General features: G+C 39.0%; 4 protein-coding genes and 2 pseudogenes across 4 annotated transcripts in view; 2 read left to right on the top strand and 4 right to left on the bottom strand.

Moving 5' to 3' along the window:
- LOC139708342 (uncharacterized) overlaps nucleotides 1–2,436 on the top strand; it is a 10,990-nt gene extending 8,554 nt beyond the window's left edge. Inside the window, exons 7-8 of the mRNA XM_071620301.1 lie at nucleotides 1,426–1,529; nucleotides 2,215–2,436. Coding sequence (XP_071476402.1) covers nucleotides 1,426–1,529; nucleotides 2,215–2,436 — 326 coding nt within the window. The remainder of the gene's footprint in view (nucleotides 1–1,425; nucleotides 1,530–2,214) is intronic.
- An 8,573-nt stretch (nucleotides 2,437–11,009) lies between these two features.
- On the bottom strand, nucleotides 11,010–28,323 carry LOC139708320 (3-ketoacyl-CoA thiolase A, peroxisomal-like). The gene is given in 12 exon segments (XM_071620275.1): nucleotides 11,010–11,248; nucleotides 12,410–12,555; nucleotides 13,559–13,614; nucleotides 15,307–15,486; nucleotides 16,633–16,726; nucleotides 17,816–17,912; nucleotides 18,993–19,073; nucleotides 20,898–20,996; nucleotides 22,325–22,447; nucleotides 22,986–23,137; nucleotides 27,826–27,849; nucleotides 27,851–28,323. Coding segments are annotated over 12 exon segments (1,350 nt in total). The 5' UTR covers nucleotides 28,073–28,323; the 3' UTR covers nucleotides 11,010–11,172.
- Nucleotides 28,324–37,066: 8,743 nt separating this feature from the next.
- LOC139708330 (polypeptide N-acetylgalactosaminyltransferase 13-like) lies at nucleotides 37,067–94,199 on the bottom strand. Its single transcript, XM_071620291.1, has 10 exons — nucleotides 93,858–94,199; nucleotides 89,302–89,473; nucleotides 85,320–85,486; nucleotides 66,636–66,843; nucleotides 52,933–53,103; nucleotides 52,090–52,207; nucleotides 49,684–50,001; nucleotides 47,737–47,835; nucleotides 46,482–46,613; nucleotides 37,067–38,092 (listed from the first exon to the last, which is right to left on the bottom strand). Exons 1-10 carry the CDS (start codon nucleotides 94,069–94,071, stop codon nucleotides 37,958–37,960), a joined length of 1,734 nt encoding a protein of 577 aa, XP_071476392.1. The 5' UTR covers nucleotides 94,072–94,199; the 3' UTR covers nucleotides 37,067–37,957.
- A 16,129-nt stretch (nucleotides 94,200–110,328) lies between these two features.
- LOC139708319 (tRNA-queuosine alpha-mannosyltransferase-like) lies at nucleotides 110,329–124,405 on the top strand. Its single transcript, XM_071620274.1, has 9 exons — nucleotides 110,329–110,411; nucleotides 111,070–111,318; nucleotides 112,568–112,735; nucleotides 114,485–115,261; nucleotides 117,349–117,458; nucleotides 118,012–118,156; nucleotides 119,927–119,997; nucleotides 121,718–121,809; nucleotides 124,151–124,405. The coding sequence occupies exons 2-9, from the start codon at nucleotides 111,092–111,094 to the stop codon at nucleotides 124,253–124,255; spliced, it is 1,695 nt and encodes a 564-aa protein (XP_071476375.1). The 5' UTR covers nucleotides 110,329–110,411; nucleotides 111,070–111,091; the 3' UTR covers nucleotides 124,256–124,405.
- A 6,085-nt stretch (nucleotides 124,406–130,490) lies between these two features.
- On the bottom strand, nucleotides 130,491–131,806 carry LOC139708341 (uncharacterized; annotated as a pseudogene).
- A 487-nt stretch (nucleotides 131,807–132,293) lies between these two features.
- LOC139708340 (uncharacterized) lies at nucleotides 132,294–134,969 on the bottom strand (annotated as a pseudogene).
- Nucleotides 134,970–144,179: the final 9,210 nt, after the last annotated feature.

Here is a 144,179-nt window from a genome sequence, read left to right as displayed (position 1 = left end):
ACGGAGGGAAAAACAAACAAACAAACAAACAAACAAACAAACAAACAAACAAACAAACAAACAATAAACTATAACAGATTTCTAAACACGTCATGATTATTCATTTCTTATTTTTGCTTGCAAGATGGTTTCATTTATTACAAGGGAGTCCTAAACGATAACTAACTTAATACCTTGTATATTGACTGAAAATATTACTCCTTGAACACTGAAAAGCAACTCAGAAAGTGACTATTTTAAGAAGTAAAAGCACTTGATTCGTAATACAGATCGACTAGGTAAATTATATTTGGACGAAACTTGGTTTATTACAGAAACACAGACACACACACACGCACAGGCAAACACAACAAAAATAATTATATATAATATAAATTTTGTATTACTATATAAAATCTTATTGAGGATAAAGGCAAAACATATTATGATAGGCCTATCTAGCAGGTCGCTTTTGATGTTTTCTCAGACTATGTATCTACTTATCAAGATGATTAGATTTTGCTATCATATATCTCGGATTTCCTATCTTCTGTTTATAGTTAAGTCGAGTGTTCACTTCCGCTTCCTGTCATCTGCGAACCACAGTTCCTTAAAAGTTTGTTCGAACTGATATGGTAGATTTGTGTCTTCCAAAATGATTAGCATTGTAAAGCACTGATCTTAGAGATCAGTGCATGTTGTCAATTAAGTTACCGAACATGTCGTAGATGGTAACGCGAGTATGCAGCGAGCGTCACTTACGTCGAAGTTTCGTCACCACTATGTATTGTGACGAGTACAGATACAAAGCACACAGATGCCATATTCACTGGCAATCTTACAGGGTCATATCGAGAAGCATTCACATTGTGCTTTGTGATTCAATCACTCATCGCTATTGTATCTCTCAGTTGTATTATCATTACAAATGATTCTAATCATTTTAATGCCGTTAATTTCCATTTTCATTTCGTTTATCGCAATGCAACTACTGCTAACAATATAATGGTAACAGTGCACATTTCTATAGCGCAACCCTCCTTCATCAAAGATATGCTCTACGGCAATGCAAGGTTTTATATAGCGGAAGAAGAAGAGAAAGTATTTTGATTTATTTTCGTTTTCTTATGTCAAACAGACACATATTTAAGAGAGACATTCTAAAATCATGATTCCACTGAGGATGACTGGCGAAGAGTATAATAACAGGAAAATCATTCGAAACTTTTGGTTCAATGTTGGAAAGATCGAGTACCCCATAAAGACTATAGGTCCCTGCATAAAAATGTAAGAGAACTGGATGATCGAAGCTTGTTGGGAGGGTTATAGCAATACAGAGAATTCTCAATATATTCAGTTGCAGTTGCTGGACGGCATTATGAGTGGACTATCCTCATTATTGCTACTCTGATAATTTATCACTGTTTGCTACTTATTTTATCACAGCGTTCGAGCCTGATGAGGTCATGCCGTTCTACCTTATCTTCCTCGAGGTGAAACAAGAAAACGGGCACGGAAAATTCACACTCACCGAGGAGCAAAAGTCTATGGCAAGTTGATCATTTTACAGTTGTACATTTTTTTAGGACTATTCATGGCATACGCAGGGAACAGACCCCAATTTGTGTGACACTGTAACTATATCAAATTGGTAATATCAAACTAGACATCACTAAAGTTTTAAGAAAAATGCAAATAAATCAGCAAAATGTTATTCCCATCTGCGCCATTTTTAGAGGACCAAAGCATGAAACGGGTCGTATTCATCAACCTTTTAAAAGTCACACTTGTATGCAATATCATTTAAGAATTCATATTTAATATTTTCAGAAAAAAAAAGGCTAGATTAATTCGCTTGATTATGTTTTGAAGGATCAAAGAAAGTAAGGCATAGTGAGATTATGTCTCTCCCTATCATAGGAAACACACCATGGGAAATGAATTTCCTGCTATCTCAAAATACAAGATTTACATAATGATGAACTATTATTTAATATTTCATTATGTTAATCTTGTATTTTGAGATCGAAATTCATGTATCAATTACTTTCTTGAAGTAGAAGTGGTGATGATGGTAAGGATGATGGTAAGGATGATGATAATGATAGTTATGAAAGATTATAGTAATGAACTTTATTCAATCATATAGCAAAGGTTTGATAGGAAAAATTATATTACAGAAACACAGAGTTTATTTCACGGCATTGACATCTGGTGTTTCCTTGATCTTTACAGATCGACACTGAATTGCGTCGCCGAAACAGCGTTTACGAAGGAATGCGCAGAGACAACGGGATTTCCCATCCTAGAATTCATCTCGTGAAAACCGACACTTTCGACAAACTCAAGACCTATGTTCTAGCGAACACAGGCGCGACTGCCAACCAGTACAAAACGCCGCGAAAACTCAGGCTCTATGGAATGATAGAAGTCCTGCTGAATCACATTCGAGATTAGGGCGGTCCCACAGTGGCGTGGGGGGGGGGGCATGGGGGCGGGGGGCACGTGCCCCCCCCCCCCCCCCCCATCCGCTGGTTTAATTAAAAAGAAAAAAAGAAGAAAAAAGAAACTTCACTGAATTGGTGATTCAAGGGAGAGTAAACAGCTTTTGAAATCTACATGAAAGGGTGATCAAGAAATAAGATATTTTTTGAAGATTTCTTTAAGCCATAATTAAATAGGAATATAGTGTGAAATATTGTTCAAAAAGCCCGGAGCCGACAAAGGAATGTGATTCAGCGTGATTCCTGGTTGGTATTCTGAATATAAACAGGATGTGCGCAGTGTACTCAGAACATCCGAACGGCAAAAAGAGTCGCTGCAATTGTTGCGCAATGTGATTTAGAATGTACACCTTTGTACCTTATGCTTCGTTATATCAAAGCTAGATATCATTAATTTTGCAGTGTTGCTTTGTACATACTAGTCTATATCAAAATGCCAGTGCATTGCCAATAATAAGACTCGACATGGGCTATTTTCATGTATATAAAACACACACACACACACACACACACACACACACACACACACACACAAACACAAATACATAAACAATTAGGGGATGCTCTAAAGTGCAGATTTTGGACATCCTTCCCCCGCTAGGTCACTTCGACGCACCCCTCGCTGGTCATACCTCTCCCAGTCATGAAAATAAACCGACACCCTTGACTACCAGTGGCGGATGAATCGGGGGGGGGGGGGTACACCGGGCGCACCCCCCTTAATTTCCCAAACAAAATAATATAGCTACAAATGGCAGATTTTTGACTGCAAAATGTCACTAAAAAATTTCAAGCTCGCTCGCTCCGCTCGCTCGCATTTAATCATTATGCCATTCGCCTGATGTTACTGCCAGAAATTACAATCAGTTGTGCCCACCCCACCCCCCTCTTGAATTGCTTAAGAGGAAAAAAAATATATAGCTACAAACCTAAAGGCCATGTCACACCAGCCTTGCGTGCGACTTGCAAAGAACAATTTTGTCTACCCGGAGGTCCCCGTAGATGATCCGCACATGACAGTACCTAGCATGTATCTCAAAAGTAGTCGCCCGGAGGTGCACACGCATATCTTTTTTTACCCGCAACCGTGTTTAGGCCCTGTCACACCTTTCCGGGCAAGCTACTCGGGCTTGTTACGTGTAGGGATTTTCTAGCATACCGGACATTCCTGAGGGCGGAAAATGATTTGTGCGAGTCAGCGCATGTGTCTTACTTGCTGGACGCGTTATACTTGCGAGTATACTGTGTGACCTTTGCACCAGTCGCGTGGGGGCTGACAACTCAGTGAAGGAATTCCTCTAATGGACTGGCTGAAATCTCACAGAATTTCATCATCTTGGCTGCATACGGGACTGCGAAGTACCTGCATGGGAATTGCCTGGGAAGTACTGCCGCTAAGGGTCTCCTACTGGCGTTCTGCGTGGACCTCTACGGGCATTCCCACGACTCACCCGGAAAAAGTTTTGGTCATGCTCAAAACTTGGCTGCGGTTAAATCGGACTTGCGTGAGCACCTCCGGGCAACTACGCGCTAGATACTGTCAGGTGCGGACCAACTGCGGAGAGCTCCGGGGAGTAAATCTGTTTCCCCGCAAGTCAAGCCGCAGAAGTTCCCCCGTACGGTATGACAAGGCATGAATGAAATTTGCAAATATTCTTGTTCGCCCGCTGAAAATCTTCTACGTGCTGGAAACAACCACCTCGCCACAAGCCCGCGTAGCTTGCCCGGAATGGTGTGACACGGCCTTTAGTTCTGGACTGTAATATTTTCAAAATTTTCAAGCTCGCTCGCTTCGCTCGCTCTCATTTAATCGTTATGCCATTCTCCTGATGTTACTGCCAGTAAGATTTGTAAGATTAAAGACTTTATTGACTCTATCGACCCCCTCTCGGGGTATGAGAGTACAAACAGATTTACAATATATGAATACAAAAATATAAGTGATAATGTACATGTACATGTGAAAAAACAGATATAAATAAATATGTTTACAAAACAAGGCGTAAAGGACGTTTAACTACTCTACCACTACGTGTACAAACATTCACATCTACTTTACTTTCTACAAAACTACTGTCTTTCTTCTTTGATATTGAAGAGAACTGAAACATAATAATTCTGACAAATTAGGCTAGTCTTTTTCAAATGGCAAGCATTAGTTGAATTGAATATTTTGGCCATATGTAATGCACTTGGTCTACTGGCCGTCAAGCTACTCGGTAAATACAATAGTCTCTCTTTGTTGAAAAAGGGACAAACAAAAATATAATGAAATTCATCCCCTATATCGTCGGATGAACATATAGTACAATGCAATTCATCTGTCAGGCTTACATCAAACCTGCCCTTATTAACGGGTAATCCATTAGATCTACATCTAAATTTACGTAATGTAATATAATCTTTCTTACACAAGACCTGTAAATACTTCTCTAACATCAAATTATCCTTAAACATTCTATAATTTGTACAGATTCTATTTGACCATGTTGCTGCTCTCCACTCTTGAATAAACATATCAAAAAGTCTAACTTTTGAGGTGTGTGAAATCCATACAGCACTAAATCCACCCCCTTGTGCTAACCACACATTCCCTAACCCTGCATAATAAAAAACATTTGCAATGAATAATAACCACTGTGATTTTGACGGGGAGTGTATGTCTCCTTGTAAATGCAGAAAAAAATTGAAAATTGTACATGAGTGTTTGGTTTCTTTTCCCTTGACTAATCTCAACCAGAATCCAATCATTCGACATTTAATATAGTTCAAAATTATACTCTACGTCCAGTTTCCACGTCCAGTAGTTGCCAGCAGTTGTGCGCGGGGCGCCTCCCCCTTAAATTAATCTTGCCAAAAACTCGTACACAGATGGGAAGACGCAGATTCTCCCATGAAGCAACAATAATCTGGAACCAACTCCCAAATCATATTAAACAGGCATCCTCAAAACAAGTTTTTACAAATCTGTACTGGAGGAGATGGTGAGACATACTTGAGAATGAGCGAAATAGCTGGGTTACTAAGTTATCATTTTTTTCTCTTTTATTATTTGACTTTCTCCTTTTCATTTCATTTTTTCATATGATATTAGTTTGTGTGCCAAATGTTTTGTAGTGAAACATTTTTTCTGAAAGACAAGAGTAACAGGAATACTGTGTTATTCAAGTGTAAGAGACAAATAGTATGTTTTGTATAGTATTTTTTTTGTGTGTTAAAACGGTGTTATTGAGAGTGATATATGGAATGATAGTAATTCCGATTGCAGATGTAATATTGAGAGTATTTTTTTATTCTTTTCTTCATATGAATTCTGTGATCTCTAGTGTTGTATTTCATATTATGATGTACGTTTCATTATGCATAGATTGTGTACAAAATCATATCCAGTAATGTATTTTTTTTTTGTTCAGAATAATGTGTGTAGAAAATGATTTTTTTGGATTTTTTTTCATTTGTTTGACAGCGTTTCAATATACTTTTTTATTTCCTCAAACAATGTTACATATGGTTGGATATTACAAATTCTACACCATCAGATATGATACTGATTGAAAAAGGATTTTTTTTTTCTCTCTCTCTCATATGCTATAGTATTTCAGTAATTATATATAATGAATGAAAGAAAGGTTCTGTGAGCAGGAAATTTGTGTCTATTTAGCTAGCCTGTTTTTAAAGGCCCTGTTATCATATAATAATAAAAATGAATAAATTTTTGTGTTGATTGTTTCCGAAAAAGATTACAATTATGTAATCTGAAGTGATATGAAGAATTATGGATTATGCAATATATACATGTGCTGTAACCTAGACATTTTGATTTTTCTTAGATATGTCTCGGCATATCACTTTTCAGTGAACTGTAATGATAAAAATGATGTTATTTATTTATTTTCTACCATCCTCCGCAATGCTCAATTATTTGGCCATGTTGTAAGTGTACCGTAATTGTACATTATGTTATTTTTCTTGGTAAATGTGTCTACAATGTATTTCGTGATGTACGTTATTATATGTGTAGGGCCTCTGAGAATAACAGTGTTAAGCCACTGACAGAGCTACCCTACTGAAACAAAACAAATAAATAAATAAATTTCTTAAGGGCAAAAAGATTACTACAAACGGCAGATTTTGGACTGTAAAATGTCAAAATTTTCAAGCTCGCTCGCTTCGCTCACCCGCATTTAACCGTTATGCCATTCTCCTGATGTTACTGCCAGTAATTGCCAGTTGTGTCCCGTGCGCCCCCCCCCCCCCATTTATTTCCAAAGCTAAAAAGTATAGCTACAACGGTAGTTTTTGGACTGTCAAATGTCAAAATTTCAAGCTCGCTCGCTTTTAATCGTTATGCCATTCTCCTGATGTTGCTGCCAGTAATTGCGAGCAGTTGCGCCCGGTGCGCCCCCCCCCCCCCATATTTCCAAAGCGAACAAAATATATAGCTACAAACGGCAGTTTCGGGACTGTAAAATGTCAAAATTTTCAAGCTCGCTCGCTCGCATTTAATCGTTATGCCATTCTCCTGATGTTGCAGCAAGTAATTGCCAGCAGTTGCACCCCGGTGCGCCCCCCCCCCCCTTATTGCCAAAGCGACAAAATAGAGCTACAAACGGCAGTTTTGGGACTGTAAAATGTCGAAAGTTTCAAGCTCGCTCGCATTTAATCGTTACGCCATTCTCCTGATGTTGCTGCCAGTAATTGCCAGCAGTTGCTCCCGGTGCGCCCCCCTCCTCTTTATTTCCAAAGCGAAAAAAAAAAAAATAGCTAAAAATATAGCTAAAAACGGCAGTTTCGGGACTGTAAGATATTAAAATTTTCAATCTCGCTCGCTTCACTCGCTCGCATTTAATCGTTATGACATTCTCCTGATGTTACTGCCAGTAATTGCCAGCAGTTGCGCACGTTGCGCCCCCTTAATTTCCAAAGCGCAAAAATATAGCTACAAACGGCAGTTTTGGGACTGCAAAATGTTCGAATTTTCAAGCTAACTCGCTTCGCTCGCTCGCATTTAATCGTTTTGCCATTCTCCTGGTGTTGCTCCCAGTAATTGCCAGCAGTTGCGCCCGATGAGACCCCTTAATTTCCAAAGCAAAAAAAAAAAAAAAAAAAAAAAAAAATATATATATATATATATATATACATATAGCTACAAACCCCTTAATTTCCAAAGCCAAAGCCAAAGCCAAAGCCAAAGCCAAAGCCAAAGCCAAAGCCAAAGCCAAAGCCAAAGCCAAAGCCAAAAAATAAAAAATAAAATAAAAATACATATATATATATATATATATATATAGCTACAAACGGTCATTCTTGGATTGTAACTAATTGTCAAAATTTTCGACCTCGCTCGCTTAGCTCGCTCGCATTTAACTGACAGCTCACGCACACACACACACACACACACACACACAATGACACACAAGTACACACACACGCGCGCACAAGCATGCACACCCTAAAAATAAATTTTCCACGAGGTGCCCCCCCCCCCCCCCATGACTTGACCCACGGTACGCCGCGGATGACATGTGTCGGGGGAGACGGTGAATTCTGTTGTCAGTGACAATGCACGATTAACTCAGGCGTCATTGTCCAAACATCTGAATGTTTTCATTTAGATGCACATAATCAGGGGGCGGTAGTGATCAGATGATGGGATCAAAGAAAGACATCTGTTAATAGTCCATGCGTAGTAGATCCATAATTACAGCAATGATTTTATAGATTTTGTTTCTATAACGTCTCAATGTTTCTCATTGTCATTCCGTTGAATCTCTGTCAGTTGCACCTTTTATTTCCCCATCGGACGTGCTTCGATCTGCCAAGATTTTTTAACATTTATATAATGTGAATTATGAATGATATTGATTTGCACACAGCCTAGTTTAATTCCTTGTTGTAAAAATCATGAAAACTATCTTACAGGCCTAGATCCCGTAATAATCATGTTGTTTTGTCCCATGTCATCGATCTATTCATTTCGATGTTTTTCATATCTGTGTGTTCTTATCGCATAATGAATGCAAAGTAAGTACATGTACATGTATATCTAATAAGTTGAGGATTTTGTACTCTAAAACAGAACAGCTTCCATAAACAAAAAAATACTTCAAAATATATGTGGTATTCCTTGACACTATTCTAGTGAGGGGCTTGTTCCCTGTCGGGGGCCCTAAAAGCCATTCATGTTTGAGTCCTGTAATTTTTTTTTATTTATTTTTTTTTGTAACAGTGATACATGTAATCTTGTATGATCTCGATTGGCCTATATGTTTAGTTTTGTATGAAAATGAACTTGACATTAAATTTGATATAATAATGTAAAACGCCTTCTAGCAAATTCACTAATTCTACCGTTTTTTGACAACTGCTCTTCTGCATGATCGAATTGAAGAATTTTATTGCAAATTGAGCTAAGCACCATTTTTAAACTCCAACATCAGATACAGTGTAGGGCAAAATCAATCCTTTCCAGTAATGCCTCACTTGTGGCATAACAAAGATTATTCTAGAAGTTATGATTAAAAATATCCTGTATTTTTTTCTTTGTTTTAAGCAGTTTTAATCAAAATATCTCAACTTTTAACAAGAATGGAGTTAGCTCGTTTTGCGCTAAAACTCTTCAACTGTTAACACAGCCTTACGGATGAGCTCATTAAACACAAGAAAATGGCTAGAGTGGTCTGAGAGTGGACCACACAGTGCCAACCAGCAAGGTGGTTGGAAGACTATATACAGTGGACGATGCTTGAAGAGAGGTGGCATTAGAATACTTGTAAAGCAATTTTTAAGACACTTCATGGCAGCATGCCAGGCATATATGTGCAAGAACTAAAAACTTTTCTTGGTAATATACTTGTACACTCATTTGGTACACATAATGCAGGTAAGAATGGGCTCAATTGGGTGGTGGTGAATCTGTGAAATTCTGTCAACTACACATGCAATTCCACTGCTTTGTAACAGATCTTTTTTTTTTTTTTTTTTTTTTTTGAGCTCATGGGAATATCAGTCACAGGGTACTTCATCTCATACATACAGATCACATTTTCTCTTCATTTAATTCGTTGCAAATTACAAGCTAAAGGTGTTTTGCCATCAACTGGGCAGTTTTATGAACACAAACACTGCACAATCAAGGACAGTGACAACTACACAATTATGGTATTTATTCATTCTCCAAACTCTCATGCTATGCAAAAATTTTGATGACAGTTATTTCCGTATTGCACAGATTACATGACACACATTCACATTTGTGCTCTAATCAACAATTTGTAATTTCAGTCAACCCATCAGGTTCTTGGAGGTGTTTGCTGCAGAAATCATCATCTTGTAAAATCATCAAATTGGCTACTCTGAATTTCACTGCATATGATGATAACCCTACAATTAAGAGAGATTTGATGGAACTCATTATACAGGTGACTCCTGTTATAACAAAATCCTCTGGACTGGGAGTTTTCTTTCGTTATATCAAAATTCTGATATGACCAAAGATAATTTTGCACCACAGATAATTTTGCACCACAGACTTTAATAATTACAATTTTGGGCCGTGGCTTCCATTAGATTTAAGCTAGCCACAAGACTGATGTGTTATAATACAGGTATATTACCTCACTGCAAGGTGCAATATTAATAGGATGAAAACAGACATACATTTTGATGCACTATTATAAAAAAAAAAAAAAAAAAACTGTTCACTGTTTTACAATATTCAGTATATCCTGAGTTGTTTACGAAATTATGATTTTTTTTATTGTCATGATTTTTTTTTGTCTTATACAAAAATATATTTCATAGACAAAACTTTCATACTTTCTCGTCAATGGAAATATCAATCATAGTATTTTTCAAAGATAGAATGTGTATTTCATGTCAAAAAAAAGAGCAAAGCTGAATATTCTGCAAAAATTGAACAACACAAATACATTACACCACTTACAGTCGTAAGTAAAGTGAATTTGTGCTCTTTTTGAATAACAAGTTGTTCAAATTTTTACAATCCTGCACAATAAGCATTTGCTACCGTTATGCATGTGTGCTGAAGAAGACATAACTTTTATTTCATATTTCAAAGACACTGCCATCTTATTGTCCTTTCTAAAAAGACTTCTTTATTGTTTTCTATCACATTGATGGCAATACAGATTGTTCAGGCTCTCAAATATTTGTAGGCACTGTCACGGCAGGATTCCATATAAAAACTTTAAATGAGGACTGGTATGGGGGAATGCATATCATCTCCTCAAAATACACTCAAACATAACAGAGAAATCATTCCAATTTTTTCCCTACTTCTTTTTCTGTTTTTGGTACACGCCTTTCACAACATATGGTTTGGTGACAGGAAATATGTAGTACTACATCAAAAGATTTCCATATGCCTAGATTTCCATAATCATGATGTCTGGTTATCAGTAAGGCAACTTCATTGATAAACGTAGACAAAAAAAAAAAAAAAAAAAAAAAAAAAAAATCAGCATACCAACATCATATCAAATAGCTTGTAGCAGTAACTGGACGAGTAAACCATTGTGGCTTGGCGAGTTAACACAAACACCAAAATGCAAGCAACTGCGTGATGGATTTCATTTTTACACTGAATGCTGCCATTAGTGACTGTATCTGAGTGTCTTGCCGATCCAAATCCTTTGATTAAATGTGGCACAGTGCCCTCTGTAGGCATCTACTTGCCAGGGTAGTAAAAGACTGCTGCAGCACCCATCCCTGTTCCAATGCACATTGAAATCACTCCGTATGCCCTGTAGCGTGTGGAAAAAAAAAAAAATTAAGAGAAGGGAGAAAAATGTCTTGGATTGTGTACATATAGCATAACAAAGCAAGCACCAGTTAGACTTCACCGACCACAATTTGTATGTGTGTGCAAGCTACATGTACATACTCAACTGTATAACCCATATATACATGTACAATGTATATTTTGCGAGCAAAAGAAAGGAAAATATTGTGTAATGTGTACATGTATCATAAGTACCTGGTATGAGTAAGACTTAAACTACATGTATGCAAGCTATATATACTGTATACCTCCATTGCACTTTGCAAGCACATTTTGTGATTCAGGACTTGCAGGTCCCCAAGTGGTTGTATTCATGATCAAAACCATAGCAATATAAAGTATTGTCCATGTCCAAGTAACAAATTTACAACAACATACCCCCTTGGAGGTGATACAGACTGCATTTCTGTCACAGGAGACAATACTTTTTAAAGTTGATAATCATGGAAATATAAATTGATATGCGATATTCATGAAAATAAAAGCACACACAGAAAAGGCTGTATTGTATGCAGCAGTAAAATGGGGGTGTTTCGATATATTAGTAGTGGCTATGTAAGTCTCCTAGACCATGGGTGCCAACATTCGGACATTAAAATTAGGAAGGAGCTAAAGAACAATCTCAGCAGACAAAAATATTTCCTAAATCATTGAGGCTTTCGTATTCTCTTATCTAGTCATGAAAAAATGTGTAACACACATTTTCAGGAAACTTCCTGGAGAATCAGCAAGACTGGCCAGCTCTGCTTGAGGTCCTACAGGTTCAAATCTTATTCAGTGCATGCATTGTTGGATGGGACATTTCATCTACTTTGTACATTTTACAAGCCTCTCTTGACCAACAGGCAAGTGGATACCTTGCAATGCCGACATGATAGTACAGTGCACTCCCATTATAACGAACATGGTTATAACAAATTTCTGGTTATAACAAATTTCCGGTTACAATGAAACAAAAATCCAGGTCGCAAAATGATCGCCTCTATGTCTTTTTTATTGTTTATTATATTTGTTCGGTTATAACAAAATTTTGATACAACGAAAGAAAACTGCCGGTCCCGAGGACTTCGTTATAATGGGAGTCCACTGTACATGAATCTCACAAGGAAATGATATTGCTCACCTATTTCCCCTGCGCTCCATCTCATGAAGGAGGGTGGCTACCTGGCGAGATCCTGTGCAACCCAGGGGATGTCCAAGGGCTATGGCACCCCCATTGGGGTTCACCTTCTCCATGGGGATGCCCAGTTTCTGCACACAGTAGAAGGCCTGATACAAGCAGTGACAGAAAAGAAGTAGAAATGTCACACAGAGCGTACCAGAACTTTCAGACATTACCATCATGACATACACGTACAGTCAGCAAACCTGAATATTCAGAGACAGATTGTTCCGTTCTCATTTCAAGAGCTATTCTGCCCTCCCAACTGGGACTTTATGTTTAAAACAAATTAATGTCTGTTTCACAAATCCCATAAAAGTACATTTAACTGTGGAAGTATGTTGGATCAGTGTGCAGTATGCAAACCTTTCATAGCTGCACATGCCACTGTATTTTGTCAAATTTTAAACCTTAGCATGCTATTTCTTTTTCATGGTTTAGTTGACTATAAAAAAAGCATACAATCATAGACACAAAATGAGAGAAGTTTTATTAGAGCCAGAAGAAGAAAAAGGAAATTTATGGAATATTAAAGTATCAAATCACATGTTTTGAAGAAATACTCACATTTGTTGTAGCCTCATACATTTTTGCAAATTAAACTGTGGTAATGTAATATATTCAAAACTGGTTTGTTCACAAAAATTATCATACAACTCTCGAGTGGATTGACATATTAGCAACTACAATTATATTTCAGCCAAGAAAGGTATCGTTGCTAGTCTCTGCATGTGACATCAGTTTTTGTTCTTTATGCAAATATATCACAGGAATTTTGTAAAGAGTGATGTATGGGTCAAGAGGATTATTTTGAGTTGATGACTTCATCACACCTCATCAAAGTTGTATATGTTGTTGCAAGCAATATCCCTATTTCATCAAAATGTGCAAAAACTGTTAAGTATGGCAATGTTGAAAAAAATGTTATTCTTTTTTTTTTTTGCGGGGGGGGGGGGGTCCAATTGTACTTTATCTATAAAACAAAACTCGAACACAATGTGGAACTGAACTATAACCCATTGAGGATTGGCTGATTTTGCTACAACACGCATTTCGCATAGACACCTGAACGAGTATACTCGGGACTTGTCTTTAACAGATTAAACTCACCTGACTTGCAAATGCCTCGTTGATTTCAAAGATCTCAATGTCATCCGTCGTCAGACCTGGAAATGATGGAGGTAATCAGTGATATGTTGCGAGTCGAAACCCGGCAATTGCATGGTATACCAACACAGCAGGGTAGTCAGTGAGTTGGGGCAAGGCAGATAAAACAAATTGCTATGGTACATGCATATAGTACATTGGAATTAGGTGCATTTTGTATCGATAAAAAGTTTACATAAATGCAGCAGAGGCACAAAACAGGCTTTTTCAGAGGCTCCAACCAGTGGCAAACTTTTTAACCAGGAGATTGTACCATCTGGATGCCCTAGAAAATTCCACAAAATTGTTTCGTAGAAAAGAAAGTATGCATTCCATTTTACTTGTTACTGATATATGTTGAAGGTGATGTTATTTCCCCTGCTTTCTGAAGGAGGTATAAAGATAATTGTTCTTGCAAAGTGCTAGAAAATGAATAATTGTTTGAAAAATTCTCTTTACATTTTCTTTACATCATTATTCTGCTGTGATGCCACAAACTGCTGTTGACATCTCATTCAATGATGGCACCACCAAAACTTTAAACATTTATAACTTTAAAATTGATTGTCCGATTTTACTCAAACTTCACTGATGTGTTCTCGTATTGCTGTATTCACTCAATACACATTATATTTGGGGACACTTCCCCTTCCCCTTTAACCCTAATCAGGCTGGGGGGGGGGGGGGGGGGGCGGAATCCGCCCCCCCCCCCCTCGACGTTTCGCGCAATATCTTCGCAACGCGATAAGATCCCGCCGCGATGTTTCATGACTTTTTTCTTTCAAGTATCGCGCAACTTTTGAGACCCAAATTGTTGCGCCCATGCGTACCGTTTTGACGTCGAAAAAAATTTGTCAACCCCAAAATTGCTCCAAAACGTGATTTTGTGTACAAATCCAATGCAAATTGTGTTTTTTCAATTAATTCACATAAAAATTCATATCTTCACTTAGAATGGCCGAAATTAATCTATTTTAGCATAAAAATGCTTCGAAAAATGTCTGTGACAAATTTTGGCCAAAAAACAAACAAAAACAAAAGGTCAAAAAACAAAGAAATACATAAGAAATTCAAAAAACAATAAAATACATAAGAAATCAATTTCGATACAGATTTTTTTTATCCTATGTCTCAGAAGAAAGATACAAGAAACATTTTAAAAAAGAAATTAGCTTAATTGGAGCATTAATAAGTGATTTAGAGCCCAAAACTGATTTTATGCATAAATTACAATAATTAATTAATATAAAATATAAGAAAAAATTTTCGGAGAAAGCAACCATACATTTTGATAGAATACGTCGCGGGCGTCGCGTGTGCCGATTTTCGGCGCGATCGCGCGTTCCATAGGCGAGATCTGAAGGGGGGGCGGAATCCGCCCCCCCCCAGATATAGCATAGCCAAAAAAGCCCAGCCTGATTAGGGTTAAGCGTGCTCAATATTTATCATAGACAGCGTTGCTTGAATAAACCATTCTTTGATTGAGTAAACGTTTTATTGGCAGGGTGATATTTCTTCTCAGATCTCTTGAAAATGACGGAAATATTCTCAAAACTTTTGCATGCTAGTGTGTTTTGTCTTGCATTTGAACATCATCAAACCACTCGGTCAGCAGAGTTTTGAAATTGAGTCACCACAACACTAAACAGTGCCTGCATTCATAACAATGACAGCATCCGCATGAAAGTAAGAAGACTTTTAAGGATGCTCACCAGCCTTCTTGAGTGCTTCTGGGATGGCGTAGGCGGGGCCGATACCCATGATGGCAGGGGGCACGCCCACCACGGCATAGGAGACCAGCACCAGTCGGGCGGGTAGGTTGAGGGATTCAGCCGCCGCTCTGCTGGCCATGAGAACGGCAGCTGCTCCATCGCTCACCTGGCTGGAGTTACCTGGAGAAGGTTGGTGAGATTTGTAGGAGGGAAAGAGGAGAGGGAGTTGAAAGGGAGCGGCATGGGAGGGGAAGGGGGTAAAGGAGGGGCAGGGGAGGAGGAGAGTACATGACGAAATTACTGCGCAATAAGAAGAGGATATGATATGTTACGAGTATTTCATTGTCTGCTCAATCATGAAAAAAAAAAAGTTTGTTCATCACTGTTAGACAACAATAAATATATTGAGGTGTGAATTTTCTTCAATTTGTCTCCCTCTACAAATGAAATTTGTAAGATCGCAACTGCTGATCTGCAATTCAACAATTATGTTGGAAAAAAGGCACCACTGGACTCGAACCTGCCATCTATTGCTTTCTGGACAGCAACAATACCACCAGACTATTCCTGGTTGCCGGCAGTGAAAATGCTTTCAATGAATATATTAGTCAAACACGTTCATACAAACTGATATACAATAAACTCACAGTTGTACACACATCTGTTACTGCTCAATCTATAGTGTGCGTGTTTGATGGCTGTCTCTATGAATCTGGGATAAACTTATTCTCATCACAGCTACAGTTTGCTCAACTTATGTTGTTACTACAGCTGCAATTCCAAATCAATGCTTTTTTAAGGTTATGCCACACAAAAACAAAACACAAACCAGCTGTTGCTGGACTCATTGTATGCCATCTACCTAGAGAACTTTTAAAACCTCTGTTATTCATCTAAAATTCTATTGTTGCATAAGATCAAGAAAATCCTTAATGGCATGAAACCATATACCAAAATTAATAATTTTGACAAAGTCTGGACACAATCCCCTGCCTTGCACCACCAATAATGAGGTCACAAAGTAAGAGCTGCTATTTCAATCACTGTCAGGCAAATGCTAATCTGTGAGTTCTGAATTTGAAAAAAGGCGGTTGAAGTCTAGATATCAAAACTATGACAGGTAAGGTGCTGGTTGCCCTTCATTGACATTTATTGACATTAACACACACTGATTTTATTGGAGTGTTTTGGAGTTGTCAACCAGTTGCACTGAGAACAACTCGATGCAAGAATCATTGTGGTAATTTGAATTAGGGTTCTGTTTGTTAACGTGATTTAGAGAGAAACTCTAAGCAAGATAACGGCGTGCTGTACGTGGCTCCGAACCTGCTGTCGTTGTGCCATCCGCGGAGAAGGAGGGTTTCAGTTTGGCCAGACCTTCAAAGGTCGTGTTCGCACGGATACCATCATCTTTGGTCACCTATGGTCAAGTCAAGAGGAAAGTCCATAAAGCAATACATTTTGCCATATCAAATCAAACATGATTTCAATTTTTGATTACAGTAAAAATCCATATATTCTTTTTCTTGTTACTGATGTACAATGTATGGTAAGGCCAAAAGGGAAATATTATTTTCCCTGCTCTAAAGGAAGCAGGTCAAGAGCTCTTCCACCAATATGAAAATGAAAATATATGAGATTCTCTTTATACAGTGCACTCCAGGTATAACGAAATGCTTGGGACAGGCAGTTTTCTTTTGTTATAATGAAATTTTGTTATAACCGAACAAATACAATATAAAACCAAAAAAAAGGAAGCCAAGCATATATGATATTCTGTTTGTTGAATACTTGTCATACACTGGAAAGCTATGTGAACAATAAAACAAATAGTTATTAAGTTTCAGATTATTGTATTACAATAACGTAGTTGCCCTCGGAAACTGCGTGACACACGCAACGAACACACAATGGTGCGATGCGTTCACCCATGCAGAGACGCTATAAATGCTTGTGCTGCCACGTATTTTCGAAAGGGTTCCGCATTTCGTTGTAATGGAGCACATTTCTTTTGTTTTTCTTTGTCAGTGGCGCTCGGAAAAGACTTCGTTATAACGAAAATTTCGCTATATCCATGTTCGTTATAAGCGAATTTTGTTCCATAGACTTCAATGGCGATAATTTTGGGACCAGAAGTTTTACTTCATTATAACGAAATTTCATTATAACCGTGTTCAATTTAACGGGAGTGCACTGTAGTGTCCTTTTCCTATTGTTGTGACAACACAAAATACCACTGATAGCCATTGCATTAAAAAATAATGGCATGCAGGCATATAGGTAAATGCTGCTTATTTAACCAAAACTTTAAGAATCCATAACTTTTGAACAGACAGTCTGGTTGTGCTAAAACATCATTAATTTATTCAAATAATATTTGTGCATTCACTGAATCAACATGTTGTCTGTCAAAAGGCAATTCCTGTTTAACCCTCTGAAAACCACCATCAACATCACAACGCTGACAATGTGCACATTAGTGATGACAAGAGTTAATGATGCTGCTCACCGTGATCTCTGTTTCATTGCCAGACTCGTCTTGGATGACTGTCGTAACGGGGATGATCTCGCGGTCAAAGTAACCCTTTTGCTGTGCGGCTGCAGCTCTGTAAGTCATAGAAAGAGTTAATACACAACACATAGAGATTGAAACCGGAGTTCTTATATCACAAGTCAATTTAGTATTTACATGTATGTCACAGATAGATTGTACTTCTTTTTATTGACATATAAATCAGAAGATTCTCTATTCTTGCTAGTTTCTGATGATGTTTAGATTCAACACTGTATGGCATGTCATTCCATCTGTAGCTCTCCTTTCTCTTTACCAAGTTGCACAAATAGCTACAGGGTGTACCATGAAGGAAATGAAACATTCTTGTGGTTAAATTTAGCATATACACTGCATGTGGTTGTGATGTGGATACCATAAAATTGTTGCCTGGCTGAAATGCTTGCCAGGGAGAGGAGAATGTACACTGCACTGAACATGCAGGCTTGACCAGAGTGACCGGAGTAAATTGTGTAACAATAATGATCGCAATAGGAAAGCGACCCACAAAAACCAAATTTCACATCATGATGATGGTGATGGTAATCACTATCAGTATTATTATCATTACCACCACTCCTTATAGTCCTACTGCTACTGCTACTCCTACACCACAACCTACATGTACTACTACTACTACTACTACAACTACTACTGCTACCACTACTACTACAACCACTACTACTACCACTACTACTACTTCTACCACCACCACCACTACTACTACTGCTACTACTACTACTACTACTACTATTACCACAACAACAACTACTACTACTATTACCACAACTACTACTACTACTACTACTACTACTACTACTATTACCACAACAACAACTACTACTACTACTACTACTACTACTACTACTACTACTACTATTACCACAACAACAACAACAACAACTACTACTACTACTACTACTACTACTACTACTACTACTACTACTACTACTACTACTACTACTACTACTACTACTACTACTACAGCTACTACTACTACTGCTACTGTTACTATAGCTACTACTACAGCTACTACTACCAGTGCTTTTATCCCCATACATTTCCAACAGTACAAAATCTCATATTCCAAGAAATGACATCAAAACAGAGATTATTTTGGCATACACACACTCACTTCTTCTGTGATTCGTATGCCATCTGGTCTTGCTGTTCCCTGGTAACTCCAAACTTTGCTGCCACATTCTCTGAGGTGATCCTGTGAGAATCGAAGTGCAACAGAGTTTATCAAAAGCCACATCAAGCAGAATGGCATTCATGAGAAGTTAGGAAGCTATTTTACTGCAATAGCTCCATACGTGCATTCTTGGTGTCCACACAAACAGATTATACTACACATTGAAACAAAGTGGTCGAGTCGGTATACCACTGATTTAACAAGAAAAGGACATCAATTGGGAAAATAAACAATTTGGAGCAATACTAGACTCACCTCTTCCAGAGAGATGAGTCAAGGAAAATATAAACAAAATAAACAAAAACATTTGATTGACATGTATTTCTACAGACATATGTCATCAAACGTGAACAGAAGAACTCTTGCATTAGTTCTATTCTTGTTTTGGTTTTATGCTTTTGCTTTAAACCTTGGAGATAAGATTTCAGTCATTCCTGTTTAAATTTTGTTGATGCAACTGTGCATTTGCTGCTGTTGAATCATTTTGACAGGGTACATGTCAGTCTTAATGGCACCAGATTTTCCATTTCTTCCCATCAATCCATTTTGTTTTTAAATATTGATGCCCCCCATAGTAACATGCAGAGTTGGAAAACTCTGTTGATAATTGTGCAAGACCATTATCAAAATGATTCACACTTTACGTTTCAAGAGGCAAATGGACAAAGACCATTAGTAAATATATTGTTTGTATACAGTAGCATCTATATGTATATGTCATATACTTGATTGAATGCAATCCAGAATCATTCAAATAGTACTATAAAATAAATGAGCATTACATGCACTGAAAGACTGATGTATTAATAAGATAAGTACTGAAGCAATGGAAATTTCTATGACAAGTTTATCTAAGTATCTAGCAAGAGTAGATGAAAGATTGTATGTAAGTCATAAAACCAAAGGAAAGGGCATGAAATACATCATCATGAAGCGGTGGCACATTTGCTTGTGCAACAATTACTTCGATTATATTTTCTCCATGGACTTGGGGTAAGGGATATGATAGCGTTTTAGGTTTAGTTTGATGTGAGGATTAGAATTTGGGTTATATTTGTGGGTAGCATTTATGATTGGCTTAGCATGCCAGATATTTCATGGGAGCAATTGTTGCAGGATCAAATGTCATGAAACCACATTTTCTTGAAGATTACATTGTACCCTGAGCTACATGTATTTCCGGGATAAGGAGAAAACAACTAAATTCAAGCATTATCACTTGACCTTTGAACCTATGGCAGAAAACATTCACTACAGAAACTTTTCTGATAATGCATATACAGTAAGTTTCAAGAAAATACCTTCAGCCATTGTATTGGTATGGGGAAACAGTGACATTGAAAGAATTTGACCTTCACTTTTGACCTTAAGCAAGTGCATCAAAAAGTTGATAAGCAAAACTTTGTTCACTGATACAAGTTTCATTATGATAACTCAAACGGTTTTAAGTTATCCTGTCCACAAAATTGATTACGGACAGAAAGATGGACGGACAGAAGACTGGACAACCTGAAAACATAATGCCTCTGGCGACACTTCCTGGAGGTGGCATAAAAAAAGCAAAAAAAAAGAAAGACAAGACAAAAAACAACAACACTATAACAGCAATGAGTAGAAAGACGATGAGAGGGAGAGGAACATAATTATTCTTCTCTATAGTATAACTTCTGACAAGCGATTAAAAAAAAAAATCAATGACATTCCATATTACCACAGAAGTGCTACATTCTGAAGAATGCTATTGAACATTCTAAATCACCACTTCAAACTCTACCACCACCCCACCTACCAACCCCTCTTGGGTTAAAATGTCCAGAAAGAGGGTCATGTTTTTAGGTGACCTACCCCATCGGCGTGAGACAGTCCTGCGTGACCTGGCTCTGCAAGACCCTGGGGTTAAGATCCTCACCCTGGTACATTGGGGAGCGTGTCATGGACTCCACACTGGAAGGGGGCAAGACGTAATGCAGCTCAGAATGAAGTGAGGTGGTTTGGAAAAGGACGGGGTGGAGAAAGGAAGGGATTGGTTTGGATGGGGAGTTGACATCAGATATGTGTAAAAATAGTTATTACAGTAGACTATACACTGCATGAATGTTTGAAGTGAAGAGAAAGATACAGAATCAAAGATTAAATACAAAATGCACAGCGCATGGCTCCCAGTTTTTCATGAGAATGCTTGCAGAGGAAGGCGGTTGTCATGGTGGTCTGTATACACTTGACATAAATCCTCACCCCATGGGTATAAGGCTGTCTTCTGCGTTTTGCATTGCGTGAATGCGTGGGTTGAGATCTCGAAAGCCAGTGCCCCTTTCGCTCCGGCTCATGGACTCGACGCTGGCTCACACATTTAAACAGTAACGGCGGGATTGTACACGTTAAAAACTCTTCTGCCTAATCAAGTTATCAAGTTAGCAGTAAATCAAGTAAAACCATTCAACAATTGTGTGTGATGGAGCATGAAACAATCGTATCCCACTGAGAGTATCCCAGCCTGGGGGAAAAAAAAATCTACTTAAACTTGTAAATATGCTTGTTTCATCATGGCCAACTTAAATGTAGAAAAGTCAAGGTATGTACATACAATGTGTCATCACAACAGATAAAAGATGAACCAATTCAAAACTAGATATATCTTCTTTTGAATAAATGGTACTAGTAGCCCTAATCCCCCTTTTTTATTGTTAAATAAACCTTCAAATTCTGTACATTTTCACTCAAGCTGTGTCTACATTCTATACTACCAGCTAAGCCAACTGATAAAAACATCTTTTACATTTTGTTGCCTGGGACTACACATGGACAACAATTTATTCCTGTAGCACTTCTATTTTAATCAAAACTATCTCAACCACACAAATTGCAAATAATTGAGCTACCTGTTTATTCACAAAAATGTCCAAACGATGCATTAGTTTTGGCATCACTACTGCAGACTGGTGCTACGTGGAAATTGATGCCCGCAAACTGGACTGAAAGAAGGGTACAAGTAGATATGTACAACAAAATCTGCATTTTTCTTTAAAAAGACCAGTAGCTGCATTCTGCAACCAATCTGGTAGAAATAATACACCATGCTGGTGTTAAATTGTTTGCCAATGCCCACAAAAAAAAAATAAAAAATTAAATGATTCTTGAGAAATATAAGACTCATCCACAGCACCTTTTTTCAAAAAAAAAAAAAAATCATTACTTGGTGGTCAACAATGGACATTTGGTCTCTTTATACAGTGACCTCCCTCTGACCTTCCTTTGACCTCCCCTTGACCTACCCGCCAGCCATGGCGACATCGTACACTCCTGTCTTGATGCCTCCTGCAGCATTGATGACAGCTTGTAGGCCGGATGAACATTGCCTGTTGACTGTGTTAATTGGCACTGTTTCTGGAATGTTACTGAAAGGAAATCATAAGAAAAGTATACATGTGTTTATCTGCCCACGAGAACTACTGAACTCTGACATTAGCGATGCATTTGTAATATTTTCATGACAAGGACAAGATCACGTACAAAATTTGCATTTTGCATAAAAAGCATGACTGTTTAATGACACCTACAATGTACTGGTATATTGTGAAAGCCATCAAACTAAATCATTACATTTTATTGTGTTTTTTTCCAAAGATCATAATTTTTTCCCCTAAAATGCAATATCATAAATTAACAACTACCCTGAGTCGACAGAGTGTATTAAACCAAACGGTATGCACTAACGTGTCATCTGACAAATGTTTTCTATTTTGTGTGAATCATTACTTACTATTAAAAGCACAATGTCTTAAATGCTATGTGAAAGAGCTTTGAGATACTTATCAGTAATGAGCATATTCAACTTACATCCAAGTGTAGCAATCTGTTTGGCCCTATCATCTTCCGACACTATTAAGAGTGATAGTATATTTCACGGGACATCAGTTAGTATGTGACACTTACCTGAAGAACTGAGCGAATCTTGCCTGTATAGCGCCACCGCCTGGCAGGAGCACGTTGCCGACGACGATGTCTCCAAGACGCTCTGGGGGTAACTTCGTCTCATCCAGCACGCCCTTAAATGCAGCAGCCAGCAGATCGTCTGCTCGTGTGTCCTGTGCATAGTACAAACACAAATAATCACATTCGTACTGGCAGGGTATCGGGTTTATACAAACCCATCAGCTCTCCAGGGGCAAGTTATACCCACTGTAGGTCAAGTAAGGTAAAGTGTGAGGTCCCAGCCTGAATGCTCATGTATTTGGACAAATGGGAAAACTTGTTACCCGCGGTAGTTGTGTTGCGTGTTGGAATGTTTGTTTTTAAGTGCTTTGTGCAGGACGCGGATAGCAAACAGACTGATAGATTAATTTGAGCACTACAAGTTTGGATGTTTGTGACCAGTGTCTGTTTCATGAAGAAATCAAAATAGTTGCAATGTGAAATAACTGTGATATTCTTGATTTTTTTTTATAATTACCATGACTAAAACTGTTCATAGCTGACTGATGTGTAGTCTTGCTTATTTTTTTTTTTTTTTGTTCTGAACAGCTTAACCCGTTGAGGACGAGTCCCGAGTATACTTGGGCAGGTGTCTGTGGGAAATGCGTGTTGTAGCAAAATCAGTCCGTCCTCAACGGGTTAAGATACATTGTTCTATGTGACTGTGCATCACAAAACGAACAAAAGGTCGCACACACTGATTTTGTGTGAGGACTGAAAATAGGTGAAAAGGGTCAATTTGGTCAATCTTGACTTTTTTATATAAAATTTCTGAAAGAGCAAGTCTTCTTCTACACTATGCTAAAATTTGGTCTCATAAAATGAACAGCAAAGTGTGTGTTTTAGCAGTTTATCTTGAACATTTTTTTTTAGAATAGTGTGATTAGGTGTGTCTTTAGAGTCCCCCTTTCACTTCTTTAAAAAAAAAAACCTGTACACACTTTCGACTCCAATAACTTTAGAAAGGATGATGCTACTGCTTTGAAAGTTGGCATTTATCATGGACAGAATGTGTTAATACAACATGCTTAATTTCATCTTAATCTGATAATCCCTTCATTGTGGTTAAACCGGTGGTTTTCATCCTTTGTTTCGTCCCATTCATTGCACAGGTAGCACGGCTTGGTGAAGATTAAATGCTTGAATATACAGTAGACCCTGTGCCCTTTTCTCAGTTCACACTTTTCTGGAGTGTGTGCTTTCTTTCCAATATTTAGATAGGTTAGGAGAGTCCATTTGATGATTTGGTTATACATCACTTTAAAGCTTGAAGTCTGCTCTTTCAGAATATACTCTTAACTAAAAGTCAATGTCTGGCGACTTTTTGTTGGTTTTGTGATGCAGGGTCACTTATAGTTTGAATGTTTGCACAATTTATAAGTATGTACAATGTTCAGTGAGCGCACACTGGAGACCTGGATAGCCATTTAAATTACAGTTCACATTTTGGTGCATCCACTACAGTGTTATCATGTGAGGGCACATACTATTACACTACCTGTACCATCATAACAAAGGTTACGCTAACACCTGAGTGATCTTTATCTTAAACGTAGCTCTACTTGTCAAATCTTTATAGATATTTTTGAGAATACAATGAACATGCAATTTGAGCAAGCATTGTGGATCTCTGTAAACCTGATTTGTTTGATTTCCTATAATTGCATTAAGCAAATGTAGTATCCTACATATGACCTACTGGTGATTTCAAACCATATAAAATGAATGCTGTAAGATGCTTTTCTCTTTCATTCAAAGTTTTATACATACATGTAGTCTACAGTTTTCATTCTAAAGGAAAGTACCAGCACATACAAAACTGTATGCTGTGTAGAGTTTGTGGGCATGTTTGTGTGCAAGAATATAAAGGGGGGGGGGGGGGGGATATGGAAGCTGGGTGTGAAATATATTGGAACAGGTAATGGATGGATTTAACTGATTCTTGCTGGTACATTTGGGCCCTGGTAGCATTTAATACACATTAATATGCTACAATTAATCATATGAAAGAATGCCTGGTTTTCAGCACAAAAATTTATCATGTCATTATCATCACAGCTGTACTTGTAGGGCCTACTTCATATTACTGTAACTTCTTATGAACACAGCTGTGTAGTACTGTAAATTACCATGAACAATTTCAGAATTTCTGTGTACCAAGGTAAAAAAATGTAAGCAGCTCTATAAGCATTTTAAGCTGTATCAAAATTGTGCAATTTGAGGCATAGTAATCTAATATTTTGGCTTATTTCAATAAAAAGAATATTGTCTCAAAATGGGCCTTTTCTTTCTTTTTTATTTGGTGGTTTCAAACCCTATCTCTTTGTGTATTTCCTCTTGTGAGTTGTTAAAAAGCTTGTCTGTCAGGCATGTGAGTGTGAGAAAGGCACCTGAAGTGTGAGTTTTTAATTCCACCTTATGCACGAGACTTGATAGGTTGCTTTAATAGCCACTCTTTATCTCCCCGGTAAAAACTGCACAACTCACAATAAGTAGGTTGAAGTGCAATCCACAGTCAATATTTTGTCTGTTGGTCAAAGTACAAATCTGTCCTGTTTGATTTGTTTTACTCTGTACAGCAAATGGCATGACCACAAGACAAGATATTCACTACGGTATACTGTACCCTTTCCCAGTATATAGAGAGAGTTTTGCATTATGGACAAATATGAGCAGGGTTGCTGTGCAATAGATTGCATTATGACAGAGTTTTATGTCAAGCTTTTTGGTTTTATAAGTTACAGCAAGCTACAATTTAGCTTCCTTGTGTCGTGAGCTTTTTTTTTTTTTGGGGGGGGGAGGGGTGTTGGGGTATGGGCTTGCATTCTGCCCACAGCATGGCTTCAGTGTGCATATATATCTAAATTGTATGAAGGAACATCTCAGTAATCTTCGCCTACCAGTAGCATATCTTGTGCCCAAATCATCCATTGATGTTTAAATACCTACAGTTTTGTAACTTACTAACTTATAACTAGTAGTATGTAAGTGTCCTACTTGTACGGAGTACATACCATTAATACAATTTAACCATTTCATGTGTGTAAACTATATTAAAAGAAAGGTTCTCTCACAAAGCGTACGCCGATAGGCTTATCTTCTACTTGCAACTTATTATTAGTATTTTTTTTTGAATGCATGTACTAAAAGGATGTGTTATCATAATAAGTGAACCTGTACAGTGTGTCTTTGACTGACTACGATTTGTAAATGGCATATAAGTCATATGTGTTGTGAAATTATGAAACTAAAACGATCAAACAAAATAACAGTCACAATAGAAAGATAAAAATCAGCAAACTCAAACTGAACAACTGAATATGTTGTACATAATGGAGATATGACTAATACTGTATACAGGTACCGGTACCTGATTTGGTATTACCAGACAGCATGGTAATTCCTGACATGAAAGTTTTTGCGTAGGCCTAATGACATTCAGTACGTGCAGGACTTCGTAGACTAGCCTCACAGAGTGTTGTATGGACCGAAATCGCAAAAAACGTGACACAAAAATGTGAAAACGCTAAGAAATTCACATTTTACCTCAGATTTAGAAGAACAATTTAGCACAAGATTTTATCGCGTGAACAGTTCAAAATTTTCATGTTAGACATTTCACCTTCCAAAATACGAAATTTGAGTCTCATTACTCTCATTTGATGATTTTTTTTGTTTTTGTTCTGTGCCGTCTGCTCGGTAAGAATGTGTACCTTAATCATGGGTATAAATTGTGGTTCTGGTGCAAGGACAAGGTCGATGCGAATGATGTCGATTATCAAATCGTGTCTGAAATTATAATGCAATTTTTCACCACACTAACTAACTTAAAAGACAACTTTTTGGAGAGCCCTGGGTATATTTGAAGTCTAATTTTTGTAATTTTGCTGAATTCGAAATTTCCAGGACTTTGTGAATAACTGGTGCTATTTTTAGCCAAAATTTCATCCTCTGAGTACAGAATTCAGAGCCAAAAAAAAAAAAAAAAAAAAAAAAAAAATGTCCGGTGATACGATCCACTTAATATCCAGTCATAGAATGCAGGGAATAATTTTCGAACTCAAATTTGATTAGCAATTTCAGCTGCCTGAACAATATTTCAAATGTTATCCTGTACACTTCTATGGAAGAAAACTGTTACACAAAAGTTAGTTTGTGTAGCAGTGTTGTAAAAATGCATAGCAAACTGCAATGCGATACCATGAAAATTGACCCTGGAATGTCTTATGGAGGCCACCGTGAAGGAGTGCAGATACAGCCATAGCTGCGCACAATGATGGACCTATTACAATTCAACCAATTATATGAGTTCTAGCCCTAGCCCTTAAAGTAGAAACTATGGACTAATTCTCCCATTTTGAATTACCTAAAAATGTTCACTTTTGTCACAAACATTGAGCATCTCAATGAAAATGTTTAGTGTGTATACATCAGACACAGCCGGTCTAATAAATGTTTTATTTTCATGTTTACATGCGTGTGCAAGAGACACTGATCTGCTCCCCCCCCCCCCCTTTCCTCACAGACACAGAGTCACAGCTATCAGTGGGTCCCAAGAAAAAAACAATGATTTCACACTTGAAGCAATTGAATGGGAAGTGATGAACTTCGATCAACTGAGCAAAATCACAGACATTTCATCACCACTTGGCTTGGATGTATCAGCCCCCTCCGATCCCCCTCCCTTCTTTCAAGTTGTTTTTCCTACCATTATTTGAAGACTTGAAAGAACACTGTAAACGTTTAAACACTCATCAGATCAGCGTTAAGTCTTCTACTTCAAACACATTTGCATTTCTACCTTGAAGGAACCTCTCTTCGCTTTTTCCGATGGGCGTTCTTAGGGCTGACACAACTACCACGTCGTCGGGTTTCGATCGTCTTTCTGGCACGGCCCGACGCTGACCCGGTCGTCTGGCGGTGGCTGCCGTGAGGGTCGGGACGCAGCTGTGTAGGCGGCGTACTGCCGCACTGTGCTGGAGTCCATGGGAGAGATGTCCCGATAGAACAGACATTCGATGCATGGTGGAATCACTTGGGAGTGACATTGATCCCCAAACGGTAAGCGCGGGCCAACAAAAGTGAGTAAAAAGGACTTGACTGACAGGCTCTTCAGCGTGTTTGTTGTTCCAGCTGAGATTAGATATTTAGACAGTCTTTGCAGAATACTTCGTTATAATATGACCTCGATAAATACAGTAGGTGTATGTAGTCTGGCCTTTGGACTTGTACGCACGAGGGGTCGCCGATGCTTGAGCGCTCAGCTAGCTAGCTGCGTACACTGTGTCAGCGCAGCGAGGAGAATTGAAGGCGGTGGAAGACAGCGACTGTGTTGCTGGTGATCATGGATGGAGCTGGAGCTGGAGGCCGGTGGGGGTGGCTAGAGCTCCTTAGTTGTAATTGTGCCCCCCTTTTTTCCTACCGGACCGTATAAAGCTATTTGCAGGGGCGGATCCAAGAATTCCGTAAAAGGGGGAGGTGCCTTTACAAAATTAAGGGGGGGGGGGGGGGGGGGCACGCCCGGTGCGCTCCCCTCTGGATCTGCCACTGGATTCGATATTTTCCAAAATCGAAGCGCGATATTGATTTGTGTGGCTTGGATCATTGCAATAACTTTTACACTCAGATGTGATGAAGAAAAATTATGGCGAAGATGATTATGAATAATACCTGGTTTACATTTGGCCTAACCCTAAGTCCAAGGGGGGTTTGGCACATTTGTGCCTATTATCCTATTTTCATTTACCACTCTGTATGCCCTTTATCCAATTTCAACTAAATTCGATGACTTTTCCTAAAATTTTATTTCGAACATTTTGATTAATTCAGCTATGTCCGATATTGCTGGTTGCCATGACACTGTACACTGACAACAATGCATGTCCTTCAGATTTTGCATGATTTTCTGTTCCAATTCCAGTTAACAACATAATAATGGATGAATTGAATGGGGGTTTTCTTGGCTGTAATTTGGTGAAGGAAAATAATGTGAAGTAATTATGGTCATGAATTACAATGTACCCTGAAATGGTGTGTAGGTGGTCAGATTTTTATTTTCCTTTATTTTTCATTTTCTATATATATATATTTCTGTATATTTTGTTGAATAGCGCCCTCAATGGGTGATCTTGAAATTTTAAATGTTGGGTCATGTAGTGTATGAGTTGCTCTACTAATATGCCAAATATGATGGTGATACAAACTGTACCGGTACATATACCGGTAATAACGAAGTTACATAGCGGACACAATGTGTCCCCCTAGCTCCCCCCTTGGGCCTGGAAGGGGTCAAAACAGCTTGGGCTATATGGGAAACAAGACAATATGGTAAAAATTCCCATTTCAAACAATTAAAACCAAACAAACACACAAAAGACCTGTGGGTCAAGTACTACTGCAGCAAGTGCACTTCACCTTTATGGCACTTGACCTGAGCAAATTATTTCAAAAATCTTGAGACCTGGGCTAATTCTTTCATTCTCCTGGGCCAAAATATCTTCCCTACTGCGGATGTTTGGGCCCCATCACTACCCTAGCACCACCACCCCTTGAACCACATACCAACATTTGTACCAACTAGTTCATCTCATCCCCATGTTAATGATTCCTGCCAAGTTTTAGTCAAACCCAGTCTCCATTTTCATGAAGATGAAACTGTTAAAAAATTTCAAAAATTTAAAACACATACACACACACACACACACACACACACACACACACACACACACTCCTACACACACACACACACATGTGAATTTCCAACTACAAAAAAGTCACATTTTTCGGCAATTATCTTTTATCAGTATAAACCAGGAGATTATTTAGCATGCACCTGATCGCACAATTTATGCTGAAGGACTTTTCTGTGGCAGGGGAACCACTACTGGCACTACTGACAGGGATGCCGAGTTCAAAAAAAATTTTATGAGTGAGATTTTCATGACTCAGCATCTCGGCATGCTAATGTGCGCGCGAGCGAGGGTGTGGGAGGGTTTTTTCCCCCTGTGGCCCCCCATGGTAGGGAGCTTTTTTCAATTTTTAGCTCTTAATGGTGCGATCAGGTGCATACTTAAGTGACTATTTTTTTTACTTATTTTGAAAGACAAAAGGGAAGTATACCTTCATTTGCTACTATCACTTTAATCTTTTGAGCTATGCTCATTATTATAGGCCCAAGTTGCAGACTTCACCCGATGTGTGAGAAAAATGGGTGCCATGCGTGAGATCGTGAGATGGCCCCTAAATGCTTGAGTCTCACGCAGAATGCGTGAGACTTGGTAGCTCTGTACTATCAGTACTACATACGTACTACTAATCAGAGGGCAGTACTAGCTGCAGCCTATATCTCGGGTTCCATAAACAAAGTTGCACCTCCAAACCCGTCTATCTAGCATGGCTATCATCAGTTCATTACTGCTATCAAGGCCTTTGTCTTTCTTCATTACACGGATGAAAGTGGCCCTACTTTTTCCTCTTTTTGCGATTATTCCCTGTTTGGGCTCCCAGAGTATGGGGGAATTGGCAGATAGCTCAGGGTGCCGCGCACAATGTCGCAGCTAATCTAATCCTTCTCTCACGCCTTTGTCAGACACTTGATAATCTACCATGTAAGTTGGCATTTCTAATGTACCGTACGTGTAGTCATTCCACGACACATTAACAACTACCGTACCCTGAGCATGTGCATGTACACTCCTTCCAATGCTTTCTCATGCTGGGTTGTCAGTGTCCTAGTGTCAGGTTGTCGGGCTGTAAGTGTTGTATTAAAGTGGCAGGGGAACACTTCCCCTTATCATTCTCTTTAATGTGCCTTTTACATCATGTACACAAACATCACCACAACCACTTGTGTGAAGAAAAACAAAACAAAACCACAAATAAACAACAAAAAGCATCTCAAAATACCAGCCTTAAAACATGAACCATGACTTCTCACGGAGACAAACGCAATGAAATGAATATCACGGAGAGGACGGCTCTTCTCTTGTCTCCACATTTGGAAATATGGACTTGATATATATAATCATAGATCACTTTTATTAGTAGTACAGACAAGATATTTACAAGACACAATTTTGAGGCCACTATCATCGTGACCTCCATCTACAGAAAGGCACAGAACTGTCTTGTATGCTACAAAGTGACAATGTGATTTTTTCCTTCTTTTCTTTTCCCACATGATGAAAAATCACAATTTGCATCAAATCACATTAAGAAAGTACACAATAAATACCTGGTCTCAATTTCCCATTATTTTTTGAGAACACGACCACAAGAGGGAAACTTTCTTCTGCAATGCTATGTGATCTTCATTTATCAAAGAAATTATGTAAACAGCAGAAAAGAAAAAAAATGAATATACATGACAAAACTTTTTTTCTTATTGTTTGCTGTGAAAAGAAGAAGAAGAAAGCCTAGCTTATCGCAAAGTACACACTTGCCAAATAAATGCTTATAAAGCAAGACACAGCCATAGTCTTACGAAACTCCAGGTCTGTTAATTGCGATGTTTTTTTAATACCAGACGAACTTTATGACATGGAAAGTGCACTGTAAGCTTACTAGAAGAATATAACAATATGGGAGGGGGAAACAACCATCAACATTAAAAATAAAGAACAGATCAGGAGGAAATATAACACAGGTACATGTTTTATATATAATTTTCTTCTTCTATATGGACACACAGCTACTTAAAATTGCAGAGAATGTACAATTCATCTTCCCATTACTCTACTGTACAGCTACATCGACTTAAAAGCATACTTGCACTGCTTCCAAACCTTTTTTGATAACTTTAATTCATTTGAAAAGCGCACTAAAAAAAGTGATAACTGTTTGACAGGAAACTAAAGTCCCTTCAAACATCTCATATTATGAGAGTACTTGGCACGACATTCATTATTGACCTTACTTACATATCCATTTCTGGCAATTTATCATTTCAATGACTGTGATGACAAAATGCACTCTTTATTGCTTGACAAGATAGATAATGAGATACACAGACACATAGATAAGTAGATAGATCGACAGAAAAATAGGTAGAGCAAAAGATGGAGAGATAAGCAGAGGTAAAGGAAGATAAGCAGACAGATACAGATAGACACACAAAGACAAAAGAGAGAAAAAATGCCCCCCCCCCCAAAAAAAAATAAATAAATAAATGATGAAAAAAACTGTGCATTTTGTCACACTCCACTCAACTCTTTTTTTCCCTACTTCTGTAAGTCAACCCATACCAGCAACAGAGTTGCTAGATTTGAAGCCATGACAATGAGCACCGCCGCATTTAAAACTTGCTCAAGTCGTCACTTTCATTATACACATGCCAGCTGCTGTAATACAATACAAATACTTCACATGGTATTGTACATCAGCATGCTTCCATTCTTAAATGGACCAACTTTGGGTAAAAGAAAAAGAGTTTGGACAAAGTTGAATTCGGCATTTACAATCCCCGCAAACACAACTGAGACAAGTGAGAATACCCTGGTATTTCAGAAACATAGTGTTGCCTGAACATACACACAGAGTCTCAATAATATTCTGTTTCATACTTAATTGAATGACTAGATTCTAAAAAGATGATTAAAAACAACATTGATGTCAAAAGCACATTGAAAAATAAACGCTTACTTAGAATAGTCAGCTCAAATGCAAGCTACATGTATACCCAAATTTACAAATAATGAATTTTGTTCAAGCATTTGGGAGTAACCTCATTCAGAATACAAACTACAATCAAACAATATACTAACTTTGAAAATGACTGAGGCCATCTCGTACTCTGTGGTAACATGGTTGGATGGGGTGGGGGGGGGGGGGCTGGGCTTGAGGATGCTTATATTCAATAAATATGACAAATCAATATATTTCATGTTGCATGGCTATAAAAGACTAAGTACAAGACTACAAGAAAGTTAAAGTAGACTACTCTTTCATTTATATAATAGTCAAAACTGCAAAAAGCATTTACCGGTATACAAAGTGTATCGTCTTGTGTTTGCATGGTGCTATGATTGGACAATTTGGCTTTCAACCTTTCGGTGTTTAAGTTAAAGCATCTCAGTTATAGCAGCTGGTAAATACTGACATCTACACCTGCATGTCATACATACACACACTCAGATATGAGAATAAAAGTCAAATCAAATACGGCTAACACAGATGGAATGGTGCAGAATTCAGAATTATATCAACAACAACAAAAATCTGATAACCTACACACCAGAACAAATACCATGGTGTTCTGGCACAAATATTTAAAAACAATTATCATCAGGTGTAAAAACTTGGTCCCATTTTACTACCTTTCAATATTAGCACAGCAGATTTAACATTACAGTTTGCCGCAATGAAGTTTACACCATACCAAGATGCAAAACATATTCTTTCAGACTATTTCAAACATATAACATGTACATTATGTACAAAAACATGGGGGGGGGGGGGGGGGGAAGTAAACAAACTTTGAAAAAAAAATGAACAAACAGTATTCAAAAAACGCCATTTTCATAGTTATAATTTGGGGCTCAAATATGTTATTAAACTCACTATATATTTGCTATTTGAGTGTAAAATGTCAAAAAAAAAAATCATTTCTTTGAAGCAAGCTTTTGTGAATGATCTGAGACTAAAAGCCATTACTGCATAATCACTTACTGGAGTAAAAAAAATAAAAAAATAAAAAAATACCAGCGATTATGAATCCCTTTCATGACCCCTCTCCCCCAACTCCCGTCCCCCTTTACTGTTGGCAATTCGGAACACACAGTCCTTTGAAGCTTAACTCATTTTCTACCAGATTCTGAAATCTCCATATACTCCGTCCATGGCCCATCTAGTGCAAAAAGTCGACGGGTTAAAATAAGGAAAAAAAATGTCTAATCTTGATAACTGCTAACCATCTCTTTATTTGTCTATTGCCACTTCATTGTTACTCATTCACTAATATTGATTCTTACAACTAATATACAATCTAAAACAAAAAAGTGAGCACGTGAATATTAAGTGACCTATGCTGGCTGTGTTCAGATTACTATACTACATACATACACATGAAATTTGCCTCCCAACACATGGGAAGCCATTAATATTCTGAAAACATACAGCCACTTTTTTTTTTCCAGAATTGTCAATTCTGAAAGCTACAGAGTGCTGGCTAAGGCACTTTTAATATCGCATCAAACAATTGAGTTGGCTTGATTGAAACTTGAATAGAAACAAAGACTATGTACACACGATTTGAGTGGCCAATGATGAACTGCCCACACACATTCCATACAATTTCAACTCTCTCAAACTTGGGCCTGTCATTTCTACATCTGTGATTCTCCAGACACTCAATAAAAAAAAGAGAGCATAATTTCAGACACAAACTAAACAACCTTCCACAAATCAACTTTTTCTTTCGCATAAGGTGAAAAGTTTGTACAAAAAAAAACCAACCACAACAACCCCATAGCTTTGAGCATCAAAGCAAGCTTGCGAGACAAAGACCTATGACCGGTCCACATAATTCATCCCAAACCTCGCAGCTGCTCATAAAACTGTATGTTTGCATGGTGACTAAATCATATCATCAATATTAGCAGCACCATCATCATCATCATCACCATCATCATCATCACCATCATCATCACTATCATCACCATCGTCATCACCATTATCAATCATCACTATTCTCTACACTAACTCAATTGTCACCATCACTAAAATTGCTGTCAGCGATATCATCATATCACATCATGTCACGGTAAGGATGGAATCACGATCTGTTTTCTGCATTCAGTATCTAAAATATAACAAAACAGCAGCTCTTTCAATGTAATGTTACCAATTAGACAACACTTTCCGATACAGCATTTTTACCTCTATGAGTAGGCAGACTAACAACACATATCTTTGAGCAAGAAGTATTGAGGGTAAAAACAAACAAATAAAAAATAAACTACACATACAAAAAAGGAAAGAACTATTTTCTCCGCAATTAAGTACACAAGAAATAAGACTTCTCCACATACAAATATACATGTATGTATGCAGCCAAATATACTTGTACACCTCGATGTAAGAACATGTCTCAAAATAACCCACACAGACACAGCCAGCTCTGCAGTGCTACAGTGAGCATACTAACTGAAGACTTCAGCTTGCTGCACCATCGTGCGAAAGTCTCACATACACATATCAGATCATTAGCGTGGTGGTGTCGTGACTCACTGTGCACCGAGCTAACTGATGTCGGAGAATACTTCACAAATCCCTCATCCATAATCAGTCACTTATTACCTCGTGAAAAGCTGGTAAAGAGCTGATCATTATAAATACCCTCTAAGATCAACATATAAAGTGTGACCTGATAGATAAAAGCCTCACTTTCACACCACATGTAGGAGAAGAAAATACGGACAAGGTTGTCACCACGTATGTACTGAAAGGAGCCAATTCATACAAACATCAGAGTTGACACAAAAACACACATTTCTTGTGATTTTTAGGTCCATGGGGTTCCAGTGCATCACCCCCCTCAAAAAATAGGATAAAACAAATACATACCTGAATGAAAAAAAGACAATATACAAGCTGTACTGCCAATTTTTCCTCCATGTACTACATTATCTAATATCCATATGAAGGTATACAAAGTGGTATATGTTAGTATCAGTTCCAATACACTATTTGTAACCTTGGCTATCCACTGTAAAGAAAATAGAGTAAAAAAAGAAATAAAGAAATTTTCTAAAAATGGCATTTACTGCCACAGAACAATTAATTTCTTTGCTTGGGTGCTTGTTTGTTTGTCTTCTTGACAGACACCACTATCATGGAAGAAGCTGACACAATGCTTTGTAGTAACACACATAAAATGTTGATACCCTGCACACTAATTCCTTCGCTGGCTTGTGTCTCAGCAGGTAAAAACAAACTCATAATCAACCATGCACGGCTCAGAACATCATGCATCAGCGTGATAATAAACCTTTGGCGCTTCGCTGCTAAATCAGCAACGTCAGATTGCATTGCCTGTTGTTCAGTTGTTAGCAGTGATGCCTAAACAACAGGTATGCTGTTATCTTTGCAAGAAATGTACAACAAAACTTCAGAGCAATCTGAATCTACATGAATTTGAAAGCAACAGGATATTTTTTCCCAATGAAATCACAGCACCTAGCTTCAAGTTAGCAGGGCATATACATCTTGGTAAAATCTTGCAATCTCCGGGGGGAAAAAATGCAATAACTTGCACCAGTGGATCAAGTGGGGCCCTTAGAAAGTAAATCATTAGCTAGAAGCAAGGCGTAAGTGTGGTTGTAATGAGTACTCCTTCCAGAGCGAATGTGGCATTGATTGAGTTCTGTGTTAAATATCAATCCCTTCCGTCCATGTGGGTCAACTTTGCAACAGGGTAGCACTGCTAACACATGCAACCTCAAAGTCAAGGTACTTGCCAAAGCCTGTGAAAAAAACAACAACAAACAAACCAAACAAACAAATAATATCTAAACCTCTTAACCAAAAACCTACTCTACTCACCTCCCTTTCCAAAACAAAACACACAAGAGAGAGAGAGAAAAACAAAAAATACCTGGCAATTGTATGTTTTCTAAGAGAGGTTCATAAAGTGTACAGTAAACAGGTGGCCACATAATTGTTTCATAATGAAAGAACAAGTCAAACTCACAAGTGCATGGAAGACAGAAACAGGAACTTGTAAAGAATCATGATTACACAAATACTATTCATGCCGGATTAGTTAGAGGTGTAGCCTGGCTGCAAGGCTGAGGACTATTTTTTTTTTTTCATCATGCAGTCATGTACAGTGTACATTTTTAAAAGTGGTCTGGGGTAAGAGTGTACAACTGCCCTGAATATGATCGCTCTCTACTACATCCCAGCCTTGTGATAAAAGCATGAATTCCTGTAGGCTCACTACACCATCAAATGGCCTTTGATCAAGACTGAGCTGCTAATTGATCACGATGTGTGTAACTGAGGTGAAATATATTTATAAATAAATATATGGCATGTAATCCTCCTTGACAGCCAGATTTATGGGGCAGCAAGATAAATTTGCCTTGGTTGAGTCTGTGGGCAGCAGACACTCAAGAGACACGAAAAAGTCGAATATTCATGAAACTGGAAAAAACTGTTCAGAATTTCTGAAGAGAGTGGCATCACAAATATCTATGCAAGGCATTGTATTTCAATGTTTTCATCCTACACTGTATATGAACTATATTTGAGCTTCAGGCTTGCAGCCCATGCGTTAGTGCTGCAGAGATAATATTGAAAATAGAGTCTTTGTTGATGTAGGCTGTATGTGTAAATACAATTCCACCATCTGCAATCAGCACTCACTATCAATGTAAGCATAAATGTAGATCAGTATGTAGGTATGCCTTGAAAAATAAAAACAAGCACATCAACAAACAGAACAGTCCTCTTCAGTAAAATTCTGCATTAATAAGAATCATTACTTTGTGTATGCCCTTTGCCCCAACCCAGCTCATCAAAGTACAATTGTAAATCACGGCTGTATGTCTCAAACTCTGATCTCTCACAGGGAAAAAGAAAAATCATCTTCATTGACGTCATATAGAAATATAGGCCTTCATGTTTGTACTTCATGCATGCCTGTGGTCAAGGTGAACCATAAAGATGAATTTGACAATTGAGAGAGAGAGAGTGCAAAGATGGTCATATACAACATGTATGGTGTACTTGCAGATTTCATCTTTGACCAACTGCAGAGTTATTACTTCGGACTATGCAAACTACAATATCTGCCACATTTCTTCCCTGCACCGTTAAACATGAAAGATGAAGTAGTTTGACGAGCTGCACAACCTAAAAAACCAAAACAAACAAACACGCAAAAACATTAAATAGTTGGCGGATTCCTTCGGACATCTGACGGAGGGTTGCTGTTAATCGTCCAGTGCCAACGTCTTTAGTTCCCATTTTTGCGTCTTCTTTCCGTTGCAGGGCTGCACGGTGGGCTCCTCCCGCGATTTGTCACTCAGATCCAAACAGAGTCCACTGCTGTGCTTAAGCTCCTTCGTCTGCAGGAAAAAACAAATAAACAAACAAAAACAAAACCCAAATGACACATATTTTTGCACCATTCCTATAGTTACATTCAGTTAAACCTTATGATAACTTCTGTATAATATACATGTTCTGTAAAAGAACATATGTTCATTTTTTTAAATGCTCTATCTAACAATAAAGGTACATTGAGATTACTCAGTCACACTTGAGTGGTCAATTATTGCGAAATCCTTAATCCAACTCTATCTGAAGTACAGTTGAACCTCTCGTATCCGCACAAGGCGGGACTGGGGCTCATCCGGATAAGGGATTTGGCCGGATACGGGAGACTCAATGCTTTATACATGTACATATACACAAGTACGGATGTAGCCCATTGTAGTACCACATGTAGTAATGTGTATACTGCAACCTTGTCACTGTTACATTTGGGGATGTTTGGGGATGTTAAAATGTCTGAAGAGTGAGGGTAAGCAATTTGGAAGGAAATTTGATGTAATGTATGTTAATCATGTTGGAAGTAAATATGTAATTCATGTGTGTTTGTGTAGGAGTTCTCAAGGAGTTAGGAACCCCCCTTTCCTCCCGTAATTATTTTTAAAAAAATTAAAAAAATTCACGGCGAGATTGCGTCCGTATAATAGAGAGATCCGGATAAAGGGAGGCCGGATAAGAGAGGTTCAACTGTACATGTATGGTAGTCTCATATCAGGAGTGTGAGCTGAATTGTGCAAGCAAATTTTCCAAGACATTTGACTTCACTATCAACCGATGATACTGACAATGTTGAATGTGATTTCAGTGCTTTAGTCAAGTAATCTCATTAAATTTAATCAATCATAATCCAATGACAATATCCAACCATTCTATGTGTAATGGATGAAAGGAAAGAAGTTAAAGAAACAACCTTCTGTACCAACCCTGATAAGCAAGTAGCATACATAGATTAAGGTATAGTTTATGAAATATCATTTTTTTATTAGATATTTCTATATGACCAAGGAAATCATCAAGGATAGCCCTCGGAAAAAATAGAATTATCTCGCAGATGTGCACTAGCTATCAAATCACCATTAAAATGCAAACATGGATTAGCAACAACCATTTTCAGCATGTCAGAAAAATTACTTGATTTGCTCAATCATATTCTTCATTTCAAAATGACCACCATGCCCATGGCCTCATTTTCCACTGGCTTTTGCCACAGCAAACAACACAGGAGTCAGCATCCTTGAATGGATGAGGACAACCCCTCCCCCCATGAATATACAAGTTGTATACCACTGACTGATTTCACCTCTTCATGATCCTCCACTAAGCTACTGTGTCCTTCTCAAAAGTCTTATACTTCATATGCAATTTCTATGCGTAATGCATGATCTCTGAGCCTAATGGAAAGGGCACGCTTCAATAATACTCGCTGATTTTAATGAATATGATGACGGTGGGTTGGAGAAGTTGTACTGATTCCTAATCTTGATAGGGTCACATCTAGTGCACATTGCTAGGCACTCTTAATACTCGAGTACTGTATATATGCAGTGATTATCATGAAGAAGTAAATTGCACTGATTAGAATATTTTTGTCCTTTCAGCATCTCTCGTGATCAAACCTCTCACAAAACAAAGAAAAAGAAAGACCATGATTCCCCCATCACAGAAAATAAGGGATAAAATTAAACAAAGAAAATAAGGGGGGGGGGGTCATCCTGAAGTGTGGGCGGTATAGCAATCAATTATTCACCGTAGCTAAAAACCCTCAACCAATACTAGATGAAAAAGGTATGATCATATTCATCCAACTTTAATAAGAGAATCCAATAGACACAACAGGTTCCGTACAAATAAGATCTACTGCATGCAAAGAGTCATTTGTAGTATAGACTTTATAGGTTGGCAACTACTGCTTAATTCCTGACCTGTCTTGCAAATGAAATTACTTTTTAAAGAACACAGAAAATCTACATTGCATACGATCCGCCAAATGATGTCCATTATGCTTTTTTTGCATAATTCTGACTTAGAAAGAGCAAATTAACATCCAAGCTTTATGTGACAAGTAGATATGATTAACCCATTTATTCCCAGAAACACATTTTTATGATATGGTGCTGTATCTTTTTATGACATTTTTTTTTTTTACTTTCCGCTCTTTATGTTACATAAGGAAGAGTACAAAAAACATTCCATTAAGAGTCCTTTGTTGTTCATATTATAAATTATTTGTTTCAGTCGCAAAAATTTTTTTAAAAGCCTCTTCTTCACTGCTAAATTTGTCACAGATTCTTAAAATTGGCAACACAATTCATAAGATTAAAGTTCTTGTGTCTCTTGGAAAATTCTTTCCTGTTCTGGGCAAATTCAATGACTTTACTTTGAAAGTTCCATCTAGTTTTTCTCACTGATCTCTATAAGAGGTATCTGGATAACTCATCAGCCGGTTCAGAGACATGTCACCAAGATCATGTGATGTCCTGAGCTCCGTACACAAGTGAATGGGTAATGTGCATGGTAAGATGGCGGCACGGTGGCTTCAAAGTGACTGGCCTTATGAGATATCCAGAACCCCATTTCATAAAAGATGTTAAGATGGCAACTCTTGCTGGAATGGCAACTTCCAATGGCACAGCCAATCAGGAAGCTGGATTCTTGTCATTACTATGACAATTGCCATTCCAGCAAGAGTTGTTATCATATCAACTTTTTATGAAATGGGGCCCTAGATACTTCCTTTTAATATAGATCAGTGTTTTTCCTTTAATTCACAGTTGCGAATCTAATGTAATATGATGATATCTGCAACATTCCCCTGGGACTCACTAGATTAAAGGATGAAGATTTGCTCCATGAAGAATTATTTTAAGCAAATTGAAAGAAACTAAAACACAACCGCTTGTCCAGAGTTTGTGCATGCACCATTGCAATCTCAATTTGCTATAAATCATTTCAATGTCAGTCAACCAAATCAGCCCTTGCGCTTTTTTTATGACGATGAAATCGCTAGCCTTTTTGCTCCTTTCAATAGACAATACATTTAATATATAACCATCATTACTTCCATACTTTTATATACATGTATATAATGTATATTAAAAACGTTTTATATTTTCGCACAGAAAAGGGCATTGTATTGTAAGGAAGCAGCAATTTAGAGCAAAGTTTGGAAGATTATTTGGGTCACTACATGTATGAAAAGCAAAAATGAAGATGATCATGAACTAGACATGACAGATGCTATGATGAAGATGGCGACTATGAAAGCATCTAGATCTATTCCACGTGAAATGATTCGACTGATTTTTCAGTGCTGCTCAGATTTTGACAGTCATGTTCTGCTGTCTTTGCAGGCTTTCGTGGGGAAACTTCTCTGTATTGGGCGAGGTCAAAACTCCATGTTCTAGCTAGACTTTGAAAAATAGTACAATCGAACAGATGGAGTAGTACAATGTACAAGTGTCATAATAAAGATGACAAGAATAATAAGATGTTCACTGAGACAAAAATGTGGAATTTCAGAGTTTCCTATGCTTAAAGAATGAGTGATATTCCTGACAATCACAAAATATAAATCAAGTGAGATAATGATGCCACTGCCATCAATAAGTTCCCCACTGACCTGCATATAAAATCTTTCCTACATTTCTCAAAGAAATTGAATAAAACAGAATAGCGTGACGCAGTGTGTATCTGTATCTCGCATCCTCTGCATCAGGCAATTGTTGAGTTTTAACAGCTGCTAATAGTAAAGACAAGTCCTATAGAGGAGAGGGCTATAGGACCTAAATCATCACTCAAAACATGCATCTTTTTATTTTCATAATGCATGCTTGCACTCCTGGGAGCATTCTGAGGTAATGCCAGGAATACCTCATCTACGTTATACATTGCATGGGTAAGTGACACCACGATCACTACGTTGTGAAAAACATGTACATGCAACTGGAAATTCCCAAGTGTTGTAATGTTTTGTGTGATTTTAGTGACTCTTTTTAATACTATTCTGCATTTGTTTAATCTTCAACTACTGATTGCAGTCAACTGGAACGTAGAGCGGCATTTACACTAAATGCAAGCTAGAGAGATGGGCTTGTTCCACACCCAGTGGAATGGTATTAGAAACAACATGCCTGGTACAGTGTAGTTGTTGCCTGCATGCCCACAATGTTGCAAAGCGAGGAGATGGCATGCAATGAGACAGGAGGTTTGAGAATCCAATGAGAAATGTTCATGCAGTTTCACCACGTTATTCTCCAACCCCTCCCCCCCTCCCCCTCCCCATCCTCTTCTCAGCCTCAGTTCTTCCTCCTTCAGTTCTTCAGGTCCTCATTCTGGTAAATATAGCTGTATCTATGCAATTGCTTACCATCTCTTTACCTTTAACCTACCAATTTACATGCTCCATCAGTTGGGACAATATTATGTACAGTACTTGAAATCTACCAGTGGCATAGAGTGGAGTGTTAGTGAGGAGGGGGGGGGGGGGCATAACTTGAGAAAAGCGGGCAGACTTTGTATTGAAGCTGCTGTTTTGTGAAGCTTTCACTCTTTTTGCAAAGGTTGCAAGTCAATACTGGCTTCAGAGTCACCTACACACAATAATTTTGCTTCATACATTCGGTGTGACACAAGACGCACTGTGATGGCACACATCACATCTCATTCCAGTAAACCAATATATATGTCTGAAGTCGCTTTGCTGTGTGGTTTAATATAATGATGAAGCACAGTACAATCTTTATCAGCTGTGGCCATGAATGTTTATACACCAGTCCTGTAGCTTTACAAGCAGAGACACATGAATGTTGCAAAAAATTGCATTACTGTGTTGTTGCTCTTTTTTCTTTTTTGAGGAGGTGGGTGTTAAAGCACTGCGTATGATCAGGTTAAAATGCAGCATTTTAGTGGCAGCCAGTTGGAAAAAAAATCCTGTTCTTTATTCTTATTTTCATCTTTTTAAGAGACTGCAGAAGAATTTTTATATGTAGAAAAGCAAAGAACATATCTCCACTTTTGGGAAGATAAAGCGGTTTGCAGTGTGCTGAAAACATAAGTTAGCAACTTTCAAATATGTCATAAATTGTCTATATTGAAAAAAAAATGTATGCAAAAAACACACAAAACATTGGCTTGTACAGTATACTGCAAGTCAGCAATTGCAACTATATAAAATGGTATGTATTCGGAAACAAAGGTAAAACATTTTTGGCTTGTTTCTTTGTTTTAAGACAATAAACAGAGCTGTGGTACTGTCTGTAGTGATGAAATATTTGATGTTTTCATTCAATGATGTATGCCCAACAAGTTTGCTGAATTCATTATTAAAGGTAGTAGGGCCGACATACGCTACAAGTTTTTATTACAAATTGCTCAATTCTGTGTATGTTTCTTTTTGTTTATTCTTTTCCTGAGACTGCCATCACCATCAAGCAGCTGCTTAACCCTGTAAAGCCCAAGCTATTTTGACCCTTCCCAGGCCCAACGGAACTTTGTTATTGTTTGATGTTTCATCATCATATTTGGCACATGGGTAGAGCAACTCATACTCTGCATGACCGCATACTTGAATTTTCCAAGGTCACCCATAGAGGGCGGTATTTACCAAAATATAAAGAAATACATAGGAAATATGGGGGAAATACACAGGATATATGGGGGGGGGGGGCACAATGTGCCCCCCCCTAGGCTTTATAGGGTTAAGATGGCAGACTCCTGCATTTTTCCCTTTCTCTCGAAAACTTGAAATAAACCTAATATTGCTGATTTCTTTGATTTCATTGTATTTGTTCAAATAATTTTGAGATTGTTGTGATTTTCATACTGTGAATTCATCATGTACAAACCGTACATTGTTCTTGTTCAAAATAACTGTACATGTACCATAAATTATGTATGATTTTCATGGAATTTAATGCAAAAATAAAATCAAACTGAAACTGAAGCTGAAGCTATATACAGTACGGGTGTAGTAGCTATAAACCTTTTGCATAGCAGATATTAATGCCCTGCAATAAATATCTCATTCTAAATACTTTGTCTTCCCATGGACATGAACTACAGATGGTTTGGAAAGCTAATGCAATGACACACACTGACAAACAAAGTGTATATTCCCACACAAACAGACAGAGAAAATACAGATATGAAAGAATGAAACACTTATGAAAAGGCAATGGGAAATCATTGACTTTTAACCTTTCTGTCATATGTCCACACTTGACGCTTTGGAGGGACACAAAATAAAACATGTAAACAAAGGACAAGAAAAGCAGGAATTAATATCAAGCTACATGTTGCCATTGAAGAAGTGAAAACTTGACTGAATGACTTTACTAGACTATGCGTGTCAAAGAAGTGCAAAAACAATAAAACAAACAAACAAAAAAGAAGAACATGTCAACAGGAGTACAGTAGTCTCCGCATAATCAGGTAGTGTTGGGTAGAGCATTTCTTACCAAGTTATTAAAGCGATGTACCCTATTACTATTGGTAAGTATGTTTCATTTATGGCATTACAGCCACAGCTCATTGGTCTGACACTTGCACAGACTAAAGTCATACAGTATCTTTTCACAGAATGCCCACGTTTTCACTAAATGCTTTTAAGGAAAACAATGTTTGAACTGTATGACAATAAATGCTTCTATGCTACTGCCCCCTGGGTTACTCCTAGAACTTGAAAAAATTGTGCAGCTAGATATAGACTCCTATGTGGGACATGCAGCTATGTGCTGTAGCAAATTCTGCTTTACTTATACACTGTTGGCTTGATGGCAACCACAGGTTATTTTTCCACTAAACAGCCTGAAGAAAGGTTAAAGTTTCAGTTGTGCTGGCTTATCCCCCATTTTATTTGAGAGCTATAACTAGATGTGTAGTCATTAGTGTGCCACTGTGCATGTGGTTTGGGTTGTGTGTAGTGCTGGTGCAAGGGTCTATACAAGGCATCCAAAGTGAGTGTCTCCTTTTTTAGCGAATGGGCAAATCAATCATACACTGCACATTCAACGTGTCAAAACAAGAACCGAGCATTCTATCGCCTCTCACAACCTCAAACTTTCTTCAGAATTTATATCTACACACATTTTAATGATATTCTCCAGGGTTATACATTGCATGAAATATTTGTAGATTAGGTTTATCAGGAAAATTTCTAACAATCTAACCGTTACGCTTACATGATTATCAGGAAAGTATGACATAAATTGGAACTGTTTGTTCAGCCTGTGCGTCAATCAAAAGCAGAATCCCATTATGTGGAGTCTACTGTACTATCTTCAAGTTGGAAAGCCAGCTAAACATGCAGCGGAGATGACACAAATGGACTGGCCAGCATGGAAGCATGAATATTCATGCATTTGTTTATGTTGCAAAGTGAGGAAACCAGTTGACGGTGCATTACAAATGCCATTCCACAACAACAAAATCTATGCATTTACGTTGCCAGCATTTCTCTTTCTACCCCCATTCCTCCCCCATAGAGGATGATCTCTGTAATGCACGTAAAAGCAGCCACTATTAAGATGGTGACTCTAGTGAGTAGTTGACCAGAATACCTAACTCTTCCCAGGCAATTATCATATCCTGTCATGGCTATGGCCCTTCATGCATGTAAAGATGGAAGTCCACTGATCTTGACCACTGAAATCCCAAACTGACCAGCAGCCCCTATTTGCACTAATGAGAGATTTGCTCGTTTATTTCTATCCATCATACTGTACCACATAACACTGCCATTGGACTTCTATAGTTTTAGCTATGGTAGAAAAAAAACACCCCATACTTTGTAGTTATTATAGTTGAAGTCTAATGGTGGATGTTAAACATAACCTTTGACCTTTCACCCATCATGTCAGTTAAATACATTTATCTATTTCTATCTTTCTGACAAAGTTATATTACTACATTCCTGCTGAGGTTCTTGTTAAAATATTACATATCAACTCAGAGTGACCTTTCACCTCGACTTTAATCCCTGATGACCATTGCCATTTCATGAAGTAACTGCTTATTTCCATCTTTCACAAAAAATCATACCACCACTGGACATTTCTAGCTGAAAATTACATCTTTTTGGAAAAAAATTCAAAGACGCTTGACCGTCGACACCAAGTGATTTTCTGTCTTCCTCCACAATGTACACAGTGCATTTACACCTCATGTACAAAGTAGCACGTTATCGTGAAAGTCCACCCAGGCAGTTTTTTCTTTCTTTCCTTTTTCTTTGTGTTAATGACATCCAGTGCATACGGATGGACAGCAAAAAAACATGGTGCTTCTGGTACCCTTTGTGATATGTACAATGTATATAGCAAAAGTGAGATAAAATATTACCCTTGGCTAGACACTTGCAGTATAGGCAACAAAATGGCCCCCCAAAAAAGAAAGGAGGGCTGGACTTACGTCTTTATTGAAGCTCCACTGCTGGTTGCCGCCTTGCATGTGACAGCTCAGCATCATGACGGGACCGCCTCGCGCCACGTCCAGGCAGAGGTCGTCGTGTCGCAGCTCGCTGTGCTTGGTCAGTGCCCAGATCTGATCACACGACAGACAGAGGTCAAAGGTTGCATTACATGTTTTGTATACTACACTGGAACTTTGTTATAACAAGGTTGGATATAACAAAACCCTCCTATACATGAACTGCAAGATGAATTTGGCAGGTCACAGCCCTTCATACATATGCATGTCTTTATTTTTGTATCCTGATATAGAGGAGATAAACCTGATATGACAAGGTAAATGTCGTGGTTTCTAGGTCTTCCATAATGCCTTAAAATTTTATAGTCAACTTTAATTGAGCATTATCAAACAAACAGAATGGATGAGGTTTCATCAGAATCACTCATGAAATACACAAGTTACAGAATGGGAAAGTTCTGCATGTTTTCATCAGACATCAGTTGCAGCCACACGTTCAACTTACCCAAAGCGATGATATCATGACCCCATATCCAAGTCCTCATTGACTTACAAACAATTCTTCACCAAATTTCTTATCTTGACATGAAATAAACTTTATCACTCCCATCAAATTATTGCCATGTTGTCAAAATTTTACATGGGGGTAAAGGATTTATCTTTCAGGGGGTAAGGGATTGTACCTGAAGGTGCCATCAAAATTGACAAAAATCATGATCTATACAACAACATACCAATGCAAAGACCAGTAAATTTGAGTCATGCTTGCTATCTTTTATCTAGTTTGCATAATATATGTGGTTGGGTTGGAACCAGCATTAATATTGTTGGCAAAATTTGGAACTTTGAAAGCATAAGCTTTTTTTTCTGTCTAATTTTGATCAAACTTTCAACTACAAAACTTTGTATCTGCTTCTGTGATTCTACCTTACCCATTTTAAAAGTCCATGTAAACATGGAGTTACATATTAACACCTCATCCATTTCAATGCAGACAGGACACAGTGGTATACTGGAAGATTAAAAGCTGACAAATAGAAACTTTTGAAAGTCATTCTGTTTGAAGGAGAACTTCACTAAAAGGACAAAACTGATTTCAATTGACAAGAAGAAGGAAAAGGAAGGCAAGTTGGGCATGATCACAAAATCAAATGCGAGGGGATTATCAGCACAATGGCCAATGTTACTCAGCGAGGGCGACAGACACAGAGAAAGGGGGGGGGAAGGGACACATCACCTGGTTACCCCCTTGACCATGGCATCCAAAGAGGCCGACCTTGTGACCCGCTTCCTTCATCATGGTGTCCAGACACACGTGGGTCTCTATATTTCTGACCTGTTGATCAAGGATAGGGAGAGAGAAAGAAACAAATCCAAACTTAACCAAATTTGAAAACAAAAAAAGCAAGTACCCTCTATGCACATTGATTGTGAAGTTCTGCAATACATTTTAAGAAGAAAATATATATCGTATTAAAGGATATTTCATTAGCCGATAGTAATGGGATATTAAAAGAAAATTTTAAAATCATCAGGTCGTGATGAAAAACACATCAAACTGTAAAAATGAATTTCAAGAGCATCGTCACATAATGCAATACACTGAAGACAAATGTATGTTCATAACTGGATATTCTATTAGCCTACAATAATGGGAAGTCTACAAAATAAGAGCATCATCTTGGAAAGTGTACCAACCTCTATATAAATACTCATATTACGCTGTGAAGTCATGTAATACACTAAAAAGACAGTGACTAATAGTGGAAATTCTATTAGTCACTGTAATGGCAAGTCTAAGGAAAAGAACATCAACCTCATTCAATTAGGACGGAGTACATACAAAATTCTAAAGATTCTATTTCATGCACATTCTATTTTACACGTTCTACACATGCACATTCTACAAAATTCTATTTCATGCACATTTGAAGTATTAAAAATGCAGCACACTGAAGATAAACATGTGCATTATTAGTGGAAATTGAATTACTATCAGTAATGAGAAACTTACAGAAGAGTTCCAATATCATGAAATGGGATAGAGATCTAATACCAAACTCTTAAAATATATTGCACATGTTTTGTGATGGTAGGGAAACACACAGGGGAGTTACAAACATATCACTGGAGATTCTCTGGGTCATTAACCACTGGGGAAAACAAAGAGAGTATTATTGCATCTTTACATTATTGTCATGACTCTTTCATGGCTAGCTCACCCCTCCTCTACATGTACACTGGGGGAGGGGAAGGGGAGATATACTGTACATTGCCCCTTTCAGTAATACATACCTGCCAACATTTCAAGATGAAATATCTTACTCGTGGATTGCAAAAATCTTATTTTATACGCAAACTGAAGTTAAAAATCTTACTTTCAGTCAAATCTTCAGAAAATACACATGAAGGTACTGTACATTGTATATCCAAATATTTTTTTTTTAATCTTATTTCTCCGACAGAAAATCTTATTTTGCTATCTTCAATGTAAAAAATCTTACTGAATCTGATAAAATCTTATTAGTTGGCAAGTATGGTAATACTGAGCAGAACTCCCTTGCCTTTAAACAGTTACAGGTACAAACTGAATCATCATCCTTTTAATTTCCTTCTCTCAGAAGACTGAAAATATGTTCATTGTTACTGGTGGTGATGTTGTCATAAACTCCTAGCCTCAATTAACAATTTCTCATGTCGTGTTGTGTCTGTTGCAACTGATTGGCAAACTGCCCATCATCAAAGTAAATACATATTGATTATTCAGTATTTGGAGTAATGGTCATGATCAAATTCATGGGAATAAATCATAAACATTGTACTCTGGTAGGATTGAACCCACGACCTACTGACTGCTAGATGGGCATCATATCCACTAGACTACCAAGTTTCTGCCCTGTAGCCAGTGATGGCTCTTATTCCTTGTAGCCGCAGGTACTTCATATTTATTCATATCAATAATTCTTGCATCCAGTCGAGTTCGAATACCCAAAAGTTGTATGTACATGTATGCCTATGATTTTTATCATGGCTATTTTGTACTTAAAAACACTGAACAATACATGTGCATTTACTTCGTTGAAGAGTAATTTGTCAATCAGTTGTAAGAACAACAACAACAAAAACAGCTTGAAGTAAAAATTATTAATTTGAAAAAAAAAAAAAATCAAGGTCTAGGACTGACCTCCCCCATAAATTGGTAGTTGACCGGCCAGGATGACTCTGGGTAGATATTCTCCAGGTACCACTTGAAGGACTTGCAGTTCAGGCTGCTCCTCAGGTTGAGTCGGTCCGACAGGTCGCCTGGGTCCGTCTTGGCCACCGAGGGCGATATGCGGTAGTAGAAGTTCTTGTACTCGTCCAGCCAGACCTCGGCCAGCCGCTTATTGTTCTTGTTGACGTAGTTGGTGCCGGGTGGGAAGTGGTAGGGGGACTTCTTGCGGAACACGTGGCCGACGTGGGAGCAGGGGATGAATTCCAGCTTACCTCCACACATCCAAAGCTGGGAAAAAAATTAAACATGCCCCGAAAAGTGTTTTTGTTGTTTTTGCATATCACCATACATTTAAGATACTTTACATAATAATCTACCCAAGAATTCAAGACAAAGTACCAACATCAGTAAAAAATTCACATCTGCCTTTAAAATGCTTCTTTTCAATGTCTAAACAAACACGAAACTCGGTATCATTGCAAATGAAATCATATTATTTTAGCATAGTCGTTCCTTGCCTTATGAAAGCGCATAGCCTCATATACACTGTGTTTCACGTCAATGTGCGTGTACATTAACATTATTGATCATCATCATTATCATTATCTAAAATACACTTGTAATATCATAGACTAATGTATACACTCATAAACTCTATGAGCTTCATTTTATCTCCACATATCCAAAGCTGGAAAGAAAATAAGCAGATAAAAAACAACAAAAACAGCATTTTTCTTGTTTATTATATCTTTACATTGTACTTTACAGCAATCAAACGGGTGATAATCAGAATATTATTGCTCATCACTGGAAACATACAGTGTACTTTCACTCACCACCATCAATATTATGCCTGCACAAATACAAGCAACTTTACGGTTTTCACATGATACATGTACATGTTATGTATGTACCACCAAAGTTTAAGCAGAAACATTTTCTCAGCAAAGACTGACACATCATGGGGCCCCTTGATCTCCCTGTCTCTCCTAATTACGATATCTGCCACTGGCATTAGATGTGTGTCAACCTCACATCCTCTCTTTAATGGAATGTGACTTGGAACCCCTTTCACACCCAAAAAAAAAACTAGATCACTCTAAATGTATAAGTGCAGTGACACAAGTGTGCACAGCACAGTTGAATATGCCAAGAGTTCCTGTAAACTACATGTGATGTTTATGAAACTGCTGTAAATTTTAGTGTGAAGACAAAAGTACAAGAAGATTTTGTTTGTTGTTTGTTGTTGTTGTGTTTGTTTTTAGCATTCAGCAGTCAATTATTACCACAGAAACAAGTCTCCTGGGTCTCACTAAATTCTCACCAAAATAGAGTCTTGAAGACATACAGTTTGGTGACTAACACAACTGAAGTTTTGCAGATCACTCTGTAGGTAAGGAGTGTTTCTAATTTTAGATGGTACAAACTGTAAATAAGAGATCACAATATATAATTTCACATCCCACAACCTTCACAGGCCTAATGCCCCCATTTAAAACAAACAAACAAACAAAAACAAAGAAGACTGAAAGACAATGGAGTAATACTCATCAAGGCCTATGGCTTGTTATGGGATTAGATCTACCTTTAGCAGAGTCACTTATACATACGTGTACATCCAAGGAAGTCACTGTTACGTAGAATACATAGTGTACAAGTACGGTTGTACAATGTGGGTATGTGTGTATTGTTTAGGCAAAGGCATGACCTATACTAGTTTGTACCTCCACCTGGACAACTTTTCAATCAGGAACTAAGATTCACTTCTTGGCAGCAATGCAAAGCTCAGGAATTTGCAAAGATTTAGGGGAAATTTCAATATCCTAGTAACTTCATGGAAAACTATTTAAAATGTACTTGGCCTCTTGTACACACACAATTGCATGAAATGAAAAAGGACATTTTGAATCACACGACCATGCCAACCATTATTATATCATGTAGCTACAGGACACCTCATTAAAGTTTTTCACTGACATCTAAATCTTAATAATTTGTTCTAAGTTAGCTTACTGGTTATAGAGCCATACATGTAGCTTTTGAAATATTACCCATATTAAAAATTACTATATGTCACATTTGTAATGTTGACAAATTTGCAAGTGAATGCAGTATGTTTTGCTCTTTTGGATAATATCCTCCCAAACTAACTGTTCTCTCTCTCTCTCTCTCTGTTTGCATACAGATAAAAGAATACACATTTTTTTTTTCTTTTTTCAACAGATAACAGGGGCTACCTTTTTTTGAAAACCACCAACACTTCTTTTCTGCAGTCCCTCCAATACGAATGTTACAGTATGTACGAGAGACCATACACACATGGTGTAATCCAAAAGTAAGTTCCTAGTATATTTCTTCACTAAACACTTGTCTTACTTTGAAAGACAGTTCGAGATTCTCCCCTCCCCAGATGTTGAAGCCCGGGTCGTACTGCCCAAGCTCCTCAAAATATGACTTGTCGATGGCAAAGAGACCTCCTGCCATTGTGGGTGACCTGCATTAGGATTGGGGGGGGGGAGGGGAGGGGAAAGGGGGGAGAGAAAAAAATACAAGGTAAACTACATGTATGCAACATGCATCTCTAGCAAATTTCTCAGCTGAATGTACAAGTTGTATCACGCAGTATATCACACTGAGGTAACAGTAATGATGTCATTCTGGACCTACAAAATCTGTATTTATCTCTTTACGGGCAAAATAGCCTTTAATAACATCATGGACAAAAAATCAAATCTGTAAGACAAAACAAAACAAAATGTTATGTCTGTGTACTTGTATACAATATATATATTGGATGAATCTACACATTACGCAATACAATGACAGAAAATACTGAAGTTTCTGTACATAATAGCCCATAGTTCCCTGGAAGGTACAGCGATATTGTTCTCATTTCGACAACTTTCTAAATGATGTCAAATAGCCTCACTGCATATTTATTTATGTCTATTAGAAGCTATGTTTATTTGAAATCCTATCAAGGCTTTACAAAGATAATGGTGTGTCACAGAAATATTTCTGACAAACTTTTGTTGACTTTTGACCTCTTTAAAATTCATAATTATATATTGTATATATATGAAAAAAAATAATAAAGCATAAAACTACTGAAAAAAAGGATGAGCGGTTTTGGGTAGTTTAGGGAGTATTAAGACAGGCGATCCTGGGCGTTTCACTTACAACTACGTTAAGGCCTTCAAATGGTACAAGTGTGATTACCTCACTGGTTCTGTTGGATCACCTTTCCGCCTAAGCTGTTCCCTCTTGGGCACAGGGTACCACTTGAAGAATAGGGACCAGCCAAAGCCACCCATTTGGGGGTCATTCCCGTGTTGGTACTGGAAGGTGTCGTCGCTGATGACATCGATCACCGGACAGACGGACGTCGTCCTGCAGAAAAGGAGGAATCAACAGAATCCAAAAGAGGAACTATGATTATAGTAGACTGCTGCACTGAACACACCTTGATCGACAGTTCATTGAAGAGAGGTAGAGAAAGACACAGACTAACACACTAACAGACAGACAGACAGAGGCTGACAGAGACAGAAAAGGAGAAAGAGAGAGACTGTGAGAGAAAGAAAAACAGCTGGAGAGAATGAGAAACAGAGAGATACATTAAAGGACAAGTTCACCTTCATAAACATAAGGATTGAGAGAATGCAACAATATTAGTAGAACACATCAGTGAAAGTTTGAGGAAAATTGGACAATCGATGCAAAAGTTATGAATTTTTAAAATTTTTGTGTTGGAACCGCTGGATGAGGAGACTACTACAGCTTGTGAGTCATATGCGTACAACAGTATAAAGAAAATGTAAAAGAAAATTCAACATATTTTCACTTTTTTCGCATAATAAAAGAGCTCTTGACTTGCCTCTTTCTAAAGGCAGGGGGAATAATATTACCCATAACATTTGTTGGTAACGAGTCAGGGGAATGTGTACTTTTTTTCAAAAGATGGCATTTTGTGAAATTCTCTTTATATTTTCCTTTATATTGTTGTACGCATGTGACATCTAAGTTATTCATACACTGCAGTAGTCTTCTCATCCAGCGGTTACTGCACAAAAACTTCAAAAATTCATAACTTTTGAACGGATTGTCTGATTTTCCTCAAACTTTCAATGATGTGTTCTACTAATATTGCTACATATTCTCAATCCTTATGTTTATGAAGGTGAACTTGTCCTTTAAAAAGAGGCTGATAGAAATAGAAATAAAAGGAGAAAGACTTGAAGAAAGAAAGAGAAACAGACAGACAGACAGACAGACAATGAAAAGGAGAGCTACTGGGAGAGAGAAAACAGAAAGAGAGACAGAATCAGAGATAGGCTGATAATGATTGAGAAGGAGAAAGACAGACTGCGAGAGAAACAGAGAGACAGACAGACAGACATACAGACAGACAGAGAGACAGACAAAGAAAAGGAGAGTGACTGGGAGAGAGAAAACAGAAGGAGAGACAGAATCAGAGATAGGCTGACAGATGGAGAAAGGAGCAGAGAGGGACACACCTGGGGGCATTTCATCAACGAGTTTGTCGGAGGTTTTCACTGACAAATTTGCTATCAGCCAATCAGAAGCAAGGATTTCAGTAGCTTTTAACAGTTGTCAGTGTAAATCACTGACAAAACGTTTCATGAAACAGTCCCCTGGAACAGAAGGGAGTGTGGGGTGGGGAGGGACTGGGGATTGGAAAAATCAAAGAAAAGGAAGAAAAGGGAAAACATATCTCACATACAGGTGTGCCAGGAGGATGTTTTCGTTGAAAGCTGAGCAGCATTACTGGCAACGTATCAGCAAACAATTAGGTCAACTAGACAAAGGAAACTAAATTTTAAACCTCTATCTAACTGTCAGTGTATCATCCCATGTGGTGTCCCAAGGGCACCTATTAATATCTGTCCGGGTCATGTGACCATGAAACACTTTCCCCTGGTGATCCTACAGCTCGTTTCCTACACTCACACACAAAAAGGACTGAAACAGGGAGTATTTTTTCAACTTTAATTTGAAGAGCAATATTTCAGCTGATGAATAATGCTTCAAATGGTATGCTGGACACTTCTATGGAAGTACAAATGCAACACAAAAGATAGTTCGTGCAGGAGTGGTACTAAAGATGCATTGCAAATTGCGATGCGATATCACGAAAATTACCCCCTGTAAAATATATAATACATTTTTCCTGAAAATGTGAATGTAGGAATGAAGACTTCTTCTGTCGTGCAAAGTGTGTGTATTAACCCATTGAGGATGTGTCCTGAGTATATTTGGGAAGGTGTCTATGGGGAAATGTGTGTTGTAGCAAAATCAAACCATCTTAAACAGGTTAAGTAGACTCTCAAAAGATGCTTCCATAGAGAAACAAAATGTGGAACAAAAACACAAAAAAATTAACGCAACACATTAACAAAATCCTTATCACAAAAAGGTCACCAACATAGGTCTCTTGGCATACTGTGTACATACAATGTATACTCAAATATGCAATATGTTTGATGCCCTTATACTAAGACGTGCATGGATTTAACTTTTTTTTTCATATTTTCGGTCAGATTTCCCCTAAATCTTCCAGAGACCTAGTTATTTCTCTCCCGTCATCCAAACTAAATTTCCTTCCTCTTGGAGCACAAGTCCTTCTTGAAATAGGTACACATAGAATTCACTTTACCAGTTTGCAATGTCTGTACAATGTAGCATACATTAAAATGTACATGCTGAATACATGTCAAACAAACATATTTTGTATAATATATATATATATTTATATAAAGTGACACATATAGTGAGAGTGTATCAGCCACCATTTTGTTGTTGTTGTTGCCATGGATTCTTGGGCTTGTAGCATCATGCAGAGTTCACCTCCCAACCACCAAACAACAGGATATTGACAAGGTCATGCAAAATTACATGAATGGCTTGCTAGTACTGTGTCTAAATACTCAAAAGGAGGGGGAGGGGGCGAGAGAGAGGGAGAGATAGTCTACCTGCTGCAGTGTTGCAATGCGCAGGTGACTACCGCTTTTTTTTTCCCTTTTTTTTTTTTAGATACACGTCTAATGCAGCCCAAAAATAGTGTACATAGATGTGCTGCAAAACTTTCTTTCTCTGAGGCAGCTATGAGAAGGGGCAACTTGACTAATATTGCAATGTTTGAAAACAGAACAAAACAAAAACACACCCAAAAACTCAAACAAACAGAGACACTGAAGAATGGATATAATACTAAGTAAACAGACAATGTGACAAAGTCAAACTTGTCTATAGCCGCCAGCCAAGAAAGACGAAAAAGGTGGCCACTTTTGACAGGTGGCCGCTACAGACAGGGTCTTCAAAACCCCTTTCTTCTCAGAGGGAATTTTTGTAGTGCCTGTACAGTATATGGCAGGTGGCCACTATAGACAGGTGGCCGCTGAGACAGGTTTGACTGTATAAACCATACCTACTACATCAACAACTTGAGGGCTTTTTACACTTGTGTTTCTTAACCCCGGACTTTCTCTGACCCAGGACTATCGTTAGTCCCGTACCAATTTTTTCAGCTTTTTACACTCGCCAATTAGTCCTGTACTATCTCTTGTCCGGGGCTAAGGAGAAAACTGACCTTTTTACACTCGTATTTCTTAGCCCCGGACTTTCCAAACCACATGAATATTCATAATTACGCTGTGCACTGTACACGTACACGCACGCACCGGCAGCACTTGATTACCTCGTTTCTGATTGGTCAGTGAGGGTCGGACTTCGTCTCCGTCGCTTAGCCCAGGATTATTTTTTCGTTCTGTTTACACTCACTTGCTTGGCACCGCAATTGCGGTGCTAGCACCGCAATTGCGGTGCTAACCCCTGCTATTTTGCAGGGCCAGATAGTACCGTACTATCGGTGGGGCTAGCCCACTTTGGCAAAAACGAGTGTAAACAGAAAGTGGGCTAAGGATAGTCCCGTACCAACGGTGGGGCTAAGGCCCCCCCTTAGCCCCACCGTTGGTCCGGGGCTAAGCAAAAATTTACAAGTGTAAAAAGCCCTATATAGTCTTTGGTCCAACAGAACACTATGTATCTCGATGTTTTCCTGAATCTATCATTTTCATACTTAACAGGAATAAATCAAAATATCCCTGCCTCGGGGATATTTTTCATTCCGCCTTTCCATTGTGCGTGACACTCAATGCCACAGCCTAGTCTGTGTTATTATAGTATGTAGTGTGTCCATAACATCAATTACAATTCTAAGAGAAATCCAAACCTTATTTGATGAAAACTGGTTATGAAATGGCCAAGATATCCAAAAGCAAAGTAAAACAAAGTGATCCTAATAAAAGGTGGGTCCCACCTTTTATCATGATTGCTTTGTTTTGGATGTTATCTCAGCCATTTAAAAAACAATTTTCATCATACAAACTTTGAATTGCTCTTATGAATTATTGTGCTCTTTCATATTTCATAAGAGGTTTCTCATTATCTCAAAAAATCATCATCAAAAAATGTTGGAAATGGTAAACCCCACCTCAACAGAAACTGCACCATCAGATTAACTATAACTGCTGGTAGTTCATATCAGTTTTTTTTTTTATCAAGCTCTGATCAAAAGAACGAATACTGGGTACTCTAAGTTATTAGTTTATACATAGATGTGTAGACTACTTCTCTTCACCCAATTATTACATTGTTGTACCTTCTCATGCCTTGGGTTGTTGCTGTTGTTGTTGTTGTGGGTTTTTTGTTTTGTTTTGTTTTGTTTTGTTTTGTTTTTTTTTTTGGGGGGGGAGGATCTGTGTGTGTGTGTGTGTGTGTGTGTGTGTGTTTTATAAACCAACAATACAATTTCACTGAATCATTGTCAAAAGCTTTGCTCCACTCATATATTTCATTTTTTTTAATCAGTCTTTATCTTTTATATTTTCTGGCAGCACACGAGCTGCCCAGACACAGGATGTATAAATCAGACAGCTGCCTTTTGTCTTTAAATATTTTTGGCCCAGGATTTCATGTAGAATACAACACACACACACACACATACCACGGCACATCATAAACCACAATGATGTAAGCTAACCCTGGAAGGGGGGGGGGGGGGTGGCGGGAATCAAAATGTCGCTTGTTGCATACATGTACAGTGTACTACAATGTATGTGTGGGCAGGATTTTTCACCCAGAACTTCTTACTCAAGACTGCAATGTCACTGTTAAATGTTTGAAAATTTGTTTAAACAAAAAATACAGCTCAGTGATTCTAAAATCATCAAACAGCACTATGTATGGAACTGTGTAAAGTTGAATATAAAATGCTACACTACACGCTTGGTAGGGACAGAAGCCAAGAATGGTTAATACAAGTACATGTGTTTTTTTTTTTGAGGTTGCTGTTCTAATAACTATTCAAGGTTATGCCTTATATCATGATTTACATGTCTAACCGCATTAGTGATGCACGCTTAGCTAAAAACATTCCCACAGAAGTGATACCCTACACTGTGTTAGGCAGTCTCACAAAGGCACATTGAGAAAACTCTTGTACAGATTTTGAAGGAAAACAAAATATTCAAGCATAAAATATAGCATATGAAGTTTTTAGTTGCCATATTATTATCCTTCCCCCACGACTGGGAAAAATTGTTGTTCTGCATGATTGTTTTAAAACAATTTTTTTTTTTTAATTTAAAAAAAAGAAAAAAGAGAGGCACTATGACTGTACCTTAATCATATCCAATTATTCATTTTGTTCAAACGGTGCTCCTAACATCGCACAACATCCCACGTATATCATATCTCCAGTACACTGTAATTTCAAGTTCATATACAACTGTACCAAGATTCAAGGTCAAGGACAGGATTTATTCCTAGAATCTATTTTTTTTTTTGGGGGGGGGGAATGGGGGTGGGGGCTTTTTTTTGTCAGTCAATCTGTAGCAAATGTTACACAAAATAGTATTCATGTGCATGTACAATATATCTTATGTTGTATATATTTTTGTACATAAATCTAACAACAGGTCAAGGTCTTTCATTGTGCACAACAGATACATTTGTGCAAAGTACTAGCTTTGTCAGCCATTCCTTGTTCACGCTTGTTTCCGAGTCATGGAGAATGGCCCACAATGAGGGGGTTATCTCCTCCAAAGTCAATGTGTGAATGATTTTTTGGGTAACAAAAGCCTCTCCTGTGCACTAGCAAACGTGTTGGCTTCTGGGACAAAATCTCAGTGGAGGGTTTATGCCCTAGGGCGGCCTGCACCACACGCCGGCATGCACACAACTTAGCGGCGATTTAATGACTTTCCTAAAAAAGCAGGTCAGGAGCGCCATTTCTGTGCATGTGGGCTGATCAGTCAGCATTGGCTTTGATGAGCCAGTGACGTATATAGACTGTGCCCCCCTGCTTTGGGGAGGGTAAGGGAGGCACAAGTGTGTACAGTCCACAGTAAAAGAGCAAAACTTCTTTCCCTCCACTCTGGCTTCGGAGACAAATGTGAATGCAACAGTTCATATATCATATTGATACCCATCTGTCAATTATCTGAACCTCTTGATACCTGAGAATCCAGATTGTTTTAGGAGTAAATTTCATAAACTTGGATCAGTTCGTGCTGCCGTTACTTCACCAACTTAACAAATTATTGCCCATGGGAATTCTGGCTGGGGTATAAAAGGAGAGGCTCTTTGGCTTGAGAAAACGTACTGACAGATCTGAATTTTCCATCTTTCCATTTGACACTCTACAAGTTTTCACGGATGGGAGATATACACTTCATATCAAATCAAGACTGTATCACTGGATTCCATAAGATAACTTTACAGCAATACGATGCATTGTGATATTAGTATGAAAAAATGGTCAACAATGAATTTGGGACATGCATACAGCTGAAATTTAGAGGTTAAACTTGGGAAAAGTTTAATTCCTAAAGCCATACTACTAAAGGCTCACACAGTTACTTGTTACTGGTAAGTCCTTGTTGCTTTCAAAACACAATGCTTGATCTCTAAATCCCTAGAATCAAACACACCAAAATTTTAGGCCTAGACTCTGTACATATTTGTCAATGCACACAATTTTTTACTCACATTTACAAAATCAGTTTTAGTGCACCCACTCTCTTTTGAGATTAAAGGAAATTTCTACACCAGAGATATGGTAAAACCAGAAATTTTCATGTGAAATAAACTTTCACGAACTTCGCGAGGAGCCAAGATTCACAAAAATGTTTGTCAACACAATGCATGAAATGCGAGTGGCCATTTGTGAAAGTTTTGTGCCGCAAAAAAAGGCAATTGGCTCAAATTTCCGAAAGTTTCATTCTGCGAATGTTTCTAGTTTTTACAGTATTTAGCTTCACAGTGTTTTTTAAAGGGGTTGTTGGTATTTGCTTGGTTTTGGCCATCAAACACAAGCTGTAGACTGCCCTCACGTATCACGGAGTTGATGACTAAGAATAACAGCACAATGCTCGCAGAATCCTACGTGGTCGCAGCGTGGGGGATATGACTGTCAGACGGGTTTTCCCTCGTTTTCCATTGTCGCCCCATGAGAAATTGAGTGAAGGATTACGGATTGTGTCTGGGGGTACTTCTATTTCCATTGTTTAGCCTTGCTTCCAGGCATTAACTTCTCCATTTATGAAAAGTTATTTTTGTTTTGCCCGTTTTTCCAAATAACAAACAAAGATCAAATTGGAATGCAATCAACCTGAGCAATCCTTTTGTAATCATGTGATGAACTGTAATTACACGAGTCAGTCCAAAGGACGAATGGTTGCTATTCATATCTTGGCATTTGATACACTTTTTGTACGTGTTTACTGTATGATATTATGTACTGTACAGCATGAGTAAGGCTTCAACACAGAAAATGCACAGACTCATTCAGACATCACATTCATTATCATGGCTAGAACTTCCACAGCTGCTGCTATAACTATGCTGAAATTCAAATCTGCCACGTGCCTCATTTCATAGAACTTTACTTCTAGCACAAAGTTTGATCTAAGTCTGACTATGCAGGACATATAAAAGAAAGAACTTTGCAAAAGCACTGCCATTTCTCTCTACATCTAAAATCAGCCATGTATCCATCTCATTATGAACATAACAGTCCCATTAATTTCTTCTGGTGTGTGGTCTTCAAAATTCATCACAAAGACCTTGTGCTACTGTCTGACATAGGAGATTGACATACAATAATCCGAAATGCACCCAAAACATCTGGGCAGGTCCTGCCATTTCTGACGATGTAATACTCTCAGATGACACGGAAAGGGGAAGCCATTTGTGCACTCTCCACAAGATCCACTATCAAACTACATTTACATCAAACACGGTATTTCAGTTTTAAACAGACCTTAAACTTGCACTCCCACTATTCAGGGTGAACATTAGCCAATTTTCGCTAGAGCGATCTGGTCCGAAGATGCAAAGGACATGCACCACCAGTAGACACAACAATTACAATCTAAATTGCCTAATGCACTTACAATTTCCTTTAAAAAAAAGGGAAAAAAAGCAGAGTGTAATCAGTTCTGAAAGCACTGCCCACATCATACAAGATGGCGGTCTTTGTATAGTTGACAGTGCTCTCATGAGGAGTAGAAGCAGAGCCTGTTATTATTTACAGTATATGAGCAACAGTAGCCTCATGATGCAATTCACAGGAAAGTGTCCTAAAAATTTTGTAGGCACTGACTTGCCAAGCGAGTCGAGTGAATTTTGGAGAATTTTACTCATACGCACTTTCACTGACCCGAACCCAAAGTTCACTTGCTCTGATGACTAACTATTTTATTTTCCACTCAGTCAGAGTATTGTAAAAGTGTCTGCATCAATGGTGAAAATATCAAATGAGGCATATAGTTTATATTATTCACCATCAGACCCCATAATCAGCACACTTGTGCAAGTAAACGTAACACCAGCCTAACAAAGATTTAGAGGGAATAAACTTGTACTGAATCATTACAGTTTACAATCAGGCAGTCATACGCTGGAATGCATGAAAAAGCAAATAAAAATTCTTACGCAAAAGTGTGAAAAAAAAAGTTCATAGACTGGCTTCTTTTACTACACTGCTCTATCTTCATTTACTCAATTTCTCTACCATCATTTGCTCTATCACTTTATGGCCTTTCGCTCAATTATGCTATCATCTGTAACGTGGTTAAATCACAAATTCCACACACATAACGCTATAATCACAAATGCCTAAAGATAGAATTTCTCCCCAGGTATTACGAGCATCCATCCACCATATTTTGGCAGAGTGTATATTTTATGCACTACTTGTGAAATGATGACTTTGAAGAACCTGGTCAACTTTAATGTAGGTGCCATTCTCATTGCACCAAATATAATGTGTGGGTTTTTTTTCAAAACTTTCACAGTGAGAACAGAAATAATGCACTTTTTTGCGAGATTTTGGTTGCGATCCAAATTGCACAAATTACTACACAAATTTACTGACGTGAAGTTGTGGAGTAAGAACGATGGTGGAAAAAATTTTGAGACTTTATATCCCAAAATGCACATTGCGTGTCACACCTTGCTATTTTTACCATGCTGTGGCATGCAACAGCATATTGAATTGGCCTTGAGACGCAGACTACATGTACACGTGTAGTATTAAAGCATACCATTCATAACATGTGCAGGTCAGCTCTTTGTAAATAATCGCGACCCAAAGTTTTTTTCTTTTTCTTTTACAGTGAGAACGCTGAATCAAACAGACGCCACCCAAATTTCAAAATTTTTGCAATGAGCATGTCACTATTGTCATTGCTCTTTATATAAAATGCTCTTGTTTTCAGCAATGACAGGGTTAAGGGGTGCCTGTATTCTGCCTGTTTGTTAGGGGTGCATTGTTGATCTCATCTGGTGTTATTTGTATGCTTGTATATTCTTTAAGGGGAAGTCAACCCATAAGATTAGTTTGTGTGATTAGAAGCAGAAAAGGAATGGAAGACAGTGAAAAATATGAGCAAATTCTGCTGAAAACTAAAGGAAGTTATGATTTTTTTTAAAGTTGTGATCAATCAAGCATAAATTGGCAACATTTTGATGTACATCTCTCTCTCTTTCTTTCTTTCCTGTTATTGATAATAGATTTTTTTTATGGGGACGGAAGATAAGTTCTAAAAAATACTGATAATGACTGTATTACTGCTGCATGTATGATTGGAAATCTACTTGATGGGACAATGACAATTAATTAATGAGAGGATACTCGGATCACCTAATTATTTCATAATACGAGCAAATTGGAGTGACCTAAAATGCTACACATGATGCCAATTTGTGCTTGATTTGATCAACAACATAAAAAACAACAACAAATATTTTCTTAGATTGTGCTCAGAATTTGCTCAAACACTCACAGATAAATGAATGAATGAATGAAAAAAATCCTGCCTACAATCTCCTGCATCTCCAGCCTTTACTCACTCCTGAGGACGGACAGTCAACTGTCCGAAACATCGAGTCCTTCTCCTTGCTCTGACATACTCTTCTCTGGTTCACAGTCCTCTTTAGGACTACACACTCTAGAAAGAATACTCTCACTCACTTTTTCGCTTTTTCGTCTCCTATCATCTCATTTCCCCCTTTCATTCCAACAGTCCTTTTCAGGACTCACACATGGCGAACTGCAAAACCTAGCACTTTATGAAAAAAAAAAAAAAAAATCCTGTTCCTCTCATTTTTCTGCATCTATTCAAATACACTAATTTTCATGGTCGTCTTTCCCTTTAAACTCTGCCATCACTGTTGAAAACCTGTTTTCATACAATGCAAAATGACATTTAGGAACAGTAGGCTTCTAAGGGTAACTGATGTGCATATCATGCTACCAGTCCATTAGCATTATGGTAGGCACATATATCACATCTTATTATGTGGATTCAGCTTTTTCTGTCTTAAAAGCAGTGCGGTGCAACCGACTGACTTGAGTGCACTCTGCATCAATAACACATTATTATCCGTGGTGGACATTTTTTGCGACTCTAATGCAATCTTCCTTACAGATACTTATATCAGGGTGTCTGATCGCGCACTGCCAACCTGCGGATGAAAAAAAATGTGCCCCTAATCGCATAACACGCGAGTCCCATAGAACACAATTGAGTTCATAATTGGCTTTTCATGGAATTTCAAAAGTTGGAAAAATACTCCAGACACCCTACTTCTACTTGTATGTCCAGGCATGTTGATCCATGTTTTTTTTTTTGGGTGTGTGTTTTTTTTCATCAGCATTCCGTTGATTCCTAACAAACTTGACCTAATTGTAAATCAGCCAGCCCACTCGGGCAAAACAATGCACCTCCTTCTAACAGAAATGCCATGGCGACACAATAAGGATTAAGGGAATTGGGCAATCTCTGTACATTGGCAATTAGTTTCCAAACATCAGTGCCAATCAGGTAGAAACCATGCCAGTGGACTTCCCAATTGGCCAACTCATCAAAGTAAATGGTAACAGGCAAAACACTACTCTATTTTTTCATCAGGTTGACTTTGATGAATGGAGTCAAAGCAATCATACAGACTATCACCTGTAGAAGCAGTTGCATTTACAATCCGACACAAACTGTAGAAGGTAGTTACAGAAGGTATGAAACTATGAAATGTTATGATTTTAAGAAACAGCAATCTAGTAAGGCTACAAAAGTACTGTGAAGTGAGGAATGTTCGCATGCATTTAAATTTCGTAAATTTCGCGAGAGCCAAGATTCACAAAATTAAAATGCACGTGCAGGCTCTTGTCTACACTATATGCATTGAATGCCAGACGCACTTCGCGAAAATTTCATGCCGTGAAAAAGGCTGTTGGCCCCAATTTGCGAAAATTTCATGCAGCTAAAATATAATGTTTTACAGTAAATTTTGTATTTGAATACAAGGTGAAGGAGTCACAGCCCCTCAGCACTCCCTTCAGATTGTACAAAATGTAACAAAACAATCTGATTGAAAATTTAGCACACGTAACTACTTCAATTAAAAAGTTGTAGGTGCCGAGTTTTTAACAACTACAAACTGTAGGTATTCTGTAAATCTTTGATGCCAAGGATACAATTTATTCTTTTTCATTGATTTCTAAAGACGGAAATTTAGTGAAAAATTGTGATGAAGCCAATTGCAGACTTGTGATGCCCTGATGCCATCATTTCACCTAATCAGGTGCACGTCACGAGACCGACACCCACGAGTCATACAGTCTACGAGTTATACAGCGCACAAGTCATACAGCTCATGAGTTCGACACTGAGCAAACTAGGCACACAAGACTGACATGTTAAACCCCATTTTTTAACAGTCAAACTCGTGGGCAGTTTTTACCTAGTGTTGGTCTCATGGATTTTACTTGCCTAGTGTCGAACTCGTGGGCTGTAGGACTCATGGGCTGTAGGACTTGTGGGCTGTATGACTCATGGGTGACGGTCTTGTGGGATGACCCCACCTAATCTACCATACATGTAAGACTATGATCACTATCACTGCTTGATGAAGACTTGTAAAAACCTTACTGATTCCATAACTTTGCATCAGATCTTTCATAAAAGTCATGCCATTCTGGTTGGATACTCTATTGACCAAAGTCAATCTGTACATTGAGAGTCAGTTCACTTTAACCCGTTGAGGACGGGCTGATTTTTCTACAACATGCATTCCCCATAGATGCCTGCCTGAGTATACTAAGGACTACTCTTCAATGGGTTAAATACTAACTCCCCTGGGCAGTATGGTATGGTCAGAGATCAGCTGATTGCATAATCCCCTCATTATCATTCATTGGTCACATGGGGCCCTCTTTCGACTCATCTGAAGGGAATCCCCTCCCCTCACACTCTCCCTACCCCACCCCGCACACCTCATACTTCTACCAGCTGCCACAGCATTGACGTGGGGCTTCCGACCCTGCCAATTATTACTCTTCTCCCCCCTGTACCGCTGCCTCGCGACAAATTATGCCAGCCCCGCTTTTTGGTGGCAGCCACTTCCACGCAGCGTTTATTAAAGGACAACATTTACATGTACCTTCAAGGAAGATGGATTATTCTAAATCAAAGCAACAGGGACAGCGAACTCACTAAGTCAGTGAAAAACAAAGTGAAAGTGATTTATGGCCACTTAACTGTCATCAACTTTGCCACGTTCAGTACAAACTGTCAAAAAAAGAATGTGTCTATAAAAACTACAAGAGTGTAAAGTTGATTGAGTTCACCTTTCTTCCTTTATTTGAGCACAGAATCCCAACTGATGTCACACTTTCTATTAAAGAAGGCTATTTTTCTCCATACATTTGCCGAGCATACTTTGCAAAATGGAACTTCAAAGAAACTCATGCGCATGGTAAAAATTCACGATTTAGAACCACCTCCACATAATTACAAAACACGTAATATCCCTTTTCAGGAAGTAAAAGTTCTTAATTTTCCACCCTGACTCAGGCAAGCATCACACTGTGATATTAATTGAAACAAATTTGCATCAAAAATTCAAATAACAGAAGTCAATATCTTGGTGTGTTGTTGGTCAATTTCCATTAGGCAAGGATTGAGACAAGACTATTAAAGCTAAATGTTTATTTGATACACCACACCGAACCCACCTTCATCGAAGCCAATCTGTCCATGATACCCCTTCTTCCCCCTAAAACAAAACTACTTTCATGGTACCTCTATGGCATAACGGGAAAGACTCTTGACTTTCAATCAGAGTTCAAATCCTGTCACACGCCTACGTCCTTGGACAAGATGATTTACCTACCATGTCTCTCTCGACCCAAGTATAATTATTAAAGTACACGGCGATGCTAGGTTAATAATAATGGCAGGGCCCTCTGACAGGACAGTGACAACACTGAAGAATCCATCCTGGATATTAAACAAGATCATATTATTTGCATTCCAGCAGCTTGAATGTAAACTCACCTGTCTTCTGCTATGCGAGCCAGCAGCGGCTCCAGCCAGCCCTCCGTCACCTCGCAGTGGGAGTCTAGGAAGGTGAGCACCTGCCCCTTGGCGACCTTGGCCCCCCTCATGCGGGCGCGGATCAGCCCCGACCGCTCCTTCATCTTCTCCACGTGGATGGAGATGGGGAGCTTGGCGATGTAGTCCTCCAGGGGCTGGCCGAGATGCTCTGTGGTAGGATGAGGGGGAGGGGGGAGGGGAGGAAAATCACAGGTGAGGAGTGGAAGGTATTATGGAGGTGCAAAATACTTGCATTGGAGTGTTGCATTACTATGGCAACCATTTGGCCGAGTTGAAGGGTAGAAGAACGACTGATCTACAGTAAGACACCTTTTTCATTCTGGTTACCTCAGAATCAGCTTTTGCTTTGCTTGTTTGGAGTTGTTGTTATTGTTGTCTATCTTCCTTTTTTCTTTTGCTCATCAGCAGAAGGGGAGGAAAATCACAGGTGAGGAGTGGAAGGTATTATGGAGGTGCAAAATACTTGCATTGAAGCATTGCATTACTATGGCAACCATTTGGCCGAGTTGAAAGGTAAAAGAACGACTGAACTAAAGACACCTTTTACATTCTGGTTACATTGTACCGTCATTCATCGTTTACCTCAGAATCAGCATCTGCTTTGCTTGTTTGGAGTTGTTGTTATTGTTGTTTATCTTTTCCTCTCTTTTTTTGTTCATCAGCAGAAAAAAGAAGGAAAAATGACAAAGCTTGCTCTGAAATACAAAATGCCACAAGGACACAGTTATGGATATATGGGACCATTACTATTTTGTCCCTTGAATCAATACCTTCATGGTTTTTGCTTGCCAGGACTTTCACTTTTGAAAAACGCTCATCTCAACATTCTGACACCTCTTGCCCCTGGTGCTTATGTCATATGATGCAAAGTTTAATAATGATACTCTTAAAATATATGATATGATCATACTCTTGTTTCATTGTAAATTGTTGAAGTGGATTATGCATCTTGAAGCAATGAGTGATAATCTCACTTGAAGTAATAAATACATTGTGCATTGTGCAATATAAATATACAACTGGTATAAATATTTATACTGCTATTGAAACTCTGTTTTTGATAAAAGAAATGATGAAATAAAAATCAAGAGTTCATGAGATTTCGCATCACATGTTCACACCTTTAATAGTGGGAGAAGGAGATCTACACCACAGTATGATACATGTAGTTTCTCATTTTCAACCATAAACACGATATACAGTACAAATAACATACAAACAGACCCAAGAAACATTGAAATCATAATAGGTGATCACTGCAAATATGATTTGACAACTGTATACATCTGATTTGCTTTTCAGTAATTTCCACTGTTCTAATGCATTGAAACATGTATGCTTTCTTTTGAGCAAGTAAATCTTGACAACTTTCCCACTGCAAGTATCAATGTGCGATTTAAACAACCTGGAACCTCTCGCATGAAATCCTGTACATGCAGGGTATATGATAGCCACCATTTAATATCAAACGGACCTATCTGGCACTCAGCCATTCTGGATCACCCAAGACATCTCTTGCACAGTGATGACAGTTTCTGATGCCAAATGGGTGTCTATAGGAACATGTATAGTTTAATTCTGTGGTTCCTGGCTGCAAGCATACCCAGCCATGCATTTATATGTCAAGCCAAACTGCATTGCATCATCATGGTCCGTAATAATTCTGGCCTACGAGTGACACATCAGCTCCTCTAATTTCCCATCGTAAAATTAAAAGGAGATCACAAGTGGTTAAAGGACAAGTCCACCTTCATATATACATGTGGTTTGAGTGAATGCAGCTCAATATTAGCAGAACACATCAGTGAAAATTTGAGGAAAATCAGACTTTCCATTCAAAAGTTATGAATTTTTTTACAGTTTCTGCGTGGTCACTGCTGGTTGAGGAGAATACTGCAGTTTATGATATCAAATGCATACAATATAAGGAAAATATAAACAGAATTCCACAAAATTTCATTCTTTGAAAGAAGTACACATTCCACTGAATGCTACTGGTGTATGCTAAAGGTATTATTCTCTGCAAGTCAAGTACTATTTTGTTATGTGAGAAAAATGAAAATATGTTTAATTTCTTCTCTGTTTGTTTTTATATTGTTGTACGCATGTGACATCACAAGCTGTAGTAGTCTTCTTATCCAGTGATGGTAGTACCGAAACTTTAAAAATTTATAACTTGTGAACGGATTGTCCCGTTTACCTCAAACTTCAACTAATGTGTTCTACTACATGTATAATCTGTATCCGTATGTACATGTATATTAAGGTGAACTTGTCCTTTGACCCGTTGAAGATGAGCTGATTTAGCTACAACAAGCATTTCCCGTTGATTGACACTTGCTCGAGTAAAGCTGGGACTTGTCCTCAACGGGTTAATGCTGTAATTCCTGGTTTCAGCAGCCAGTCATGTATGTGCAGTCAAACTGCACTGGATCATCATGCTCTGTAATAATTCTGGCCTACGTGTACGTGTGACACATCAACTCCCCTAAAATTCCCATTGTACAAAATTAAAAAGGGGTCACAAGTGGTTAAGGCATTAGTTTATAATGGAATGTGAATGCACTGTTCAACAGTACCCATTGGAAGAAAGCATGTGTTGTGCAGTGTGATACAATTTTGTGTCTGGTACCTGGGCAGGACACACAGTTGCGTCATCAGCTGAGGTACTGTAAAACCTGAAATTTTCTAAATGCAATTTAATTTTGCGAATTCGCAAGAGCCTAGAAATTCTCAAAATTACAATGCAAGCAAAAGTTCTTGTCTACACTATCTGCACTGAGTGCCAGTGGCAATTCGCAAAAATTTCATGCCACAAAAAAAGAAGAAAAAAAAAAAAAAAGGCCACCGGCAAGGTATACTAATGATATCTAAGCAATAGAAATCAACACATTGTATGTGTACATAATGTGAATACACACACAGTGAAACACACACATACACACACGTTAACATTCTGACCAAAACAACAGCAGAGTTTGTGGCAAAACTGCATTAAACAAAACTAATTTTCCCCACGTATCTCTCTCTCTCCCAACGCGCGCCCACCGAGTTTAACTCGGGTAATTTACAAATTTGCCTCGCGGCTCTGATCTAATTTGGCTACTGGGGGGCATCTCGTTCGACAGGGACTGATATCCCAAGACTCGATTCCTGAGCAAAATCTATAGACTTCTCATTTCTGTGGCACTCCCTCTTTCATCTTTTCTCTGTGCTCTGTGTTACACTCGAGCTTCCTCCTTCTCTATACTCTATCTCCGCACTTTAAAGGGATAATATAGTTTTGGTTGAGATGGGGATTCAGGTTTTAACTTTTGCAAGATGATTTATAGAAACCTCTTATATGAAATGTTAAAGAGCTTACGATTCTATTCAAATAGGAATTCAAAGTTTATTTGATAAAAATGGGTTTTGAAAGGGCTGTGATATCCAACAACAAAGCAAACAGAGCAAACAAAGTGGTCCCAATAAAAGGTGGGTCCCACCTTTTATTAGAACCATCTTTCTTTTTTTTTTTTTTTTTTTGGGGGGGGGGGTTATCTCAGCCATTTCAAAACCCATTTTCATCAAAATAAACTTTAAATTTCTCTTGTACACTCCTCAATATTTCATATAACTGGCTTCTAATCCTCTCACAAACAAATTAAAACATCAATCCCCATCTCAACTAAAACTATAGCATCTCTTTAAAGGTACTGTTTACCATTGGGAGCAGTGGTTTAAAAAATGTGTGAGTTATCACGTTTGATGCATAGGATGTGTGTAGGTCAGTTGTACACACAAAACATCCTGCCATATAAAAAAACTTTGCAGTAAAGCCTAAAATGTAAAAAGATATTACAGTTTTTCTTTCAAAGCCATAACTGCAGATGGTTTATTCTAAAAACAATTTTATTATAACTTTTGCTTACATTCTTTACATTTTACTCTAACAATACTTAATATTGATTATACTGTTGAACATTTTCACATTGGTTGTTTCTATCCCTAACTCACATTTTAGAACTACTTTGAAGCACTAAAGCTGGGGTTTTGTTTCATCTGCAAATGGTAAATAATATCTTTAAACTCTTCTTTTTCTCTTTTTTCCCTATATTTCCCTCTCTTGCTATCTTCCCATCTTCTCAATCCCTCTCTCTCTCTATATCCTCCATATCTCCCCCCCCCCTCGTTCTTTTCTTTTCTCTCCTCTGTATCTTAGAGATACATCCTCATTACCCATCCCCAGTAATTTGTCCTCATCTGGACAAAATGATTACAGCAAGGTTAAATTGCACAGACACGATTTCTCGCTGCCCCTCGCTGCCCCTCCCCCCACCCCCAAACAAGCATTCTCACATTCTCAAAATCAATATCTCGCTATCGACCGTCAAGCCACCTTACTCCTGGGCATAATTATCTCTTGTTCTTTTATACTGAATACATGCACACAGTAGATTTCATACTGTATGAGGCATATAATGTACGCATATTGATGCTCACATTTTGTCAAAGTTGATGATAACACTTGCAATATGCAAAAAGTCAGGGTTTTTTTTAAAGCATTTCATGTATTACATATGTTTTGAATGATTGACTAGGGGCAAATGCATTCTAAACAGGAAACAAGAAATGTTAATAATGAATAAAATCCTGTCATCCCTCCTTCCCCCCCCCCCCCCCAATTACTGAGAAACAAAATTTCACATCACTTTCAAATTGGCTATAACAAACAGAGTAGTAAACACCAGAGGAACAGCATGATACAGGTTTTAACTTAATGAAAATTAGACCTACGGTAGGACAAGTAAAGAATTGAAGAGTTTACCACCTTTCACTAATGTTAATCTGTGATAAATGTTGAAAAAAAGACATACCGACTCAACTTGGTAATGGTGGTGAATTGTCACAGCACCACAACCATTACAATAAATTTTAAGCTTGAAAACTTCATGACATTTCCCACTTTTGACATGAAGTTGATAAAGAAAAGGTATAAAAAAAATCTTTGTACTCTTGTAATAACCTGATAAAGTTGGGTTTTTTTCCAAAATTATCAATATAATTTTCCCATGACTATCAGTATGGCAGACTATGATTACAATTTACTTTTCAATACTAACAGCAAACTCAAACATTTATCAAGTGCCATTCCCATTGTGCACTGGAACATCAATCATCTTCCCACTGATTTTGAATTTTGCCTTTATTTTCTAATACAAATCAACCAGTCAATAAAAACAACACCAGCTACTGTATTTTTGGTTGTGCTTCTGCAATTCTGAAGACATTTTTGTCATTTACGGCAAAGCTGACATTAACCATTACAGGGGTGAGGCAGAATTAGTGACACGCTCCCAATGGCTTTTCGTGTATACACATCATCAATCAATTCCCAACTCTGATGTTTGTTCAAAGCTTTCTTCAACATATGTCCCGACTCCTCCACAATTTTTATTTTTTTTTTGCAATCACTTGTGATTACTGCACACCAGACTTTGAACATTAACTGCCCTCAGATGAAACTATGTCCTCAAAATGTGTTATAGCCCTCAAACAGACGAAGCAAAGTAAGATGCACGTTTTTAAATATATCAAATGAAATATAGTGCTATTCATCCTCCAAAAACAAGTCTAATCAGATATTTTCTTTTACTATAGGTGACTTGTCACAGCTCTGTGAAAATCCTTGTAGATCAAAGATACTTGTAATAGTTTTTTCTTGTTTTTGTAAGAAGAACATGACCTGTCATGTACTTTACAAAGGTTTCTCAATGAGGACGGATCTGTATGAAAAAAGTAATTTCATGAAAACAACAAAAACTGACAACAGACAGCATGCAAGCTGTCATTCTTTCTACTAAAGGAAACACTTGCATAAAAGGTGCATTCAAATTACGGTGAAACACCTCAAGTAGTATTTTGTTCAGCACTTTCCAATGTAAATGCAAATACACCATGGAATACACTACGAAATGCACTGACAAACACCATGATATTTGGAGTGGTGATTGGAATTTCGCAAATCATGTACAGATGCATACGAGACTGGATTGCTAATCATGTCCCTCCTAAAACATCAATCTTACAATGGCTTTAACAACATTTCTTACGTGACCTGACACACTCTCTGTCTTTTCACCATAGGAGATAATACGAATGCGTACAGTGCCTACCTCAGAGAGGTGTACATGTACTTTCGCACCAGAAATAGCATGGTATTTCATGAATGTCAAATGGTACCAAATGAATCTCCATCGGTATCTATTACCATGGTATTTTACCTATGAGAACAGTGACAACATATTACTGTGCAGTGTGGTAATTATTACCAGGATAAACCAAATATCAATGAATTGAAAATTGACAAAAATCCACTCATTTCCCCCTGAAACCTGGTGGGCGTGATGCACAGTGTACAGAGACAACAGAATCTCATGAGATCATAGACTAGAGTGTGAGCAGGGGTCAGTTCTTGAGCCAGCCAAAGTGGACATTGCATTCACAACAGTCCTATGTAGGCATATTCTGAATGTACAACCACTAGTCTGACAGTGAAAAAAAAAAAGAACAGTAATAATTATTATACGGATGTCCACTTTTTTGGCACTTCCAGAGAACTCCCCCTTCCCCTCACCCCCCCCCCCCCCCCCCCCCCCCCCCCCCCCCCCCGTATGCAATGGACAGTTGGAAACAATTGTCCAGAAGTAGACACATACGTGTACATACTAGGGTGGGAATGCTATTTACATTAATACCACACTGCTGTCTTGTTTTCCTGACAACAAAAGGGACAAGAGATTTGCTTCACTAGCAGATAGTGCCTTGGATAAAAAGATAAATGAGAATGCACTTTACATGGGCTTGAGGGACATCTTGGGGGTATAAGCTGCATACAGTATAATGTAAAGCCAATTTCACAAAAAAAAAAGAAGTTCTGAGCTACTAGCTGTTTCATGCAATATCAACTGGAAAACGCTGCTGATGACCATGCATACCAACACAAAAACTTAGTTTTAAGAAAATGAAGAATAGCAACATACAATCATCCATCTGGACGGAAGAAATTGTTTCAACTTTACAATAGAGAAAATTTGACTTAAGAGGGATTAAAATCAATAGATTATACAGAGAAGAGGACTTGAAAAGACCTTAAACTTAGGCAATTATTTGAGGTTGACTTTAAGCAAGGTTGACTGTAGGCATCCTACAAACGCATTAATTACTATAACTGAAGCACATCACAAAACATGCAAACTACATTTACAAATATTGAAGATCATCAATACCTGCTATTTGCCCTTTACTATTACCACCAGCACAAATAGCCTTTTTGAATTTTTTATTCTATTAATTTAATTCAATTCTATTCATTTATTTACTTATTTATCACTTCTGCAAAGGGAGGAGGTTATGTTTTTGTTACCGTTGGTTTCTTGGTTTGTTGGTTTGTTGGTTAGTTGGTTTGTTTGTCCGTGTGCAAAATAACTCAAAGAGGTAAGTAAACGGATTTGGATGAAATTTACAGGAAAGGTTCAGAATGACACAAGTAACAAACGATTAAATTTGGGAGTAATCGGAGAATTTTTCGGGAATTTATGAAGGATTTTTGATATTTTGACAGGTAGGGTCAATGAACTTGGGAGTTCAAGCTGCACATTTGTGAGGTTTTCAAACGCGCACCGAAGAGCGTGCTCTAGTTTCTGCTAGGGCGAGGCATGCCGCGCAGCTGAGGGTTTAAGATGTAACGAAGGCTTCTATACTGGGGAATCGGGCGATTTTTCAGCATGTACTAGCATACCTATGGGTGTGGAAATCACTGATCTCTATGGAAGAGCCCAAAGAGCTTTTCCCCAGTGGTGGAGAGGAGAAAAATCTCTTTGGGAAGAGCAAGATCATCGGTGGAAAGTAGCTGCTTGGCAAAGGTCTGTGTTCTCAGAGTGTTTTTCTAGTTTATCTATTTATTCATTAGTTTATTTACATTATACATTTGTATTTATTCACTTATTTGTTTATAAATCTATTTAGCAGTGATAGCCTTCAACAAGCAAATCAAAAGCAAATGGGACAAGTTATGATATTCAGTCCATTCCTCCATGACTAGTACCCAACCACAAGTTCTACTCGCCCAAGGGCTATTTGGGCAAGCGCTTGTCACGACTGTACATGTCAACCACAGTATGAAAGTCTCAAACATGCATCACTGTCCAAGCCATGTCTGCTCTAAATGCCCCCCACCCCCTCCTCCCCTTCCACCACTTAAAACATTATGTTTATTTTCCATCTGATACACTTGATCCCACTTTAAGCAGACTTAATACCCAGGCATGTCTCCTGGTATTTTATGGCCAGCTCAGCATGGGCATCTTAATACACTTCTTGACACTCTCCACGCATACCATACGGGCTGACGGGATTTATTCAGGAAGTGCAAAGTTTCTGGGGTAAGATTTTCCGGATTATGAATGCCGCCCCCAGAGTAGGTCCTCTCAGACAAGCTGCACTGTACGTGGGAGTATTAAAAATGTGTCTCGTCGCATTGCATGTCAGGGTAAGTCGCACACGGTTCGTGTACAGAGAATCATTCACGTTTATTTCCAAGGTGATGATTATTTGCCCTATATTAAGTGATTTGAATTGCATATTAGCATTCAAGAGCACACGGTTTTTGTGTTGTTTTGCTGCTTTTTTTCCAATCCTCAAACCTGTAAAAGCAACGCTCCTGTCAAATATCTTCACTACTACATGACAGGTATTACAGTCAGTGATCCACTGTTAAAACGCCATAATTTCAGCAGAACGAGAAATACCCAAAGGGCATTTATAAACGACTTTTCATAGTAGGTAGTGAAACAGGCATTTCTATTTCAAACATGGGAAAGTTGATAAACGCTGCCTTTGGCAGAAAGAACATTACTAAACACAGTGCATCCCAAATCATTTTGATACAAAAGGTATTTTATAACGCTGATTCAAAATGCAACAAAAGTTGCATTACAATTGACAATTCTCTCTAAAAGTGTATAACATGGAAGCAAAGATGCAAATCATGTTTATGATCGACGATTCTCTCTAAACCCATAATGAGGAAGCATAAATGCAAAATCACATTAATTCTGATGTAATTGTAATTTGAACGCTTTTCTGGTTCACAGGAAGTAAACTTGTAATGCTAAACAGCTTGCTACAATAGGGGCTTACAGTGCTTCAACAACGCACAACTGCATGTTCCCAAAATCGGTCCTTTCTCAAGCTCAGAAAAGCTGAGCATAAATGGTGCCCCTATTTTGGGCATTTTGGATAGATTCCATGACAATTGCTCCTGTAACAATTGCTCCTACGAAATACCTGCACGCTATTAAAAACCAAATATGAATTCTACCCACAAACATAACCCTATTAACCTACTCCTAATCCTAATCCTCACATGAAGCGAAACCTAAAACCCTATCACAACCCTAAGTCCTTGGAGAATATTCAAGACCAGAGCAACTGTCGCACAAGCAAATGTTGTGTCACCCTTTGAAAATCAGCGTTTTGAAATGCGGATTCTGTTTTTGCAAATTATTGTATTTGCTATTAGCATACAAATGTAGAGGAAGGACAGAGAGACAGACGTATGAGAAAGAGAGCAGAAGAGAAAGAGAGAGCATGATATAATGACAGAGAAACATTTTTTTTTTTCGGCATTGTTCTGAAAGCGATTGTAACTGCATCACATGTGTTGATCTTGCCCTGGCAAACCTGGTGGTCCAAGATGGTTTCCCACTTTTGTCTTCAGGCGGTACGAGTTACGCAGCCCTTCGAGGGCCCATCAAGATTAAGGTGCCTTCGCAAAATGTGACAGGGATGCTTTTTTAACTTGGCTTCAGCACAGAGAGCCCCGCAGCTGGGGAACTGAAATATTGATTTGTTTGTCACTTTATCGCCAAACATTTGCCTCAATTTGTGGGGTGCACATCTACAAATGTCTAGCACAGATTCTACGTCATCATAGCCATGCCTTATAATCATTATAATGTGATTTACAAACTGTGAGAAAAAAAAATCAGTATACGTAACATGCACACACTGTCCATGAGCAGCTTTCCTTCAATGTAAAGCTAGTGCCAAAGTATAATCTTAGACTGCTACGTCTGCCAACAGTGCTATGTTTTGAATCCAAAATAGACTGACAAAATTTCTCTGATGTTGCCCTTGTTGTTTTTTTCTCATTTCTTCAAGAGAATGTTTAACGCTACTCAAATCTGTCACTGCTATGAGACACTGTGCAGCATATTAAAGATGCCAGTAACATTTCAAGTGGTTGGTTGTGAAGGGCAAAATATAAAAATCTCCTTTATTCTACTTTCGAAACACTTGGTGTGCAGTGTCTACAATACTTTAATTTTTACTAATGAATATCAAACTGTCTCATCTGCATACATAAAGGCATTTACTGTCGTACCATGCTGTTTTAACATCATTAAATAAGAGAATACTTCTGATATATTTTTTTGTTTGTTAGATATTTCATATCTAGTTCAAAGAACAAAGAACTATTACACAATCCTTACAAATCCCATTCGTGCCAGATATCTCTTCTTGAGTAATGGATGGATATCTGACATGTACACCTACGAAGTAATCCATACATGATTTGTTCACTTTAAGGACACCCAACTAAACCAATCATGAACAACATCTTGATTTCAAGTGGAGAAAAAAACTCAACAAATCACAGGAAGTGTGAGGGACACTTGACACACAAATGATATTGGGAATCATGTATTAATGAGTCATACAAGGGTAATTCCATGAAGTTGGGGCAGTGTCCATGTAGCATCGTGATATTTGAAAAATACATCTCAGCATAACTCAATATTAATTATGCTATACATTTATTGTTTGTAGGCTTTACATTTGCATTGAGGCCACACATTTTCCTGGAAATTTTGTGCCATTCAGACTCAATTTTGATGAAGTTATTAAACAATATGTAACGGTGTCCTGTAGCATCGTGACGTGTCCATGTAGCATCGTGAAATTTTAACATTTGGTCCTAAGAGACAAATTATGGCAATTAGCTTGACCAAAATTTCATGCAATATGCATATTTACTAGATTAGTCAGATAGCTAAATATCTCAAATTTCCTGTACACAGTTTTAATTTTAAAAGAAAATTACAAAATGATTCACGATGCTACGCGGTGTCCTTTTTTGTTACATTTGGTGGACACCGTGTAGCAGAGTGACACATTGTGTAATTTTCTTGTAAAAGTAAAACTGTGGAAAATAGAGTTAAGATACTTAGCTATCTGACTAATCTAGTAATTATGCATATTATATCAAATTTTGGTCAGGCTAATTGCATTAATTTGTCTTTTAGGACCAGATTTTAACTATCACGATGCTACATGGACACGTCACGATGCTACAGGACACCGTTACATTTTTTTTAAAATAACTTCATCAAAATTGAGTCTGAATGGCACAAAATTTCCAGGAAAATGTATGGTCTCAATACAAATGTAAAGCCTATAAAGAATATATGTATAGCATAATTAGTATTGAGTTACGCTAAAATGTAACACTTTGTGCCCCAACTTCATGGACTTCATGGAATTACCCACAAACATGATCACATAATTGTAGATCATAGGTCTTGTTCTTCGAAGGGCAGAACATTCTCAGATGTTCTAACAGGAGAGCAGAATATTTTAGGGTGGGGTGAGGTTCTCCATTCTCAATAACCCATTGAGGACGGGCTTATTTTGCTACAACACGCAATTCCCATAGACACCTGCCCGAGTATACTTGGGACTCGTCCTCAATGAGTTAAGGTTGGTTAATCCAAACCGAAGTAAGGCTCGTTCATATTCCAAAACACACAAATTCTGTATCCCTAAAATGTTTGTTAATCTGAACTTTTGAGCTGTTATTCTGAAGGTTTGTTATTTTGAAGGTTTGTACTTCTCAGAAAGTTAGGGGGGGGGAGGAGGAATCCAATATATTTCCATACATGATCAAGTGATTGACAGTCACATATGCCTATGATTTTTTACCACACTCTTGGTGGTTTTTACTCTGACACTGCACAATCAGTGTCTATTTAAGTCGATGAAGGGTAATTTGTCAATCAGTTCCAATAATTGAGTAAAAAAAAAACCTTGATGCAAGAATTATTAATTTGCATTAGATCTTAGTATGTGGGTGGATGGATAGACAAGATGAAAATTATAGTGCATATTGTACCTTCTGGCAATCTCTTGGACAAATGCAGAAAACAGGTTAAACAAAAAACAACTATCAATCAAAAAATTCCAAATTTAAAACAGAATACTTTCTGGCTATAATTACCATGCATGTTAGAACGGCATGACATGGTTTTACTCAAATCAACAAGGGCTACGGATTGAATTACAAAGTGAAATTAAAGAAAAAAAGTGTACATACACAACTACACTGTATATGTCCTAAAGTGGCTATTATACATTGTATGTGCTTCAGTACTTACATGTAGCACATTTCATAGCTCTATCAAAATATTATACTGCAACCACTCTAACAAACATGAGCAATCCAGCAGTTTAAACTACACCTAATTGATATCTTACGTCTCAAAAGGGCGAGACATCAAAACATTGCAATTTCACACCACAAACAACCTCTCTGTGCCTTCAGAATGCCAAATATATACTAAGTGATGTATCACTTTCTGATTTACGACTTTGCTGCACGGATTCATTCTCGCCGGCGAGGCACATTTCGGGCACCGAACGAAGCCATCTGTTGCCCGCTGCACAGATGGTGGAGAAGTTCAAACAAATCAGACGGCTGCCTAACGGCAAACAGTGCATCAATTTACAGTTATTATAATATCCATCAGCTCTGCATCATTACCACTGTGATATAGTGGGCCTAGGTGTACCTGTATAGCTTGGATTCATTATATGCCTGGTATCACGGCAAAGGCTTATTATAAGTCTGGGGGGAAAGCTGGCCAGTGATATGACGATAATTAGCAGGTTCCAACTGCTGTATTATGCTATATTAGATGAACTGCATCCTTGCCTATAACCGCAAGGCACATCTGGAAGTTGGATCGTGCTGATACACAACCCTGCATTAAATGTAGGATGGTAAATCCACAGCTGCCTACTGCCTACTATATGTTAATACCATCACTTCAGACACTAACGCATCTTTCGTCATTGTGCATGGATCTGAATGATTTCTTTTGCGTCTAATGATGAATCGATGAGTAGACACAAACTGGCAGAGTACAACACGGCAGTTACACACAATTTTTCCCTCATCAGTAACAACATGATACCCCTCCCCCTTTTTTTTTAAATCAGGGGGGGGGAAACAAGTTGTAAGCTTACACTAGAAAGTAATAGGTTACAGGTTTATGCAACAAATATGCTTGGCTTGTGAACTGTTGAGAAAACTTTCTTTTCATATAACATATTATCACCAATATGGGGTACAGGTGAAATATGATTTCTGTGAGTGCACCTTCCCCCTCTCCCCTCCCCTCCCCCCTCCCCCTCCAAAAAAAAAAAAATAATAATAATAATACACCTTGTAAGCACTTACATTTGCCCCATAATATTATGGCAAGGATCTGGTAAGGCAGGGCGGCACATTAACCCATTTTCTCTACAAGTCCAACCTGTCCCTATCGGACCAGTAAATACCCAGTTTTTCCACCTTTTACTGGTCTGAATGTAAGATTGATTGGTCCTATTCACTTTTTCGTTTTGTTTTGTGTTTTTTTTTGACTGGCCCCGACAATGTTATTTTTATTCCAGTAATGTCCGACTGGAAAATTTCGCAATTCCTGAAAAAAAAAAAAAAAAATTACTGGGCGTACAGTGATTTTTACCAGTCTGGGACCATCAGACCAGTGCCAGTGTTGTAAGGATCTCCCAATCTTTTTCGTGTAGAAAATGTCTGGCAATATGCACTATGTTATAATATGGTGACAATAGATGGATCCTAATCAAACAATTAGCTGGGAGTTGTCAAGGGGCGAGTCTTTTATTCTGCCCAGAGGCCTAATTTCATTTTTCAATGTTTCTCTGTGCTCATGCCAAGAAGCACAAACCAACAGGAGATATGAAAAGTGATGATATCCAAACCTTGTTCTAACTTGCATTTTGTGATCATGGCAGATATTACTGTTTTGCAAAAACATGGCAAGCTGCATAACTCTAGAATTCAATACCTTTATTTCACCTTTTTTGTGTGTGAGTGAACGGGGTCCAAATGTTTATCATACTAGATGTTCTTTTCATTTGATTTTACTCTACTTTATTGCTGGAGTCATCTAAAACGCGGAGTGGAGTTATGCGTCCACAAAAGCAATCAGCAGTATGCCAGTCAGCTGGGGCAGAATGAGAAACAATCTGGCTCTAAAGCAAACATTGGCACTTTTTGCAAAAACCTCCTCCATAAATTAGGTCGGGTAAAAAAAAAAAAAAACTCACTAGAAAAACATCAACAGCCCTGTTATACAATTTGTGAAGAATTATTGACCTGTTTCAGTATCATATTTACCGTGACAACCACCTGGTTATTTCTCACTGGACCCAATACAGAGAAGATAGACACCCATTATACCGCCCTGCATCCTGCCTTAGTTTCTGCTTAATGAGATTACCGCTTACAGACGCATCTGCCGTATAACACCTTCAGCTGTACAAAAGAGGAACTGCAAAGGGATATGACACACAAAACCATTCAAGATCTCTGATTAGGATGAGTGTTGTTCCACTGCTTAAACTACAGTTTGACATTACCTGATGACTAGGTGACAATTTCAAGTTTGGTGCTAGCTCTAGTGTTAAAGGCTATCTTAACACTAGCATCTAGGCAATCACACCGAGCTTGAAATAAGTCAGTATTAGCAGGTTGACCTAGAAATCATGACATATTTCCTGCAGAAGGTCTTGGGCTTGGGCTTTAAAGGACAAGTTCACCTTCATAGACATGTGGGTTTTATGAATGCAGCAATATTAGTAGAACACATCAGTGAGAGTTTGAGGAAAATCGGACGATCTGTTCAAAAGTTATGAATTTTTGAAGTTTCTGCTCAGACACCACTGGATGACAAGACTACTACAGCTTGTGATGTCACATGTGTACAACGACATAAAGAAATTATAAAGAAAATTCAACATATTTTTACTTTTCTTGTGTAACAAAAGAATACTCGACTTCTCTCTTTCAGAAGGCAAGCAGAATAATATTACCCTCAACATACGTCAGTAACAAGTCAAAGAAATGTGCATTTTATTCAAAAAGTATAGAATTTTGTGAAATTCTCCTTTTATTTTCATTACATCGTTGTACGCATGTGACATCATACGCTGTGGTAGTCTTCTCATCCAGCAGTGACTGTGCAGATACTTAAAAAATTCATAACTTTTGAACGGATTGTCTGATTTTCCTCAAACTTTCACTGATGTTTTCTACTCATATTGCTGCCTTCACTCGATCTACATGTCTAAGAAGGTGGACTTGTCCTTTAAGTGTTCAATATCAACTGCTGAACTGGGCTCCTCTGTTTGCGTTGGCGATTTACATGCTTTTTCCACATTGGCTACCACTAGCCTCCTGAGATTATCACATACATGTACACAAGACTTAATGAATTTATAAATGAATGAGTGAATGAACGAACCAACCAACAAATGGATGAATGAATGAATGAGTGACGTAATTAATCAATTAATTAATTAACTAATGAAGTCAAATTAATCATCCAATGCAACAACAATCATTGTACATGTTTACAAATATGCAGTCACATGGAAAAATAGCAAGGATAATAGCAACCAGAAAACAGCATGAATGCTACTTGAGTCTAGGTCCTTGCAATTCAAGCAATTACAATTTATTTCCTATTTTTTGAACGTGTCATAATGTGTTACCACAGTTATTGTTAGATAGTTATCAATAAGATATTCTAGTACTAACAAAAAAAGAGAAAAGATTAGATGAGCAAATCATTCTGAGACAGATCTACTGACACACCTGTACTTATGTTCACTCTTAACAAAACAAAAAGTACTTACATCTATATAAAAAACACCTCACGAGCACATTAACTTCAAATGACATGTGTCATTTTGTGTTTGGTGTTGGTGTTGGTGTTGGTGTTAGCATACAGATCTGGTAGTACATATAATGTATAAGACGGATTCTCAGACATCACTACACAAAGCTGAATTTATATTTCTGGGCTCATATGTACCTGATATCCTGAGATTGTGCTCTGAGTTTCCACAGCTCTCGCTATGGAAGATTATAAGTTTCATCGAGAGAAAAAGATAATTCCTCAACTTGTCGACCTTTTCAGGTTCGAGAAGACTAGATTTGATAATAGAGTACCGAGTGTGATGTCATAGCTATTTAACATCATGGAAACTGGTTCTAAACAACCTCACCTGGTTCAAGTGTTTATGCGAGCTTCTTCCAGCCCAAGCTGCTACATGTACACGTGTATACATTATAAAATACTGTCACATCATCACTTCAGTACTCTATATCTTGTCTTCTTGAGTCATTGAAAAGATGCAGTGGCTAGGTGTATTGAAAACAGAAAATACCAAATTAGAAGACCACTCTGAGAGCGCAGACCTCCGCCGAACAGTTTATTTCCACCACTGGTCTTGTTCTTCTGTAGAGATCACTGATTTCCATCCATATGCACACTGAAAATTGTCTAATTTCCCAATATTGCAGCCTTTTGTTACGTCATCAACTTTCAGCTGTTCGGCGCCTCACCCTAGCAGAAACTACGGCATGCACTTTATAGTGAACATACGCAAATCTCAACAAAATGCACGTCTTGAACTTCCAAGATGATTGGCCCTACATGCTAAAAAATCAAAAATCCTTTATGCAATATCCATAAAAAGTCCCTACCAAAATTTAATCACCTTTTCCTTGTGTCATTCTCAATTTTTCCTGTAAGTTTCATCCAAATCCGCTGACAACTTTTTGAGTTATTTTGCACACAGACAAACAAACAAACTAACAAACAAACAAACACACCAAAGCCCATGAAAACATAACCTCCTTCCTTGGCAGAGGAAATTATGGTTCTGGTGTTGTTCTAACTGGCGTTTGCGTCAACCAATCTCTGGAATTTGCGCAGTGTCTCTATCACTAGCTCTTTTGTCTGCTGCCTCCCCCCCCCAAAAAAAAAAAAAAAGTTTGCAATAAGCTTTCTACTGGACGCTGTGACAAGGGTACGCACAGCGATTTTAATCACTTTAAAGCACACTTGGTGATTGCACTGAATCATTCATAGAGGTCATTGGTGGATGACAACCATAATTTCATTCTTCACCACTGCTTCCCTATACTTCACCTTGTACAGAGAGGCATTACGCCTCTGTTTAGGGTTGCAAGCAATTAAAATCAACTAATGCAAAGACATTCAGGAGAAACAATGCATGAACAATAAATCAACAACAACAACAACAACACAACAACAACAACAATAGTAATATTCTGACACATAATGACTCGGCAACACAAGAAATAATCATAATTAGCAACCGTTGGTTATTACCATCTGGGCGCAACCAACTAATAACTATGACTGATGGTATAGTCGCACTTTCCTAGCTAGGGCAGTCAATATACACTGGCAACAGCCAGCCACAGGGACAGCAGGGTTTATTACTCGTTCCTCTATCGAAACTTGCTAGACTTTAGCACCAGCTCCTTATCTATATTTCAGGAAATTTAAGATCACGCAACACACTTTGCATATGAAGTCTGAATGTAAATATTCAAGAGTCTCCTGGAGGAAAGGTAAGTGTACATTGTACTTGTGAAACTGCATGCTCATTAAATAACAATTCATCTTTTGAAACTGGTCAGTTTGGTGAATGACCTAAACTGAAAGATGTTGGATCTTTCTTTCTCAAAACATTTAGGTCACAGCGAGTCATGTTTCATTGTAGTTACCAAAACATGCAGCAAGCAAATATCTATGCCTTGACAGCTACGCAGTCTAGCTCCAGACACTAGTGAAAATTAGCCGACAAGTAGTATACAATGCTGTTATGCTGTATGCTGTACATTTATTCCTTGTTAGTAATAAGGCAGCTTTTACTTGCTTAACATCAAGCATTAACATTATATTAAAGCAGAGAATCTAGCAAGATTTAATTGTTCGGTTCAAACACTGTTGCTCCTACAGCCGTATGTCCTAGCCAGCTGTGTTGACTGTACATGTATGTAGTATGAATGGACAATACACTGGCAGAACAAAAGGCTGGCTTCCGCATCGTAGGATCGCATCGAGCAGATTACACAAGTCGACATATGTGTAAAGCTGCGAACGTCATGCGAATAAAATAGCGTGAGATTCAAGTCACGGAATCAACAGTAGAAATCTCACACGTGACAACATACTCACATGAAGAGATGAAAAATTGCAAAATCATAACTTTTGTGAGTTTTCATACAAATTTTGTGCACACCCACAGAAGGACTGGAGCCAAAAAGAGTTTAAAAAAACAACAACATCAAATGAAAAAAAAAACTTGTAACTCATAATATCAAGTATACCGTTAGTTTCATTGGTGTGAAACGATATCGGTCTGGGTACTATGAAATCATAATTGGTTACCCCATACCTTGATCGCTGGCATCATCTACCAGAATGATTTCTGCCAGGAGGTCGTGCGGCGACCGGTTGATGATGCTGTGGACATTCCTGAGGAGAGTGCTCCATGCCTCATTGTGGTACACCAAGATGACGCTGGTAGTGGGAAGCTTCTTGGGATAGACTTTATTGGCACAGCTGGAGGGGAGACAGAAGGGTAGGGCAGTACAGGTAGATAGGAGAGCAAAGGAGGGCGGGCAGGGAAGGGGCAGGGGAGGGGCAGGGAAGGGGCAGGAAAGGGGCAGGGAAGGGGCAGGAAAGGGGCAGGGAAGGGGCAGGGAAGAGGCATGGAAGGGGCAGGGAAGGGGCAGGGAAGGGACAGGGAAGGGGCAGGGAAGGGGCAGGGAAGGGGCAGGGAAGGGGCAGGGAAGAGGCAGGGAAGGGGCAGGGAAGGGGCAGGAAAGGGGCAGGGAAGGGGCAGGGAAGAGGCATGGGAGGGGCAGGGAAGGGGCAGGGAAGGGGCAGGGAAGGAGCAGGAAAGGGGCAGGGAAGGGGCAGGGAAGAGGCATGGGAGGGGCAGGGGAGGAGCAAGGAAGAGAAAAGGCAAAGGGAGGGGAGGGAAAAGAAGGAAGGGAGGGGAGAGGGGAAGATCCCAGAAAGGGGGGGGGGGGGAGAGGAGAGGAAGGGGGAAGGGAAGGGGGAGGAAAGGGGAAAAGGGAAGAGAAGGGAAGGGGAACAGGAAGGATAGGGGAAGGGAAGAAGGGAGGGGAAAGGGGAAGGGAGAGGAGAAGAGGATCAAGGTGGGGAGAGAGGTGAAGAAGGGAAGACAGGGTGGTGAAGAGAAGGGACAGGAGGGGAGAGGGATAGGAGGGGTGGAAGGGAAGGGAGAAGTTACGGGAAGGGAAGGGAGGAAAGAGGGGAGGGAGGAAAGAGGGAAAGGAGGAGAGCATGGGGAAGGCAGAAGGAAGAGAAGGGGAAGATAGGACAGCAATGGACAAAAATTAGTTTTAGGATCATTGCAATGCATAACTGATAATTGAATGGGTCTCTGACAGCAGTTTTACTCTTACTAGTATCAAAATCTACTCGAGGACAGGCCATCAAAATTTACAGATATTTCCAAATATGTGCACAGCCATATTTTCCAGTGTAGGACCAGGGAGGTGGGAAGAGAAGGCATTGTACATTGTACATGTTGAGCTGACAAATTGCTGGCACTATCAAAAGCATAATGTTTGGCACTCACAGGTGTGCCTCCATTGATACCATACCTAAATAGTACAGTATATCATTCTATTTTCTGCCCACCATCCCCCACCCTACCCCAGAAAAAAGTACACACATACACACATCCTATGATTGTATTTAGTACATTTATAAGCACGTTGTAAATATGGTGAATGGATTTTATACATCAACAGAACATTGGTCAATGCATTATAGGTTTCATTTACATGTTATTTACAAGATATGTAGCAATTTTCCCTCTCTTGTTCAACAAGAAAATTATTTTCAATGTTTACAAATAAGCATTAATTCTTCTTCAACATATTATTCCCTCTCTGTAACCCTTGCATCCTGTGATTTAAAAGTCATTCTTGTTGGAGTGTACCGTATCATCATTCTCTATACTGGAGAGGCTAAGCGTTTAAACACAGCCTGTGTTCAACTGAGATAATATTCATAAGCCTTGAGATCAAGAGATTAACAACACTTGACCATACTGTCTATGATATACGAAAATAAAAGAAAAATCAGTGTGCATAATGCAGTGCCAGATTTGAAATAGACTAAAAAAAAAAAATAAAAAAAAAAACAGACCATGAAAATGACAAACAAAATGCAATGTGTTGCAGAAAAATCTCTGTTGCCAAATACACAGTTCAAGAAAATTATGATACACAGTTGATGTACATAATCTTATGTACTGCTGCATACTTCTGCTTTCATGAAACTGGATACGTACAGCATAGTGTCAATCAGTAATTGGTGAAATCACATGCTCAGTGCTGAGCTCAATGCAGCATGCATTGGTTGATGAGCACATCTAAAAGGCATACCTCTCTGCATTCTAACACGGATGTGGTATCCTAGTGACGATTTACAATTTAGGTCGCTATTGACTGAGGAGAATCGACCAACACAATTGCACTTGACCTTCATGCCTGTACATAGCATCAAGCATAAGTGTGGGGTTTTTTTTTTCAATTTCTTCTTCTCTTTAACCCCTCGAGTCCTAGTGTGGCAATTTTGCTGTTCTTTGCATCAAATTGGCAATGCTGGATTTTACTAAATATTCCAAAGATTAAATTAATTAGATGGAAGTGGTTATAAAAATTCATTTATCTGCACAAAATGGGTATGAAAATTACTACAATTTGCCAATTTGAGACAGAAACAGTTACAATGTAAGTTGGTGATATTCCAAGATCTGTGCTACCAATATTTAAGGAGCAGCAGTAAATATAGCGATTTAGAGGTTTTTGATGATTCTGCAAAGCAGATGCCATATATTGCATATTTTATGAAAAAAAGGCTCATACAAAAAAAAAGTTTTTATTCTACCTTTTGAAATACTAGCAATAAGAAACAACAGAGAAAGACATAGCATCATATCACAGAAATGTGGATTCTGGGATCTGATTTGTTCAGCAAAGATCAAGCAAACAGCTACCACTACAATGTAGTTATAAAATATGCAAGACTGGAGGCACTCACTAAACATTCTTTTCATTCCTCAAGCTCTATCATTTTCCTTACAGTGTATTGTATTATCGTGTGTAGATGTTAGATGTAGAACAGGTTTCATTCCCTCTTTTCCAGGATCAATTATTCCAAATATTGTACAATATTGCATACATGTACCAAAACACAGAACTTCTGTGACTGTGGTTTGGTTATTACAGCTCTTTTCAGTCCTCAAATTATACATCCATGTGACAGAGGGCAAATAGTGGAGAAAAAACAACAACAACACAGAACATAGACCATCTCATTCTGCCACTTCTTCTTTTTTGTGAAAGGTACAAGAAGATATCTGAAGGCATGATATATCTCATGATGATTTTGTAGATGTTTGAATGATCAATGATCAATATCAACATCATCATTTCGTTTTTAGAAGAGGACTAAGCATTATCATCATAATTGCAATCATCATCTTCATTCTGTTACACATGCCCTTTGTCTTTAAAATCTTATCACTGAAATCTCACAGGTTCATGCTGAAAAAAACAAACAAACTTAAAATCTGTAAACTTAGCTCCAAGAAACATCTTTGCTCAATGAAATATCATCTCGGGCTCTCTATCTTGCTCTCCCTAAGAGAAGTGTTTCAGAGTACTCAGATAGGTTCCCCTGTACTACATGTATACCACATTGTCGGTAACCATGATTTGATGAAGTATACTCTCTGTGATGAAATGGGACCGTCATGCCCCTGCCCTTGAATATTTCACCTCCCCAGACAGCCATCCTCAGTCCTACAACCACCTATCACTAATTGACTTGACAAGGGTGAAGAGCAAGTCTGTGCTACAACAGCCATCTTTCTCTCCCACACCCCACCCCCACCTTTAGCCAGAGATAAACACTACTGTAAAAGTGGTTTCTTTCGCGTACAGATACTTTCGTGGTTTCCATCGGTGCCGACTTTTTCGCGTGTGTTTAAATTCGCGGTCGGCAAAATCTGTGAATTCACAGTTGGCAAAAACTGTTTTATTTTGCACATGAGAACCCAAACTATAGTCCAATGATTCTTTTATTTATTGAATAGAAATTAGAATTAAAGGCAGGCTTACCTGAAATCCAGTCTCTCGAGTACTTTATAACATGCTTGTACAGTATTGCGCGGTATCGCTGTGTGTGCTTGTGCGCAATAGCGTTGTAACAAGCGGCGAGTTCAAAAACATTTTTGCGTGAAGTTAAATTCGCGGTTCAACCTCAAAGCGCAAAAAGCGCAAAAATAAAACCATCGCGAAAGAAACCACTTTTACAGTACATACATGACTTACCCCCTCGGCCTGACATCGGGCAGCGTCCGGTTCAGTGCTATCCTGTCACTGGCCATGAGGTTGAACTCGTTGATGTGCCATAACCGCTCAGACTCTGCCTTCTTTTCCGGTTCGATGATGACCGGCTTGCCCATCTCGCCTGGACCGTCCAGATTGACCGGCTTGGGTATATCTAGCAGGAACATCATGGAGAGGAAATAATTACTACACGTGTACATGTCATGACAACTTGGAAGAACATTAGAATTAACACTGATTATTCAACTCAACATCAAAACAAAACAAAAACAAACAAACATAAAAACAACACAGAATTGAGTGAAATGGAGGATGAGGCACTGAAGTTTACACATTGTATCTTTTAGCTTTCCTGGTTAGTCTATACTGTATCTGGTTCCAGTCTTTTGCTGAAGTCTACAAAACCACAATTATATATAATCAGTACATACATGTAGATTTTATCAACTCTCCACATCAGTCTACCACTGGAAAAGTGATGCCTTCGTACTACAAATACCATACCCAAGGAGAATTGAAATACCAGAGCCTTTGTATCAAAGCAATAAAATAACAATAGAGACAGATGATCATCGTTCCAATCTGCAAGATAATGCCTAAAAGAAATGGTCAAATTACAAAATTGTACCTTTGTAGCATGAACGATCTGTAGTGTAAACACAGAGTACCAGCATTGAGAAATACTGTGACAACATGATACGTGATACATGTAGTTGTAAATGTACACTAAGCTGTCACATTTCAGGCATTAACCCATTGGGAACTCCAGTCTGTGGAAGGAGAGCTAGACATTTAAAGAAAGGAAGACATTCTCCAAATCCAGCTCCTGGATACCACAGGGGACAACTCAAGCCCTGTGTCTTTCTTCTGCCTGACCCAAGCTACAGGCAGGATCAGTTGACCTTTGACTGAGGTCAGCTGAAGTATACATGACCCCACCCCTCTCTCCTTTCCCCCTCAAGACACTCTCTCCCCTTGTCCTCACTTTCCACTGATGAGGTTATTTTGCTGGCATCCCTATAGACACTTTGTATGTCGCAGTGTCACAAGCAATACAATATGGGATGGTACACATGAAAACTTATACTCTAGCTGTACTATAGTAAATACAGGTTTAAACTGCAATAATATCAGTTTTCTCCTGAAGCTCCATATGTAGCAGAACTGAACTGATAAAATTCAGACCAACTCCTTAGTGAACACTAGTTTTGTACGTGGATCTGCTAAACCTTGGCAAAAACTGTCAAGTTTGGCCAACTAAATTGTTGACACTAGTTACAGTACAGGTTGCATATGTACTGTATGTTCTGTTCCTGCTCAGTTGTGTCTGATTGATGCCATTTGGTGAATATTTCTAGTCACTTTGGGTTACCCACAAGCCATCAACGGCATTCACCTGTACACTGGTGTACATAGGCTAGGCATGTGCTATAGAAGGACCACTTCACCAGGTTAGCACCCTGCTCTTTGCGATGAATAAATGAAGTGGGACCTTTATACATGAGTTGTGACTCCCTCAAAAAGTGCACAGGACCTCCATTTCATGTCCTACATACTGCATCTGAGGGCAAAGTATTTTTGCCTCATTCTAGAGGGGACAGCATGATTACATACACCACTGCTCAGCTAGACTTGATGGGACTCACACTGTACAGTCAGTCGATTGTGAGGCAGTCGCGCTACTGACTGAGCCACGTCACTACCTTTTGCGCAACTGTGTGGTACGTGCACCAAACTCTCCAAAGGGGGGTACAGTACAGGTAGGCCTATACTGTATGAGTGGCTGAGGTCAGCAAAGTTTTGAAAACACAAATACAACCCTTGTATGCAAATAATGTTTTCATACAAAAACCCACATTATTGAAACTACAGACCAGGAATATAAAGATATTATGACTGCCTCTTATGAAAGCAAAATCAGGTCATGCTTGTAAAACACATGTAGAATAGTGCAATGAACCGATTTTGGCACAGTAATGTTAATCATGGTCTGCAGGTGAATCACATGGAAACTGCATTACTGTAAAAGTGGTTTCTTTCGCGTACAGATACTTTCGCAGTTTCCATCGGCGCCGACTTTTTCGCGTGTGTTTAAATTCGCGGTCGGCAAAAACTGTTTTATTTTGCACATGAAAACCTGAACTACATTGTATAATCCAATTATTTATTAAATAGATATTGAAATTAAATGCAGGCTTACCTGAAATCCTGTCTCTCGAGTACTTTATAACACGCTTGTACCTACATTGCGCGGTATCGCTGTGTGTGTGTTGACCATCAATACACTCAATGCGCAGAATCTTCGTGTGTGCATGTGCGCAATAGCGTTGTAACAAACGGCAAGTTCAAAACATTTCCTTGCGTGGTTAATTTCGTGCAACTTTTCAAAACATTTTCGCGTGATGTTAAATTTGCGATTCAACCTCAAAGTGCGAAAAGCGCGAAAATAAAACCACCGCGAAAGAAACCACTTTTACAGTAGTCTGCAATAAAAGCCAGCGAGTGTGTAAATCACGTATGATACAATTGAAGTAACATTTAAACGTGTGATAAAAATGGAGGCATAAATTCATCTGTGGATTGTACCACAATAAAACAACAACAATTGCATAAAAAGTGTAAAGCAACTTGGTGCAGAGGTCATTACAGCACAAAAACATTTACCTCGAATACTACATTGCACAATGTATGTTGTCACTGAAATTTATACTGCTCACATACAATACTGGATGTAACACATTCTCACTATTAATACAACTTGGATGGACACAAATGAATCATTGTGGAAATCATCTGGCTATTGACTAATAGTCACATCTTTCACCCTTCCTTTTTTTTTTTCTCGTCAATCTTTTGATTCTCTTTCTGCAATACTAAAAATAAAAGAATGTTAAGTTTGAAGTATTTTAGTAGTCAAAGACATTACTATGTGCTTTAGATATTTTAACATTATCTCCCACAATGAGACATACAAGTATTTGTACAACCGTGTAGAATGCACCATTGGATATAGGCTGTCTGTATAAAGGCATTCAGTAATGCATCAACTGTGTGGGCATTGAACAGGTCTGTGAAACTGATGGCACTTCATGCAGTCTGCACCAAAATGCTGTCCCAAATGCTCCTTGAAACAAAATGATATCAAATTGAATCAAGAGTATAAAAATCTATGCAAATAAAACATTAACGGCTAATGCTCTTGAAGATAGTTGTGTGCTTTATAGAGAGAGTGAGAGAAAAAAAGAAGAAAAAGATACATATATGTACCATACTAGAGCTACAACTTTCTTGGACCCATGAAGGAGAGTGGGGCAATTACAATGTAGCTACTGAGTGAGACTGTTCTAAAACACTAAAGGCCCAAATTCACAAAGGTGGTACATGTACAATTGAAACTGTGGTTTAAACCATGGTAATATGCAAATTTCTTCTGTGTAAAATGCGACTGACAGAGTGTGTACGCCAACAGACGTCCAGTAGCAAATGCGCATTGATACACGCATGTCAAAGGTACGCCTATTTCACCTAATTTTAGACCAGGATGGTTCAAATTTTGTATCATGGTCTAACAAAGTTTAAAACACCTTTGTGAATTTGGACCTAAGATGTTGATCAAATGCAAAGTCCATAATTTGGATCTTACAACCTCCAGAACCTCAAGAAGATTAATTTGCTTTGTGGCACACGTTCAAGACATGGGTAAACAAATTACAGCATACCGGGTAATTTCCAAACAGGGTACATGTACTTGGAGTATCTAAAAAAAGCTTAGACCTATTGTACTAGAATGCATTTATCGTAGAGGAGTTTCAATGTCAGTTTTTCTGTGAACATTGTGACAGACATATCATCATGAAAAATTCCACGATCAGCTACTAATGGCCAATTGTGGCGTGCGCAACTGATAGCATGACCGCACTTGGGAACCCCGCATTTTGCACACCAGGCAGTAAAGATCAATGTCCCTCGGAAATGCTGCCATGATACAGTATTTCAAGTTGTTCCTTTTTAGCCAATGTCCCTACCAAAACGCAGAAATTGTGTACACACTTTCTCATCAATTATAATACAAATTTAGCAGTAGTAATAGTGTGTAGTAGGCACACAACTGCTGCACTTTTGCAGTTGAAATGGTATTGGCAGTAGCAATCATAGAAGAGATTTAGAGAAACAGGAGTGGAATGAATGATATCATCATCAATACTCTAATGTGATACCCATTAAGCAAATAAAGCAGCAATTAATAATATCAGAAGAGCATTATACTCATTGGAAATTAAGCAGTTCAAGGTACAGTACAACTATTATAATTATAGTGCAGTGCAAATTAGCCTTCTGTATAATACACTGTAGATCAGCCTGATGACTACGGTCTACGTGAGACAACTGACTTTTACTTCGGTGCATTTATAATCCGTTGAGGACGGGCTGATTTTACTTTTAACACACATTTCCCATAGACACTTGCCCAGGTATACTTGGGACTCGTCCTCAACGGGTTAAAGCGGCATTTTTCTTCCCAGCATCTTCTTCCTTACCAATTTGCTTCCTCTCCTCGGGTAGTTTATTAATCCACTCGTTGGCTCGGTCGATCATCCTCTTTATGGCCCCTGCTCCCCCGTTCTCCTCCGTCTTTTGGCACGTGGGTCCTATACATGGCGCCGTGTAGTAGAGCAATAGCACAAAGTCCACAAATATCCAGAACAGCGAGGTGGCTATGATTATTTTACACTGTCTTCTCTTTGGCAACATGCTTGGTTTAATATCTAGTTCTTTCAGTCCTCGGTTGCACCGCTACCTTCTGTACTTCCTCGAAACAGATTCCTCTCTCGGCAATCGCTCCCTATCTCGTCTCTGTTCACCGCGTCATTGGTAGAAGCGTGTCCCTGTCATAAGTGAATCTGCAAAGAAGCGTAAATAGGTGTAACGAAGACATCATTTCGATGTTGTTTCTATTACCTAATGCATTCAATAACACATGGTGATTGGCTGGCAGTTGGTTTCAACCATTCACTCAAAACTCATTTAAACCTGCTTTGACCCTGCCAGCGTTTCATTTGGGCATTTGTTTAACTCGTAACAGGCTACATTCTGGTGCTCTCGCCTCGAACAGGGTACCATGAAGGACTTACTCACTCATAGCAGAGAGCACCATTCAGCAAAGTGCCATGTTTTACTCAGAAACTGCATTCGGTCACGGTCATATCTGTGCCCATTGATCTTGACAGATTGTATTTAAATATACATTGTGCATGACTGCTTCTATTGTTCAGGTTGACACCCATCTGCGTTCCATGTTTACTCGCTATACAGTGCCATGGAAATCTACGCTGAAGTCGATGTGGATAAACTAAAATATCATAAAAACGAAATGGTACAGATTTCTTTAAATTCTAAAATGAAATCAGATAGTGGGATTTTCATGTTTTGCAGTAATTTTGTGACACAGTAATGAAACATCAAAGTAGAGGAGGTAATATCACAGACCTGTGTATCAATAAGCAGTAAATCTACTCCAGTAAAAATATATCAGATTACTGGTAAGCTGTCTGATGATCGAGACTGTTGTTGCAGTAAAATAAACTACCCTACAATGGACCCAGTAGTTATAGTATCATGACATTACAGGGAAAAGAGTTGTAGATGGGATATGCTAATGTAATTAACAATAGACATGATTTGTGTAATCATGGAGCTTAACTCTGGACATGGTGTAATTGTCTTGTTCCTAAACCAACAGGAGAATTTGTGAGGAAGTGCCAACAGTGAATCCCTTGATTTGCTTATGGTGGTTGTTTTAATGTAACCAAGAGCAACCTTACATTTTCTTTTCACTACTTTTTCATTGATCTCAATTTCCCTTAATGTCAACTATAGACTTGGGGCAGCACTGCATTTGAAGAAGTCTTTTGCTAGAGTCGCCAAAGTCTCATCAAGTATTAAAGTCTCTTTATGTGGTGCAATAGCTCATTGGTGCAAGTGGCTCTAAGGTACAAGGTGTACTTGTATCCATGGGGTCAAAGTGATACTGTAAAACGAGGATTGTTCGCGTGCATTTTAATTTCGTGAATTTCGCGAGCGCCATGATTCGCGAAATTACCGGTAAAGTGCATGTGAAAGTTCTTGTCTACACCATATGCACTTAACGCCAGTGGCAATTCGCGAAAATTTCATGCCATGAAAAAGGCCGTTGGCTCCAATTTGCGAAAATTTCATGCCGCGAATATATCATGTTTTACAGTATGCCATATTGTGGCATGAACCTCACGCCAGGGTCAAAGTTCACATCTTGCAACATGTCTCCCAAGGTAATGACCAAACGACTGTGTGTGCTTGATCCACAGATAGTATATCCCTGGGGCATTTATATAGCTCATACTAGTTATGTTCACACGCAGGTGCCAAACATGAAGTTTAGGTCGAAAACTCAACTGTCGATGATTAGCTCCACTTGTTAATTCATGACGCTGGTTCACACGCGCACCTAAACTGTTTACAACTTACATTGTACGAGCGAGCCCCACTCGATGATTACAATGGAAGTGCAGAGGCTTTGCTACAATTGTGTAGATGACCTTGTGCCCATACAAAATAGTGCAGCTCGAACGAGACCCGAGGTCCATGCTAACTCACAAGCTCGTTGATTATTGTGTCCACACAGAGCGAAACTACAAGTGGGGACCCCCGTGGATCGTGGAGAGAGCGTAAACCCTAAAATGTCTCATGGTTCTAATCATCGACTAACTTCCAAAACTTTTGACTGCGTACACACGGTGCTAAACTACAAGCTAATCATCCAGAGTTAAGTTTTCAACCTCAACTTAAAGTTTAGGAACAGTGTGTGAACCTAACTACTGAAAGAAAGTTACCTTGTCAGTGGCTTCAATTATTCAACAATTCTTGCAGTTTTAACCGTATGTGTGTCTGTTTATCTGTCTGTGTTTGTGTCTGTGTGTATGAGTGTGCAGCGTATGTACAAATGAATAATAGTTCTATGTGTTTGTACTTTTTAATCACATGAAAATCTAGAGCAATAATGTATTATATAAAGGGACAACTTATTCCTGACCCTACAGGTATTCTTTGAAACTGAGTATTCAACTTTGCAAATACAATTGTAGGCAAAATAAATTTTCCGCAACAAATAACATCTTGACTTTCACAAGAGTGTACTGAGATGTTTATTCAGTTTTTCCTCCTCTTCTCTTTGCTAATGAGCTATATGAACAAAATTTGAGTTCATACAATCCAACATTAAACATGCTTTGAGATTCTATATTAAACATTCCTATCAAAGTGTAACAGACCTTGACAAATCTTTGGCATATTTCAACCACATCAAAAATCTTTTCTTTTTGCTGAATTCAATTTTTTTCTGCGGTGCTCTTCTACAGCTCTTATCCAGCCTGTCGTGGCTAGTTTCAACAATGTCCCCCGTGAAGATGAAAGTACCGCTCTTGAAAGAGTTCGAGCACCAGTGCAATCACCAGTTCTAATCACAGAACAGAGCAGTCCCACACTCACGAAGATTGCTAGTAAATGACAGCCATGATGAGTGAAGCCTGTTCTCTCAGGGTGTGCGACACTTTGCCTCGAAAATCACCTGCTACTGTACAGTAGTTTGTGGTTTATCGCGATGCTGCCTGATGTAACAACCACAATGAATACAGTGTACCCTGTAACTTGCCTTCCTCATACCAAGTCATATATTGGCATGGCATAATATCGCTTTCAATTCTCTCATTCTGTTTAAAAAAAAAAAGGTTTCCATTCCCATATTGATAGGGTTATTGCCACTGCAACAAGCTCTCTACATACAGTGTACTCTTCAGCAATGAGAGGTACAGTATCATTATTCTAAAATGTTCGAGGGACTATATTATTAAACCTGTCTCAACTTTCTCAAATTTTCGAATTTGATTTGACTTATTTTGTGATAACTATTGGCAGAAGAGAGCATTTTTTCTCCTTCAACAGCTTGTGTAAGCACCCATATGATCTTAAAACAATCTATGGGTAAGGGCAATGGTGTATGTGTGTGTGTGGGGGGGGGGGGGGGGGAGTTCATGAAACTGAAAGCCAATGTATGCCTGAGATGACAACAACCAAAAGAAATGAAAAATAACGTTCACAGAGGCCTTCATAATCCACTCAGTGTGCATACAGTGTAGTACAGATCTCAGAATTCTACACTGTGGTACTCAAATACCCCTACTCCAAAGCAAATAATTTCTAGATAGCAAGGAAGGATATCTCTAGACTTGAAGTGATTGTAGTTTCGCATCCAGATAATGAAGATGCACTTACAGCGCTGTCCCACACAAGCACACACAAGGCAGTAAGATGGACATTTCAAAATACAAGTACATGTATATGGGGGGGGGGGGGGGGGGGGAGCGGTGATTTTCTCCCATGACAACTACATGTAAAGCACACATGCCCATAAATTTCACAAATTCACAAGCATACCTACTCTGTATGATTCAAAGAATAATTTTCCTTTTTACCTTTTATGAAGACATCTTGTCATATATTTCATTTCTATGCCTGTTTTGTATGCAATTACATGCGCATGTTTAAAGGGAAGGTAAACCCAAAGAGCAATGCGGATTGAGTGAAAGCAGCAACATTAGTAGAACACATCAGTGAAAGTTTGAGGAAAATCGGACAATGAATCGATGCAAAAGTTATGAATTTTTAAAGTTTTGATGTTGGAACTGCTGGATGAGGAGATTACTAGAGGTAATGATGTACAAAATAGTGGACAACAATATAAAGAAAATATAAAGAAAATTCCACAAAAATTCATTTTTCTTGAAAATTACAAATTCCATCAACTTGATACTGATATATGTTATGGGTAGCAATTATTCCCCCTGCTTTCTGAAAGCGGCTAGTCAAGTGCTCTTTTATAATGCTGGAAAAGTGAATTTTTGTGAAATTTTCTTTATATTTTCTTTATACTGTTGTCCATTCATATGTCATAACCTCTAGTAGTCTCCTCATCCAGAGGTTCCAACACCAAAACTTTAAAAATGCATAACTTTTGCATCGATTGTCTGATTTTTCTCAAACTTTCACTGATGTGTTCTACTAATGTTGCTGCTTTCACTCAATCCACATTGCTCTTTGGGTTTACCTTCCCTTTAATACACATGAAATATTTGCCCAAAAAGGAGGACTACCCTGAATATCTCTGCAGGGATGTCTCTGCCCCTGCTGCTCCACTTCTGTGTTCTGCTCTTGTCCTGTGTAGATAAGCAGGACATACCGGTAATCAAATCAGCTCTCCATGTAGGTTTTCCTGGAAGAGGTTTGCAATTTATCAAACATGTGTGGCTGATAGTTCTAAACGAGACATGAGAATTAGATCTAGTGTCTATAGATCCCATCCTACAATCTTAGTATACAAATTTGTTGGCACACGAGGTGTACATTCATGATTTGGGTTTCACTTTTAAGAGCCCATTACTGTCAGTAGAAAACGAAGGTAATGTCATCATTTTTCATGGGCGATTGCATTTCACCCTCATTGCAGTTAATATTGAAAATGTGTATAGTTTTGGTGTCAGTGATACAGCGCTGTCTAACTCATGTAGTGGAGAGAACAATATGTTATCAGGAATGACTGTGGTTGCTATTAACATACCAGTATTATATTTATCAGATAATGTGTTTTGTTGAAGACCTCAATGCTTCATTGCCCCACCAATAATGAATGACATCATTGCACACTGCTTCTAAAAGTAAAAGTACAATACCTACAGTGTACCTGTGAGATTCCTCAACAGCATCACCTTCACCGCACAACTTCTCACCTCCCTAGTTCCATTTTCGTTTAAACTTTTGATCCAAATAATAAAACAAAAGATAAAAGCTGCCTAATTTTGATTTACGTAAAGAATAGATCTGTATACTATGCTGGCCATCCGTAGAAGGGCACTTCTTACTCATAGGAGGGTAGTGCAACATTTTCTTTGACACAGAAAAGCACTCGAAGTCAGCATGAGGTCCTTCCTATATACATGTATGTACTGAGTGCGGCGTCCAAATTTGTCGGACAGTTTGAGCCGAAAGCAGCCGCTTCACAAGATGTCCAAAAATAGATGAGGAAGCACACAGCCTATCATGTGTCATCCTTTCCACGTTTCCAGCTGTGTGGATCACTCTTCATTTAGTTAACGCAAGATATGTTTTACACGGATTTTATACAGGCTCTAAATGTAGGGTGACTGGAGGACACATGGGCTCTACACAACACACACACATTGCTTGTTGATGTTATGGTAAACACTGCAAGCAGGGAGGTGGGATTCCCACCTCCCTGCTGCAAGCCTTACTGTACCATAAACCACTTTGTGTGTCATGCAATGCACACTAGTACTCACTACAGTAAAATTTTGAATAAACATGACAAATAACAGAACATAATGTCCTTGACATACCCAGAACAGTTCACTGGAAATAACATTGTGTCTCTATAACCATGCATGTACATGGGTTGTGTAAAATTGGGTTGCATTTTATGTACCATGTACACGTACATGTATAACACTATTGCAAAACAAGGAATGTTCGCACGCATTTTAATTATGCAAATTTCGCGAGAACAAAGATTCGCAAAATTAAAATGCACACGAAAGTTCTCGTCTACACTATATGCATTGAATGTTATAGGCAATCCCGCGAAAATGTTATGCCGCAGAAAAGGCCGTAGGCTCCAATTCACGAAAATTTTGAAGATGAAAGCGACAATGGTGGCATGCAAAGTTAACGCACTGTGTTTTGGGTAGAATGCCAATAACAAAACTAAAGTGAAGTTGGAATGCGGCTAAGTACAGCAATTCTGTAATGCAGTTCTAGCCGACTACAACCAGACCTCCCCATATAACCAGATACAATGTAGGTTTGAGCAGAGCAAATCTTACAGAATGGTATCCTACAGTGCACTCCATTAATTGCTCTGGAGTGTACTGATAAAACACACAGTGCAGGGATGCCAAGTTCAAAAAAATTGTATGAGTGAGATTGTCATGACTCGGCATCTCGGCATGCGAATGTGCGCGCGAGCGAGGGTGTGGAGGGGTCCCCCCCACTCCCCTCCGGCCTCCCATATTAGGGAGCTTTTTCAATTTTTAGCTCTTAATGGTGCGATCAGGTGCATACTTAAGTGACTATTTTTTGCTTATTTTGAAAGACAAAAGGGAAATATACCTTCAATTGCAACTACAGGGGAAACTCGGTATAACGAACACTGCTATAACGAGATATCGGTTGTAGCGAGGAAATTTTCCCGGTCCCAATTTTCCTTCCACACAAGTCTATGTAAAATGCTACTCTTATACTAGCGAGATCGGCTATAACGAAATAACTGCTATAACGAGATAAATTTTGTGACTTCCAAACAAAGAAAAACATAGTCAATCAAACCTGCTATAGCGAGGTAAAGCAAAATGCCTTCCGTAAAGCTTTACTTCGCCTGTGCTATCATCTTCCGAGATTGTAAAGCTTGATGCGCCCAAAACTGTCTTGTACACACAGTCATAATCATTTTCTTCAGGGCACTCCAGCTAGCACTGCATGTTGAACGTGTAAGTGTGCGTGTGCGCGCACACTGATACATGCAGAAAATGTGGTGGGACGGCCTTATGTATACATGACATCATCATGACGTTTAGCAGGATGGTGTGAGGCAATCTGATGCTGTGATTGGCCTTCTACGTAGGGAATTCCCCATCTTCACACACACGCAGTCATAATGTACATACAGAATGTGTCACATACACACACAGCATTGTACAGACCATATTCAAGCTTTCCACACAACACACACCCATACGATAACCACATACCAATCCATAGACGATCTTGATACAATCGCAAGCTATATAAATTTACAAATTCAAACATCTACAATTAATAAGAAACACATTCATGATATTGGATTTCCTTGACGAAAAACATCTTCTTACCCATAAAGGTGAGTAATTCCCTCACACACAATATCTAGTTATCAGTATTGATTGAAATATGATGGGTAGTCCCACATGTGCAAATTAATGTCTTTATGTTATGCCTTCTTTTATGCCTACTGATATAACGAGATATCGGCTATAACGAGGAAAATGACTCGGTCCCGACCATCTCGTTATATCGAGTTTCCACTGTATTACTTTAATCTTTTGAGCTATGCTCATTATCATATGCCCAAGTTGCAGACTTTGCCCGATGCGTGAGAATAATGGGTGCCATGCGTGAGATCATGAGATGGCCCCTAAATGCTTGAGTCTCACGCAGAATGCGTGAGACTTGGTAGCTCTGACAGTGTCACCTTCAGTGACACACAAATAACAGTAATGTGCAATGGTGTGCGTGCATTTAAGTTCAATGTACATACATGTAATGCAGGGCACAATGGTACAAGTGTTGCGTACTCGGAGAATATTGTACAGGTATGTTCGCTGTCCTCTTGTAGGACAGATTGATTCTCAAAACTTTTGTGTGTTGATTTGTTTTTGTTTTGTTTTGTTTTTGGTTGTTGGTTGTTGGGTTTGGTTTTTTTTTTGGGTGGGGGGGGGGGGGGGCTCATGCATATGAATATCACCATAATGCTCAATTAACAATGTTTGACAACCTGTTAAACTGAGTCACTACAATAGTCAATCATGTCTTTCAATATTAACCCGTTGAGGACCAGTCCCAAGTATACTCAGGTAAATGTCTACGGGACATAGTGTGTTGTAGCAAAATCAGCCTATATAAAGCCTCAATGGGTTAATGAGTGGTGCACACTGTTTGAATGAGCTACTACTGTAAAAGTGGATATTTTCGTGAGACTAATTTTTCACGCTTGGCCAGGTAAGAAGAGTTTCTTGTGTTTTTAATTCCGCGTAATCAAGACATCACACACAGGAACATATGGCTAGCAAAAATATTCGCATGCTTTTATTTTCGCGGTAGTTTCTGGTTGCGCGAAATGCGCGAAAATTTCCACTTTTACAGTATTGATGGTAAATGACCTTCTTCACCAATACTCATGTATTTTTTTTCTCAGTCTTGAAATAGATCCAAATGATAAACAATTTCAGACCTCCATGTTAAATGGCATCGCGGAAATCAAAAGGTCAATGACTGCAAGAATGGGATACAATCTAGAATGTTTTAAAATGCCACGAAACTGTGAATCAAAGCTGACAGACCTTGAACTGTAGATGACAGAAGCCATCTTAGAACTATTGTTGTATAGTGAGGTGCCTGCACCTCGCCAGGGGCCCGAATACTATCACCCTGCTTAAAATTTCTGCAAGCGCACTGAACAAAAATTTATGCCTGGGACTGTGTTCAATACGCGTGAAACTTGGCAGGGTTACCACAACCAAGCAAAGTGTGGTGAAAACCGAACAGTTTTTTGCAAAAATCGTAAATTTATATTAGGAATGTATACGTGTTATAAGTATCATCATGGTCACCCACACAAATGTTTTACGTGCTTGTCAATGGGAGCATCACGGTCACCCGCACATGTCTTTTGGTGTATTTTACGTGCTTTGTCTATACAGTAGATGGGAGCGCGGGTGGCGAGTTGCGGGCCCCTTCCTTTAATAGCGCACAATTATTCCGCATTGTTCGTGTTTGAGGACGATAGCTGCAAATTTCCGGTATCGAACAGTGAACTTGTGTGGTTCCATTGGAATCTTCAGCATTTTTCCTGATATGTGAATGGGATTTCATAGAATTTCAGTGACGAAATGTGATTCAAATATGCATTTAAACATAAACTATGAGTATGACCAGGTGCGGGTCACCCAACTATACATCTACAACTGTACAAGAAAAAAAAGCTGTTTCTCTCAATCTATATCTCTTGTTACAACAAAACATTCAAACAACAGACAGCATTCCTTCGCTTCACTTCTCAACTAGCAACTCTCTTCTAATCTACATTAGCACTTTCCAGCAGAGCATAGAAAATTCACAATTTGGGCAAGGAGAACATGGTTTGTAAGCAGAAAATAATGTGAGCAATGAGTACTATTTGGCATATAATTTACTGCAAGTATGTAGGTCTAGTAGAAATTGTACTTTTTGTAGGTATGTATGGTAGTCAAACTCAAAACAAATCACATTGAATCCATCCATGGCCATAGATAGTCTACATGGACACTCTATATCTAATCTAGCCCCGGAGACCGCGCCGCCAGGCGCGGTCCTGGCGGCTTCCCCGCAGTTTCGCTTATGTTATAGTTCAAGTATTCTGTGCGCTTGTGCAAGTGATTGTGAATTCTGTGAACATCGGTGAGCTGCTTATAAGACATCATTTTGTGCATCACAAGCAATGAAATGCATCAAACAGTCGCCGATGATAGTCATTTAGGTTTCATCGACCCATGTAAGTATTCCTAGTAGTTTCTGTTGAAAAATTAAGGAAATATAGCGCCGCAAAGGCACCCGTTTGTTCAACATGAAGATCTTTTATGGGAGCACGGCGCAGCCGCCACACTGCGTGTGGCGGCTGTCGCAGTTATATCTAATCATAACGTTAGACATGTAATAATGTAGTCAACTCTGCTCTCGTAGCTCTCGGAATAACCTACTCCAAAAGTTAGAACCTAATTGGTACTCAGGCCTCTCAAAATTTCAGTCTCAGCTAGACTTCTAGTGCAGCATGCAGCAGCAGCGGACTTTGTCTTTATTCTCAAGTTCAGCCTCCAGGCAATGGGCAAGGAATAGCTGGTCTACGTAGAGTAATTTATACGATTAGAAGCAAATGAGGTCATATCAAGGAATGTACATTTCCGAGTGCAGCGTCTACAAGTGGAAAGAGGGTGTAGTAGAAATAGAACTGTATTTTCCGCCTGAAAAGGGCTGAAGACTTTAGAATTAGCTCATGAAATTCGACAGCGCGCAGCGGGTTAAAACTAAAGGGCGATCGATGGCAGCACCTCACGGGGCTGCACCGGCGTGGATGTCGCACACAGAGAAGAAATGTCGCTGAGTATTTGCACCGGTACGCATCAACAATTTTCACAACGTCCTGAAAATATTAAAGTAAAATAAGTACATCAAACCATTCCTTATTATATCAAAGATAAATTGGTGACCTTAAAACATACTTACTCGTAAGAATCCGTGGAATCACAGTTAATTTCCCTTTTGCCTCAAAATAAGAGGTGGTTTCCTGCTTGTACGTTTTCTACGACGACGTACACGCATGCGAACGCGCGCGTTTAGCATGCCCTCGCCCTGCACTGACTGCGTTGAAAAGACTACGACGTGCGCGCTGAGCGAACTGTGGAAATAAAAGCGGCTCCTCTGCGTGTACGTACGTGCACGCTGTTCTAGCTAGAATGTAACGAAAAAGAGGAAATGAAAAACAAAACAAACACAAGAGAAAAACTAACAGGAGCCACGTATTTTGTGTACATTGACATACTGTTACGTGGACAAGCTGTGGTGGAGCCAAGTTTCCACTACCGCTGCAAAGTTATGAACACAAACAAGTTTATTTCGTAAATATGATCGTGTAATTCGCACACATTTTCTTCTTTTATTTTTAATTGAAGACGAAATTTCCCGATGGCCAAGGATGAATACCAGTACCACCCATCGAGATTCATTTCGTACGTTTTCCAGCTCTTGCAACCACTCCCTAAAACAAACAAACAAATTAACAAACAGAGCTCTGCACATAATTATGGAAACGGTCTCCGACTTCTACTACTTGTATTTTCTTCTTTTTTGTGTGTGTGTTTGCAACTGGAACGCTGCAGCTCTGATCTCTTCTAGTAGATGAAATCACTGTCATAATAAACTCAAAGACCCATGCGAAATACATCCATAATAACCATTGCAGTGTACATTGCAGTCATGCAAAGTTTCGGGTCCGGCATACGCTCATGATTATTGAATTCTTTATATACCTCGAAAATCGAACAATAAGAGCGAACTGCCTTGGTTGTTGTTGTTTTGATCATTAAGATCCGGGATCAGATTACAATTACAATCATCAGTGGCGGATCGGGGGGGGGGGGGGGGGGAGAGAATACCAGGCGTCTCCCTCATATTTTTTATTCATATTTCCAGGATAATAAAGAGTTATCAAATCATAAAAAGTATGCCAAAAGCATGAAATCGCACGATGAACAAACAATCTCCCTGCCGTGGAGAGGGGGGGGGGGGGGAACCGCCCCTCTCACCCCCCCCCCCCACCCCCTTAAGGAGTTCCTGACCAGTCCTGGATCCGCCCCTGATCATGACAATCGTATATCGGGACCTTCTTTTTCAGTCTGGGAGGGGGGGGGGGGGGGGGACGATACTAAAGTATCTCGGAACACACCTCTCCCCATGCCCATCAATACGCTTTTTACGCAGTTAGCTTTGCTGAGCCAGGTACTACTTGGTGGCGCTTTTCCGCTCCGCTGCAAAATCCTCTAATCACCACTTTCGTCGAGAAATGCGGGGAGTCCCCGCGTTTCTCGAGGGAAAGAGTTGGGACCTCCATGCAGAGGAGGTGGTTGAGGTAATAGGCCTCACCCGGTTGTCGGTATGCCTATCTTTCTGATCATTGTCAATTTACAGAAAGAATGTAGTATAGAGAGTCCCTGAAGAATAACTATTGGTTACAGTGAACGAACTGCTTTCAGGCTTCCAAATCCCCTGTTGACCATTGGAATGTAATAAGGTACTCTGGGACGGTTTCCGTTTGTTTTGTTTATTTGTTTGTTGTTTGTTTGTTTGTTTGTTTGTTTTTGTTTTACCCGAAACGGGGACTCAGCAACGCTATAACACAGAAAAATTGATGAAACGTTCAGTGAGCGTTTGAGAAAAACCGGACGATCCGTTCAGAACTTTAGTTGTGTTCTATACCAATGTTTTTTTTTTTTTTTACTTCAATTTCATTCTTGCGCCGCCCTCTCTGTAGTTGAAAATCTTACAACAGTTTGTAACACATGGCGTGTGTCTTGTATACTAACTAGTAAATAAGATTAGTAGGTCCTATACATGACTATGAATGCTAAAGGGAAAGGTATACTAGTAGTTTTGGTTGAGATGGGGCTTCTGGTATCCAACTTTTTCGTGTGAGACAATGAGAAACTTCTTATGAAAGATGAAGGAATGAACAAGTCTGAGAAGAATCCAAAGTTTATTTGATTAAGATTTGTTTTGAAATGACTAAGAAATCCACAACAAAACTTAGTGATCCTAATGGGACCCATCGATAGGATCGTTTCGTTTTACTTTCTGTTTTGGATACCTCAGCCATTTTAAAACTGATTTTCATCAAATGAACCTTGAATTCCTCTTAAACTAATTAATTGTACGCTCTTTAACATTTGTACTTTTGTAGTTATCTCGCAAAAAGTTAAAAACTTAATCTCACCTCATGGTATGGCATACAGTGACTATAAACATTGATAAACTAACTGAAAATCATCGATTAAAACAATATAATACTATATTATTTCCCCAATGTCTTATTCTGAAAAAAATGTTAATGAAATCATTATTCTCTCCGCGAATTCTGGAGTTGTATACTTTAAAAGAGTGCATGTTTTTTTCAATATACGTAATACTTGTATCTAACTTTTTTGTGAGCATGTAAAACCATTTTATAGGTCAATTTTCCCATTGTTATCTTGCCCACTCACTCAATCTCATAGCAGCTATATCAAGCTGCATTTTACTTTATGACAGTGGATTGTGGAAACAAAATAAGTTACTCTCTAAAAAAAAAAACGAGTGAAAATTTTCACTCTTGAAGGAGTGAATACAAAAAAAAAAAAGTGAATTTAGAGTGAAATTGGAGTGAATTTCGAGTAAAAATGTTCGTTCTCACTTGTTTTAGAGTGACGTCAGGGATCACTTCAAAATCTTCGAGTGATCCCTGAGGTCACTCCAAAATTAGTGAAAATGAATATTTTCACTCGTCATTCACTCCAATTTCATTCAAAATTCACTTTTTTTTGTATTCACTCCTTTAAAAGTGAAAATTTTCACTCGATTTTTTAGAGAGTACTACGAGAAGGCAAACAGCCATTAGTACGATAACGAATTCAAAGATCAAAGCATGATAAACAAAATAGCTGTTTTGGAAATCATTTTGTGATGTGCAAGCTCTTTTCTCAATGTGAAGAGTTTCATCACAAATTGGGCTAAGCACCGTTTTTAAGCAGCCGTTTTCAAGCATTTTAAAGTAAAATAAAACCCTCCCAATGATATCACGGTGTAACAGTAACATAACAAACAGGCGGGTTTTTTTTAGAAGGTGTTTCAAAATATGATTATATTTTTAGTATTTTCCCTGTTTTAGAAGTCGCAAATATTTCAACTTAGAAAGAAAGATTAGGTCTAGCTCGTTTTGTGATACTAGTAAAACTCTTCATCATATCCATTTGATTATGACTTATTTGAAGAAGCTCCCATATATTTTCAAGTATGAAAGTTTCGTTTATATTCTTTTTCCTGAAACCTACTTTAGTAAAAGATACATTGGGATAAACGGTCCTCCATGATAGCACGTGTAAAAATCAAACAAACGAAAACTTAAGCTATAATAGTGAGCGTATTCTAATCTAGTTTCCCATTTCTCTGAAACCTACTTCAGTAAAATGGATATTGGGATATACGGTCCTCCGTGATATTCTTTAATATAAACCTCGCCATTGTTAGGATTTAATCAGGAAATTCGCTAAGAAAGATCGTTTATTTATATATAGTAGCAGTATAAGTATCAGGCCTAATTCGAAACTCAAGAAAATAATTTACTTCACTTAACCTCTCACAACACAGTCATATAGCCCAAACAGAGGAGTCGGGATTGTTTTTACTTTATTTCTTCTTATTTGTATCATGTATTGCATATACCAATGTAAGATGTAAATCACGATGCATTAAGTATGATTCCAATGACATCATAATCAAGTGACCAACTAACTTTTCGGCTCAGAAAATAAAATGTGGATGTATTGCCTAGTCTTTATAAAAATCTAACATTTCGTCACGAGAGCTGCTACTCATAATCCATAGCCTTGCGATTGTATATAGGGCTTACATTGGTCACTGTTGGTTTTCCTTTGACAATCCCTAGCAGTTATTTTGTGCCACAATCTCTGAAGCTGTTTTGTACAATAATTCATTTTGTTTTGAATGTGCATGCAAACGAATTTCGCATCAAATGATATTATATACCTTTAATAGATTTTACTGTTGCCCCGATTTCTTAGTTTCCATATTCACAAAGGAGGCCTCGGCTATCTTTGTTATAAAGTTGATTATGTCGAGTAAAAACGTGAACGGGCAGTTTATCATGATTCAAATTTTCAAGACTATAATGTTGCATGATTATAATATGGAAGATTTTGATCCAGCTGTTCTCATGAAGTTGCTCGCCGTCATATAAGTTTAAAGGGGATGGCTAGTAACTAATCAGTGGGAATGCTGGAGGATGATTGTTCCAATCCTTGTGGAATTCATTGAAGAGTACATTATTTATACATATTCTATTGTTGCGTGAAAATTATTTGCTTCAGAATGGTCTCATATTCAAGTAATGTGCAGTTTAATGTTTCCAGGTTAGCGTGTCTGGTCAGTGACGGGGCATTAATCTGCACATTACTTGAATATGAGACCGTTCTGAAGCAAACAATTTTCACACAACAGTAGATATTGTACAAGGATTGGAACAATCATCCCCCAGCATTCCCACTGATTCCAACTGATAGGTTACTAGCCAGCCCCTTTAAGTTGTATATTGGCATATAATGTTGTACCAGGTAGAGATTATACCATTTCAGCCAGATATCGGTTATAGAAAAATTCCAGGCCAGTTCGAAGTTAGTCTGATAAGAAAGCTGAGTAAAATACTTCAATGGAGTAGGGCCTACAACAGTGAAAATTGATTGAATTGTGAAGTTTCGATAATTTCGGCAGAACAGCTCGTACGTAAACAAATGAGTTATAGCTGATGGTGTCATCAAATCACAATTTTCTACTAATCGTGTAAAAACCAATGCTTATGTTATCAAAGTGTAAAGCATTATGTTATTCCTAGTTGAATAAATTCAGATCAGTTTCATTAGATATACACTAAGTCAGGATATGAGACCAATGGACGTAATTGCCTTTGCATGAATGAAAGAGCTGGAAACGCCAAAATCTATAATTTACAAATGCAAGTAGTTATATGGCCAGTTGTGAGTGGGGATAGCATCATCACTTCCCTGTTTGCATTAATTTTCATGTGGACAGGTTTATTTGGCAAGAAAACTGTTTCCTGAAGACTTTGCGAAATTTCAAATTGTCGTAACTTCCTTATATATATATCATATAATAATAATATATATATATCCGATTTTGACTACATTTTCATTGTTGTGCTAAAAAGTGTTCTCCTTCTTTTCCGACTAACTTTTAACTGCTGCCTGGAAGTTCACTTTGACACATTCCAGTTAAGAATCACTGACAACACACTGGAAACAGAGTTATAATAACAGATTTGATCCAGACTGCATAGACTATAACCACCCCTGATGGATACATAAACTTTCAAGGCTCTGGGTCGAGTCAGGATCAGATCCTGTTGTGCTTGATCGGATTGTCTTTTGTTAGCTTTACTCTAGCTTGACTTGAAAGTCTAAACTTTGTAACAACTTCGTGGAGCCCTTTTTACCACCTAGCCATCTTATTAAGGATCAAAAAGTCAACCAAGAATGTAATAATCAAGGAGAGAATGATTGTTCAACACTTTACTGTTTTCGGCCAAGAGATGGCGACATTGAACATTGTCACGCGAAGGGGAGGAGAAAAATCTCTTTGCGCGAATCTCGAAAGTGCATGCGCATGCCCGCAGTGCTACCTGGTGCACGATCTCGTTGTGATTGGATGGGGCGCGCTCCGGCCCAAAGTTCTGTGTGATCGTGATGTGGGTTGGCCCCACAGCCAGTTCTGTGTGTAAGAGTTCTGTGGTTGGCCCTGTGCTTTGATATTGACTGTTTATGTTCAAGCTCCAAAAACATAGTTGCCAATGATTCTTTCAACACAGTGTATTCAGGCATTACTACAGACAGAAAGGTGCCAAGCATACGCATTCTTAGGTGAGTTTGATCGATAGTGGGTTACGTTGACTTGACCAATAATGATTCGAATGGTTTAGAACTAATTTACCTGGAAGATTACGGATGGGACTAAGGCAATTCATCAGCTGACTGAGCCAATAAAAATACACAGCCTTGCATTGACCCCTGCCCTGTCGCCGCGCTAACCCCGGCGCGGGGCCGGGCGCGGGAACGGGCGCTGTGCGTGTTTGGGTGCTGCTGCAGTTATCGCCGTGCTTGCTTGGTCGGGCTACTACAGTCTACAGCTACAGAGACAGTGACAGTGTGTGGATGACCTATACTTGACAAGTGCTTAGCATCTTTTGTCCTTCCTTCTTTCCCTTTTATTTCTCGTTGTTCTTCATTATTTTATTCTCAGAAGCAGAAGGACTTCCTAATGACAATGTCCCTTGACTAATTAAACAGCCAATTTAATCATAAACAGTGATAAATACAACCCTAACCCTAACCTTTTAGAACCCAACCTTGCTTGCTGATGCATGGTCACATGGGTGCACGCACACTGCGGTGGGGCCGATTTCATGATGAAAGGTGTGCCACTACAATGTAGACCAAGTGTTTCTGTGTATAAGATGTCTGCACACTGACCTGTACAATTGTATTTAGGATGTACCTTTTTGTGCTGTTTCCTCTAAAGCTAGGTGAGGTCGCTTCCTTTGATGGCTGCACAGCATTCATCCAGTGTGCAGTGTGAACGTGACAGCCCACCCCGTATCCTGCTCCTGGAACCTTTCTATGGAGGGTCTCACAAACAGCTCATTGATCTCCTGCAGCAGAACGTCTCCTCTACCACCTTGTTCACACTCCCAGCCTCCAAATGGCACTGGAGAGCCCGAACATCAGCCCTGTATTTCGCTTCCGAGATCCCTACCAACCACAGCTTTCAGTGAGTGGAAAATTCTTCATTCTAAGTATTGATTCAAAGAAGAATATCTTGGAATCGAGGGTATGAAGTAAAGATCACATACAATGTAGTTAAAAGAAAACAAAATTAAATTTAGAGGTTTGATAATCATAAGGAGAAATTATAAGAGTTTTTGAGTTTAGATGATAAAAAAATAAGTTGGATGATATGTAACCAAATCTAGCAAAGTTACAAGCCATTGTGTAGCTGTGTGCTGGTTTGACTTTTTGGAAATGTGCTGAGGTCAGAGGTCACTGTCAAATTATGAAACTTGTAATGATTGCAATTCTCCCTATCGCATATAGCTCTCCGAATCTGAACGCGTGTGGCACTCTAATTTTTTTACCCTTAATTCTTGGGACAGTAACTTCCGGTTTCATGCGTGCGAGCTAGCTCGATGCGCTACCGGCGAACATTTTTTTCCGTACATGGAAACGCTATGGGACATTATTCATCGTGCATCGTGATTGTCAGCCAAGGCAGCCGGCGCTGCGGCATCGCGAGCATGGTTCGAAGAAAATGCAGTTGACTGTGGAGAGCAGGTTCACGCGCAGAGAGTAGGCCCGTAGCATTTCCATGTACGGAAAAAATATTCGCGGCCTGTGCATGTGGTGCACCTCTACTGCTCGGAGCATGGATATTTGTCCAGTTTTTTTCCTTTTAGCATCATCAGAAGTACACTCTGCTGCCTCACAGAAAAACCCCATGGTGTAATGGATCGTTATATGAATACAAATAAAACAAATATATTTCTTTGGATCCCAAACAAAGCTTGTAAGTTCGCCTATAGAAAAGCACACACGCAAATCAATAACCGGAAGTTACTGTCCCAGCCTGAGAGGTTCGATATCGGAGGTATCGAACGATATCACTTGATATCGGCTATATGCGATATGGAGAATTCAAGACATATGTCAAATTCAGTCAAGCTTGGTGAAAATGTAAGCTATGAAAAATGAGGTTAGTGTATACACTGTAATATTACTTGTGCTGTTGTATCTTTTAAAGATTAGAGGTCACAGTTTTTTCTTTTTTTGTGTGTACAATTTTACCTCTTTGGTAATAAGATACAATGAAGCTCTCTCTGTTAGGGACTTTGGGCATTGTTTGCAATGCGTTTTTTTTTTTTTTTTTTTTTGTTATTGTGCCAATTGGCACTGAAAGGATAATGATCGATGCATAGTATATGAAAGTAGCTCAAAACACATGCCCGTGCTCTTCCATTCAACAGGCTTGTGTTTGCCAGCTCTGTCCTCAATCTTGCCGAGCTAGTAGCCCTGAGACCAGACCTTGCCTGCCTGAGAAAAGTGCTCTACTTCCACGAAAATCAGCTGGTTTACCCGGTGCAAAAGCAGCAGGATCGCGACTTCCAGTATGGCTACAACCAGATTATATCTTGGTGAGCATGACATCTATTCAGTCTTGCAAATGTTTCGGATACCCATAGAGCAGATTTGGGTCTTTAGCATGATACTTTCGTATACTATGCATTCTTTCATAGCTGATGTGTGTAAGTGTAGAATTCTAATAGCTTTGTAGTTCATTCACTTCTTTTCTTTGAAAGTTTTTTGTTTACTGTAAAAGCTGTAAATTTCTCTTACATAAAGCTGTAAATTTCTCTTACAGATGTTTTCGCGAATGAGGAGGTCACAGACATTTTTAGGAGATGCTGTTTTCGTGATTTGAGGTTTGTTAATAAACAGGGTGTGCGTAACGTTAGACATGCCAGCCGCTCAGAAGGCACCAAATGCTGTGAAATGAGCGTGTTGATATTTTTGCCACACAAATATAATGTGATCACGATCGGATGGTGATATTTTCGCGTGTTTTGACATTTCCAGTGTAACAGTGATTTACAAAATTTGTGAAAATAATAGCTTTTACAGAAAAAAATGTCTGTAGCTCAGGCTCCCCACTGCATGGAAAATACTGGTTAAGAAAAAGTCTTGGGAATACAGAAAACTTACTAAGATGTCATCATGCGTTCTGAAAAATTATTTTAACGAAACGTCGCAGAATCATGAATTCCTTTCTTTTTTTTCTATGCTTATCCCATAAAAATGTAAAATTGGTAAGTTTCCCCACATGCTACACTTTCCAATTCACACGATAATGCTGATTAAAAAGATACTTAAATCCTATCCTTGTGAATTATGTGTATTTCTGTTTCCAGAAGAAACATGAACAGTGTTGACTTTTGGTTCAGTGGAAAGTGAAAGTGAGTCAGGTCTTGTGGTTCTAGTGTGGCTAAACATATAAACCTCTGCCCTGTGACAATACCCCTTGTTAGGTTTGTTTTTGTATGTAAAGTCCACCTTGCTTCAGTATACCAAAGGGACTGATTGAATACCTTTCGACTGATGTGAATTTTGACTTACACCATGAAATCAATAGATAGATATATTTGCCCATGGTAGGGTTTTCCTTGAACTTGTGCGAGGTCAAATAGGCAAGGTTGACTGTATGTTTTTGTTATGATATTGTAAGAGTGTGAATTATAGATCCCGTGTGGGTGATGTAGCGTGGTTCGTATACATTCACAACTCTTATGCTTTGACGGGACGAAATGCCAAGCACATACAACTGTACTTTGATATGCAGTGTAGACAAGTGCACATTTAGTGGTAATATGTAGCCAGCGTAGATTAACAACAAATGCATAACATGCATGCTCCCTAATTTCGCTTGACAGACATAAATCTTCCCATGACAATGGTCATGGGTATGGCTAGGGAGAATCATGCTTGGGGACTTCTCCCCAAGACAGGGGAATCCAGACTGACTGCTCTAACCATGTGAGGGTTACATATAAGAGATGGGTCTTTGACGTAAGAATTACTTTGGTTACATGTAGCAGAACTGGACAAAGGACTGACTGGGGAACTGTAAATACAGGAGTCTGAATTACTTGGGGAACAAAAGAAAGGATTATAGTATTAAGTTCAATACGGATTATTAGGAAGGAATATATTATGATGGTGGGCTTTTACAGGGGAAGTTTGCTTGGGAGTGTGATGACATTGCTGATGAAAGGAAATAAGAACTATTAAACTGTGGAAACTGTGGCTGTATCTCTGAATGGATTAATGGTAAGGTCCTATTTTCCGTCTTACAATATCAGTTCAATGTACTTTAATTCTGTTTGCAGTCTTGTTGCAGACACTGTCGTCTTCAACTCGTCATACAACCAGGAGTCTTTCCTCACCTCCATCGCCTCTTTCATGAAGCTCATGCCAGACCGCCCTCGCGGTCTCGCAGACAAGATTCGGCCAAAGTGCAAGGTTGTCTCCTTTCCCATCAAGTTCCCCGACAGGGAAGCCGTGGAGCGAGCAGCGCCCTCAGGCCTGACGTCGACTTCGCTGCCGCCGCAGGATGACAAATGCGAATATGCATCGTCCGCAACTAGACTTGACAAATCAGAAGTAGCTGTTGAAGGGAAGAAAGCGGGTAAAGTGACCTCAGACCCAACCTCTGTTTGGTTAGAAGCAAAAACAGCCTGTCCTCGTGGTGACCACGATGGTCAAACTGACCAAAACAAGGAAAGCAAGGATAACCCTCCAGCAAACACTGATTACTGCAGTGGTAGTGTCATTCCATACAGGAACATGGATGTGAGCAATAAAAGACGTGAAGTACGGGAGAAAGAAAGCAAAAGCAGTTGTGTCTGTGATGTCCATGTACATGAACAAGACATTATGCAGAAAAGTCAGATAACTGTGCGTAGCATAGGTGACTCCATTGACCTGAGATGCAGTGGTGGCGATGATGAGGACACAGGTGGAGGTCCTGGAGGCAGTTTCCATGGCGATGCGCCAAAGGATGGACGATGTGATGGCAGCCGCCTCTCCTATTGCACTCGGGATGAGGAAAGAGCTGTATGTTCATCGGATACAGGACCTCTGCACATTGTGTGGCCACACCGATGGTAGGTTGTTGTTGCAGTTGCTGTTGATGTTACTCTGCTTCGTCTCCCTGCTCTTGTCTTTGCTTTACCTCCTTCAGTCAGGAAGATTTACTGTAGCTGCTTGTGAATGCCTTTTTTGTGTATTTGTATGGCTTGTGTGCAAAGGAACTTGCTTAATTTGCAATAAGACCGCGAGTGTCCATAAGTGACCCTGCATCACAAAACCAACAAAAAGTCGGCAAATATGAATTTTCAGTGAAGGGCAGATTCTGAAGAGCAGACACTAAGCTTTAAAATGATGTATAACCCAATTCAAATGGACTCTCCTAACCTATCTAAATAATGAAAAGAAAGCACACTCTGGAAAAGTGTGAACTGAGAAAAGAAGCTCTGAAGTATAGCGTCTATTCAAGCGTTTAATCTTACCAAGCCGCGCTAGCTGTACATTGAATGGGGCAAAATACAGGATGTAAGCCACCCCAGTGACAACGAAGAAGGGATTATCAGATGTTGCAATTAACCCGTTCCTTCCGCAATTCTCTGAGTGCCTTTAATGCCCCCAAACGAGATTCTTTTCGCCCGTTGACAGAGAGGCACACAGGTTGGTAATCCAGCTGTGTGAAGGCAGTCAAGCGGTTCATTGTGTCCCCCTTTCTACGGTCAACTACATGTGCCTGTGAACAATGGAAATATCGATCGGGTGCGAGGTATTAATAGAGCGTGCGCTGATGAGCTCTCAGAATCTTTTGTTCTACACAAAACCAGGTACCTGAATGAGGTGACTGGGGTCAGCGAACCCGCATTTCTAACTGATCTCAGCCTTGATCATTATGTACATGTTCGTACGAGTTTACAGCAGAACAAGCAAAAAACTAAATCAGGAAAAGGTACATAATACTGTAAAACCCCCTTTTTTTAAACAGCAGGAGAACAAATCCTGATAGAATAAACTCTGATCTTTTTATCAAACCCACTTTTCTGAGCATTTTAACACAAAGAAAAATGAATTTAGGCCACTGAAGCAGGCACCCTTGTCTTCAATTTGGGAACCTGGTAAACCAGGTTCCCGTAAGGAACAGGTTAAGCATGCTTTATGAGCATGTTCTGTCCATGATTAATGCCAACTTTCAAAGTATTAGCTTTATCTTTTCAAAAGTTATTAGAGTTGAAAAGGAAGAGGATGTTAAGGATTAAAAAAAAAATGAAAAGGAGACTCATAAGACATATGTGTACCTAATCATGCTATTCTGTGAAGAAACATGTTCTAAATATCTGCTAAAAACATACTTTCCCATATGACGTATCATCCCAAAAGTTTTTAAAGAATAATGTAGAAAAGGAATAGCTCTTTCACAAATTGTGAAACTCTCAAGATAGACTAGGTTGATCTGTTTCATTTTTTTTGGACTCCTCACATAAAATAAAGTGGTGCATCTTTTTGTTGCTTTTGAGATGTATGGTCACTTATTGACCGATTCGGGTTCGTTGAGGGCAGCAGACATTTTACGGCACAGGGCGCAGCCATAGTGGGTGTATCGGTGTGTATCAGCCGACCCCCCCTGCTCTCCCCCACCCCCGGGCAACATGTTTATCACGCACTTGTAACAAAGGTTCGCGCACTAGCAAGCATTCGCGCACTCAGTACAAGACGCCCATTGGCTATAGCAGTTTTTCATTCTGCGCGCGTGCTAATGTAGGGAGAGGGGTGGGGGAGTGCGGAGGGGGGGTCGGATGATACACCCAGTATGGCGCTGCCCATGCCAAAAATACACATAGCGCGTCACAGAATCAGTCAATATGTAGGACTGTTGCGAGATACATGCTATGTGTTACGCACAAAGACACCTGATAAAAGCATATTTTGCACCTTCTCTGAACCTACCACTACTGCTGCTGTTTTCTATCATTACCACTATACCTTTTTCATGCAGTGCTTCTGCTACTCTAGTGTACTGGTACTGCTATGATCACTACTTTAAAGGTAATGCTGACACTACTGTTATTCCTGCTGCTACTTCTACTACTGTCACAGCTTTAAAACTACAACCTCTAGAGCACTGCAAAAACTGATCAAAATGTTTGACATGCTGGTCCTCTTCTCATTTCAGGGAACATGACAAGAACCCAGAGGAGCTCTTCGACATTCTCTTCCAACTCCATGACGCAGGATGTGAATATCATGTGTCTGTCCTCGGTGAGACGTATCAAGAAATTCCACGTAAGTAAATCTGAATGGGCTTTTTGCTCACAAGTACCGAGTTGTCCCTTCGTGTTTTTACAGAGTTTTGAAGAGGCTATATTATAAACAAAAACATGCACACACCCCAAAAAAAATACAAAGCAATACAATAGAAAACAGCAGTGCTGTGCTATTTAATCAGTATGCGTTATGCTAAATAAATAAATTAAAAGATGCTTTGGTAATCTTTTAGAATGTCTTCATTTGCTGCAGCTATTTATCGTATGCTGTAATGGCATACATGTAGGTAGGCTTCCTCCACAAATTCAATTCATGAAATTCTTCTGTTGAGATTAATTCAGTGCATATTTACGTCGATTTAGGGCAAAATGTCAATCAGTTCCTCCACAAATATTCTGTCTTTTACATGTGTGATTTTGTCATTGAGACTCACTGGCCTCCATGTTACGAGTCATGGTAGTACTAGGCTAATTGCCTGATTTCAATGTTTCAGTATTGTTTCATGAGCAGTGAGAAATCAAAAGGTCTGAATACAAGTTATCAACATTTGTCTTGCCTTTCCGATTCTTAGCTGTGTTTGCGGAAGCGAGGGCAAGGCTTTCTGGCCACATTCTTCACTGGGGCTACCTACCCTGCAAGCAGGACTACTACAACGTCCTGTCCGTGGCTGATGTTGTCATCTCCACCGCCCACCATGAGTTCTTTGGAGTAGCAATGTGAGGAAAACTGATTTCTGGAACACAGTAAGGGAAACATGTAGTGTAGAAGACCTCCATAAAAAGAAAAAGAAAACACTCACACACATAAGAAAAAACAGAACAAAACAAAAATATTATACATGTCTATTGATAGTTTGTAGTTTTGTTGTACTGTTGGGTGTTTATATGTCTTTGAGTTTTAAGAGGGTTTAAATGTACCACACTGTGAAAGAGGAATAGAAGTACAGTTGTGTACTGTTAGAGCATAAAAGGAACAAACCAGGATTTTTTTCTCATTTTTTTGGTGTGTTTTTTAATATGCACAGAAATGCCCTAACTTGTGAAATGCTAAACAAGTGAAGTTCACTGATGCTGGCCCAGTGCACAAACAAAGCAAAGCAAATCATGAGCAATAAAATTTGTTGCTTTTCCAGTATTTTATTACATCCTGATAAACACTGTGAAATGTACGAGGTGCATGTCCTAATAATATCAATTCCCTTCTGAGAAATGTATGTGGTTATTCTAAAGGTGTGCTGTTTAATAATCAGTTTGAAGTGTCAGTACAGCATCATAGGTCCTTGCTGTAGTCCACACTGCCCTTTGTCTCTTTGGTGTTACCGCTCCCCTTGCTATTCAATAAACCTCCAGCTACTAGATAAGAGCTGTACTCAGGACTGCTTACATGCCACAAAGTAAATCTTTAACCCTTTATGCATCTGGGCACTTAGTATCAACAGCAGCCTGAACTTGCCAAGCCTTGTCATCAGCATTAGTAATCTAATCTATTCAAACTGACCTGCATGTACAGGTACAGTGTACCAGTAGTTGTAGATTAGCACATCCATTCGGGGGAACCTTAACATTGTGCTTCAGTCCAACAGGTTGGCCTTGGTGAAAGAGAGTAGGGATTAGGGGATTAGAAGGATTAGGGAATCTCTATTCATTGACAATTACAATGTAGTTTCCTAAAATCTTTACCAATTAGCAAGGAAAGCACTCCAGTGTGTGTACCAACTAGCAAACAAAGCACAGTGAGGTTTTAAAATACTGATCCACCACTCCTCATGGCAGAACAGAGGTACTTGTTAACTCTGCTTTGATACTCCAGCCTCTTGAATTAACCTTGAATTTACCTTGCTATGCGGTCGATCATGGTAACGTGTAGTACTGTAGCCTGTAGATAGTGTGGTGTGGCAAGGTGAAGGGAGTCCCATAGGACCCATTTAAAAACCCAGTTCTTTATGAATTCATTCTGTGTAATCCCCTAATTCATTATCAATAAAAGACTTAGTCTTATGTCCTAAAAAGTTGTTGGCTATTGACAATGTGATGTAAAGCACTGTAAAACAACTACAAGTATAGTTGGTAAGAGTGCTATACAGATGTTATATTGTGTTGTATTGTATTGCATTGTATTGCATTGTATTGCAGGAATGATTGCATGACATTTCTTGCCAGAATAGCATCTCCTTGTAGCAATGTCCAATCGGGAAGCAGGGACTTTTGGCATTCGTATAGCACTTGCCATTGCAGCAAGAGATGCTACCCTACCAACCATCTATGAAATCGGGCCTTAGGAAGTGTAGATTCATAGCTACTGTATGTTTTTGCCAATATCAAACAGAAAAAATATGTTTGATACAATGTACATCTTATACCCGTGTTACTAAAACATACTGTTTTGTAAAACAATAACATACTAACAATAAAGATAGAGAATTTTATCACCAATTGTGTAAAAAAAAAAAAAACTTGTTACCTTTCTTCCCATCCTGTTTTGTATAGGCTTGAAGCTGTTTATTTGGGCTGTTACCCCATGTGTCCGAATCGCCTTGTTTATCCCGAGATATTCCCATGTAAGTATGAATTATAAAGCAAAGACTGCAAGCCAGTGCTTTGGAAATGAATAGTTTCTTTTAAAGTTTCATGCTGCATCTATGCATATTGTCACAGGGGACTTTCCTCTGAATGTGGGGAACGAAAGTCCTCCCTGCGACTGGGATCTTTTCTATAGTCAAAGGTTGACTTTCTCTAAATGCAGCAGATTGTTAGCAGACCATTCATTCAATCAACTCTTTCGACTTGCGCAACGAATGTGCCTCGAAATAAGTAGCCAATCACACAGTATTCTTACAATATAACAATCAATAAGATTTATTATACTGGTCTCAAATTGTGGTCGTTTACAACAATAACATAGTACAAACTTGAATACAGATATCCAATTCCACTTGATCTTGAGCTTGGTTGCTCTGCTCGTTGGTTTATTCTAGAAGCTCCCGTGCTTGGTTGCTCTAGGTTGTCGACGATGCCCTGCCTGAAGTAGCGGGTCGTCTCCCCTTTCTGGTTGTTGGCTTCCCAACTTCTGGTCCTTGTCGGAACCCTGAACTGTGGCTCTCTCTGGAACCCTAAACGGTGGCTCTCTCCCTGGAACCCTAAACACCAACAGTTGTTTGTGTTTAAACTCGAATCCTAGATTCTCTTCTGGACGGTCAGGCTGTCCAAGCCGAAATGCAACAATCCCTGAATCACACTGATTCCAAATAACACTCTGCTACTGCTACTCTCTAACTTCGCAATCTCAAAGTACCGTAGCCTGGTCCTGAGTGTTCCACAAATAATGTGGCATCTGAATTTTGTGCCCAAACACTGCATATTTATACATTTGTTGGACCATAGGTCTCCATGTAATATTAATTAAAATGAAGTGACTTCTTAGAAAGTTTTCATAGAAGTCCTGCCCCCTTTTCTTATTGGTTGGCGTTTTCTGTCTGTCAAGACTTTCCTGAGTATCTCATTTTGCATTGGTCAAGCCTCTGCTTGACGTCATCACTTCCTGTCCACGGAAACCAAAATTCCTTGAAGTGGTCCTGTTTTGACCTAGCTAGAAACTTGTGTTTGACGTCGTGAATGACGTCCACATACCAGATAGTATGAGGCATACTACCAGGGATACCCTTTCCTTGTATTTTGACGTCATGTAGGGTTTACTCATCCCCAAAACATTTAATTCCAAATCACTCTCTTTTACTTTGATTGTGCATCGCAACATCTCCTTATATGGTTATTTTGATGCAAGCTTTTGTCTTTAAAGCTGCACTTCTTTTGTAACCATTGCGATAACATCAATTTCTTACATGAGCTACCTAATAAACAGTAGTACAATGAGACAAATTATTACGTGACAAATACAAAATATGTCATATCATGACACATACATGTATGTGACATTCTTCTTCTAATTTTTGGTAAGAGCAAAAAAAAAGAAAAAGAAAAAGAAAAGAAGAGGTTCCCCCCCCCCATCCTTCCCACCCCTTTTGTTTTTCACAGCAGATTACTTTTGATAATTTGTGTTCTAAAGTATCAGAAAAAAGGATCTGTTTTTCTTTAGGAGCAAAAGCTTATTGCTCAAGCTTGAGTTAAATACACTATTGTACTTTAATCATCTGTATAAATTTAAGGCAGTTTTCTCAAAAGTGGTGTGGTAACTTACAGAATGCTGGGGCTCTCATTTGAATTAATTAGTTCATCTGTATGTTTATGCCTTGAGGTATTTGCTGATTGCTCTTTCTACAGCTCAGTACATCTACAGGACTCCAGCACAACTCCTGAAGAAGCTGAAAAGATTTTGCTCTCGACCAGATCTTGCTCGAAATCATCTTTGTGAGGTAAAGTAGGTCTCCAAAATTACAAAGCAGAGATACAGTTTGTATGTGTTGTTAATGTAATTTTTAATACTATTTTCTGTATTTTCCACTTTAATACCTATAGTAGCTGTAAGGAAATCCATGTAGATCAATGCTTCTGAGAAGAAATCAGCAAGACAGAGGTATAATGGTTAAATCCTTCATTAAGATAATTTTGGTGCATATTAGAGTGTTTACTCTAAAGTGTATTTACATATACAATGTAATATGTGTATGTTGATTGTGCCAAACTTTGAGGATTTGTAAACTCGGGAAATATTTCTCAGAGAGTTGGAGGTAGGAGCCCTATGTAGCAAATTGCTATTTTGAGGCTCAAGCCTAGATAAGCTGTGTTTAGTTTGACATAATAACTGTTGTGGAAAACAGCAGTGCAACATTTTGTTTAAAGTCATGCTACTGCATTTCCCTATAGTGATATGAAACAATTTTATCACAGGTGACCAGATAATATCTGTCAAGCACTGACAAAAACTCCCAGAAATTGTCATAAACCATACTTTTTTACATGTGTCTTTAAACAAGGAAAAGAATGCTATCATTTTGACAGATAAAGATTTTAATTTTATTTTGACATGACATCATCAAAGTATTTTGTGTAGTGTGACATGGTAACCAGGGACCATGTCATGATAAATAGTAAATCAGGGACGAGGGGTGGGAAATCTGATGTACTCACGGTCATACAATCTAAATTATCAGTCAATATACTGACATCTGAAAGTGATTCCAAGTGAAATAGATAGTGCTACCGCTTATTGAACTCCATGTGTATCATGGAAATTATTCCAGAATTTGGTACCAGCACTTTATAGGTGACTTTTTAGATTATGGACACCTTTGTTAACCTGTTGAGGATGGTTTGATTTTGCTACAACACTCATTTTCCATAGACGCTTGCCCAAGTATACTTTGGACTCGTCTTCAACGACCTAATAAAATTAGATGCACAATTGTATTTGGCTACATTCAAATTAAGCATTCCATGGATGGCTGTCTTAGCTGAACTTTAAGGCATGAGGATTCAAAAATCATGAAAGCCCTTTATGCTCTTAATTACCCCAAGCTTAACACTAGTCAAGCCTTTTCATCAGCATTCAGGTAAAACCTTCCAAACTTGACCTAGTTGTAAAGTTAGCAAGCCCACTCTGGTGTAGCAATGTGCCTCAGTCCAACAGAAAGACTATGGTGACACAATATACATTAAGGGGATTAGGGTAGGTAATCTTTATACACCTGTACATTGACAATTAGTTCTCAGACACCTGTACATGTATCACTGGGTCTAAAGAAAGCACTCAAGCATCAGTAAACAGTGTGCAGATCAAGCTCTTCCATCAAGATAGCCTTCGTGCGAGACTGTTTTGGTATACAGAGTCTGCTGAACCCACATTTTACAGTCATTCCTTACTTCTAGGATGTGATACGTAGGGAGTATCATAATTGACCAAATGTCAAGAAAAAAAAAAGCTTTAAAGTTACTTATAAGTACATAGGCATGATTAGGGTTTAAATGTCTATGAAAGATTTGATTTCAAATTACATGAAAGTTTATTTGTGACCTGCCCCAACGAACGGATCCTAGATTGTAAAGTCGCTGACGGCTGAGCCAGGAAAATTGAGTTTGAAATCAGATCATCAAAATTGGTCAAAACGATGAGATTGCTATTTTTGGCATAATTTTGTAGTCTAATGTATCGTCTATTATCTGCTGAAATTTTGAAGCTAAACAATCAAAGGAAGGCAAGAAATTCGTGTTTTTCTGGGCCATGATTTTCTAACTTTCAACAGAACAGAAACATGTCTGAAGATTTGGATTTAGCGCCACAGATAGACTCTGCCCCATAGCAACAAGGGAGTGATCTTATTGGTCAGTGTGTGGCACCCTGGTTACTGATTGGTCATGTGTAGACTGCTGGCGCTAAGCTTGAGTGAACAATGTGGAGGTTGCTATGAGCAGACCTTCTGTTGTCAAGAGGTGGTTACTGTCTTACAGTACCTCCCCTTGATCACGATTGCGTCAGAAAGAAATCTGTGACAGCGGTTTTCTCGAAACACCGATTTCCCAGACCTCTCGACATGGTCTCATAAAATCACCAATATCTGTACAATTGAGTACATTTATGAGTCGTGTACAAATTAAAGCGGAAGGGTAAGGGAAGAAGGTCATGTCATTTTCAGAAAATTGTCCTCCCCCGACTTTCAGATCCTTTTGTTGTAGTGGGTCACATTTTATTCTAGTAACATTTATTATTATTTTTTTTTTGTTATGTTGCATTTGCACCGCTCTCATATTATACTGTAGGTGGAACTTTCCAAGTACAGCTGGAAACACCTGAAGCAAGACTACCTTCAGCTGTTTGAGGACGATCAAACGTCCAGCTCTGAATGCAACGCTGCCACATCTTAGCCAAGTGTATGCTTAACTGCTGGTCTTCTCAATGGAATCAGTAGGACTCATTCTTGTGCGGAGCCAGCCAGTGCACATCTGCCATCCGGAATTTGAAAAGGTTACCATGGTAATTGTTTACACCTACTGGTAATCCATGAATTGAGCAAATTTCAGTGTGCAAAAAAGTGCTTGTGACACATTGTGTATGCCAACAAGCCACATCCAATTGTCCAAGGGACAATCCAAGGCACATTGGCACATGCATGTGTAAGCATTTCTCACGAGATAGATCATGTCTCTGGTGCTGACCTTCCAGTCCCACGAAGATGAGACCTAATTGTTAAGGTTTTTATATGTATGCCTGTTTTGTGCTTATTTTTGTCAATCGGCTAGTAACATTTGAACCATGTTTTGTTACTTTGTGACATTGGGCTGTTGTTTCCTACTGTGCTCAGATATTCATCTATAATGACCTTAGTGGTATATGCAGGGAAATCTTGTTATAACTAGGTCCTGAAAAGTCATGACAATTCTCCCTTTCGCAGAGCTCTCCGAATCTGAACCCGTGTGGCACTCTATTTTTTTTAACCTTTAATTCTTGGGAAAGAACCTTCTGGTTATGGACGCATATGTGTATTAAAATGTACGCTTTTTATGCACATGGAACGCCGAAATGCACTTTTAATATTCATAGATCGTATCAAAATTTGTCTTATAGTCTTGCAGAGAATAGAATTATTTTCTAATCTAAGCAACACAGACATTCTACGAAATTGGTCATTGCAGGACGATCCATGTTTGCTTGTGCATGACAAGTTTCAGGCTTTTTAAAGGTACGATCAAAGATCCTACTCTACAGTACGTAGCCTCGTAGGATCTTGATGGTGTGATTTTCCAGAACCGCAAAACCAGAAGTACACGTCCCAGAAGCGATCAATCAGATATTGGTATTGCCAGGTGATATCGCTCGATATCGGCTCTATGAGATAGGGAGAATTGCCTTGTCATATCAGGTTATGTCACTACGTCAGAGTAGAAAAAGAAAAGAAGAAATTGGGGCCTGCAAGAGTTGGGGCCTGCAAGATCGCTACATTATAAGAGGGTTTTGCAGAGATGCCAACTTTTGGAAATCAAAATCAGGGAGGATTTGCAACTGACACCAAATAATGTGTGCCTTGCGCACATCTCGAGTCGAGCATGGAGCGCTCGACCCTTGTGGCCGGGTCCAGGGCCCCCCTTAGGGCCCTGGAAGCTCTGGGGTTCTTTATGCTCTCTGATGGAATCCGAGGCTTATTTTGCAACATTTTCATGTTGCAAAAATCCCCACTTTTTGACAGCACCGTTGAATTACCCCCCCCCCCCCCCCCCAAAAAAAAAAAAAAAAAAAAAAAAAAACAATGTATTTTTTTTTAATGTAGTGTCTAGACTTTAAAGTCTATCTAGACCCTACTTAACTTTTAACTTTACATGAAAAAAAAAAGGGAAGACATAGATTATTGAATTTTCATGCTCTTAAGGATCAGCCATTTTGTGAGTCTATTTTAACACTATTTTGAAATCTGTAATAATACAGTCATAATAATGAAAGGTGCACCTCTAAAAAAATATAAGCTGAGGAAAATTGGGGGGGAAAGCTTACATGTAAGTCTACAGATGATAGGGAACATAGAATAAATTGGGCTGATATGACATGCGAAGAAACCCATTTCATTGAAGATGTGGGTAAATGTGGTAGAAATAATATTTCAATCAATCCTTTTGATTGAGTTGATCGCAAAACCAAATGCATTCAGTTTATTCATAAGATGTAATAACTACTTTGACCAATTAACAATGTGCATTCTCATGAATGACTTGCAAACTCTCTTTTTTTTTTTTTTACATACCGTAAATGATTGCATGGAGACACACTATAACTTGAGCAATAATTTGAAGCTTTACCTCACTTGCTACTTGATTCACACAGGGTCCTCTCGTTTGCTAGTTGTCAAAGCCTTCTGTGTTTCATGCTTTGCTCTCCTTATCATGTTGGAAGAATAATCTCTTTGATAACAGTGATTTTTTCTCTGAGAGTTTTTCAACCAATATTGCTTCCAAAGTTTTTACACCCAAGTTTGGGCAGAAGTCAGTTTTGTTCTTTCTAACTACACTGAATGCTCTCTCGCAGAATGCATTAGAGTGGGGTATGACTAGTATTCCCTTCGAGACAGTGGCCAGAGTTGTGAACTTCATCCCTCCAGTTGATGGATCACGAATGGTAGCAATTTCATCCCACTGCTGATCATTTCGTAGAGATGTGTCTACGGTACAAAGTGGATCAACTTGATAGTGAGCAAACTCAATCTCTAGTTGATCCATCTTGTCTTCTTTCCAAAATATTATATATTATATTATATATTAATGGTATCTTTATTCAACAAATCATTGATCGCAGCCTGAGGCTGAATTACAAATGATTTTACAAAAGTGAGAATATACGTACACAGTATTACATAAATATACAAATGTAAAATTACAAAATCAAAATGACACGCAGGATCACACAAAACAAGAACAATTCGAACAAGAAACTCTCAGACACTGCATACACAAGAAATAATGAAAATTTGAATTGACATGGATCATTGACCCTAAAGTTTCCAAAATAATCACTGCCAATCAGTACATGAATATTCATTAAATTCCATAAAATTACATTATACCTTAAACCATTTCCGGGTATGAGAAAAAAAAATTATATCATTTTCACTTTATGTTTGACCTTTAACCGTAATATTTCCAAAACAATTTCTGCCCACCAATACATACATATTCATTTAATTCCATGAAAGTTCCTTGAACCATTTCCCAAATATATATAAACAAAATTATTTTCACTTGGCGTTTGACCTTTGACCTCAAGCCCCCCCCCCCCCCCCCCCCCCCCCCCCCCCCCCCCGGAAAAAAAAAATTAAGTAATACGAATACACACTATATTTCAAAATATACCCTCCAGCATTGCACAAGCATGGGAAAAACAAAGAAAAAGAAATGTACATTTGGCCTTCATCTTTAACCCTAAAATTTCAAATATATTATATATAACATAACATAAACATAAATATTCATTAAGTTACATGAATGTACATTGTACCTTAAACCATTTCCGGGTATGAGGGGAAAAAAATATAACATTTTCACTTTATGTTTGACCTTTAATCCTGATATTTCCAAAACAATTTTTACCCATCAATACATATATATTCACTTGACGTTTAACCTTTGACCTTTGACTTCACGGCCCGAAATATTCTCTCAAATAACATAATTACACCTCAGGTCATTGATATACAAAACAGGTTTGAAATCAATTTAAAAGAATGTTTGCCATGACAACGCTTTTTGTGACCAACACAATAATCATACCTTTCACATTCACATTTCAATACCGCAATGTACACCAACTTTAATTTCAGTTACTTCACAATTGCCTATAAAAAAAAAAAATCTCATACAACTATTTCCCTATTTATTGTGAAGTATTCAATAACCCAATAAGATATGGAATTGGGCTTCTCTTGTACCTTTCTGTTCTACACCTCACAGTGGGATATTGTGTTGACCTTCTTAAAGATGAAGAGTACCTGGTCTGTCGAGGTGCTGGTAACCAGTGCCTGAATTGTTGTGACTTTAGCAGTGACTTGGCAAATTTGCAGCATACATCATGCCTGCGAGCCTCAAGAGACTGAAGTTGTGTTATTTCGAGAGCATTGAGATAAGTGCCATAGGATTCGCCTAAGATCATTCGTAGGGCTCCGTTTTGCACCCTTTCAATTTGGAGTGACAGCTGTTGTGTAAGACCCGGATGCCACACCGGGACAGCGTATTCAACCAGGGGTCTGATGTAACCTGTGTACACTTTTAACAAATCTTTCATTGGAAGTTTATAAGATTTCAATGATCTTAACACGAACAATCTCTTACTAACCTTTGACAGCAAGTGGGACAGCACTCACGTAGCTGTCCCACTTGAGGTTAGACTGCACAAGTACACCTAGGATTTTTACCACATCCACTTCAGCCAAAGTCTGGCCATTTAGACTACATTGTGTAGAAGGCAACTGGGTTTTACCAAAATCAACCCTCATTACATGACATTTAGAAGCATTCAGTTGCATCTTTGAACAAAGTATTTGACTGATGCAAATTTCTTGTGATGACACATATGAAGATCTAGTATCTCTGCATGTTCTAGCAGTTCATCATGAAGTGGTCATGTTTTCATAATGTAGTCACATGCTCTTTCATTTGAAGGGGTCGGTGCAATATAGTGCTAACCCAAACTTTTGTCAAAATTGAGTTACAATATTGTACATGCATTTTCATAATCCTTACCCTTCACTCTAACCTCCGTGAAAATATCATATTTGAATTCTACCAATAAGATGGTAAAAAATGCATGCATTCATGTTTTATTAATGTACAATGTATGGACTTTCCAAACATTCAACAGCGATTATCCCAAAATGACTATTGTGTGGGTTAGCACTATATTGCACTGACCCCTTCATTTATAAAAGCTACAAACTGTGCTGTAGAATGCACTAATGTCTGTTTGTAACAAGTTGGGCTGGTCTGTTCATTCAGTGCCCTGACTTGAAGCCTTCAAATAGTCTTTAGCTGCCTTTGCCTGTCATCAGCTCTTCACTACTCTTCTGTTTGTTTGTTTTCCTATCCATGAATTTCATTGTAGTTGGAGGCACTGGTATGACACCAGCTGGTTTATAAACAAACTGTAGCATTATATGCTATAACATACTCCTTAACTCTCTGTGCAGAACATGAATCCAACATTCCTCTCTTTGAAGGAAAAGATTTCCCTTGTCAAACATGCCATTTGCATAATGCAGAAAGAAACAGTCTTGAGCTTTGTCTGGGGGAAACAAGCAATCTGTTTACTCTTTGTTTCTCTGGAGGCTTTCATACTGTAAGTGGCTTTTTTGGCACCTTGTATTACTTTTGAGTACATACTGTAGCAATTTTGGGGTCTCGTATATTAATGCGGTGCTGCTAGTCACTGAAGTTTTTAGTTGCCTTCAACTCAGCCCTCAATAATCCCTTGCACGCACAATGCATGCTCTCAACATTTCATTGCTGACCATTTCAACTGCAACATTCGTATGCACCCAAACATACAGAGAATGCTTCACAAATAATTCACAACAGTAAGCATCTGATAGATACCGTCAAAGAAGGTTGCCTTTATTCAAGGTGGTAGCAGATCTAGCGATAACAATGATCATAAAAACAACAGAGTGGTAATTATGGCAACAGTCGCAGTTGTAAGCTGCCTTTTAGCCAATTCTTAATTCTTGACACAGTGACACAGTGTACAGTGACCAAGGGGAACATCCCCCCAACCCCAGTGTACCTGTGTGCCCATGTCTGCATAGCCATGGAACTTCTTTCTATCCCATTCTTTCAGTTTTTTTGATTGACATCTCATCCAACATGAGTGCACATTGGATTTCCTCTCCTGACTGTTTGGCATCCGTTGCATTTGTCTCAAGTGTGCAAAATACTTCTTCCGTGAAGCCTGGCCTGCCATCAACTGTACGTACTTTACCATTTCCTTAGTAACGTATGGGTGAGGTAACTGAAGGTCAAATGTCTTGCGGACATGGCAGGTATGAAAAGCTGTGATGTGCCATATTATAGGAAGATCCGATAAAAAGATGCAACGGAATGACCGTTTCTTGTCAAAACGGTTTGTTCTCTCTTCGTTTCTATCTCATCTGATCCAACTTTGCTCAATATTCAAAGAGATGTTTATTTTTGGAGTTTTAATTCGACATGCTGACTAGTAAGATGGAATCTCAGAGATAACTATGTGAGTTGACAACACATCCCTTGACAGACTTTGGTAATTATGTATAAATTTACCTCCCACTAAGAACCTAAAATATGAGCGGAATTATTACAACAGTGTATTCAGTATTAAAAATGCATTTGGCAAGAAAGCATTATTGTATTCCTTTGTATTCCTCTTGCAGAACTGCATAATCCATCCACTTGGTTTGCTAGTTAAAAGCATGGCATAGGTACTTTACAAAAGCTGCATTTTTTTCTCTCTTTTTTTTTATAACAAGAGGACAAATGTTTGCTTGAAAGACTAGTACACACATTTTGATAATTTTGCACAATACAACAAGCAGAATAGGTTTGGCACAAATATAAAGCACTTTGTCAATGCCCACCTTCACCTGCTAACAAATCAACTGTTCTTTTTTATACGCTTTTTTCGTGCTACTTATCCTACAAGGGTGAAATAACTCCTCTTCATAGCGTACATAAGGAGTAACGAATGAAAGGCCTCTCAAGCATCCCGTATGGCGGAAGTCGGTGTAATATGACAAGGCTTTCATGAATCGTTTGTCATGTAGTACATCATACAGCTTCTCATGTGGGAGGCTTCCTGGTTTCAGTCATGTTGTGTCCCTCTCTTCCTCAAGCTTGTCATGTTTGCACTTCCCTGGCCTGTCATCTATAGTAAATGGCCACTCATGCTCATTCACGATGTGATGGAGCATCCCATTCAGGTTACCAGCAAGTTTGGCAGCATCATTCTCACATTGTCATGGCAGAGTACCAGAAGTAATTGGGTATCTTTGGAATCCACGGCTGGAGCTCTTCGCATCCCTTTTGCTGTGATGCACGACTAATCTTTTTCACGAGATTCTTGCAGCCATGCCATATGTCCCATTGATGACGGATCGGCTCATATTTCTTTGATTTCTTCAACATGGCTGCGATCTGGGGGTGAGCATCTGTTACAATGCTGGTCACATTTACAATGCACCTTGCTCCTCACAAAATCCAGTCCTCACTTGAAGCCAATGCGTTCCATGTTGGGGGATTTTCCACCTGCCTCCTGTACAAGCACTGTTGTTGTGTGGAGGATCTGTTTCTGTTCTTCATCACAGAAGGAGTATGTCATCATGCTAGCGCTGTATCCTGGCGAGTCGGCACGACCATCTCCTGACAGAACAACATCAAGCCCACGGTACCTCTCAAACAGTTCATCTTGTTTCCTGCCATAGTATTCATTGATTGCAGGTGCCATATAAACCTTCTGGATATTCGTGAAATGAGTCCTTGACAAAAAGTACAAATTTTGTCAAATTCGCCATGGCTGCGATTTTCTGGAAACAATTTCCAGATGCTATGATGGATGATGCTACATGGAGGTTTCTTGGCCGTGAGCTCCAAGAACTCCCATGGTGATTTTCACATTCCCACATAATTAGAAGAGCTGTCCCTTTTTGAACACGTCGCTAAAGTATTGTTGACTTGCATTTTTTGCGCTTTTCTCCATGAACGCTTTTCAACAACTTCATCAGTCGATCCACATGTGCGATGCACTTTGTGCGCTCTCTAGCCTCTTTCTTGTAGTCTTCAGAGGTGTCCTCTTCACCGGTGAAATCCTCTTCAACATCCTCTTTAACTCCCAGATCCAGATCAAAGACTTACAGTATACAATACGTCCAGTCCATCCGGAAAGTGCCCCTCAAAACTGTGAATAAAACACATAAATATTATACAGAGATGCCACAGGGAGCTGTCCAAATTTCCTGAAAATCACATGCGAGGAGGCGAAGCGACCGAGGGGGGGGGGGGGGGGGGGGGGTGTGGGAGGGGGGTGTCCCCCCTCCCACGGTAAGGACTTTTTGTTATTTTCAGAGTAGAATTATGGGTTCTGGTGCATATCTAAGAGGGGATTTTCACTATATCTGTGCTTAAATAATTGGTACTTATAGCCATGTTGTAATCAGCCAGTTGTAATCAACTATACATTGCGTTTGTACACATGCTTCTAAAATAAACATAGTACAGTAAAGCTAATTACATGTAATTGATTCCAGCGCTGACACCTATCAGTATGTGAATTAGTATACTGTATAATAATTCACATACTGAATTACTGATATTTCTCATACTTGTCATACTTCTCATTCACATACTGATATTTCTGTACAGCAATATCATGTATGTAAATACCTATGTTCGTCTGGGCTTTTTAGACTTGTTTTGGACATTTACTGACTTCCTCTTGAGAGCAGCTTTTTTTTGCTATCATTGCTCTAAGCTTGGTTGCTCTTGAATGCACTGTCTCGTTTCTTTGTCCAGTTTTTGTCGTTCCTGGTGTTGCAGCTGTCTTTTCCTTTGAGACTTTGGCAAGTCTTGCCCTAGAGGTCTGCAGGTGGTAACAGAGAGGTTTATCTGCAGGGGAGTAGAGGGCATCAGGCCTATGAAACAGTTCCAAGCTCGACTTGCCAGTTGATTTTAGGTGATACCTAATTGTCTGGACAGCACTGAAAGTGCTAATTTCTAGCCTATTTGTTTTGGCGCTTATGTAGTTATTCATTTGGCTGAAATGCTGCTCCACAACTGGGGAAGTTATAATTGACAAGCATGCTTTGACAACTTTCCCTAAAGTCAGATACCTGTCCAATACACAAGCCCACCAGTGGTCTAAACGAACTGGTACCTCACCAGCATATGGAGATGGCAATGTTTGGTCATTACAGATTCCAATCACCTCCTGCGAGTATGAATCAGTGTCTTCATCACTTTCTATGAGGGTTGGAAAATGACGAACCAACTTTTGGAAAGTTTTCACAGTTACAGAGTGTCCTGCACATGTAGCAATAGGATCAAGGGCAGCCATCCTTTGTAGCACGATGGTTGTCACTGGAAGTTTACTGACCAAATACTTGGCTGTATCAATGTAGGCTGACTGTAGCTTTGGAAGACATACAGACACTGCTCTCTGCTTGGCAAGTAACTTCCTCACTTTAGAACCAACAAATATTTCTTTGGCATCAGCAGATTCTTTTTGTCATCCAAGTCTATCTTCTTGATATCCTTTGGAGAGATGTTATTGAGTTTTTCCTGTTTCACAAAGCAAGTGAGGAAATGTGTCAGCAAACTCATATGTATCATAGGAGCTCGTTGTTCAAATATGAGTATGAATGATTTCAGCAAGGGCAGCACTGTCAGATACATATAAATATGCATCATGGTGTTGTTCCTGGTCAGAAAGAGGTGTTGAACTATTCATTGTTTTCTGTTTTTGCCATCTTCAGTGAGCTTTTTTAGCTTTACAGGTCTTAACAATGTTTGCAATCTTAAGAAGTCCACTCTAAGAAACACCGTCCAAGATCTCATTCACAATTGGTTGAGAAATGTCTTTCTCATTTTTAGGCACCCATGATGAGTACAGTACAGTTTATAGTGCATCAAGCATCCCCTCATTTGGTTCCAGGACTCTCTGCTTAGGCATGTGGTATGCGCATTGAAGAACTTCACAGAGTTCTTGAAGGTATTCCCCATAGATCGGTGGAGAATTTGAAGTCTGTGTGAATATTATCCATAAGCTTTTCTACTACACCATCGAAATGACCACAAAATCTCCTGGATGAATTGTGTTTGTGGTGGCAAATGTCTCCGTCAATATCTAACAAATGATTGGCATGGTCTTGACGTAATAAAGTCTCAAATCCTCCTTTTTTCCCTCTCATATAATTTGCAGAGTCACACAAAACTGACATTAGGTTTGACATGGGAATGTTGTCCTTCTCCAACAGCTTTGTAATGGCATCAGTTACAGTCTTGGAATTTACAACAGTGAGGCTCAATGAATTGTAGTGTTAAATTACAGTTTCTTTTCTTTCATGTGAAAAATAAGCTACCATAATACTGAGAACCTTCTTGTTATTGTTACTTGTTCCTTCATCCAAATTGAGTGAAAAACAATTGGTCTGCATCTGATGAACAAGGCGCTTCTGGGCGACAGCACCAAAGCCATGGACCATCTTGTATGTTGCTGATCTTCTCTCCATTTGTGACCCTGCACCTCAAAACAAACAAAAAGTCGCCAGACATGAATTTTTAGTTAAGACCATATTCTGACAGAGCAGACTTTAAGCTTTAAAATAATGTATAACTCACATCAAATGGACTCTCCTAACCTATCTTAATATTGGAAAGAAAGCACAAACTCAGGAAAAGTGTGAACTGAGAAAAGAGGCTCTGAAGTACAGTGTCTTTTCAAGCGCTTAATCTTTACCAAACCATGCTGGCTGTGCGATGAATGGGACAAAAGACAGGAAGTAAACTACCAGAGTAACAACAATGAAGGGATTATCAGCTTAAACTGAAATTAAGCATGCCTCATTAACACATTCTGTCCATAATTATTGCCAACGTTCAAAGCAGTAGCACTATCCTTTCAAAAGTTATTAGAGTTGAAAGTGAAGGGTGTGGACAAGGTTTTTCAGAAATGAAAAAGGGATTCTAAAGACACACCTAATCGCACTATTCTACCAAAAATGTTTGAGATAAACTGCTAAAAAACACACTTTCCTGCTCATTTCATGATACCAAGTTTTAGCATAATGTAAAAGAAGACCCGCTCTTTCAGAAAATATGAAAAAGTCAAGTTCGGCTAGATTGACCCATTTCGCTTATTTTCAGTCCTCACGCAAAATCAATGTGTGCGACTTTATGTTTGTTTTGAGGTGCACGGTCACATTTGCACACCATCAAGTACCTTTTTGTCCTGTGCCATTTCCTTTGAATAGGCAATAAGATCAGGTGCCTCACTGAGTTTATAGTTATGTTCAGCCATGAAGGCTAAGGTTCGCCCTTCAGCATGGGATATTCTGTCTCTGATGTGCACATAAGGTCTTGGGGTCTCACTTTCACTGAAAAGAAAAAACAAAACAAAATAAATCAAGAAGTCACTGGTCAAGCACCAACCATAAGAAATACACACTAAATATACAATTTAATTTCAGATAACAAAGCTGATTACCACAATACTTTGGAAAAATAGCAAAATACATTTGCAGCCAAGTTGTTGTTGTTGTTCATTTTCCATCTGTGAAGATGGCTGGATAGCCCATATTCAGCTACACTAGTTTATTTGTTACTTCCTCAACTAGTGCACTAGGAAGGTTTTTCCTGATGTGCTTATGCAGGTAAATGTCATTGGTGTCTAAGTGGTTGGCAGTATCATCTATCTGCAGCTTGGCAAGTCTCTTCGAACTGACGTCCTGGAGTTTCTCTGGTTTCATGAAACAGCACAGAAATTTTTGAAGCAAGTCACACTGCTCGTTCAAGAGATGAATCATGCTTGCATCCCTCTGATTGCACTACCATATTGGCGATGTGGTCGCTCAGTGATGAGTACCATACCAGGTATGGAAGGGCGGTTGTTGTCGCTCCCTCTATGAGTCTCCTGTAGACAGAGGACATCACATTGGAGATTGCTGCAGAGTTCTGCTAAGATCTGTTTTGCTTGGCTGTTGACAAACCTTCAATGTTTGCTGAGATGACTGTCAGGGCAGGCCCTAGGAAGGGTCTACTCTGACTTCTTCTATCATGTCCATTGTTAGCCATAATGGCGATGTTGGTTCTTGTGCGTGGTGGTGGTAGAATTGGCATTACCCAGGGCCGCGACGTGGACGCTTCTACCGTCACTGCCCTAATACTAATCCAAATAGAAGCAAAATGATTATCAAACAACTATCACAAGAGTATTTCTGTCATTTCTAATTTTATTTCTCAACTGCTTCACAAGATTAGAACATTCTATAACAAAATCCACCATACCACCTTTACAATAGATGATGATTCTACATCACTTCAAGAATTGCTATTGATTCACTTACCCATTTCCATCTCACAACTATTGCTATTTTTCATCACAATAACTTCTAAATATACACATATATTTAGATATTAACGATGGCCCTTCCCTTTTGCATTCCTTCCCAAATAGCACAGAACATGATATATTCCACCAGAATGACAAGACTATTGTAAAGCTATAACATTTCTGTGATATTTGAAGGTTGTTAGCCGTTAAAATTCAAATAATGCACCAAACGCTCACCGTAACGTATTCTGTGTACTAGGCACAGCTGCATACATTAATCCTCCTGTGGTCGTAATATGATACTTATACTTCGAACAACAGATATACATGTTAAAGCTGTCAGAAAAGAAGAATTCACTAGCTTCTCTTACTTTGTTATCAATGGCAAATAACAACACACCACTTACATGAACTACATGTACAACTAAGTGCATCACACAGGTTGGTAAAACTAAACTAGTATATAGATTTGTAATTTTTGCGAAGTTCGCAAAAATTATTCAAATCTTAACGGTCAAATTATCTAAACAAATAAAGACCCTCTTGAGTTCAAAACTTACAGGAGGTTTCCAAATAGTGTTTTCTTCACTACCTAAGTGTTCTCACCAATTTTTCAAAAATTTGCATGCAAAAGGGATTGGCTGTCTTTTAGCTTCATAAAAATATAAATTTCTGCAAAAGTATTCCTTGTAATCACTAACATAGATAAAATGTATCTGAGAATAAGGATATTTATACTTGGATACTGCAAAATGACCAAAAAAGGCCAAACAAAGATGCACTATTAAACACATACTGTACATGTAGTTTTTTTGCTACCTCATACGTGTACATTGTGCATAATATGATGATTTTCTAAACGTTCGGTAAGCCGCCCAAAGCATTAAACAAACTCCGCATGCGTGCATGTGGAGGAAACACTTACAGGCACCGCAACACGTTGTAACATGGGCCATGAACATAAACATGAACACCAAAATATGAATTAACTACAACCCTGTACAATGATCATTATTACCTCTACAACATCCCCAGACACACTCAGCCTTCTTTTTGATGGTGACCCCTTGGCCTCCGCCACTGACACCACATCAGGCCTTATGTATTTTCCAACTGCTTCCTCATTCACGGTGAAGTTGCTCACCTTCGAAATCACTATATTGCTATTGTCTCCTTCACATTCTTAAACTTATCTCTTACTGCTCTTTTGGAGACGTTGCTGTTTTGTCTTTGGAGGTTCTGTGTGATTTCCCCCCATGCTCGCTCCCTTTCTTTTGAGCGTTCTTTATGCTGATACGGGTTCACAAGCTCCGCTTCCCTACATAGCATCAGAATCATGTCGTCTGTCCACGATACTGGACTGTAGAATTAAAAGGAATAAGGCCACTTAAATTACAAATTGTCAGGAAAAATTGAATTACCACACATGTATGAATAATCAACAACATGAAAATCCTGAATAAAATCAATCAAATGAGTTTTTCTTTTAGTCTTGGTATGGTCAGACATATATATAATAGGTAGCGGTATTACCAGGGTCCAGCTGTCTGCATACATGTACACTTGCAAAACCACCTAGGCATTCATCTTCATGGGGGATGGATGACATTGTTAAGTCGATGGGGAGACTTGTCTCCCTCCCTAACATCATCATATTAGGGGTTTCCCCTGTTGCGTCTTTGGGTGAACTTCCGTAAGTGCTGGTGGCATAGGATGGGAGAACTTCATCCCAGTCCTTGTCACTGCAGCTTTCCCCAATTAACATTGTCAACAACATGCAGTAGCGTGCGGTTGAATCGTTCAGTTATCCTGTTGGGCTTGGAGTTGTAGGCTGTCGTTCTTGTTTTTTTTTTATCCCTAGTAGTTGACACATCTCTGCAAATAACTGCGATTCAAAGTTGGTCCCTTGATCAGAGTGCAGCTCGTGATGAACCCCAATGCAAATTTCTTGGCCACCATCTCAGCCCACGCATCAGGTCTGGCATAGGCTTTCATCCAATTAGTGCAATAGTCTCCTACCACCATAACCAGCGGATTTTCCTGACTGCTTTTTGGTAGCAGCCCTAGCAAATCAATTTGCTACTCGCTCCTTGGGTGCTCCAAACCAGTACTGTTGGAGAATTAAGTGCAAATCTCTTCTTTTATGGGAGATTTTCTGCGCTCAAACAGTTCATACTTCCTGATACACCCACACACATCAGCTGTAATTCCCGACCAGTACAACCTAGCCTTTCTTATAGCTAGCGTCTTCCTCAGCCCCAAATGTCCACCCATTGGACCAGCATGCAACTCAGCTAAGGCTTCATTCTGCAGTTTCACAGGCAAAACCACTTGTTTCCGCAGAGACTTGCCATCATCTGCCTCCCAACCCTACCTGGTACACAAAACGCTGTTGTGCATCTACAACTGTTACCACTGGGACCAACACATCTTAGCTGACTTAGGCGTGTGCGAAATTTCAGTCCACTTTGGTTGCATCCTGTTGTTTTCTTTGGCTTCAAGCCTTCAGCCATTCCTGAGTGATGTCTTCTACGTGAGCCTTTTTCACGTCTTGCCACAATAGAGAGGGCTTGGTTGCAATGCCCCTGACCATCTTCTCACCTTCTTCACTTGGTGATCTCAGACTCTCAGTATCTCTAGCATGCTCCACCATATCCTCTTGACCGCATTGTTTGCATCGTTGGCGAGACAGCCCATCTGCATTCCCATGCTTCTTCCCAGGCCTGCGTCGTATTTCAATCTTGTTCTCCCCGATCTGTTCCAGCCATCCAGCCATTTGGGCCTCTTGATTCTTCAAATTGAACAGCTATCCCAGGGATGCATGATCTCTCCAGGTGATAACCTTCCGTCCGTACAAGTATGTTCGATATTGCCTGAGTGAGGCTGCCACTTATAGCAGTTCTCTCCTGGTAGTGCAGTGATTTCTTTCCAGTTAGCAATGACCTTCCAAGCACTGGCTCCAAATAACATTTGGTATACTAGTAACTTCCAGTACATTTTAACTCCGTTTATAAAGCGAGCTAGAGCAGACAAAACATATCTTTGAGACCAACTGAAATGCATAAATTATCGGTCAACGTATGTACCACATAAGTTAACAGAATGCACAGAGTAAGAAGGAAGGCAGAAAAGAAAAGGAAGAACAGAAGATGGGGAATGGAAAAGGACGTAAGAAGGTGAAAAAAGATAGAAAGACTAAAAGGAAGAAGGAACGCATAATTCTCAGCACAAATCTCGTCATCAGTGCCATCAAACATAAATGAACCGCAGATACATATTTACTTCATAAAAAGCTCTTCATAAAGCAATGACAAAAGAATACATATGAAATGGCAAGATCAAACTCGACAAGAACATAATGGCAAGATCGACCTCAGCAAGAAACACAAAAAGGGTATGTACACAAGATCATGTATTACTGTTGGAGTATAAAATTACTTCATTAGTAAAAGAACTGTCACGTAGAACAAAGTGAAACAAAAACTGCCATTAAACCTCAATCACGCGATCCATTGACATCGACAAAATTAAGGGCGATGGACTTGACGACCCATGTACACATTTCACAAGAGCTGAGATAATCTTGGCAAATAAAGAGATACCTGGCGACAGAGAATGAGAATAGCGAAAGTACAAAAAAATAGAAGGAGAGCGAGCAGGAGGAAAGAAGAAGAGTTCCTTAAAGAAGATTAAAAGCAGCATGAGAAGGAGTGAGAAAACCAGGGCAGCACAAGAAAAGCTTCACAAACAATACAAACAGCCGGCTGTACATTATACAATGTACATCGTAAACAGAGCAGGTAAAAGTTAAATCTGTGACAACGTAAACCTGTAACATTCAACGCCAGACTTATGAGGTACACTTGTAACAAAACACCGAATTGAGGAACTTCATGCGGATAAATGGAAGAGCATGAATTGGAGCAGCAATACAATTATCAAACACATAATTTATGTGTGATACACAGACTCTCGCCTATTTAAATGAAAAACTGAAGCATTCTACTTCCGTAATGCTTACATGTATTTCACTGTTTCACAAAGGAAAGCATAATTAAGAATACACCTCTAAGCGGAAGGAAAGTGTTATTTTATGCTTGGAAAGCGAAGGCGAGAGACATGAAACATATGCATAAAAAAACCAGCAGAGAAACTGAGATAATAGAACTTATTTGTCAAACAGCATGAGGTACAGAAAACACTCATACAAGGTCTTGTAACTCCATGAAAATAATCCACAACATTCGGTTAAAGGCACAGTGTTGTAAATCCATGAAAGCAATCCACAACGCTCGGTTAAAGGCACTGGAAAAAAAAAAAACCCCACAGTATCGAGCATGACAGTTGTAAATCCATGAAAACAAACTCGTGGTTAAAGGCACATAAAAACAAAATTAAACAGTATCTACCGTTCTCCATTTGCAAACTGAGTTCATTGTCCCTGGAGATGTTATATCATAATACGCAAGAATCATAGTTCACAATCATAGTTCACAATCCTGGTTCCTCGCATTGATTAAGTCCACCAGGTAGTTAATTCCCCTGGTGAAGTTCAGCTGCTAGTTGGAAGCGTAGACGAGACTGTTTGCGTCGAGATGAGATACGTTTGCCGTCATCTCCTCCACCTTACTCATCAGGTCGGCTATTTCCATACGAAGGGCAGCGAATTCCACGTCCATTGTCTTGTCCATTGCAGCGAACGTATGGAGAATGGAGTTAACTGAAGAGGGTTGAGCCAAGGTCGTGCGCGCCACGGGCCTTGCCGGTAGCGGGGTCGGCTGGAATAGCGTGCTGGTAGCATCAGATCCCCTTCTGGTTGTCACTGCGTCGGCAGATGCACCTTCCTTGTCAGAAACAGGATCGAAATCATTGTTCTCGTCCACAATTGGGTTATTTGGGGATGGAAGGGAAAGAGGATCCATGATTGAGAAGAGGAGTCGCTGAAGATTATAGAATTACAGAGGAAGAATAAGAGAATTATAGCCAGGAAACAACAGCTCTGCGACGCTTTAGAAAATATATAGCTAGGTAGTTCAACAGTAAAATACAGTGTCACGGTCGAGTCCAAATCAGGCTTTTATACTGAAGTGAAGAAAACAAAAGGGTGACGGATTAATTAGGCACCGCCGAGGGTTGAATAGCCAAATCGCCTCGTAGGTTGTGGTGTCTGAGAAGACCTGTGTGGGGGCATTAAGTCCTGAGGCCTAGTCTGCGTTGCAGCCTGCTTCTTGTCACAAAGTGCAGAGTCAGTTTTCATCTTTATACTTGACAGCTTTGTTGGGAATGTGTTCACTGGTGAAGGGTTTTAAACGATCGTGATGAAGCACCTGCGGTTTCCTGTTTTGAGCAGCTGTGATTTCAAAGATCAAGTCGATGAACTTTCTCGTTATTATGCAAGGGCCTATCCAATTCGTAGCTTTTAACTTTGGCAACAGCCCCTTTCATTTAGTTGAGTCTAGATAGTAGACTAGGTCTCCAACTTTGTAATTGTTCACTGATAGCTTAAGAGTCATGGTGCCGTTTCTGCCTGGAAGTAGCTTTCGCTACGTGGTCAGGAGCTAGTTGATGATCTTCTGTCATTGTGCTGGTAAGTGTAGCGGCATAGCCGTCGGGATCGCTCACAGCCGGACCTAGTCGATCAATGCGAAGCGCCATTTCGAGCGGGATGCAAACTTCTCGTCTCAGCATGAGGAAATTTGGCAAAAACCCAGTGCTCTCATACATGTTGTGAGCTGCTATAGGCTGCAGTTAACCAGGGCAAATGTTCATCCCACTTTAGCTGCCATTTGTCCGCAAATGAAGCAATCACATTCTTTAATGTCTGGTTGGACGATGATATGGGGTAGTCCTGGTTTTTGTAATTTCTCTCAGCATTGTCTATATGTGTTTCTCATCGTTACACAGAACCTTTTATGAAACCTCTATAAATTTTGGTTGGAGAAGGGTATGCATGCCTTACTCGAAGAACCACACAGGATGGACACACTCGGCGGTTTCCAGCACCCAAACGTCTATGGGTGATGTATGTGTACTGACGGTAGGCATAGTGCCTATTACTCTCATTGTTTTTGGGAATGTTCTGGGGAAAGTTACCGTTACTGGCTTCCATGCAGGCAGGCAGCCAGGACAGTTCCATTAAGGACTGTATCCATGAAGTGGTGCTCACTGGTAATGCAGCGCCGAAGGCGGCAACACTTATTTTCAATTTCCGTGGGCATATTCCTACAGTTACCGCAGATGCACCATGGCTGCGCCTGGCTGTTGCTTTGCATGTCCTCCCATTTTAGCTGCCATTTGTCTGCAAACGAAGCCGTCACATTCTTTAATGTCTGGTTCGACGAGGGATGATATGGGGTAGTCCTGGTTTTTGTAATTTCTCTCAGCATTGTCTAGATATGTTCTCATTATTACGTGGAACCTTTGCTTGGTATATCATGTACAAATGCTGTAACTACGACCTATGCAGCGTTACATTCATTTTGTTTCTTTAAGCATACGCAGTTTTGCTAGTTGATAGACGGCATGGCCGTTCTGAACCGGAAGGTCCATATTGATTTTCCTCTTCGCCATATCAACTTCGTAACAATCTTTTGAAATGGGATTTAGGTCCCAAAAGAACTACTATTGACATATTTCTGTGCTTTTTCTTCATCGCACACATCAACGTTTCGATGTTTCTCCTTATTAGTAATGGTTTTACTGTAAGACGAGTTGCCTATTAGCTTCATGGTGTCAGCTATAATGCTTTTAGAAGGATTAACGTCTCCCTTACGTCGAGCATTTGACACACTTTCACCAAAGTGTTTGAAGCAAGCAAGGGGCTCGTACTCCACAAATTAGTGTATCTTGGATACCACCAACCTGTGATGAAGATACCACTGGAGCAATGGTGTGTAGAGTAGGATTTTCTGACCAAACCTACTTTCAATGAGACTGCACTGAGGAGTTTTCATGATATCATATTCTTCTGCGTAAACTTTCATCACATCCTCCGATGTCTTCTCTGGATATGTCCACATTCTTGAAAATAGGACACATTTCAGAAAAGTATTCTTTGAGATGCTGGGGGACGTGGATGTCGCACTCGGCAGTTTCCAGCACTCAAACGTCTATGGGTGACATACATGTATGTGTACTGATGGTAGGCATAGTGCCTATTACTCTCATTGTTTGTGGGAATGTTCTGGGGAAAGTTACCATTACTGGCTACCATGCAGGCAGCCAGGACATTTCCATTAAGGACTGTATCCATGAAGTGCAGCTCACTGGTAATGCAGCGTCGAAGGCGGCAACACTTCTTTTCAATTTCTGTGGGCATATTCCTACAGTTACCGCAGATGCACCATGGCGGCGCCTGGCCGTTGCTTTGCCTGTCCTGCCATTTTAGCTGCCATTTGTCCGCAAATGAAGCAATCACATTCTTTAATGTTTGATTTGATGAGGGATGATATGGGGTAGTCCTGGTTTTTGTAATTTCTCTCAGCATTGTCTATATATATGTTCTCATCGTTACACAGAACCTTTGCTTGGTATATCATGTACAAATGCTGTAAGTATGACTTGTGGAGCGCTACATTCATTTTGTTTCTTTAAGCATACGCAGTTTTGCAGTTTTGCTAGTTGATAGACGGCATGGCCGATCTGAAACGGAAGGTCCATATTGATTTTCCTCTTCGCCATATCAATTTTCCTCTTCGCCATATCAACTTCGTAACAATCTTCTGAAATGGGATTTAGGTCCCAAAAGAACTACTATTGACATATTTCTGTGCTTTTTCTTCATCGCACACATCAACGTGTCGATGTTTCTCCTTATTAGTAATGGTTTTACCGTAAGACAAGTTGCCTATTAGCTTCATGGTGTCAGCTACAATGCTCTTAACTTATAATGCTCTGAAGGATTAACGTCTCCTTTACGTCGAGCATTTGACACACTTTCACCAAAGTGTTTGAAGGAAGCAAGGGGCTCGTACTCCACAAATTGGTGTATCTTGGATACCACCAACCCGTGGTGAAGATACCACTGGAGCAATGGTGTGTAGAGTAGGATTTTCAGACCAAACATGTTTTCAATGAGACTGTGCTGAGAAGTTTTCATGATATCATAGTCTTCTGCGTAAACTTTCATCACATCCCCGATGTCTTCTCTGGATATGTCCATATTCTTGAAAATAGGATACATTTCGGAAAAGTATTCTTTGAGATGCTGGGGGACGTGGATGTCGCACTCAACAAATTTAA

This window comes from Diadema antillarum, unplaced genomic scaffold (assembly GCF_040938485.1).
Source record: "Diadema antillarum isolate AM-2024a unplaced genomic scaffold, OU_Dant_1.0 seq00001325_RagTag, whole genome shotgun sequence".
Taxonomy (NCBI): Eukaryota; Metazoa; Echinodermata; class Echinoidea; order Diadematoida; family Diadematidae; genus Diadema; species Diadema antillarum.
This window is presented reverse-complemented; position numbering and strand designations above follow the sequence as displayed.

Excerpts from the sequence above, each read along its gene's own strand:
- LOC139708330 (XM_071620291.1), bottom strand. The coding sequence starts at position 94,071 with ATGTTGCCAAAGAGAAGACAGTGTAAAATAATCATAGCCACCTCGCTG. Across the intron at positions 46,614-47,736 it reads ATGGTCAAGGGGGTAACCAG|ATCTGGGCACTGACCAAGCA; the intron begins GTGATGTGTCCC and ends TCGTGTGATCAG. Across the intron at positions 38,093-46,481 it reads AGTGGAGCTTCAATAAAGAC|ACGAAGGAGCTTAAGCACAG; the intron begins GTAAGTCCAGCC and ends TTTTTCCTGCAG.
- LOC139708319 (XM_071620274.1), top strand. The coding sequence starts at position 111,092 with ATGGCTGCACAGCATTCATCCAGTGTGCAGTGTGAACGTGACAGCCCA. Across the intron at positions 117,459-118,011 it reads GACGTATCAAGAAATTCCAC|CTGTGTTTGCGGAAGCGAGG; the intron begins GTAAGTAAATCT and ends TCCGATTCTTAG. Across the intron at positions 118,157-119,926 it reads GAGTTCTTTGGAGTAGCAAT|GCTTGAAGCTGTTTATTTGG; the intron begins GTGAGGAAAACT and ends TGTTTTGTATAG.